The sequence below is a fragment of the Mytilus trossulus genome, chromosome 4 (assembly GCF_036588685.1).
Source record: "Mytilus trossulus isolate FHL-02 chromosome 4, PNRI_Mtr1.1.1.hap1, whole genome shotgun sequence".
In the NCBI taxonomy this organism is placed as follows: Eukaryota; Metazoa; Mollusca; class Bivalvia; order Mytilida; family Mytilidae; genus Mytilus; species Mytilus trossulus.
The window spans coordinates 95870674-96004719 of record NC_086376.1 but is presented as its reverse complement, the minus strand read 5'-3'; the positions used below and the strand labels follow the sequence as shown (position 1 = coordinate 96004719).

The 134046-nt window shown below is 32.7% G+C and overlaps 1 protein-coding gene across 1 annotated transcript; it reads left to right on the top strand.

Moving 5' to 3' along the window:
- Positions 1-28091: 28091 nt before the first annotated feature.
- On the top strand, positions 28092-133781 carry LOC134716925 (scavenger receptor cysteine-rich type 1 protein M160-like). Its single transcript, XM_063579944.1, has 14 exons — positions 28092-28171; positions 39712-39779; positions 41031-41151; positions 47352-47530; positions 64002-64122; positions 69485-69660; positions 82598-82718; positions 86671-86843; positions 94428-94548; positions 95476-95645; positions 112919-113042; positions 125147-125283; positions 131335-131346; positions 133747-133781. Exons 2-14 carry the CDS (start codon positions 39716-39718, stop codon positions 133779-133781), a joined length of 1554 nt encoding a protein of 517 aa, XP_063436014.1. The 5' UTR covers positions 28092-28171; positions 39712-39715.
- Positions 133782-134046: the final 265 nt, after the last annotated feature.

Here is a 134046-nt window from a genome sequence, read left to right as displayed (position 1 = left end):
ACAAATTGCAGTTTTTTTTTTTATAAATTCAACCATGTTATGTCAGTTCCTTTGTTTATGAAACAGACAACGTCAGGATATGCATTACAGCATCCATTTTTTGGTGTACTTTGGAATTTTGGTCCTCAATGATGCTCTTCAACTTCGTACTTTATTTGGCCTTTTTAACTCTTTTTGGATTCGAGCGTCACTGATAGTTTAGTCCTGGTATCCATGATGAGTTTATGTTGGTAGTCACATTTGTAATAACTGGGATAAACTAGGAATAAACCCTCCAAGTAACAACAAGTAAAACAAATTGAAATTTCAGTTAGGAGAACCATATCTCACAAAAATATGTACTAGTTTAGAAAATGGACGTCATAATAAACTCCGAAATATATAAAAGAAACTAAAATTAAAATTATACAAGTCTAACAAATGCCACAGGTTCCTGACTTGGGACAGGCGCGAAAATGCGGCGGCGTTGAACATCTTTTTGAGATCTCAACCCTCCCCGTATACCTCTAGCAAAAGAAAAAAAAATCAAAAAATAGTATACACAATCCCTCTCGTTAGGGTATTAACATCATACCGTCATTGAATATGAGAAGAACATAACAAGTTGTAGAATAAATTAAAGTGTTTATTTCTGATTCAAAGACTTTTTAAGTGAATTAAATTAAATATCTAAGCCAGCATAAAGCCATCTTTCATGAAAGAGGAAAGAAAGATACCAGAGGGACAATCAAACTCATGAATCGAAAACAAACTGACAACGCTATGGCTAAAAAAGACAAACAAACATTTATTAGCAAAAAAGACACAGCATAGAAAACGAAAGACTTAAATCTGACAACAGTATCGAAACTATACCACTTCCTAATAAGACTGTTTAACGGTTTTGTTAGCTTTTGAGGTAAATGTCGATATTTTTTGTGATTTGTAAAGAATATTACCATTACAGATAGGATGTGAAATAACTGATTATGGGTGTGATAGGATGTGAATACAACCTAGTGCAATAATTCATCAGTAATACATATATTTCTTTACTATTAAAATATAATACGGTGTTACAAACACAAGTGAATTGTACAAGTTTTGGTATATAAATACCATATATAAGATGATGACAAGGAAACGTCACCATTCAAAAATGGATGATCAACAGTAGGGAATGAAAAATCATCTCTTTTATCATACATGTTGCTATTAACGTATAATAAAAGCAAACGCAAAAATACATTGAAACAGGCTGTAGATAACGACTGCCATATTCATGACTTGGTACAGAACAGTTTAAGATGAAATGGCAATGTTACAAATACCACTAATTTAAAAATGATTTTGTGGCTGAAATATAATACAAACAAAAGCAAGAACACTCAGCACAGAGGTTTACATCAAAAATAACATAACAGTATTAAGCAGAAACTTCGATTTTTCCTAAGTGATACAGAACAATTTAAGAAATAATGTGATGTTCACATTGATTTTATCATGGCCCTAGAAAAAGGTGTTTAGTACTGCATTTTTTAGGATTTTTTTTCAATGCGCTTTTTCTATATGCATTTTGTGATTCTTTTATACATATGCCGTGGCTCTGTACTTTTCATCCCATAACACTGTTGTTGTGGTGTGTTTAATGTTTGTAATCGTGTCTTTTATCTCTGCTGATGTGCTTTGTCTATATGCCTTTTACTGTTTACCTGTTACATATGACGTGGCTCTGAAATTAGACACCCCTTAATTTTGGTATTGTGCTATGGTTAGTTTGTATATAAAAAAGAAGATGTGGTATGATTGCCAATGAGACAACTATCCACAAAAGACCAAAATGACACAAACATTAACAACTATAGGTCACCGTACGGCCTTCAATAATGAGCAAAGCCCATACCGCATAGTCAGCTATAAAAGGCCCCGATAAAACAATTCAAACGAGAAAGCTAACGGCCTTATTTATGTAAAAAAAATTAACGAAAAACAAATATGTAACACATAAACAAACGACAACCACTGAATTACAGGCTCTGTGTAATCTTGTATTTCATGTTTGTTAATGTGCTTTGTCTATATGCCTTTGTTTATTTCTTTTTATGCTTTTTATGCTTTTGTTTGTTTTTATCGTTATTAAAATGACAACATAATGTTGACTTCTGTATCCGAATTTTTGACATTAATTCCTGTTTTGTTCGCTCACTTTTTTAAATATAATGGAATCCATTGCGACTGTCTTACAAGTGAGAGGTTACAAACTTTTTGTTTATGGTTTTTTCCTCGGAGTTCGTTTTTTTTGTTATTATACGGCTCTACTTCTTTTGGTACAAGTTATAGTAAAATTATAGAAAAGGTCATCATCTCTAACTCGAAATATAGGTAGTTTTATGCTAAGAAGGTTTATAATACTTTTTACAGCTTCCGAAATACTAATCTCACCTAATTTTTCGAGACATAATCACAACTAAACTTTAAAGTAAATGACTACAAGGAGGTTAGATATTCACGTGTCTAATCTTGTTGCAAGAAAAAGAAAGTTGACAAAACGATACTTTTGCGCATACATACCTATATGAGATTGTCTGTGAAAATTCACGTTAATGCTTTCCGAAGATTGAATAAACTGTACAAAAACTTTACTCTTAGACAAATAATTGATATTTTTACATCTTGCCAGCCATCCTAAGCTGCTGAATATTCATTTTCTGAGTGAATTAGTTTCAACATAATTCTGTACTTTATTTGGCATTTTTATTTGTTTTTCATTCGAGCATCACTTATAAATCTCTTTCAGACGATGCGCGCGTCTGACACAAACACAAAATTTTATTCGTGGTATCTATGATGAATCAAGTCGCATCAGGATCAAATAAGCTTGACTGAACACTAAACCATTTCGAAACAAGAATCCGTTCTTCGATAAAAACATGATGTTGTGTTTGTGTGGTTAAAAGAAGAAGAGCAGACAAATATTTCAAGCTGAAAAGTTCATTTATTATTCCAGGAGAGAAACACATCGATTTTCTAGTATTCGTAATTATGACAAGGAAGTTTAGCACCAAAACATGCATGGACCATTTTAAACAGACGAAAGAAGAAGTCTTCCGGATGCATGTCGCTTAAGAAAGATGGCATTCTCTACACTGATTCTGACGATATATGCGATATTTGGTATGAACATTTTTGCACTGTTTTTTCGCCTACAAACTACAAAGATAGTAATCGTCAAAATGAAATTTCTGAGAAGGTGAAGGCTATCAGAAATAGTGCTACTAAAGACACTTCAGCCAATTGGATTACTTTTGAATTTTCGGAAGTACATGACATATGTAATAAGCTAAAATGTAACAAAGCATGTGGTCATGATGACATTGCTTACGAGCACCTGCGTTTTGGTGGCAAACTGTTAATGAAACACTTATGTTATTTATTCAATCTGATTCTGCAATATGCCTACGTACCAAAAGAATGGCACAAAAGTATGATTATCCTCCTGTATAAAGGTGATAACAAAAGCCGAACTGATACAAATTCATATCGGGGAATTTCGTTAGTACCAAGTATTACAAAAGTATTCGAAAAACTAACCGACATCAAGCTCTCCAGCATACGAACAGATTTCCCAAACGGACAGCAAGTAGCGTATCAAAAGCTCTTAAGCAGCCTGAATGCGTCTTTTAATCTTCAAGAAGTAACTCTTCATCATATTGAAAAGAATGGGACTATTTATATTGTTTTACTAGACAGCACGAAAGCTTTTGATACTGTTCCGCATGATGGACTTCGTTTAAAACTGCACGAGTATGGAGCTCATGGTAAACTTTGGCTTTTGCTTGATAGTATGTACACTAATCTGTATGGTGCCGTGTCTTCAAATGGTAAATTGTCTAAATGGTTTGAACTAAAGCGTGGTATTCGCCAGGGAAGTTCCTTGTCAGCTAAACTGTACTTGATCTTTATAAATGACCTTATAAACGAACTAGAATCTTCAAAAGAAGGTGCATTCTTTTATGATCTTAATGCTAGCTCTCCAGTTCAGGCAGACGATATTGCTATTATTGCTACAAACTGCGTTTCGACACAACGGATGGTAACAATATGTGAGAACTATATGTGAGTAACATGTGGGGTTTCACGTTTTCACCAGCAAAAAGCAAATTATTACAATTCGGTAAACGCAGAACTTCTACTCCAACATATCTATATCAAGAACCGATCAACTATGTAACTTCTGCTCGACATATTGGTATTCAACTAGATACATCTTTAAAAACAATGGACAGAACTCTTAAAGCTTGTCGCACCTTGCGCTCGACAACGACATCAGTTATACGCCTTGGAATACACCCAGCCATTGTAAATCCAATTGTATGCGCAAAGATTATACGTCAGCTCTGCTATCCGAAAGCACTATACGGTTGTGAACTCTGGGGAAAACTTACCTGCACTGAAGTACTGATGCTTGAAAGAACTCACCACTATATTTGTAAATTTATACAAGGTTTACCAAGAAGAACAAGAAGCGACATGTGTGTGTCATTGTTAGGATGGCTTTCAATTGAAAGTTTTATATGTGAACGAAAACTGTTGTTTTTTGGAAGAACATGTCGCCTTCCATACTCAGCTGTCTCATTCCGTATTCTTCTCCGTAGACTCATTGATGCTAGATATAATCAATATGACACCAGATCAGGTTTCGCTTGTGACATTATTGAAATACTCACAAAATATGGTTTATCGAAATATCTAGATCAGTTTCTCAATGATGGACAATTCCCAAGTTCGGCAACTTGGAAATCGGTAGTCAAGACGTCAATTTACCAGGTTGAGGTAGTAAAGTGGCATCATCGTATGGCAGTGGATCCTGATTTTGTTGTTTTTAAAGACATTCACTCGTTTTGTGTACCGCATGCGGCGTGGAGAGTAGCACTACGTCACCCACTGATGCGCAGACAGGCCCATTTTGTAACATCAACGTGCTGTCTTATACGCGAGAACTTACAAAACAACAGAATACTGTGCGATAAATGTGGTAAACTTTTTGATGATCCTTGTACTCATGCAATATTGTCATGTGATTATACAGTTGATGCTCGAGATCAATTTTGGAGGAGTGTTATAGACATAAACCCGATTTCATTTAGTGTTCAATTAGGAAATATGACTGACAATAAAATGCTTAATTGTATTCTTGCCTGTGACACCGATTTTGATCTACAGAATGAAGAACGTGAACAGTTTAACTTCATGTGTGTGAACTTTATCTACAATTCTTGTAAATTGCTACAGAACCGCAACTACTGCTAGAAGTACATAAACTATTTTCAAACTGTAATGAACATATGTAAATAATTGAACATTTCGTCGTGATCTCGTCTTTATTGACTGTCTCTGTGTAGATCATAGTTCGTGTTGTTTGTATATAATTAATTGTAATTGTCTTTGTTTTGTTTCATACTCTCCAATAGGAGGCAAATAAATTATATATATATATCCGAGAAAAAAACAAAACAAAAGTGCACCTTTGTCTTTAGTGATTTGCTATATTCGGATCGTGGTCAGAATTAGCCAGATTTCCACAAGGTGTGCATGCTAACAGTAAAAGTGGGTCTTCTTATTAACGCGGCCATCAACAAGGGCTATACACAAAGAGGTATTGAAGAATTTAGGTCATCACCATTCATAAACGTTCTGCGTAGATTCGTTGCCTAACGAGTTGCTTTATGCCTTATCAAGACTATTCGCTCAGACCGATGAACTAATTTTGTGAGTTCAGTAGACAATTTGGAAATTGCTTCGATGTTAAAATGGGCCAGTTTATAAACATTGTATCTCTTGAAGACAATCAAACAGTATTCATTTTCTATATAATGGAGGAATAGGGGATCGCATAATCGACGTGACGCGAAAAACATCTCGACTATATGATCCTAAAGGTGCTATTGATTCATCTTTCACATAAAAAGTTAATCACTTCTGAAGGACTGGTGTGTGCCGTTGTGAATGTAAGATAGATCATTCCGGTATCGTCTGACCCTGAATCAAATTGATTATCTCGGCGATGTCACTCAATTAGAACATATGTTATATGGCATTATTTTGAATATTTATTCAGAAGGACAGTGTCGACAAGGGCAATATCTGACATATTTAACTCTACAAACACGTCAAAAATGGACAGCCCTGAATGTGAGGCAGAAGTTGTTTGTTTAAAAATGGATATAAACGTTTCGAAAATTAATGACCAACTGTAATTATCGTTAACCATCTACCAGGACATAACGGACGAGTCCACAAAAGCGTTGTTTAGCTAACACAATAACAATTTTAGAAAAGGTGCTTTGGTTTAGAATTTGAAGACTTGAACACTGACTTTATCCAACATTATGCTGTTGTATCTTATATCGTCCACTTGCTCAATATGCCAGTCACTACACATTTTGTGTGTTTTATTTATATTTTATAACCGTTTAATTATCATATGTTTGGTTAGAGTGATAGTTAGTATAAATTGCAGTTGAGGAGACATTTTATATATTTCCCTGTAACCATATTTGAATGAGTTGTTTTACAAAGAACTTGAGGAAGTCAGCGTAAATCTTGTTTTATATAGTAACCTTAAGTTCGTTTTCAGCACATTTGAATATGGTTACAGGAAAAAATATAAAATGTCTGTTTTAATCAGTGTTTTTTTTATTCCAGGCATAAATTACCATAGACGTATTTGGTACAACTTTTTGAAATTTTCGGTCCTTAATGCACTTCAACTTTTTACTAGTTTGGCGTTCTAACTATTTTGATCTGAGCCTCACTGATGAGTCTTATGTAGACGAAACGCACATCCGTCGTACAAAAGTGTACGTCTGGTACCTTTGATTACAAATAATCAGCATAGCCTAACTTGATAAAACTAGAGGCTCTAAAGAGCCTGTGTCGCTCACCTTGGTCTATGTGAATATTAAACAAAGGAAGCAGATGGATTCATGACAAAATTGTGTTTTGGTGATGGTGATGTGTTTGTAAATCTTACTTTACTAAACAGTCTTGCTGCTTACAATTATCTCTATCTATAATGAAATTGGCCCAGTAGTTTCAGTGGAAAATGTTAATAAAAATTTACAAATTTTATGAAAATTGTTAAAAATTGACTATAAAGGACAATAACTCCTTAGTGGGTCAATTGACCATTTCGGTCATGTTGACTTATTTGTAAATCTTACTTTGCTTGGCCCAGTAGTTTCAGAGGAGAAGATTTTTGTAAAAGATAACTAAGATTTACGAAAAATGGTTAAAAATTGACTATAAAAGGCAATAACTCATAAAGGGGTCAACTGACTATTTCAGTCTTGTTGACTTATTTGTAAATCTTACTTTGCTGAACATAATTGCTGTTTACAGTTTATCTCTATCTATAATAATATTCAAGATAATAAGCCAAAACAGCAAAATTTCCTCAAAATTACAAATTCAGGGGCAGCAACCCAGCAATGGGTTGTCCGTTTCGTCTGAAAATTTCAGGGCAGATAAATCTTGACCTAATAAATAATTATACCCCTGTCAGATTTGCTCTAATTGCTTTGGTTTTTGAGTTATAAGCCAAAAACTGCATTTTACCCTCATGTTCTATTTTTAGCTGTAGCGGCCATCTTGGTTGGTTGACCGGGTCACGCCACACATTTTTCAAACTAGATACCCCAAAGATGATTGTGGCTAAGTTTGGATTAATTTGGCCCAGTAGTTTCAGAGGAGAAGATTTTTGTAAAAGATAATTAAGATTTACGAAAAATGGTTAAAAATTGACTATAAAGGGCAATAACTCCTGAAGGGGTCAACTGACCATTTCGGTCATTTGACTTATTTGTAAATCTTACTTTGCTGAACATAATTGCTGTTTACAGTTTATCTCTATCTATAATAATATTCAAGATAATAACCAAAACAGCAAAATTTCCTCAAAATTACAAATTCAGGGGCAGCAACCCAACAACAGGTTGTCCGATTCGTCTGAAAATTTCAGGGCAGATAGATCTTGACCTGATAAACATTTTTATCCCGTGTCAGATTTCCTCTAAATGCTTTGGTTTTTGAGTTATAAGCCAAAAACTGCATTTTACCCCTATGTTCTATTTTGAGTCATGGCGGCCATCTTGGTTGGTTGACCGGGTCACGCCACACATTTTTCAAACTAGACACCCCAAAGATGATTGTGGCCAAGATTGGATTAATTTGGCCCAGTAGTTTCAGAGGAGAAGATTTTTGTAAACAATAACTAAGATTTACGAAAAATGGTTAAAAAATGACTATAAAGGGCAATAACTCCTAAAGGGGTCAACTGACCATTTCGGTCATGTTGACTTATTTGTAAATCTTACTTTGCTGAACATATTTGCTGTTTACAGTTTATCTCTATCTATAATAAAATATTCAAGATAATAACCAAAAACAGCAAAATTTCCTCAAAATTACAAATTCAGGGGCAGCAACCCAACAACGGGTTGTCTGATTCGTCTAAAAATTTCAGGGCAGATAGATCTTGACCTGATTAAATGTTTTACCCCATGTCAGATTTCCTCTAAATGCTTTGATTTTTGAGTTATAGGCCAAAAACTGCATTTTACCCCTATGTTCTATTTTTAGCCGTGGCGGCCATCTTGGTTGGTTGACCGGGTCACGCCACACATTTTTTAAACTAGATACCCAAATGATGATTGTGGCCAAGTTTGGTTCAATTTGGCCTTGTAGTTTCAGAGGAGAAGATTTTTGTAAAAGTTAACAACGACGACGGACGACGGACGACGGACGACGGACGACGGACGACGGACGCAAAGTGATGGGAAAAGCTCACTTGGCCCTTCGGGCCAGGTGAGCTAAAAATCCAACAGTAATGCCACAAAAGCTATGTATTATGTATTTTAAAACTATTATATTACTTATTTTATATAAATATATATATGTAGGACTCAAATCTATGGCGGGTTCCAAATCTATGGCATATTCCTAATCTATGGCAAATGTGACGTTACACACGTCAAACAACTAAAATCTATGGCAGATTTTTGTTTTCTCCAAATAAATGGCAGATTTAACATATAACGCCACAATTCAATAACGCCATATTACATCGTCGCCGCTGCAGCCGATGGCGGAACCCATAGATTTGAACACCATTCTAGATGACAACAATTTGATGATGGTTTACATAAAGATGTGACCCATTATCCAGAAAAGAGACACAATGTGATGTACCGGTCGAGTCCGCGATGAACAAGGACATTGCTTGTTCAGTAACGGATATTTCAGAAAAGGAGTTATTATAGTAAACATTTTACTGTCTACGTATACGGTTGGCAAAGCTTATAAAGTGAAACATGAAATTTACGGATACCAATTTTATTTTTATCATCATAAAAAAAAGATGCCATAACGATGAATAACATATTATTTGAACATTCAAACTGTTCATTTATATTTATCCCCCTTTTTTTATTTATTAAAAATCCACCTCTTGTTTGTTAAGGGACTTCTCGTTAATTACTAGTTGGTTAAATGAATGCACAGGTTAAAAATGTTTATTTTTAAGAGGCACATCATTTCAATCTTGAAGTCTATTTAGGTTATGAATTCATTATTTACGGTTTTTTTTGCCGCCATGATTTTGTTGACCAGTATTTACTGTTTATTTCACAAATTCTTATTGACATGCTTTCGTTGTCGTACATGTTCACTTGTTTAAATAATGCAAGTTGGTGGTCGTATGTGTACTGCATTATTTTCTATTTGTAATTCATTTTCTATAGACTTGGACACAATAAAAATCCGCCAAATATTAGGAAATTACAAAACTTGCCATAGATTAGGATTGTAAAAAATCTGCCATAGATTTGGGATGGCATGACGTAATAGAGTAACAAATGAGTAACAAATCGTATGATTTCCTTGTGATTTGAAAGTGGTAAAATTTCACATGCAAATGAACTAACAAATCACAATAACAAATCACGAACAAGTTGCTTACAAATTATAAGCAAATCATAAACAAATTGCAAATAAATTGTTTTGAAATCGTTTACAAATCAGAAGCGAATTGTTTTCAAATCGTTAAGAAATTGTTATCAAATCTTTTACAAATCAAAAGTAAATCATATTCCTACCTCAAGCAAATCACAAGCAAATCGTAAATAAATTTGCATCAATCATCAATTCACAGATTATATTATTAACGTCCAGATCAAAAATAAGTTCTGCCTCTGAAACCCCAAAACTTTGAAGCGCAATTGTCTTCATTTTACCTTTAATAGCTACTCCACTAATTGTAAAAAGGAGTACTATCTTTGGTTGCGATGAGGGGCAAATTGTTCTTTGTGAAGTTTCTCTTACTTTTTAGCCGAATTTGACTAAAACGAAATTTAAAAAAAAAACATAGGCAACCACGTGTACTTAGTAGAATGATGTCGAATAGGTGATGGGTCTTAGTCTTGGTCTAAATCTGCTACATTGTAATATATAGAGATTAATACATGGCCTTTTCGATATCAGCCTGGGTATCATCCCGAGACCCCCATATCAGCCCGAGACGGAGTCGATGCGCTGATATGGGTCGAGGGATGATACCCAGGCTGATATGGAAAAGGCCATGTATTAATCGCTTTATCATATACTTCCGACAATAGTTTTATGTAAGGCAAAAAAACCCAAATGCAACAACTAAAACAGTCAAAAACTTTATAAAGAAGTTAAGTTATAAATCCAATATACTATAATTGTCAACCAACAGCATCACTACCTCTATATATATGTACATTGTATGGTAACATTTCCTATAGAGGCATTTTGAAACATTGAATATTTGGAAGAGTTTCATGATCATTATTACTCCATGTTTGTTGTACTATAAAATGATTCATAATTGCCAATGTCATTTGTTAGCTAGTACTAAACTATCCCCACAAAAGTTCCCGTAAATTTTGACGTCGTCATCAATATCTGACGTCACAATGGAAAAATAAACAACCGATACCGGTAACACCGGAAGTAACTTGCACGAGAAGCACTGTTATGGGTTTTTGCACGAGACGCCACTGATATGGGTTATCAGACCGGGCTGATATGGGTTATCAGCCTGGGTGGGAAATTATGGCTTGTGTTCTTCTGTTCGTTACACATATGCAAAAGCTATCATATTAATGCTAAGTATATAATAAATATATATATATAGTTTTGTCCATTTTGCTCGGGACCTGGTCGTGATCAGTAAACAACAATTTTAAAAAACATTAAACTGGCCAGTGAATTTTATCTGCTAGCTCGGGAAGCTAGTCTTGAAATGTTTTGATCTGTTTCCACATCTTTTACACATTTTTATCTTTAAAATTAATCCTAACAGCAATCAACTATCATGATTATAACGAGATACTGAAATGCACAGCTTCTGAATTTTAAAGGTTAACGTTTGAATAGTATTAGTTAAATATGTGAAAGTATAAATGTGAAGATTCCTTACCACCGTCATCTTTCATAGACTGAATAAAACTCCTCATCTTGCAACCTTCTTTGGTCAGTTAATATAGAACACAGTATTTGAAATTTGAATTTGACCTCAACCGGAAGTCAGAGAGATAGATAATCAAAGAAAACTGGAATGCATTAACATTTTATTCATTGTAGCAAATCATCAATGAATCACACTAAGATAGCTAACAAAGTTAACAAATCATTTTCAAATCATTTCGTATGGTATTCAAAGTTAACAAATCATAACGAAATCACACCGTTCTAGCTAACAAAGTTAACAAATCTCTTTCAAATTATTTCATACGATAGTCTAAGTAAACAAATCATAAAGAAATCACACAAAAAACAGAAACAAATGGATTACAAATCATACAATAGAAAGAAATCACATAGAAATCAGATTTAGGGAATTTGTATAATTCTGATTTGTCTATGATTTGTTTAATGAATCGCTAGCAAATGGTACTAACAAATCGGAGAATCACGATTTGAAAGAGATTTGAATACAATTTGAAAGCAATTTGTTCATTTATTTTTCTGTTTGGGTATGTTTTTACGGCCTGAGTTATTTATACGTTCATTTATGATCGAGATAGATACTAATAATTTTTGTCAAGTACAAGTTTTAATTTTAACAGATGCTTGACAGTTTTACGACTCTTTTGTCCGGAAATGATCTTTATGTTATAGAGAAAGTCGACATGATATACTAACTGTCCATTTCGAAAAGATAAATGAGCGGAGGTGTACTGAATTCTGTCATACCTGTGCGATCATTGAGTAGAAATGTACTTATGTCTGTCCTTTTCTCTGTGATCATTGAATACATGTGTACTAATGTCATTTCATTTCTGTGTGATCATTGCGAAGAGATATCTTAATTTCTGTTCCTTTCTGTGGGATCATTGTGAAGATATCTACTTCTGTATGTTCATTTCTGTGTGATCATGGAGAAGAGGTGTACTAATGTCTGTTCCTTTCTGGGTGATCACGAATAGAAGGTGTACTAATGTCTATTCCTTTCTGTGTGATCATTGAGCAGATATCTATTTCTGTATGTTCATTCTTGTGTGATCATGGATAATAGGTGTACTGATACAGGCATCAGTAGTTTACCGCTGTTCAAAACTCATAAATCCATGGACAAAAAAAATCGAGGTAACAAACTAAAACTTAGGGAAACGCATTAAGTATAAGAGGAGAACAACGACACAACACTGAAATATAACACACACAGAAACGGACCAAGCATCAGACAAAATCCCACGAGATTAACAAATATAACATCTAAACCAAAAACATTGGGATTGACAAGTACCGTGACACGTCTTATCGCAATGTGAATTTACACTAAAAAATAAGAGAAAACAAACGACGCAACGTCATAATGTAACATATACAGAAACGGACAATAATATAACAATGGCCATCTTCCTTACTTGGTACAGGACATTTTTAAAGGGGGAAATGTCTGTTCATTTCTGTGTGATCATGATGGAAGGTGGACTAATGCCTGTTCCTTTATGTGTGATAATGACAAGAAGGTGTACTTATGTCTGTTCCTTTCTGTATGATCATTGAGCAGAGATGTACATATGCCAGTCCATTCCTGTGTGATCATGGAACATATATAAACTTATTTCTGTCCATTCCTGTGTGATTATTCAGCAGAAATGTACTTATGTTTATTATACCTGGGCGGTCTTGGATTAGAGAAGTACTTCTGTATGTCTATTCCTGTGTGATCAAGGAGTAGAGATGTATTTATGTCTGGCTATTTCTATGTGATAATGATGCAGAGATAAATTTATGTCTGTCAATTCCTGTGTGATCATTGAGTGAAGGTAAACTTATGTTTGTTCATATTTACACATATTTGACCATTCATGAGAGAAGGATAAAGTAAAGGTGTACGTATGTTTGTCATTCCTTGGATATCTGCGCCCCTGTCATAACACCTGTAGCTTATACTGTCTCCTCATCCGAACCTGAGATACCGTCCTGATCCATTTCGAATTCCGATGACAAATCATTTCATTCACTTTCAGAACTCTCGTATTCATTGTCTTGATTACTTCATTCTGTGACGTCACGCGTTATTTTCTTTACAAGATAATAGAATAGTCTCAAATTGCAGGATTTTATTGCAGAATGTAAAGAAATCTCAAAATGAGATGGGTTGATGTGAAATATGAAGGATACGCATGCTATTATTCAAATCATATTGGCATGACAAAATAGAAAATACATAGTTAAGATTCAGTGTATTGACTATTAAACATACATTTGTACATTTCCATATGGTTAAGGGATTAAGAAAAGATTAATGAAAAACAATATGTCAAATGGCGGAGCGTATAGTGATCAACTTTTATGTAAACTGAAAATGGTTCATTAATGACCCCGGTTTGAGTTTGTAAAGTAGATCTTCACAATTAAGGATACACGAAAATGTCAGGAAATACATTACTAGATTTGTTTCCCCCGGTTTAAGTTTGTAACCCAAATTTGTTTTCTTTCAATCGATTTTTGTTTTTTGAAAACGGATTACTACTGTTTTAATATAGATCAATTTTTATATACCATTTCGTTTCATTTGCTATAATGTACCAATAAATTTACAGTTGACTTGTGGTTACTAATTTAAGGAGGGGCCCACTATTTTTAATTTCTTGAATCAACAACTACAAATGTATCAATTACTTCAATAGTAATAAAAATAAAACCACATCTACCTTAAATGATGTGATTTTATCAAAATTTCAATTGAAGAAGTAACTTTCAATACTCTTCAGTTTGAAAGTATTCATTCTTATGACGTGCCGTTTAGTCATGACGTTTTTACTCTTAAGTCATTCATTTCGTTACAATTGTCTTCTTGCCCATTCTTTTTTAAGCGTTTTGTTATTGATTTTGCCATGTGATTATGGACTTTCCGAAGTTCAGTATTTTTGTGATATTACTTTCTCCTACCAATAAGAGTAGATTTTTTTTTTTCGAATTGGCATATATCGAGAAACAAAGTAATGTATACTATATGTTGATCAGACAGTTTTAACAGGCGATTTCAACCCAACTTATCATTCAATCCATTCTGTCATCTTTCTTTCGCCCCTCATATATGCAAGTGCGCATAATCGACAAAATATACCAACGGTCCAACAATCCTAAAAAAAAAACTACTGGATTCGACAATTTGGAACAGCAATGCCATATGGTCGGATATGTATGCTGAACCGTTGCCAACTCGGTGAATGTTGTAAACATTTAAACTATACTCCTCGACGTACACGCAGTCATTTTTATCGTCATTATATATTCATCACCTACTCATCATGATGTCTCCATTAATGTAATGACCTGCTATATCTATAACAAAAGCTATTAGGTACTATTTACTTCTACAGGAAGCTTTATCAATTACCCCTTTCAAATCTTCATTGTCTGTAAACTTGTGTTTGGAAATCACTGTAACAAACCCCCATTTAAACCAAAAAAACCAGACAGTCACATACTTATCAAATTAGATAGCATTTGAAAACGATTAAAAGTTCTATCTACAAAAAGCAAACAATATGTACTTATCATTTCTTTTGCGTATATCAAAGCAACTTAAACTAAAATGGTCATTTACAAACACGTGTTGCCGAGATCTCAATTTTGACGACTGCATGGCTAAATCTTCTGATTACATCATTCTGTGCTAGAACATCATTCATATATCATCCGGCTAGCGAAGTTACTACTGGTGGCCTAAAAGTTGTTAGATACACTGATCTTGGAAATGTGTTGACTAAAGGACCGACATATCGTGAGTCTAAATCTATCAATTTTAAACTTCAAATATTGATGAATAGAGTCCCGGATTATTCCGAGCAAAATCGGAGTAGATAAAATCTGAAGTATTATATCGCTATTCGATTTTGAGAAAACAAATATGGATTACAAACTCAAACCGAGGGAAAACGTCAATAAGAAGAGGAAAACAACATAAACTCTGAAGTGCAACAAAAACTAAAAGACAAGCAAAATAAATAGAAACGAAATATTAGATAACAACTGCAATCTTTCTGACTTCGTTCATAACATTTAAAGACAAAATTCGGTTGGTTGAACCAATTTTTGTGGCTAGCCACACCTCGTGCTTGATGGCAATGTTAAACATTGACCATATTTCATGACAGAAATGCAGTTCAAATTACTCGAAAGAAAGATGACAGTTCTTAATATCTTTAAGCTGTTTGGTCGATGATACAAATCAGAATATAGAATACAGGCAATGGAGGGTTCATAAGGAGATTCGGCCTTATTCACTATGGATTTTGCTTACCCTCGATGGATAGGGGTCATTATCAAACCATATAACTTACAATATATTAACCATGTGAATGAACAAAGGAGTAAGGGAGATAATACATTATAAATATATTTTCATGGAAAATGGAATTATTAAAGGAAGTAGTATACCGGTGTATAGACCGGTGTTTAATGCTCCTAGATCGATTCGAGGGAAACAAATACGGATTACAAACTAAGACAGAGACATAATTATTAATGAGACTAGAGGTTAATACACTGTAACAATTAGGGAAACATGTACATAAATAATATAACTTAGGGATGTCAACTCAATTAAGATTTACTACTCGATTACTCGTTGGATTTATCGAGCGATACTCGAATACTAGCTCGGTAAAACATTTACAAAATGGAAAAAACAAAACTATACCCATTGTATGCATGGTTAGATGTTGTCTTGGACCCTCAATGGTGACTATAGAAAATTGATTACTCGAACAACGGTATTTCGGAACTGTAAAAACATATCTAATTATCAACAAAGGTATACGTCTAGAGTTTACTGATGCCTTTAATCATTTCCTTAGGATTGCTATAGGGTTCAACGAATTTCACTATTCTTATCAAATAATTTAATTTCTGGGACGAGGCGATTGCTCTACTTTGTTAGGTGACTAAATGTTATTTCTAACAGTCCTGCTGGTGAAAATATGATTATCTTTGACGGTACAGAGGTTGGGAATGACTAAGATTAGCTCAAAGTGTAAACTTACATTTGGAGAAGTGTTATTGTTCATAGTTTATCTTACCTTTGTTTAAAGGTATATTAACTGACAGTTAAACGCTAACATTCGAATCGTATTTTAACTTTTGTCAATTTTGCATTAATGTGTTTTTCCCGAAAGACGCTCTCAATAAACATATTATTTCTTTTAACTAAAGAAAACAACATATAAGTATAACATGAAACCGATTAGTTAAGTATCATTTTTGTAATCGATACTAGGTGCTACCGAGCAATACTCAGTACTCGTTGACATCCCTAAAATCAATATATCTGATGTACAGTAGTTGTTGTTTGTTTATGTAATATATACGTATTTCTCGTTTCTCGTTTTGTTTATATAGATTAGACCGTTGGTTTTCCCGTTTGAATGGTTTTACACTAGTAATTTTGGGACCCTTTATAGCGTGTTGTTCGGTGTGAGCCAAGAATCCGTGTTGAAGGCCGTACTTTAACCTATAATGGTTTACTTTTAAAATTGTTATTTGGATGGAGAGTTGTCTCATTGGCACTCACACCACATCTTCCTCTATCTATATACCTAAACAATGGAGTAATCGGGTTATTAAGATAAACTGATCTACATTTATAGATTGATGGATTGGTAGCTGGATGTATTAATGGGTAGACTTGTGGCTAGCTGTCTGTCTGCCTGAATGGCTTGCTGGATGAATGTTATATTTCTTAGATAACCTAACATTTATGAACCAGCAACTATTGGTTCTTATTCTTCCCCTACTATGCATTCATTCCACATCGTATTTCACCATTATTTACCCAAATCCTGTTTTCTTATTCCTCCTTTGTTATATACCAAATTTTTACATACACCTAAACAATGGAGTAATCGGGTTATTACAATATACATAGGTGTACATGAACAATGGAGTGGAGGAGATAAGACAATATAAATACATATTAAATTGATAACATTGACCTGACGTAAGTTTTGTATTTTTCCAAGATTGAATACACATGTATTTCTTCCAAAGTAAACTAAGGTAAAGTGAGGAACAAAAAAGAACTGGTTTTAATTCTTCAAATAAGACATGACCTCTTGACACCTCATTATTATAATTCATTTGAACACCTTTTTTGACATATTAACAACATAACAAGGCAGAATAATGTTGAACATACATAAAAAAAAATACAATAATGAATTTTAACGGCCGTTTTATTCTATATACTGATTAGATATGCAATTAAAAGTTCAATTTATGAATAATTATCAATATTTAATTAACTAGAATGTACTTGATGGATGGACCAATGGATAGAGTTCCATGGGATGAAATCAATTAGTAGATTGATGAACGAACAAAAGATAAGATAAACTGATCTACATATATAGATTGATGGATTGGTAGCTGGATGTATTAATGGGTAGATTTGTGGCTAGCTGTATGTCTGCCTGAATGGCTTGCTGGATGAATGTTATATTTCTTAGATAACCTAACATTTATGAACCAGCAACTATTGGTTCTTATTCTTCCCCTACTATGCATTCTGTCACATCGTATTTCACCATTATTTACCCAAATCCTGTTTTCTTATTCCTCCTTTGTTATATACCAAATTTTTACATATACCTAAACAATGGAGTAATCGGGTTATTACAATATACATAGGTGTACATGAACAATGGAGTGGAGGAGATAAGACAATATAAAATACATATTAAATTGATAACATTGACCTGACGTAAGTTTTGTATTTTTCCAAGATTGAATACACATGTATTTCTTCCATAGTAAACTAAGGTAAAGTGAGGAACAAAAAAGAAAAGGTTTTAATTCTTACAAAATAAGGCATGACCTCTTGATACCTCATTATCATAATTCATTTCAACACCTATTTTGACATATACACAACATAACAAGGCAAAATAATGTTGAACATACATAAAAAATACAATAATGAATTTTAACGGCCGTTTTATTCTTTATACTGATTAGATATGCAATTAAAAGTTCAATGAATGAATAATTATCAATATTTAATTAACTAGAATGTACTTGATGGATGGACAAATGGATAGATTGCCATGGGATGAAATCAGTTAATAGATTGATGAACGAACAAAAGATAAGATAAACTGATCTACATAATATATATTATATAGATTGATGGATTGGTAGCTGGATGTATTAATGGGTAGACTGGTGGCTAGCTGTCTGTCTGCCTGAATGGACTGCAGGATGAATGTTATATTTCGTAGATAACCTAACATTTATGAACTAGCAACTATTGGTTCTTATTCTTCCCCTACTATTCATTCTCTCACATCGTAGTTCACCATTATTTACCCAAATCCTGTTTCCTTATTCCTCCTTTGTTATATGTTTTTTTTTTTTTTTTTTAACGTGAATCAAATTAAAAAGGAGTTGCGTTTTAAACCTCAATACTGACTTGTTGATTGTTATGCTGAAGTTCTCATCATGACTTCCGAATACACAGTGTTTCCTGTTTTTAATTACCGTGCTAAAATCCCCCCCCCCCCCAATACAGAATATTCGGCAAGTACATTATAGGCCGTAAACAGAAGATACGTCCAGGTATATAAACAAACTCTTCTTTATTTCAGTATTGTTTACAATTGATTTGTTTGGACTTGTGTTTTTGTTATATTTTATATGTGAAACCGTTCCCAGAGACATAGGATACACTATTGTATTCTATGTATCTGTTCTATTTATAGAGTTCAGTGTTTTACAGTACTGATTTTTAAATGTTCTCGTTTATAATGATAATTCGTTTTATTTTCCTTTGGTCGAACTAAGAACATTCTGATTGGTGTCTCGACAGACTTGTTTAACTTTATCACATGTTCATGTGCTTCTCGAAGGTCACAAGTCTCAACAACGGTTGATATTTGTTATATCTACATGTTAAATAAAGAAGATGTGGTTAGAGTTCTAATGAGACAACTCTCCATATAAGCTAATTTTTATTTCGTCATTTTTTGTCATTTTAGTAGATGGTAGAAACGATAACGTCTTTTTAAATCTTAGTGCATTCACACTTAGCTTTTGTTTTGATCTTGGCTATTTATACCTTACAATACTTAGGAGACATCTGTCTATTAATGACTACCATATGATGACATCTATACGTGTGTCGGTTTAGGCACTGACATATGTAAGACACCTACTTTAATCTATAAACATAAAATGAATAAAGAAAATTAAAATAACATAAACTAACAAAGGAAAAGGATGTACATTTGTTTAGTAGATATGTACGACAGGCATTAACCAAATCCAATATGCAATAGTGACTTAGATGACGAGTTGTATCATTGACAAGCATACCACTGTCTTACATCTTTCCTTTATGCCTAATGGATTACACAGTTTCATTAGGGAATGTCACGTACTGTACATATACTACTGAATTCAGCGATTAAAATATAAAAGTTCATTGAATTCTCACTTGTTCCTTCTTATTTCGTCGACTGTCGCTGTGGTGATTTTTAAAACAATTAATACAACCTGCTATCTTGTTCAATATACACTGATTATTAACTTCCGTTTCAGTCTGTCCAATTGAGTTGACACCAATATTTAGCTTTTTTTTCAATAGTACTCAAACAAGAACAGATCTTTTATTTAGTTTTGCAAAGATAACCCCAGCCATCGTGTTACCTCTTGATATTACTGATTCACCATCCAATATGTACTCCATTTATTTCACACTGTGTCAATTACAACCTTTTTATTTTTTTCCAAATGTTTTTTCTATGGCATTTTTCACCTTTTTAAATATATCATATAAGTACGTCTAAAGCAGTGACGACTATACAACAGATTTTATCCATCGGATCAGCAGCAGTGATGGTTATACTGTAAATATATTCTGTAAATAAACATTATCCTAACATTGTTAGATCTATAAATTTGCTTTTGCAAATATTTTATTTTTCCCTCGACGGGATTCGAACTTATGCTTCTGAGATATTGTGGAGCCAAATCGCGTTGCACTATGCCACTATACCACTCAACCACATAAATATATGAATGTATTATGATTTCGCTGCGAAATAAATGTAGAGGTGGGATTTCAAAATTATTCAATATATGTATGGGGAGTGTACCCAAAATCTCATATTAAGACCCCCCCCCCCCCCCGGTGGATGTTACCTTTCTTCGTCAGTTTTAATCTATCGTCGTATCACAGTATATAATATTTAAGGCATGGAGATGGAATTGATACAGATCAGCTGAATTATATATTTGTAAAGGATCCCAAAAATGAATGTCAGATGAAGTCACCAAAATTATCATATTATAAGAACAACTGAAACAGTGACGACTCTACAACAGATTGTATCTATCGGATCTCCAGTAGTGATGTTGATACAAGGCTGAAAATACATTATGTATATGTTTAATCATCAGCCCAACAATGAGATATCTGTATACTTGCTTTGGTCTCGCGGGTAAGACATAGTGCAAGGCGATTTGGTGCCACGATATATCAGTAGCAATCCCGGCGAGGGAAACACAAATAATTTGCGAAAGCATGTTTATGTGTGTTTTGTTCAATAGATGTATTACATTTTGTATTTGTGTACTAAGGGACACATTTCAACGGTGCCTGCTTTTGAATCCTAGATGTGAAATCGTTATGTTAAATTAAAAATATGTATCGAGATTAAATTATCATTATCAATTTTGTTTTGCTTCAACCAAATTTTATTAAACGAATACATAATGATTATTACCATAAATCACATATCAAGTGCGAACTTGGGTGGCGTCACTTTTACCGTTCTTTGGTAATGACTCTTGAAAACGTTATATGCAAGCTGGGGCATTATCTGTGTCAATTGAACATATCCTTAGTTTATTTGGTCAGATTTGGTAGTTCACAGAATGTCTCTGTTAAATTATTTATTTAAAATATATGCATGGAAATAAAGCAATTGAAAAGTGGGCAGGGTGGTTAGAGCTCAGAGGGACAAATTAATAGTTGTGACGGAGATTGGAGTGAGCGTAGACGATGATAAAGAAGGCGTGGACGGGCATCAACATATCTAGATTAGGCAGTGGCTGATACGACAACCACTGTGTGGACAATATGAAGAAAATAACAGAAAAACCGAACTCCTAGTAAAATTCATAACGAAAACTCACTAAGCAAATGTCAAAATTAAATGACAAAACACATCAAATTAAACAAATGGACAACAACAGCTGACATATTCCTGACTTGTTAGTTCAGCATTTTTGTGATTTTACTTTTTTCTTATTCATTGGTTAGAAACCAAGACATCAGAGGATAAAATTAAGACAATGCAACATTTGAAGTGGTTTGCGAAAGCCCCCCAAAAAAGTTGTTTTCAATTCAAAACTGTTTGTTTATTAAGTACTACGCGTAAATAAAAGATTAAATCAATATTTAAAAAGAAAACACTATCTATGAAAATAGTGTTGTAATGAAATAATTTAGTGCAAAGCAAACAACTGGAATGATCCATCAAAAGTTGTACTATGAGTAAAAATACAAACTTTAGATATTGTATATCATTAGATGCTTTAAATTCAGATTTGAAATATGAATTAGAATATGAAGTTAAATCAGATAAAATTGAGAAAGGAAGAGCATGTGCATAATTTTGAGTAATAAGAATTAAGGAATAACAGTACTGTAGTTGAAGAGTTGCCACCGTCAATTGTAGATTTGACGGTCGCAAATCCAGTTTTACTGGCGACGCGTAGCGGAGACAGTAAAACGGAGATTTGCGACCGTCAAATCAAAATTGACGGTGGCAACTCTTCAACTACAGTACTGTTATTCCGATTCTAATGCATTACAAAAAGAAAAATACGATAAAACTTGAAAAAATGTCTAAATTTGTCCCAAAAAAAAAATCCGCGAAACTTCATGAATGATTTTGGCACAAAGACGTCATGGCTAAACGTGACGTCATACAAATGAAAACTTACAAACTGGAGGTTATTACGTTACCTGTACGCTTCAAATTCGGATAAAATACATTAAAACGGCGAATTCGAGGTAGGTGTTGTTTTATTTTCGATTATATAATAGTAATCGAACATTTGTTGATTCATCAATTCAAAATGGCGGGTCCCTCCTTAGTTACGCCTGGTCAACTGTGGATTTGACGGCAACTTTCAGCCAATGAAAAAATTTGTTACATCCAAATTGCATTAGAATGCATGATTGTGTACAATAAGAACAAGCTGTAGACATACATTGTATGTACAACATGTTGTGACAAAAAAAGAGTTATATTTGAGAATATTCAACTACCAATAAGAACAATTAAAGCTACGCTTATACGTAAAAGAAAGAAAACTAGATCCATTTCATTATATGGTGGGGGCAAAAAAAAACATTATCCCGTGAGAGGTTAGGAACCTTACTCCTATCGGTATTAAAAATACAGGAGCCAAAAAAGTAAAAAGAACTGCGTCAAATTACCAAGAGAGGTAGATAAGTGCAACAGTCAAGTTGAAAAATAAATCGGTCAGACTTATTGAAACAAAACCAAACGAATATTCTCTATAAAAGATGCCTTTAAAAAATATCAATTCAAAACTATTGAAGAGAGAAAAGGATTGTTTTGAATATTAATAAAATAACTAAATCAAACCTAACCACTGGTATGAATGTTCTATATACAGCTTCCCCAAAACTTTGCACTAAAAGAAAGCTAGTAATTAATGTTCATCAGAATGAATCAAAAGAATTTTCAGTAGGCAATTTTATCTGTGCTACATACATATTAGGAGGTAGATCAAAATCATAGAGAGAGACAATATCAAACATGATCTGATGAAACCAAGTTTTTCGACATGTTTATTATTTCTCATTGAGATTGATAAATTTGAAAGATTAGATATGATCTTAGTATGTATTGTTTTGGTACAGGAAGCATATCCCTTAAGAATATGGCAAAGTAAAGGATCACTTTAATACTGGCAGATCGTTTATGTAGTACTAATAAGAATATTCAACACTACTGTTGAATAAAGATTTGTTTCAAACTTATTTTCACATATACCAATAAATGAACAACATTTTTGGTATCGACATTGCGTAAGTCATTTTACCAGAAAACACAGTATGGCACAGAAGATTGAATAATCTCTTAGCTTTGCCAGACGGCAATATTTAATTTTGTTTAATATCAGTGTAAAACTCCTAAAACCCTCTGATAAAAAATATCGTACGTGACCGGGGCATAAGTGCTAATTTTGAAAATGTCTACCTCTACCATTGTATCGTTGCCCAAGTGGAGAATAGTTTGGACAGCCACCAATAGTTAAATTTGATTTTATGATTAACACGGGTTCTCCCCTACCCATTGTTGACAAACTGGTACGTGTCTAGAGCATCAGAGCTATACGTCATTTTAAAGACAATGCCTTCTTCTACCTCTGGCAATTTGGCCAACGAAGAGAATCTCTTATTTTGGCCTGCCCGCAACAGTTTAGCTATAGATAATGCATACATTAAAGGTTAATTTGTTTTAGAACACATCGAGGGGTGTCAGATCGAATGAAAGACAAACCGTAGAGAGGTCTTTCCTTGGGCAATCCTGACACCCCGAGGTGTTTTTGTTTTCTATTTGTAATGACATTTCTATCGCGGAATAGCAATTATATTTTTTAACAGATAATCAGAATATAATGATAATATACCCTCCCCAACCCGACCCTATTGTGAGATACGTAAATGTTGTTTAATATGATATAAGAATAGTGTATTAGTTGACTATTTGATAGAGTAAACGGTTTACTTAAATTTTTAAAAGTTAAGAACTGACACGAAGGGAGCAGATAATTGTGGTACATGTAACACGAAAATGAAAATAAAAATACATGTAAGTTGAAGTATGATTTCATATTCAGTGTGTATCGTCCTGAACAGGCATGACATATTTGCCACTGGATGTTAAGCAACCAATTTTAGTTCCAATCAACATAAAATTTTCGAAATCTAAGACACGAATATATTAAATTTGTTTTTTTAAGTGTTATCAAAGTTTTACATTAAAACTCATCTCACATATATGATGTCTCTGTATTGTAGCGATAAATTAACAAAACTTCACGTTATTTGTTTCTAAAATTTAAATGCGGGCAATGACAATTTACTTACACCTGTCATAGATTGAACTTGAAAAAAAAAATCTCAAAGCGGCAACAAAAATATGAAGTAAATTAAAGTTAATTTTTTTAAGGAAAATAATGACCTCACAAGGTCATTATGATATGCCTTGGAACATATGTCATTGAAACATGCTATCGTCCGGGTTGATTCTACGAAAGAATGAGCTATTGTTCTGAAAGAAAAACTCCATATAGGTATATAGTTTATATTTTGTGGTATACGAGGTTTCTCTCTCTAACCTTTGCTCCCCTCCGTAATAAACCCAAATAACAAACACTATGCTGACAAATTCGTACGGGTCTAGGGCATAAGTGCAATATACCATTTTCACGTCAATGGGTTCTTCTGAATAGTTACACAATGATTTTGTGAAGACTCTAATTGATCTCCGTTGTTTTGAATAATAAAAAGTCATTGATTAGGCAAATGTCAGTTGAACTTCTTCTGCTTTTCTTTGAAATTCCTTGTCTTTTTTTTAGTTTCGGAGTACACGATTACATTAACGGCACAGGCAATTGTCTCAGAAAGAAAAATCACATATACCCTAATATAACACAAGGTACTTAACTGTTGAAAAAAATGTCACCCAGTTTCAAACTTCTGTTATATTTCCATTTCTAGGTCTTCAAACCTACTTGAACTTATTATGACGCAAATCTAAATTTATTTATCTACCCAATGGTGTACGACACGACTACCATTATGGAAAGCCACAGCTGCCTTATGATAACAAGAACCATATCATTTAGGATAGAGATATTTCATGAAGCAAATGCTCTATACTTTATCGACATATGACTATAGTACTCTGTCAAATTGCTTTATCTCTAAGATAAATGTATGTTCTATAAAGACACTTTGAAACAATATGAAGCTACCTTTTCATACTATTCTGTCATTTCACTTTGTTATGAAGATAACATTTTAGACTATGAAGACATCTTGATATAACATAGAGCTACATGTTCATACTGATTTGTCATTTACTAAACTATCATGTGATGTTGCTATGTCATACAGATACACTTAATACTTTAAACTAAAGACATCTTAAGATAAGATCAAACAAATTTTTCATACTATTTTGTCACCTCAGTATATTATAACGATAAATTTGTATATTAAACAATCATTTCGATATAAGATATAACAAAGAACAATTTTGTCATACTATTATGTCATTTAACTATCTTAGAAAGACATATATTTTAATATCAAGCTAACAATTCTTATATCAAGAGGTATCAAATATATACCAGTAGACTATTTGATTACACTATAAGACCGTTTCAACATACCATAAGACAAACCATGATAATCAAAACTTTGCGAAAAAATCAGAGATAGTGATCTATATTTTGAAGGTATACAAGCAATTGGATCATAATATTTTATCAGCTCCCCCCAGTGTTTTAATCTTATGACAGTATGATCAGTGTACAATGTTAATACAAGTTTTAGAAGAAGAAGAAGAATTACCAAGAAATTTCTTTAATATCAATAAAACTAATCTAACTAATCAATACGTCTATGTTTAGGAAAAAGTCATACAGGACTAACAATAAAATTGAGAATGGCAATGGGGAATGTGTCAAAGAGACAACAACCCGACCGTTAAAAAAACAACAGCAGAAGGCCACCAACAGGTCTTTAATGTAGCGAAAAAAATTCCCGCAACCGGAGGCGTCCTTCAGCTGGCCCCTAAACATATATATACAAGTTCAGTGATAATGAACGATGAATTTTTTAATATATTCATATAACAAACTGATTATACACATTCTTAAAATCTATGAAATTAAACGATTCAATAAACTGTTTTAACTAAAAGATTTGCCGAGTACGAACATAGACAATTAATAACTACCAAAAGATAAAGTAAACACGCATGTATGTACTTATATAAATATATGTGTCAAACAAAACTAATAATCAGTTGATATAAAAACAGGAAAAAGGACGTTCATTTATGTTCTCGTATCTCCGATACTCATCTAATCAGATTATGTGAAAATAGGAAATATCGCGTCACAGATGTTTAGGTACAGTTGAATCTGCTTCATATTCAGACCTTTTCCTCGAAATGACTACTGATGGTATGATAAATACCAAAATTTATGACAAACGTGATGATTTTAATTTTCCTATAGTCAACTTTCCATTTATGTGTAGCCTCATCTTTGCGGCACCTGCATATGGAGTATATGTGTCTCAATTGATACGTTACTCTAGAGCTAGCTCAAAGTACATTGATTTTGTTGAACGGGTAATACTGATTTCTTAAAAGTTGCTAAGACAGGGCTATGAATGAATCAAATTATGGTCCTCATTCAAAGAAAGTTGACGGTAGCCCCCATGAGCTGATTGGCAATCATAACAAAAATGTGTCCGATATCATATCTGATATTCTTCCTTAGTCATAATAACCTTCCATCATTACCAAACTGAACAAAGAAATAACAAGACGAGTGCCGCATACGGTGCAAGAAATGCTTACCCTTCTGGAGCACCTGATTTCACTCCCAGTTTTTAGTGGAGTTCGTGTTGTTTCTTATTTATTATTTATAACTGTTGATGTATATGTCCTTTGGTTTTGTGAGTCCTTGTTTACTCCTTGGTTTTGATTGTAATTGTCTTTAAAGTGTGTGTTATGAAATTATGAAAATGAAAAGTGGGGAATATTTGCCACTTATTTCTATGTTATCTCAATCATTCGTGTTTTTTTTAAATGCCATTCAATTGAGATATTCAGAGGAGCTCAATCACATGAAAACAAGATGGTCGCCGTGACCAACACTGTCTTCTAATGAAGTAAATAGAAGTCCGTTAATGCAACAAACCAGTACCATTCCTTACCATTCCTTACATAGACATTACTCGTACTTTGCTCAGTCGAATGTTATTATGACATTAACTGCTTGTGAAAACAAATATCCAACGTCACATTCATGTATATGTACATGTTTGTAGAAACAAATTTAGAAAATGCGAATGTTCATTTAATGACACATTAAAGTAGTAAAAATATAGTAAAAATATAAGTAATTATAAAGATGGTAATATTTCTTTACATTTTTACATTAGAAAAAAAAGCAGAGAAAATAGAAAAAATGCAAAAAGAACAGAACTGAATTGCCGTAAAATAATTTTATCATAGGAATTGCTCTTGTTTTAAAAAAATAGTAGGATGGGTTCTGTGTCATTGATGATTGTGTAGATCATATCCTTTAATTTTTTTTAGATATGATTTATTTGTTAAAGTTATCTATTCCTCCAATCGGGTAAACAGAAATTCTCAGAAATACAACGACGGGATTTCCTAGATATTCTGACGACGTATTTTTATAAAATATTGTAAATCTATATTTTCCGGGAGTTGAACGTATATCAAACTGACAGTTAATAGAGCTATGCCTTTCTTATAAAAAACGGTTGTTGCTACGAACATACGTAAGTTAAGTTTATGCATTCATAGGAAATTTAAAAGCCAATAATGTAATTGCATGATTATTTAATTGTATCTACGAATGTATTGATTGGAACAAAATAAAAACAAACTAGTTTAATTTCACTGATTGTTTCGATACATAGAAAAACAATAAAAGCAAACAAAAAAAAGTGTGTTTTAGTTTGGTTCTTTTTTTGGGTCTTTTAGGGGTTTTTAGGGTTTTTTATGATTGAAGCAATATGTCTGAATATTTTTATTTGAACATGTTGAACATATTTAACTAAAAAAATAAAAACTCAAAATATTTCTACATTGCAATAAAAGTGTAGTGTTGTTTTCATGTCAACAATGATATAAATGTTATTTTTTTTGGTTCCATGAGTAACGTTCAAATTTAATAGTCGTGGGAAATATTGCATGTAAATGTAAATTAAGGACCTTAAATGTACAAGTGGTATTTTTTAACCCCTTGGAAAGTGATCCCAAGCCAAAATTACTAATGGAAAGTTAACTTTCCGAATTAATCATTTGCAGTTGGTGCATTATACTGTAAAATGTCAAATGCGTTATAGGCTAGGGAGAAAGTATAATTTTTCATGCAAGGTGTCTAAATATTGAAGGTGTCTAAATATTGAAGCCGAGTTAAAGTGTTGAAATTCTTTTCTGGCATGTTTTGTTTTTACAGAATAATTTGAGTATTATTACGCCTTGAAGTAGTTGCAATAACTATGATAGCTAAAATTCTAACAGTTATATAACAGATGGTCAAAGATACCTAAAAACAGTTAAACTCATAGATCGAAAATAAACTGACAACGCCATGACTGTACAGGGGAGCAGAGTTGTACAAATGCCATGGTAAATAAAAGTGTAAAAACAAGTTTTAATATGTTTTATTTTAAAAAAAAAAAGACTATTATTACTGTATTTATCGATTTCGCCTTTTATTATTATAGAGCGAAAACACGAAAACGTGAGGTCAAATTTTAAAATTAAACACGCGTAATGATTTTACTGTACGTTTATGACTTCATGCGCCCGTTTGGTAAAGATTTTCTGCGTGTTGGCGTTTGTCAATCGTTGCATACTTCTGTCAATCATTTCGTATGGCAACATCTTTAATTAGAGAGAGAGTAACTCATATGTATTTGTTTCTTTTTATTAGATTGGATAATAATTACAAAGTTGAAGAACATCTGAATAGATATTATAATTTTCTACTATTGAATTATATAATGAGCACTTATGTACGTAATAAAAACAATATAGAAAAATGATGCATGTAGCATTACTTTTTTTTAATATAAAGAAAGCTCCTCGTTTGGACTTTACCAATTCCCGATCAGGTAATCTACATGTACAGACAATATTTGTTGAATTACATAACATCCTTAAAACATAACTGATTAACAAATAGGCAATAAAAAAACCCATGTATAACAGACTATCTTAGAATAGTATACATTGATGCCACATGTACCACTCAATGCTTAGTTCGTTTCTGTGTGTGTTATATTTAAATGTTGTTTCGTCATTCTCCTCTTATATTAAATGCGTTTTCCTCGGTTATGGTTTGTTACCCGGATTTTTTTTTATCGATTTATGAGTTTTGAACATCGGTATACTACTGTTGCCTGTATTTACAATGATTTCCGAGTATTTGAACGCAGGAACAGTTTTATTTTTTTAATTTTAATGAAGAGAAAACTACACACTTCGATTTTCTTAATAACGGGAAAAGTATAGACTCCTTAAAGAGTTCAATAGATCATGGAAGTATTATGTATTGAATAAAATTCAGCCTGAGTAAATGCAAACAATTCGTTTATTAAGATTATTTATTGAAAGTTTACTAAAATTGAAAAATGGGCAATTAGAATTATTATAAACAAATACATTATTCGAAAACCATCTATTTAACTATTTAAAAAATCTGAAATTATTCCCGTTACTAGGCAAATACTATAACACAATCAATTATTAATGTATAAATCAAAACGTAAACTGGAGTCAATATACTTATCAACTCTAACTGTGCCTACAAACAGTAACAATCATGCAATACCAGACTCACAATCAGATACTTGAGTTGTTTCTAAATCAAAAAACAAATATATACTAATCAAATTTAACTTTAAGTGTGTAATTCATTATCCGTTAAAAATTACAAAAATCAAAAACTGTAATTCAATTCAAGTACTTTCACAATGAGATAGTCCTTTTTCAATTAATTTTTATAGATTATTCTAATCTTGTGCTGTAACAACATTGTTCAAGGTTAGGTGAGTGCTCACACACATGAAAAAACACGCCATGTTGTTGATGTGCATATCCAAATTCAAGAACCTTGGGTCTGATTTTCGAAAGTATCTTATGACTAAGACATGTCATATGTTGGTCTTATGACATGTCATAGTCGTAAGATATGTTTTCGAAAGTGTCACAAGTTACGATATATCATAACTTCTGTCGTAAACTTAAGATTCCTAGCGACATGACCTATGATGGTCTTATGATTGTTAACTAAAATTTTAATTACTTTTCATGTATAATGTCATGTTCATTACAATAAAAAAGTAGTTGTGTTGCTCAGTCGGAGATTTGTTCTCCTCCATTTTGGAATTATAAACTTGAATCTTCTGGCACGTAAAATGGACTCCTTTTCTTAATCATGATTATGTATAGTTACTGTTCTTAATATTTCTTCCCTTATCTAGAACTTTTTAACGTATTTGCATAGCCATTTTGTTAAGCATTAACTGGATGTACTAAATCTTAAAAGTATTCACTATCAAATAACTCTTTACGTATACTAAATTATTACACAGGCGAGTTCATGATTTTTATAATATACTATATCCACAATATGAATTTAAACAAATTATCAAATCAGATTTTAATTCCCTTTTATAAATAATTTCTTGTTCATTTAAATAGGAGGAAAATAAAAAGTCGTTAAGAATACGAATACTTATAATTATTGTGTTCATAATAACTTTTTTTTTAATTTCTTTATATATTTTTTTATTCGTTATTTAAGATAATAGGAAACATCTCCACTTATGATAGTTATACGAGCATCACAGTTACGACTATCTTAAGACAGCTTTGAATCACATTCTATGACACATCATATGATGGCCATACGAGTCATAATAGTTGTCCTAGGATATATCTTATGACATATCTTACAACTCTTTGGAATTTTGAATCGTCAATGCTCTTCAACTTTGTACTCGTTTGGCTTTATATTTTTTTCAATGTGAGCGCCACTGATGAGTCTTATGTAGACAAAACGTTCGTCTGGCATACTTAATTATAATCCTGGTACCTTTGATAACTATTACGGTACTTTCAAAAGCTAGTGTAGATGTTGTTGTTGGTTAATATCTGTCAAATTTGTCATTCGTAAATTTTGTGTTATAAATACGATCGTTTTTAATTGAATTGTTTTAAATATTTTTTATGTCGGGGCATTTAATACCCAAATAATGGTATTCATGTTTTACATTGTTGAAGGTCCACAATTGTGAATATCCACTTAATCTGAACTTTGGTGTAGGGTTGTCTCATTTGTTATCACATAAGCATATTCATATCAACACCGAAACGCTAAATACTGATTTGGTGACACTCTTGGAGACGAAACGTCCACCAGCAGTGTCATCGACCTAGTAGAGCTATTTAATATACCAGGCTTGTAAATTGATACGCCAAACGCGCGTTTCGTCTTCATAAGATTCATCAATGACGCTCGAATTAAAATTGTTACAAAGTCAAACAAGTAGAAAGTAGAATAGCTTTGAGCACAAAACACTTAACAAAAATGTGTCAAATACGGCTACGATGATTTCTGCCTGGTATAAGAACTATAAGACTTTCTTCTAGCTTATTCCCATCTTCTGTTTGAAACGCCAACCAGTTTGACAAAAATTATAGAGATAGTGTTGAGGTATAGTTTTCCGATCTCATTCACAATCAGTTACTAGTCTTTGAACCCAAACTTTCAAAGCAGTGATCTAATTCTTTTATTATACTTTATGCACATTTCTAATATCATCCATTCCGATTCATTTAATTGGACAAGCAGTATTTGTTAATTTCTACTTATCTTTGATATGATAAGTACCGCCTGCTCACAGCAACGTGTAATAATATTAGCAACGGGTATTAATGTCTACCATTCACACCCGTCTAAGCCCAAACTTTGCCGATTCGGAACATCAACGCCTACCACCACCGAGCTTTACCGATTCTTATTTCTTCATCAATTCCGTCATTTTGTTGTTGTTAGACAACAACAAATTACAGTAGGACAGATATGTGAATCTACATTAGAAAACATAACAAAGTAACCAAGGATGTGACATTACATACGGAACACTAACGATTAAAGTTTCGTTACGCGCAATTAAAGTCATTACACTTATTAGTTAACTATCTTCATGTATTACTTCCTTTTTTACAATTCTTCTCCCAATAAAATAGTGCACACTTAAATTATGAAGCATTCAGTATAATAAAGAAAAATGGAGCCCTTAGATTGGAATAAGGTGATAGGGGGATTAACACTCTCGGTAAACATTATCACCCGCGACATCGTTTTTGGTGATACTATTTAAATAGATTTGATGAGTAGCCAATAGGATTTTAAAAATTGGGACAGAAAGCTTAGTGTTATGCCAAATAGTTATCAAAGGTACCAGGATTATAATTTAATACGCCAGACGCGCGTTTCGTCTATATAAGACTCATCAGATTAAAAAATGACTTACATGTCCCCGTCTTTCCACCAACAATACGGTAAGGTCCACGTTTAATGGTCGCACATTTTCTTTGAATTTTGAAACTGATATAACTTGAAAATCAAACAGTATTATTTATTTACTCACATGAAAAAAAACCGCGATATGGTATTCAGTACGTAGGTGAAACTGGACGATATTTATCTAAACGCACTCAAGAACATCTTTATCGTTTTAAAAGACCCAATAAATTCAAAAGTATCATTTATGAACACCTTAAGACGCCCAACCATCCTATTAAATATTTAGCAGTTCAACCTTTAGAAGTAGTTAATAAACAGCCTGGTGAATCTCATTCAAAGTTTGTACGATCACGGAAAATAATTGAATTAAGTTGGATCAAAAAGTCTACCCTCTCAGTATTAATGATAATATTATGGGAATTGGTACTATATATAGAACCGATTCCGTTAACATTTGGATATCTTTTCTAAAACTGTTCTAAAACTGTTCGTAAAAACCGTTCTCACGGTCGTAGAACAAATCGCAATCAAAGAAAATTTCGGACCAATCATACCAATATTTCGGACCTAATTTCTTTTTCAAAAAACAACGGCAGACATTATCTGTTAACAAAACTCTGTTCATTACCGGTTAATAAGTTAAAAAATATTTTGGAGGATTGCAACACAATTTCATATAGCAGTCCTAAGCATGAAATTGTTCAAATTATTATGGCATATTGTTATTCTAGACTATTTCCCAAAATTGATCGCCCCGAAGATCATAAAAAACATTTTATTAAAATAAAGTATGTAAATAAAGGTTTTGATTTTGTAAATTACAAATTCCTGGATATTTTGACAATACTGAGCTACCTCTTATTTGATATATTTACAAGAAATCTACACGGAAATTTGTGTTTGATTATAGTCATTGACCGCTGAATTGTGTAAAGAATTTAATATTAAGGAAAATACAACTTCTTCATGTAATTGTAGTAATTCCGAATATATGTATGGACCCGTTTCCCATGTTATTACAGGAGATCTTAACATCGTGCAAGACCGCGAGTTAAAATCCGTCCTCAGGAAAGGACCTAAATATCGTCCCCCGTCAATTGTTAATTGGAATGAGTGTCGTAATATCATCCATGACTCACTCCATACATACTGTATGAAATGGATAAAACGGGAAAAAGCTGACAAAAAAATCTTTGGACTCTTTTTTTAATTCAGTAATGAAGATAGTTGATAGAATGAAATTCGAAACAGTGTGGATGTGGCTTTTGATTGACAGATTGAATTCATCTATTGACTGGGACAATTTACGTGAACGTTTGTCTGTAACGACCACTGTTCACGACGTACCTACGATAGACATTTAAACTGTAGGGTCACCAAAGGTTTCTAAACGCCTTTAATTATAAAACAATTCGAAAACTTAATCAGGAATAATTTTTATGTTTTGATTTATATAATTGATATAAATCAAAACATCGTGTTATTTCTGATTAATTTTCGAATTACTTTATTTAGGTGTTGAGAACCTTTGGTGACCCCATAGTTTAAGAGTCTTTTAAAAGTGCATTGTGAGCAGTGGTCGTTACATACAAACGTTCACCTGAACTGTCCTAGTCAATTGATGAATTTAATGTGTCAATCAATGGCCACAGCAACACTGTTTTGAATTTCATTCTATACGTATTCAACATTTTAAAGAACATTTTACTATTAACAATAACCACAATAAACCTATTTCTCGTATAAAAAAAAACTAAAAGAACTAGCCAAGGAATTTGTTTTTGCCCCGGCCGATAACGCTGCTAATAATATTATTATTGTTTGACGTAAATTTTACATTGAGGGTCTGAAAAAAGTAATCACCAATTAACCAACGTTCCAACTGACTCCATTTTCAGAAAACGACATCTGTAACAAACATAAATTTAGCTACCGCTTTACAAGCAGAGGCGAATACAATGAAAGTCCCAACTATGTATTGGCTTCCAAAGCTACACAAAACACCTTACAAATGTAGATTTATTTCGTCTTCAAGCCATTGTTCCGCTACTACATTGTCTATTCTACTTAACCAGCACACTCGATACAATTAAAACCTGATAATAAATTGATCAAATAAGGCCTTCGAAAATAGTGGAATTAATTACTGTGGAGTGTATAGAACTCGTTGGAAGTACTTGATAAATTGCATGCTTATATTGGTGATTTTGAATCTGTTCAAAGTTTTGATTTTTCTATCCTGTATACCACATTGTCTCACATTCTCATTAAGAAAAAATTCACACACCTAATTAAATGGGCATTTTAAAAGTCAGAATGTGAATATATATGTTCAAACTCTTTTAGGTCATTTTTCAGTAGCAATAAACAAAAATACTACGTCAATTGGACATGCTTTGATACTATATATGCCCTTGAAGTTTTACAAGATAACATTTTTGTTTGCTTTGGGGATTCCGTATATCGTCAGGTTTTCGGAATTCCAATGGGGACTAAATGTGCACCACTTATTGCGGACCTGTTTTTGTTTTTGTTTTTTGGGGTCATTATTTGATGCCTTGGAGCATATATCATTGAAACATGGTATCGTCCGGGTTGATTCTGAAAAAGAATGACCTGACGTTCTGAAAGAAAATAACTCCATATAGGTATATAAGCAATCTTTAATGACCTGACAACAGTATCGTAACTATATCCCTTCTTAATAAATCTATTCAAAGGTTTTTTTAGTTTTTGAGTTTCGTGTGTCTTCATGTAATAGATTTCATCATATTGTTAAAAGTTCTTAAAAAAATATATATTCTTGATTGATTGTTTGAAGAAAACAATCTTTAAACTCATAACATGTACAAAAAAATATAAAAGATAACTGAAAAAAATATATGTTTTTATTGTCTAAGAGACTATAGGATATCTTTAAAATTCGCCAAAAATCAAATGATCGAATATATTAAACTGACGATACTAATAAACATCTGGACGTAAATTATTAATATAACAGTTATAACCGTCGTTTGAGGTCAATACAGGATATTACGACCCAAGAAGTATATCGACCTAGTACTTCCACCTCAGTTGATATACTTCTAATAGGTCAATTTTATACAATAACTGTCTTTTGGTGAGGTAAATATGCGGTTTTGATATTTTAAGTAAGACTGATATTCACTGAAGCCGAGGGCTAGAGGGACACATATGTCCACACAGAGCCTGCCAGATGGACACATGTATTTCCATGCTTTGATTTATGCTTTGACTTTTCCTCATTGCAGTACCTTTTTAAAATAAAAGACTAAAGATTAAAAAAATGTTATATTTGTTTTCATTGGGTTCCGAATGTAATGCTCTTCATGACGTGAAGTCATGCATATATCGAATGACGTCATTGTTGAACATCTGACGTCAGAACAGTCGAGCTATCGTATTTTCTTGCAAATGAAATGCAATATTGAAAACAACTGTCAGCAAAACGGTTAAAACAAGACAAAAGAAGAAAGAAGGCAATCCAGTTGCTAGGGATCAGAAAGCAATTCATATATACTCTCCCATTGAAATGTATGATAAAGCGTATCAAACATGGCAAAATCCGTATCACAGGCCGAATCACCCTCGACCAATATCATTCATTGGGCCTAAACACCCTCGGGCTGATATTGGTATCTCTATAGTATACGGCATATGATACGGATTATGCTATGTATTATTCCATATGATCGACTTCATACAAGGGCTATAATTGTACAGTATCACTTGCATCATTTTTGTATGGATACAAGATAAAAAAAATATAGAAACAATTACAATACTTACGATTTTCTAACAATAACATTTTTTACTTTAAATAAAGTATATTTCGTATCCGAGCATAAAACAACACAAATTGATTTGATTTGTTTGAAATGATAAAAAGAAACCTTTCCAACATTTCGAAAAATTGACAAATATAGAGGCCAAATAGGAAAAACGTTTACAATTTGGTTGCAGAAACAAATAATTCATCTGATTAAACTAAAATCTATAATACATCATTTTAATTTTTTTTTTAATCTGTTGCATGTTATTCATCTGCTTAATTGTATGTTGTACTAGCAAGTACATACCTTATCACTGATATGCTGTATACTAACGTTAACGAGGCGGGGATAATGTGTCGGTACTTTATGTATCTTTTGTATGTGTGTTACATTTTTTTTAAAGACATATAAACGTTTTATTCCTAAATATTTCCTGTGTACAATTACCTTAGTCGTCCAGGATCAGGCTAAGGGTCCCTGTTCACAAAAATAAAACCATCTGTCCAGGGGAAATAGAAGGCAATTCAAAAAAGTAGTCCACTTTTAACCTTGGATTTACATTCTGTGTAAAAAATATAGTATCCATATAATGTTAGCAGCATCTAACAGTTCTATACTTTAATTTCAAAATTGTAAGTTAATAATTATAAGATACCCACAAAAAAGATGTGCATTTACTACAATAACCATGATCGTGATGATAGGCTAATACATTTTTTATCATTTGTTTTTGATACAATCATTATTACAATACTATAAACCAAAGAAAATGTACTTTGACTCAAGTTGTATTCTACTATATAAAATGTCTAAATTTTCATTATTACAGACTCCAATTTGTCTTATCAATGATATCAACGCCATCAAAAGAATGTGTGTTACATTTTAATGGTGTGTCGTCATTCTCTTATATTCAATACGTTTCCCTCGGTTTTAGTTTGTTACCCGGATTTGTTTTGGTTATTTATGAGTTTTGAACATCGGTATACTACTGTTGCCTTTATTTATATTTACATTTGAAATAAAAGAATTTTGAAATAAAAGAAAAAATAGACAGCAACAGATTAAGGATAAAATAACAGCGAAAGGCTTATAAAAGATCCTCAACGAGAAAGAAAATTTTGTTGAGAAAATATATATGTCCGTTTCACAAAGTTATGATAGATAATCTAGAAGAACTTGGTAAATTAACAACATACAGTGGAGATCACTTCTAACTTTTCATCATATCTGTCAGAATTCATCAGGACACCTGTTCTAGGACAGTATGTAGAACTGTCATTCTGACACCTTTTATACAGTCCTAGCTAGAATGGTTTTAACCTAGAACTGATTAAGTCAGTTTCACCTAGAAATGATTTAAACAGTTCTACATACAAATAATTTAGACAGTTCTATCTAGAACTGATCCTGAAAGAGGTAGACAGTTCTACCGAGATCTGACAAATCTTTAGCAGTTATTATGCAAACATATATGTTCAATCTTTTATGTAACTTTTAGTAACAACAGAAAAAGGATTATGTCTATTTGACCGGCTTTGATACGATAACTGCACTTAAATTTTTACTAGATAACCTTTTTGTTCACTATGATGATTCAGTATGCCGTCAGATTGTTAGATTTCTTATTGAGACTTACTTTGCACCACTTATTGTGACGAGTTACAATTAATAACTGCAAACAGCAAAGACCATCGAAGCAACATCTGATACAAAAAATGAGTAACACTTTTAAATATATAAATGATAAATTGGATCTAAAAATTGACAACTTCAATATGTACAATAAACAGTTTATCCTGTTGAAATGAATTAAAATAGAGCCATTACTAACATTGAACACTACTCTTTCCTGGATCATATTATATATATCATAAAAATGAAGTTTATTATCAAGATTTACGATAAAAATAGATAATATTACATGTTCTATTGTTGATAATCAATTTTAAGATGTATACTGATGACTGATTTAGGAAAGCACTGCGTTATATCAGCCTTCCTATCGTTTTACCGACGTAAACCAATCCGCACTCTAATCCGTAGACGACACTTATAGATTTACAATTCAAATCATCGTAATTTCGGTTAAAATAAGACTGTTTATTTAAACTCTTAGTGAATAGAGAACTGTCATTAATTATTTGACTGTCCCTTTGATATCTTTCGTCTTTCTTTTATTAAAATTCCACAGGTTTTGCAGCCTTTGATTTCACATTTCGAAATGAAACAGTATTGTTCAGAGCCATCAACATCCAAAATGTCTTTTAGAAGAAATGAAAATGACTGTATATGTGTATTAAACCATACATTTTTATACTCGGTTTTAGTTTGTTGCCTGGATTATAAACTCTCAATCGATTTAGGACTTTAAAACACCGTCATACTACTGTTGCCTTTATTAAAATGATTTATGTATAGGACTATCAGTGTCCGTCTTTGTAATAGCTCAGGCGTTGTCAGAATTCAAGTATCAAATATTATCTAGCTGTCAAAATAAATATAAGAATTTTGCAATACAAAATTAAATCTCTTTTGCCAATTTTTTTTTATCTTCTTTTTTATTTTTTACTTTCTTTTGTATTTGTTAAAACCCGAATACATCAGATGATTTATTTTGGTTGAAGCCTCAATATGGTGTTATTTTCCAATTAACGTTCAGTTCGAAACAGATCAAACTTTAGACATCTAAGTTGTTTCCCTGAAACACTTGTTCTACTAAACGTGTTTACCAAAAGTAACTACAAAATAAAAGCACTTTACCATTGTTTTAGGGAAGAAATGTTTATGTTCAATAATGACTTAAATATCTATCCTGCTTTAATATATACTGTTTTTAAAGTTAGCAATGTATGAAAATGGAATTTTATTGGGACCAAGACTTGAATATCGATAAACTACTGATAATGATAGAAAATGCATTCAGCATTTTACATCTGTTACTTTTTATCATTGTTGAAACTGTTCTGTTTTATTGCAGGGCCATGTTTGTGCTAGTTGTTTTGTGCATTGTTGTTTCCGGTTTTCCAACATTCGCACAAAAAGAAGGTATGTATTTAACTTGTCGTCTTGTTTTCGTAGTAGGCACTATGGATGATTAATCTTTTTAATTATTCATCGATCTCGTATCGCCAATTTCTATATTTTCCCTTTTATCATACTGCATATTATATTGGCTATACCATGGACAAGACCTGATACTCCAAAATATTTAGCATAAACAGTTCACGAACGTCACATCATTTTAATGCAACATCGTTTGGAACCTTTATTTTGAGTGGATAACGTCACTCATATTCAAGGCATCATTTCAAAGTAACTGCTATGATACATACCCGCAATTACAGACGACGTTTTACCGATTATAAATATGTGATTTTAATTTGTTTCCGTCAGTTTCGCCGCCGGATGCGGCATTGTCTCGCTGTGTTGAAGACCAATGGTGGCCTTCCACTGTTTTCTGCTCTTTAGTCAAGGTGTAGTTTGTTTGATACATTCTCCATTTCTACTCTCAGTTTTACATTTATATTGTCTGTTTATTAATACCACTACGCGATTAAAATAATTTTGTCGATTGTCGTTCAACGTATTTACTAATTTATAACAGAAATATAAAATAATGACATATAATAAAACAATAACATAATGACGGTTTCTTTTAAAGTACAGAGTCACAATATAAGAACCAAAGAAACACAAAACAAACACGCAAAAATGAAAGATTATACAAATACTTTGACGGGATGTATAAGTACCGATCCACGTCAAATGGATATCACAGAATACAATCCAAACAGTAAAAATAATATTATTAATAGAACAAAGACAATTGAAAGATCAACATAACACGTTGTTAAGATGATTAAGAAAGTTACTATGCAGAATCTATACATCAAGACCATCATGTATTATTCGTGAAGTTGATACGGAATATTTATCAACAAGGTCTTGGTACCTTCTGATGAACTTTTTTAGGAAAAGGACGAGACATTTTTTGACATACCCCTGGTGCATCAACTTTCTGCTCAGACACTGGTAAATGCTGCATGATTTGAGAAACGTAAAACGTTCAAACTCAATTACAATTTATGATTACATAAATAGTTGCTGAAACAGGCACAAACTGAATTTTATTTATGTGTCATATTCATGTTCATTATTGTGAATTGTTTATTTTTATGCCGGTAGCCTACATCGCTGGTGGAAATACTTGATGACTAGAAGTTACAAAAACGACTCTCGTAGATGTTTTACTATAAAAGATAGGAAATGTGGTTTACAAACTTTTTATCCTTTTAGGTGACATAAGGACTGTTTCCCAAAGACTTGAGATTTTTAAATACGGTACATGGGGGACTGTCTGTGCTAATGACTTTGATGATGCCGACGCTCGAGTGGCTTGTAGACAATTGGGATACAGGTATGGAAATGATTTAACAGATTGGATGTTTTAATGAAAATAGTATTTTACTTTTATTGTATTGCTTTACTATTTTTAATTGCACTATTGAATGTAGGAAAATGTATTCATTGAAGAAACATTTATTGAATGCAAGGAAACTAATTGGTTGTAGGCAAACAAATTGGTTGAAAGAACATATAGTGATTTTAGACCCCTACTTACCAATTTTTCTTCGGGGTTGGTCAATTCTGTTGACAACTAAATTATTCCCTTACATGTTTACCAGCCAATACCAACAATCTGTAATTGGAGACAGATGTAGAGAAATTTGCAAGGCGTCTGCGCCTAAAAGATCATTTAAATAATCAAAACAAAAAAAATGTTACAGGAAGCCGAAATGAATGATTTTGAATATGAGAGTGATAAAGAAGGCATGTGCATCCCTAGATTTAAAAAGAAAAGCAAATGGAATCCACCAAGAAGTAAGAACGATAATCTAGAATCTCTTATAATATCATCAATCAAAACTAAAGTAAAATCATTATTCAGTGGCAAACGCATACGGAATCTCTCAGAACAAGAAAGCCAGCCATGAACAACATAAAAAATCGAGATGATATTGTTATTAAACAAGCAGACAAAGGGAATGCAGGTGATGATGAAAACCGACTACATTGAGGAAGGGAATCATCAGCTTTCTGACACCAAATTCTACAAACAATTAGATTGTGATCCTACCCAACCAAAAAACATATCTGAATTCGTTGATGACCATCTTAGATTACATGTTAGAACAATGCCATCCTACATTCAAGATACAACTGATTATTTAAAAAAGGGATTAATTAAATCCCTTACCAAACAACACAATTTTGGTTTCTATGAATGTGTGTTCTTAATACACAAAAGTACGGAACAATCGTGCGGATAAAAATTATCTACCGACTGTGTTTCAGTTGCTGAAACAAGTGCTTGAAAACAATAATTGTGGATTCAACGACCAGCGCTAGCACTACTTGCAGATTAACGGTACTGGTAGGGGGACCAAAATGGCACCTTTTTTGCCAACATTTTTATGGGGATTCTCGAAGAACGCATCCTTTTGAGTGTACTATATAAACACTTGTCGTGATTCGTTATATTGATGTTATCGACATCAAATGGACCGCAACTGCAGAACATCTACAAGATTTTCTAGATTTCTGTAATAACTATCATCAATCTATTTAGTTCACATTTGAAGTTTCGAATGGGAAAATTGCGTTTCTCGACAACACCATAACTTTAGAGAACGGAGTAATGACAACCGACCTTCACACCAAAAAAACTGACAAACACGAATATGAATCAAAATGAAAAAATCGTTTGGGGCAACTCAGACAGCAACTTAAATCAAGTGGTTATAAAAACAAAAACATTTCAGAAGCTTTCGGTTAAGCAAAATAAAAAGACCGAACAAACCTATTTGAATACATTGAAGGAAAAGACGGCACAGACAAGTAAAATTCCATTCGTTGTCACCTTTCATCCTGAACTGACAAATCTTTCATCCATTGTACATAAAAACTGGCGCCTTATTGAAAATGATCCATTCTTGAAAGAGATTTTTCCATCTCCCCGTCATGGCTTATCGCAGACCCAAAAACTATCAAAGTATCTTAAATGGAGATAACGACAATAGGAGTTTATAAACCATAAGGAAGGTTTAAAAGAGGGACGAAAGACACCAAAGGGACAGTCAAACTCGTAAATCTAAAACAAACTGACAACGCCATGGCTAAAAATGAAAAAGTCAAACAGAAAAACAATAGTACACATGACACAACATAGAAAACTAAAGAATAAACAACACGAACCCCACCAAAAACTAGGGGTGATCTCAGGTGCTCCGGATGGGTAAGCAGATCCTGCTCCACATGCGGCACCCGTCGTGTTGCTTATGTGATTACAAATCCGGTAAATAGTTTAATTCGGTAGGTCAAATTCATGAAAAGGAAGGGGATTGTAGTTACGACGTAAGGAACATATCCGATATCATTTGTGAAACGGTTATTCCATAACGGTCAACCAACTCGTGATGGCGTCCGTAAAATTTACGAAGGGATGATTTCAACTTCACCATTTGGAACTCTTGGATTAATAGCTTCCTTGTGAGCAGTAACCCTCTATCAAGAAAATCATGATAGGAAATGCAAGCACGGGAATATCGTATCAATTGGGAGATATATACCCCGTATGCAGGTGCTGCTGGAATGTTGCTACTTAGAAATGGAAAGTTCACAATTGGGAAGCTGAAATCATCTCTTTTGTCGTAAAGTTTTGTCTTCAACCGACCCTCATTGTCAATTTCTAGATGTAAGTCAAGATATGAAGCCGACTTAACTGTATCTGTAGTATCCTTTATCTCCAATTCGATGGGATAGATGCGATCTACATAGTCACCAAATTTTGAATTGTTTAGTGAAAGAACGTCATCTATATAGCGGAAAGTAGAGTTAAAGGATATTGTTATTATATTATTTAAATTTATATTCTGTGTCGCCAACATTGAAAACAAATTCGTCAGCAGTGTTACAAAGAAAGAATACAACATATTTATAACATCCAATTGCAAAACACAAAATTGTAGTTATGTGCTAACGTGTGGAACTTTCAAGTTGCAATATGATGGTGAAACAGAAAGACTAAATAACCATCGGTCATTTTACAAAAAAGAAAGAAACTGCCAAATCGCAAGACATCCTGTAAGAGAAGGACATGATTTTGAAAACGTCACATTTCAAATCATTGAGAAAAATCAAAATTGGGATACACAAGGAAGAATTTAGATGCACCAGTTACGAACTCTTGAACCTGATGCACATGCCTGATGAAGCTTGTTAGTCTAGCGAAATATTGCGTATTTCTATTGAGAAAATCTAATAAAACTGTTAATGTATCAATTAGCGTGTTTACGTTATATTCTTAGACATTTATATTTATATAATATATGTATCCTTAAAAGACACATGAATCTCCCAAAAAATGAGTTAAATAGCCATTGTGCATAATCTATAAAAAAAACGTTTATGAATATATGTTTCTGAGTAGTGAGTACAGACAAATTGTATATGAAATACAGTCAACGGCAACTATTCTATATCCGCTACGATATCGCAGCTGTACGTGTATGACATTCACATATTGATGTGAAAATGTTTCGACGTTTTATACAGACAATTTAAACTTTATTTAATCAATTTCCCAACTACTGCATAATGAGTTTCGTGTCCATAACAAAAAGAGTTATGTTTGTCAGCATGTTGTTCCTAAATTAACTTATTTGATTTGAGTATGATCTACCGGTTTTAAGAAACAAATTACATATTCAAAGACAGAGTCTTTTGTTTCTTTTAGAAAAGTATCTTTGATAGCTACATGTATATAATAAAGAAAGGAAACGGGGAATGTGTCAAAGAGATAACAACTCAACTTAAAATAATCAGGTCAGTCCAAGGCCACACATGGGTCTTCAACATCGTGAGAAATCCCACACTCAGAGGCAGACCCCGAAACCAAATGTACACTAGAACAAGAAAATTGATGCTATTCTATACTCCGAACCATATAGATGAACCAAAATTAAAACATATACAAAACTGACTACGCAGTATGGGCTTTGCTCATTGTTAAAGGTCGTACGGTGACCTATAGTTGTTAATGCATGTGTCATTTTGGTCTCTTGTGAACAGTTGTCTGTTTGGCAATCATACTATATATTCTTTTTTTTTCTATATAATAACTAGAGGTTTCTGACTTAGGACAGACGCAAAAATGCGGCGGGGTAAATATAAAAAAGAAGATGTGGTATGATTGCCAATGAGACAACTATCCATAAAAAAGACCAAAATGGCACAGACATTAACAATTATAGGTCATCGTACGGCCTTCAACAATGAGCAAAGCCAATACCGTATAGTCAGCTATAAAAGGCCTCGATAAATAAAGGCAACAGTAGTATACCGCTGTTCAAAACTCGTAAATTCATGGACAAAAAACTAAATCGGGGTAACAAACTAAAACCGAGCGAAACGCATTAAATATAAGAGGAGAACAACGACACAACACTGAAACGCAACACACACAGAAACGGACCAAGCATCAGACAAAATCCCACGAGAACAACAAACATAACATCTAAACCAAATACATGAATTTGGGATAAACAAGTACCGTGCCACGTCTTATCGTAATATCTCAAAAATAAGAGAAAACAAACGACACAACATTAAAATGCAACACACACAGAAACAAACAATAATATAACAATGGCCATCTTCCTGACTTGGTACAGGACATTTGTAAAGGGGAATAAAAATGGTGGGTTGAACCTAGTTGTGTGGCATGCCAAACCTCGCACTTTAATGGCAAAGTTAAATATAACATTGAAATGACAACATAATATTACAGGACTACAATACAAATAAATAGGAGAACATATTAGACAAAGAAACACATGATTGATAGATAATAAAAAGAATCAGGTTTAAAATTCAATACGTCAAAAACGCGCCTCGTCAACACAAGACTCACCAGTGACGCCCAGATATAAAAGTTCGAAAGTGAAAAAAAGAACAAAGTTGTACAGCACTGAATACCAAAAATTGAAAAAGGTTGTGCCAAATACGGCGTAGTTTTTATGCTTGGGATAGGAATATCCTTATTATTTAGAACAATTAATGCTATTGTAAACAGTAAATTTTATCAAATGAATATGAAAGAGATATACATAATGAATCTGAAGTATTAGCTAATTACTGAAAACTTAACCCGAATACATAATGCTAAGAACAGCACACAAGACACACCCGATTCAGTTCAGGCCTAAACGCAGTAAATCGTAAATTCTAAAATGACGTCACAAACGATGGCGAAAAGGCACAAACATTACGCCACATTTGAATTTGAATCTGAATAAGACAATGTAAAACAATTCAAACGAGCAAACTAACGGCCTTATTTATGTAAATAAAAATGAACGAAAAACAAATATGTAACACATAAACAAACGACAACCACTGAATTACAGGCTCCTGAAACATGTTTTATGAGCGCTGAACCCTCCCCATCTACCTCTAGCTAATGTAGAAACATATAACTTTGAAACATCCACATTTTTGGGGGTAGTTGCCTAACAAATATTTCCTCTTTTGAAGGGGTCTATTACATATACAAGATGTGGTATGATTGCCAATGAGACAACTCTCAACAAGAGACCAAATGACATCAAATCAACTATAGGTCACTGTACGGCCTTCAATAATGAGCAAATCCCATTCCGCATAGTCAGCTATGAGTGACCCCGAAATGACAAATGTAAAACAATTCAAACGAGACAGCGGACGGATTATTTTTTTTAAAAAACAGTTAACGAAATACAAATATGTAACACATTAACAAACAACGACTACTGTATTACAGGCTCCTGAATTAGGACAGGCACATACATTCAGAATGTGTCGGGATTATATATGTTAACGGGATCCTAACCATCCCCTAACCTTGGACAGTAGTGTAACAGTACAACATAAGAACGACCTATAAATATATATTTTAGTTGCTATCTCCGATGAACTTTCTATCTTCTCAGTCGAATAAATTCACAATTATCACTACTCCTAACACCAGTGTAATGCATAAAGCGCTATTTTAGTATAGTGAGTCCTAATCGGAATCACAAATAGCAGATATCATCAAAAACTTGGCTACGACAAAAGGACATCTGAAATACTCAAACCTTTTTTGAAGAACTAACAACATCAAAACTAGTTTACAATCACGAATATTGTTGCATATCTACTGGATTCAAACAAAGTTAGTATGATGTAAAGTTATTGTGACCTCAAAGCCAGGAGATTCATACCAAGGAGAGACATGTTAGTTAAAATTTATTTGTATCTATGGCATGACATTTTCTAATTTTGCAAAAAACTCGTAGATTTTCAATAAAAGACATAGCCAGTTTATATTTGATCACATGGTGTGAAATAAAAAAACGCAATAAATAACCTGCATATATACATAATTGGGAAATGTCCGTGTGGATGTGGGGAGGGCGGTTGTTGTCATCTTGTTCAATTAAACAGCTTTTTCTATTGGCTTGTCTACAAGAAAGAAGCTTTTGCATTTTCTGCAATTAGATTAACTTTATTGACATTATTTCTTTTCATTTTTATCAGCAATGGCACTTCTGTAGGTGACACAGTTTTAAGTGGTACAGGAGATATATGGAAAACCAATGTGAGATGCTCTGGATCGGAAAGTAAATTGGATGACTGCAGAGTCGGAGGAGCAGTTGGTAAATGCTTACATTCTGACGATGTTGGAATTTATTGTTTTAATGAGACTCTTAATCCTGGTAAGTATTTTTAAGAATAGTTATCGAATTATATTTATTTGTTGTTGTTGTAGAGTAAAATAACTCGTTAACAAAAGTAATCCTTCACATGAGTTTATGGGGAAGTTTATAAAAAATTATGGGAAGTCCTGTAATTTTCCTAAATGCTTAAATCCTCTAAGTGTACTTGATCTATTGTCTCAGTACACTGTTTTGATATTGTAAATTTAATCATTGTTTGTCTGATCTGTCGTAATTTGTGTGTTTTACATGTGCACATTTTTTTATGATGGAATTCACTTCACTATTCCTGCAGCTGCAAATGTAAACATCATTTGAGCGTTTAACAAGATATTGTGAAAGTAGTTTTCGTCAAAAATAAAGAGTATTCCTAAAACTCTTAAAGTTGACATAATTATGGTTTTAACTATATACATGTATGTATAGCATTACATGTTTATCTACGTTAAACCGAAAACATTTGGTTCAATCATATGTCACATGAGGTATACATTGGCAAAACGTCAGTACGGCTCTGGATACAAAACTGTCATTGAAGTTCAGTTTCCTGGAACGAACAAGAGACAGTCAAAGGAACGTACGTGGGAAATAAACAAAGTAACGAACAGGGAACGAGCGGGCAACATACAAAAGAACAAACAGCACGAACATGTAAAAGGACGAACAGGGAGAAAGTCCATAGTAACGAACAAAAAAAAACATACATGAACCGAACCGGAGAATATATAACAGAACGATGAGAGGAACATACATGAAGGAAACAGGTATATACAGGGAACGATGAACAGACAAATAAAGGAACAAATCATTGTAAAATACAAGGAATGAACGGGGACATTTCATGGAAAGAACTAAATAGATGAATACAATCAAAAGAAAGGCTGAACAAACAGAGGAACAAACAGTGGGACATACAAAGAAACGAATAGGATGAAAATACAGAAGAACTCATATATGTACGAACAGGGGAACATACAAAGAAACGATTTGGTAGAATAAACACACGGTAAGTATATAGTGTCTGGCTAGGATCGTGATTTTTCGAGTGATTCGGTCCACTTTTTTTTCGACTGTACTTCGGGCTTTTTCGAGTAAAACAACATGCGTTAAGGTCAATTAACTGCTATTTCTTAATTATACTAGTTTTTTTTACATGACAACCAATCTTATTTTGAATACTACACATGTTTGGATCAACAAACTAGAGGCTCTAAAGAGCCTGTGTCGCTCACCTTGGTCTATGTGCATATTAAACAAAGGACACAAATGGATTCATGACAAAATTGTATTTTGGTGATGGTGATGTGTTTGAAGTTCTTACTTTACTGAACGTTCTTGCTTCTTACAATTATATCTATAATGAACCTTGCCCATTAGTAACAGAGAAAAATATTTGGTAAAAATTTACATAAATTTACCGAATTAATGAAAATTGTTAAAAATTGACTATAAAGGGCAATAACTCCTTAAGGGGTCAATTGACCATAGGTCATGTTGACTTATTTGTAGATCTTACTTTGCTGAACATTATTGCTGTTTACAGTTTATCTCTATCTATAATAGTATTCAAGATAATAACCAAAAACGGCAAAATTTCTTTAAAAAGTACCAATTGGAGGGCAGCAAGCCAACAACCGATTGTCCAATTCATCCGAAAATTTCAGGGCAGATAGATATTGACCTGATAAACATTTTTATCCCATGTCAAATTTCCTCAAAATGCTTTGGTTTTTGAGTTATAAGCCAAAAACTGCATTTTACCCCTATGATCTATTTTTAGACGTGGCGGCCATCTTGGTTGGTTGACCGGGTCATGCCACACATTTTTTAAACTAGATACCCCAAAGATGATTGTGGCCAAGTTTGGATTAATTTGGCTCAGTAGTTTCAGAGGAGAAGATTTTTGTAAAAGATTACTTAGATTTATGAAAAATGGTTAAAAATTGACTATAAAGGGCAATAACTCCTAAAGGGGTCAGTTGACCATTTCGGTAATGTTGACTTATTTGTAAATCTAACTTTGCTGAACATTATAACTGTTTACAGTTTATCTCTATCTATAATAATATTCAAGATATTAACCAAAAACAGCAAAATTTCCTCAAAATTACCAATTCAGGGGCAGCAACCCAACAACAGGTTAACCGATTCATCTGAAAATTTCAGGGCAGATAGATCTTGACCTGATAAACATTTTTACCACATGTCATATTTCCTCTAAATGCTTTGGTTTTTGAGTTATAAGCCAAAAACTGCATTTTACCCCTATGTTCTATTTTTAGCCGTGGCGGCCATCTTGGTTGGATGACTGGGTCACCCACACATTTTTTAAACTAGATACCCCAATGATGATTGTGGCCAAGTTTGGTTTGATTTGGCCCAGTAGTTTCAGAGGAGAAGATTTTTGTAAAAGCTAACGCCGGACGACGACGGACGACGGACGACGGACGACGGACGCCAAGTGATGAGAAAAGCTCACTTGGCCCTTTGGGCCAGGTGAGCTAAAAAGCACAGTTTCCTTTTATGTAACCTACATATTCAGCGTTTATTATTGTCCGGACTTTTTCGAGAGCAACTGTGAAATCGTCTGGGTTTATTAACTAATTGTCCAGGTTTTTCCAAGGCAAATTGTGATAAAAAAGGGTATTCTTGACATGAAAAAAAAAGACTTTTTAATAGTTTAAATTGTAATCAAGTGAAGGACAATGTCATATTTTCCAAAAAAATCACCAAAACATATTACTACAGTCATTAAAACCTTTTTCAATTAACTGCAAGTTTTCTGTTCGCAAAATGTTCTACCACAACTTTCCGGTGCTAAACTAGAAATTACTGGATCTTTTAAAAACGGTCTTTAGAACATAGTGGAAGGCACTCATAATCTTTCAAATTCATTTAATGCACTTTTGTTCTTACAGTTAATAATACATTTTACTCCAGACTTTTCAAAAAAGGAGAAAGAAACACACTGGACTGCAGTAAAAATCAGAACAATGCTCTGTAATAAAAAATATATACTAAAAGTGCTCTGTCCCCTCCTCACACACTAAAACAATCAATTTATAAAACACACACACAAACAAAGATAATCATCCCCATTTTATTTCCATTGACAAAAACATTTTACTTAAATTTTATATATAATTAACAATGAAATGAAAAGTTCACCAGCTTAGCACAATTAGGGACACAAACAAACAAAAATTGAATTTATGTTGAACAGAAAGCAGGTAAATATTTTATCAAAATATACGTATGTTTCTAGGTGTATTTTTAAACGAGTTTTTAGATTGTAATGAGATAGCGAAAATTGTAGCAAAATCAGCCATCAGATCATTAGGCTTATTTATTGCTATATGCAAAGCAAATAGTGGTTTTGAGTATTCTACTTTTACTAAACTTTTTGACACTCTTGTTATGTCTGTTATTAAATATAGTGCTGCAATATGGACATAAAATGCTGTAAAAAAAAAGCTGATGCGTTTTTTTTTATTAATGATAACAGAATAAACAAAAAATGTTTTTTATTGGCCAAAAAAATATATATAATAGACTGAAATATTTGAATTTCAGAGTATATTCAAAGTTTAAAGAAGTTAATATTGAACATTTGTGTAATACTGATTCAATTTTTGATTGTTGAAGGCAGTATGTTGACCTTAAGATGTTAATATCTGTGTCATTAGGTCTCTTGTGGAGTGTTGTCCCACAAGCAATCATACTAGCAATCATACCACATCTTCTTTTTTTATATGAAAATGTTCAAATAAATGTTTAATAGTCACGATTGCTGCATATATACTATGTATATTCCACGTGCAAAGTTAAGAAGTGTGGTACTGCCATTTTGACAATTGAGACTTGAAGGTACCAAGGTCTTTATGTTAAAAAAATGTCAAAAACAACCATTGTAATGAAAAACATGTGTCCAGTGTATCAAGATTGGCTTTGTTACTTGTGTTATCAAGCATCTCTATTTAATGTTAATTTTATGCATTTGTCTGATGACGAAAAAAATAAAATATTTACAAATGAAGATATGTTCTTTCATACTTCCAAAGTCGTCATTGAAAAGAAGAAGTATTTAATATTACTAATTTTTTTAGTAAATAATGTATATAATTTTCAGATGGTCTCTCATTACTCTTTTTTTAGAGTACCTCTTGTATGTTTTATAATAATTGTTGACATCACACAAAGATATTGTACATATAATTTATAAGATGTGACAAAGAACTAGATTTAAATTCTCCCTCATAAATTCGTCCGAATTTGAAACATTTCTAATCTATCTACATGGCGAAATAAGAGGCAAATCAAAATGTAGGCTTTGTTTGCTAGCAGTTACTTCTTATTTTCTGTGCGATACCACATTAACTTAAATAAATAAAAATAATATACTATGCAAATGTGTCGTTTCTATAAAGTTACTGTGAGAACCTCGAAACAAATAATCCACGTATCGGATTAATATAGTACTATAGAACCCCACCCATATTCCCGCCTAAAAAATGTCCGTACATAACTAACTAAAGACTTATATATAGATACTATCCAACCAGTTCTTCAAACTTGCTTTACGAATTTGTTCTACAAACCACAGTTATTAAAGACAGAAATAGATAAGGGAAAACCCAAAAATAACGGAATAGAAATAGTTATACAAATGAACGATACTTTCTTACATAATGTAAGTGTTAGTGCACCACTGATGAACGCATTAGTTTCGTGCCTTTAAAAGTACTGAATATGACTTTTTTTATATTTTTTAAACGTAAATACACTGACACATAACATTTAAGCTAAAGGAAACTTGTATAATCACTTGAGAAACCACGGACGCACTCGAAAAAATCCGGACTGCTCTCGAAAAAAACGAACATATAAAAATGAATTCAGTCTCAAAATTTCATTTTCAAAGTATAAACAAGAATTTTTATAAATTGTCTGTATATCCAAGGATATATAGATTCCGTGGATGCACTTCCTTTGACATGTGCATTGATATGTGCATAAAAATGGTTTTGTTCTGGAATAAAAGCATGGTAAGTCTAAATTTATTTTTAACGAAAAATAATTTCGGATTAATAATATCTTTTTATCTCAAGTACTAGAATACCTTGTACGACCTTGGATAATAAACTCACGCTTATATATCACGTCATGTCAAAAGGGAAGTTTGTTTGTTTACATTTTTGATCATATTCACTCGAAAATGTGGTATCACTCGAAAAACCACGATCCTAGCCGGACACTATACCTACCGTGAAACGGAGAACAGACGTGGACATACATAGGAACAAACAGATGAACAACAAATAAACGAACCATAGGAACATTCAGAGAAAGAAGTGGGAACATTCATAGAAACCAGCAGAAGGAACATATATGTTGAATAGTCTGAAAAGTTATTGAACAGAACAGGATTTTCTGCAAGCAGTATGCATGAACAGTAGTCCAACAAGAAAATTACTGAAATTAACTTTTTTTTTAAATGCATAACAAGACTTTACGGAGCACTGTTAGAAACATGCAAAGAAAAAAATATATATTGTGCGCACAAAATTATATATTGTGCACATAACATGATATATTGTGCGCACAGTTTATGTATAATATGCGCACAGTTTATAGTATACTGTGCGCAAAAAACAGTTTTCACTTGACCTTGAGCTCATTTCATGGATCATTGAACAGGATTAAGTTTTCATGGTTAAGTCGGGATCTCAGATACCTTATGAAAAAGTTCTTCTATATATGGTTGTTTAGAACGATTTTGATGTCCACATGTCCATCTGTCAGGTGTCATCTGACCTTGATCTAATTTTCATGGTTCAGTGGTCCAGCAAAGTAAACTGTAGTGTTTTGGTCTTTTTAGCGGATACTATAAGCATTTAGTTAAAATAATACTTTGAGAATGGAATGCTTTTATTGTGGACTTGTCTATCTGGCAGTTATCATCTGACCTAAATTAGAATCCTGGTACCTTTGATAACTATATAGCTACTTGATCTTGTTGTTCCTGATTCATTGGTTATTGTTATTTAAATCGTGTTGTGTCTGTTTTTCAGATGTTATAAGGAATATGTGAACTATATTTGTTTTATGGAATGATTGTAAGGTTTATATATTTGTTTCGTCGGTACCATCTGACCTAGACCTTATTTGCATGGTTTATTGGTCAATGTTAAATATTTCAGATTTGGTAACTTTTTCAGATACGAAAGAAAAGGTATAGTTTAACTAGATATAGGAAGATGTGGTGTGAGTGCCAATGAGACAACTCTCCATCGTAATAACAATTTTAAAAGTAAACCATTATAAACTGTATGAAATAGTTATAAGGCGAGTATGTCATATAAGGTTTGTTTCTGAGATACTTTTAGCTACTGGTTAACTAAATTTGTAGTTACAATGATTGTATGACTGTCCGAAAGGTTTAATCTCACCTTGACATTATGATTATTGAACATGAAATCTTAATGGTAAGATAATGTAATGCCTAAGGTATAAACTTTCTTTTTTTTACTTTCAACATAAATTCAATTATGAACTCAAGAACAGGAGAGACATTTCAGTGTGAATCCACTTTAGTTTTAAACATGTTAAAATATATCTATGCAGATTTATATATGAGAAGTCAATTGGATGTGGTTTGATTGATAATATCCTATAGGCCATGGAACATTATTTCCATTTTTGTGCAATTGAATTTGAACTAGCTTCCAGTACTCAAAGAGCGATACTTTGGGTTTTTTTAATTATAAGTTTTGTGTCTTTTTTTCATTTTATCAATACATCCATTTACAACTATTTTTAGAAGTTATATTCGTTTTGTTGTCTAATGTTTCAGCTTTGTCACAGTTTTGTAGATGATTGCTCGTTCATAAACATGTTCAAGCTATGACATTTTATGTTGGCCTGTTTCAAGTCCGGAGTCCGTAATTCAAGGCTTGCATCGATACCCGTCTTTCAAATTTGTTTTCGTTGATTGTTGCTTTGTATAACCTATGGCGGATATGTCACAGTGAACTTGACATACACCAAATTATCGTGATGGCTATAACTAGACAGTGTCTTTGATACCACTTGTATTAACTTTAAATATACATTTATTTCAACATAAACAAATCTTTCAATAAATTCGGAAACAATTATATTCATTCATACTCTAAATACAAAACCACAAACTACAATGAGACAAGGACTGACGGACTAATGAATTCGACAAAGCACTTTTAAAATTACACCATGAATTAATATCGCCAATAAAACAATTTCTAGCTGTAATTCAGTAATTCTTAACTTTACTATAAAACTATGTAAAAAGTACGGAAAAGCCGTATTGCAGATTATAATAAAACTATCATAATATTTCCATTTAACTTTTAATGAATTAACCCCTTCCTGTTCCCATCGGTACTCTTTACCGATGGGCTATATTTTTGGGCAACTAGCTTGCGTAAAGTATTGAATCTTTGGCATTTGTTGACGTACAGAAGAGGTTGATGGCTCAAATCAATCCCCTATATCACAGCTGGGTGATTCGTGGTGCCTAAAACCTCTCGCGAGTACGGTTTGGTATCAAATCGCTCCTAACGGACAACGTTTTCTCCTGTGAAAACCGTGGTTTTTTTTAATTTTGAACACAATATTTCCGTAGAGTATGGGAAAATATACTGTTGATTTTGGGGGCAATATAACTTTTTTTTATTAATTGCGCCGTGTATTTTTGAGGGAAACTATTCATAGTATGATTTAAACTTGTTCGCAAGTGAAATAAGTGATTGTAAGTGTACCAACGCAATCATTTACTTGAAATGCACTCTCAATTTGTGGTCAGTAATTTCCAAATTAATTGAAAAAGAGACAAAAACAGACAAAAAGTCATTTTATTTTTAGGTTGAAATAGATGTAACAGAACATTGTTTCTGAAGTGCCTGGTTATGGCAATGCCGAAAACACTTTTGTTGAAATAAAGAAACTGGTAAAAGTTAAGAAAAAAGTAGCAGACTAAAGTATGATATCATCCTATATTCGCTCAAAATGATGTGATTTACAACAATTATATGTTATATCGAGACTTAATTTCTAAACGAAAACAGACTGATTATTTGTTTACTCTCACTTCGTTAATGGAACAGTTAACTACTAAAATTTCAATGTTTTAAACTGGAACTCCCATGGTTCAGTGGGAAGCTGCACTAGCCCACAGCAGGAAGAAGATTGCATGTTCGAACCTCAAAGCCGGAGGTCAAAAAATAATTTCCTATATTAAATGTTACTTAACTTAACTTTACTTTCAATTTCAAAAAGAGGGTCGTGAATACATACTTAACTCAAATTAAAAACAATGTTTGTATGTTTTTAAATAATGTGTGTCCTAATTGCACCCCCCCCCCCCCCCCCCCCCTTAAACTAATACATCATAGGCCCAAAACACCAAAGTAATTATTGGTAATTCATTGAATCTTACTTTTAAAGTAAAAATTATATGTGCTGCTTGAATAAACATAGTTTAACCTAAAATTTGTGTCAAGGATAAGATTTTTGACGAAAAAACGGCTGAAATCCGTTATTTTGCATATTGATGGCATCAACGTTTGGAAGGCATACATCACGTATTTCCTCCAACTTTACCATAATTGTAACTTTCCTGTTTCTATCAGACTTAGGACATTGCTTTGACACCAAAACTATATCCTATTAGCCATTATAAAAGTCTTCAAACGACCTTTTTCGCAAGATTTTTGTATTTTTTTACTTTTTTTCCGCAAGTCACGTGACTTTTGGACAGATAACACGTGACTTCAGAAGACAAAATTTCTGATATATTTATTTCTTTCAAATATTTAATCAATTATCTCTCAAATGGACCCACAACCACTTTTGTGTAAGCTTCAGTGCGAATGCTATATGCGATTGAACTTTGATAGTGTCTTTTCATAAGTTTACGTCAAATTTGGCGGAACGTGAAAGGGTTAAACTCTATCGAGAAGCTAAATAATATTTTCCAAATAATAGTATTAACTAACCTGTAAATATTGCTTTAGCATTTAAACGTCAGCATTGAAAGGCGGCTATTCAGTTAATGAAATACTAAATCTCTATATATAAATAAGGCGTACACATATTTTCCCGCGCTCTTGCAATAAGATTTTATTCTATTTAAATCGTTTAGGTGTGAAGTGACGTGTATATGAAATTGTGCAGTGACGTATATTAGAAATGTCGTCAGTCTCAGTCAATCGTCATAATGAGTATGATGATACAGAAAATGGAATGCATGAATGAATGAAATAAATGAACTGATTAATAACCATTTATTTTTATTTTTTTTATTGATCTTTTTTGACGTTCAAACTAGAGTGCATACATACATACAATACATAAGTGATTGACATATGGCATATCGAGAATAAATTTAATTAAATACTTCCATAAATTCCCCCATCTGTCGACAAATGACTCGTGCTTGTCTTTAGAAAGATATAAATATTCTAATATCTCCAGACGTCTTTTCAAAATTTGAGAAAAGCTTGCATAGATATGAACAATCTGTCTAATTGTGTGTACTTTACATAATTAATGTAATATTTTGCCTGTAGAATACAATAGTTTAACACTAAGTAATCAAAATTCAATATATCAAAAATGACACTGTCTTTATTCAAAAATATTTTTACTCCAAAAACTAAATGCCACCAATTAGAAAATTCTCTCCAAAATTGTTTTATTTATATACATTCAAAAAATTATGCTCTATAGTTTCTATTTCTTTACAACTGGCACATTCATTGGTTAAAGAAAGATTATATTTTTCAAAGAGATAATTATGTGAGACAATTCTGTGTAACATTTTATATTGAAAAGCTTGTAGTTTGCTTTCATTAGTACTTTTAAAAGCTAGTGAATAAATATTGTTCCACTTTTCGTCACTAATTTCTATATTAAAACTTTCTTCTCACCTGTGTTGTGAAATAGGAGAAACACTTACTCGATCGATAAAAAGTGAATATAAATCTTTAGCATGTAATTTACTAATAGGCATTTTTTTTATTCTCATGCTTAAAAATGAATCAAAAGGAGTTGCTCTTAGGTGACATGTGTTGTTGTAATAACAAATCTTTCCAGTCACGTGGTATAGCAAGTTTAATAGATAGAATGTTTACAAAAGTAACATTCAGAATATATTTTTTGTTAATAGCGTCATGAGACAAAAATTCGCCTTTATCATCTACGATATCATTAATAAACCTTATGCCTTTCGTGTACCAAAATCTGTAAAAAATACTCGTTCTGTTAACTTTGATAAACGGATTGAACCAAATAAATTCTTTTCTAACATGAAATGCATTTAACGGCATGAAAATACCCTTGAAACGTTTCCAAGCAGATAACATTTAGAGGTGCTTTTAAATTTAAAAACTCAAATTCACATCTGCTCATAAATAAATCCTCTAAATCAAAAAGGGAGAAGAATGCTTTGGAAACATGTTTCCATTTAGAGTCATGTTCGGACAAAAATCTGTTTACCCACATAATACGAAAGGATAACAGCTGTACTTCAAAATTTGGTGCTTTCAGTCCCCCCCCCCCCCCTCGCTAGGAGACTTTTGAACAACTTCCGATTTAACTTTCGGAGTACTACCATTCAATAAAAAGTTATTAATGTCCCTTTGTACTTTAATAACATAAGATCTTGGTACATTTGTAGATGAAATTACATAAATAAGCTTCGATGTTGCAAGTGATTTAAGAATTACGATTTTTGATCCGCCACATTTTAATAATTGATTCCATTTTTTCTATGCATGTATCTAAATTAGAACAAACCATTTCTTCAAAAGCGGTAAATTTTAAACCTAAGGTTTTAAAACCATCTGTCCATTTAATAGGAAGGGAACCTTCTTTGTTACATTTATTTCTACCAATACGTGTTGCTTCGGTTTTCGAAAAATTGACTTTTAACCCTGAACACTTCTCAAAATCATTAAAGGAATCTAATAAAATTTGCGCAGAAAATACATCTTTCAAAAAACAAGTGGTATCGTCAGCAGCCAACTGTGAAAATTTTATTTCAGTATCCCAAATGTTTATACCAGATATATGATTGTTCTTACGAATACTTATTGCCGGCATTTCTACAGCCAAAGAAAATAATAAAGGAGACAAAGCACACCCTTGTCGAACACCTCTCTCAATTATGAATGGACAAGAACTAAATCCATTATTAACGACAAGACTAGATATATTTGAGTATAAAGTTAAGACCCATTTCCGGATCTTGCTACCAAAATTAAAACCTAACCAATGCTTTTTGAATAAATTTCCATTCTAGCGAATCAAACGCCTTTTCGAAAACGACTAGTAATATAAGCCCTGGATAATTTTTTAAAGTAGTAAAAATTAGTATTTTCGAAAATCAAGAATAAAAGCACCTCAAAAGTTATTAAACCTCAGCATCTGTACTTATTTAAGCACATTGACACAACTATTGATACAAATGTATATTCTTTTTTAAAAAACTTAAGAAAATGCATATTAAATTCATTGCATTTCGTATGATAAGGGTAAATAGGAAAGAGGAACGTTACATGAATCATTGAGGTGAAAATTGAGTACAAAGTGAAATACAAAGTATCAAAAATATCTCATTCTTTAACCATGTTTTGACCATGTTAAATTACCATCAGAATGTCATCAATGTTTGATACTCATAATAGGCTAATGCATCAAGTTTTTTAGTATTCTATAGCGCATTCAAGTTATTGTTAAAGAAACAAAACAGTTATTTCATTAAATTTTAAAATTACCAAATAAGTTAAGAATATTCCAACATACAAGAATGAATAAAATACACGTGTTCGAGATACATAATAAACATCTATACCACGTGATATACAATTAAAATAAGAAGAAAAACGTAAACAGAGAGAAAGTATGTTTTTCGGATTTTATTGCTATGCAGATTTTGTAAACTATACAGATTGTGATAATTTATTACCAATTTTGAAACTTATAATAGGTGTGAATCCCCTGGTTCATTTGATAATTCACACACAAGGATAAACCTATCTGGGATAGTTGTACCTTTTAGGGTATTTGTTAACAACCAATAGTGCAATAAACTGAATAATTATTCTTTTAAAAAAAGAACACATAAGATTTCAATGATACTGTGTTATAAGATATTTATTTATGTTCAACCTATTATTGCACCATCATACATATTCAATTGTTGTTTTATTATTTAATACTTTTCTGTATACCTTTGTTCATACATATTGTGCTAGTCTATTCGTTACAATAAAGAAAAATCATTATAATAAAAAAAAATATCCCACTTTAGTGTTTTCGGTAAAATAGGTAACTAGATTTTGCAAATCTTTATAAAAAATAATATTTTTTTGACGGTATATAAGTCAGAAAATGCATATTTTAAGGTTTTTCGTGTTGTAGAACAGACAAGAAAAACCTTGAAATATGCATTATCTTTAACTTATTCCTATTATTTTATTTTATTCATTATTATTATCATTTACATTTTCTAATTCAGTTAAAAAAATTAAAGCGTCGATTTGTAAATAAAATTATTATTTTTTGTCAAATTAAGGAACTAAGTATCAAACTTGTTCACATATTATTTTTCCTTATTTACAATATGTTTATCCGTTAATAATTCTAATATATATCTACAAATGTTTGGACTGGATTTGTTTTATTAGAAGTGTTTCCTTTAGTTTAAACTTCAATAAGCTATGTTGACGAAATTACTTTCACTGTGACCTATTCATGCGCTAATCATATGTATGTCATACAAGGGTACTAAGCAAATTGAAATTGAAAAACTTATCATTTGTTTATATCTAGAAAAAAAAAATTAATGCATTCAAGCTGGGACAATGTTTTTGGAAGAAAATAAATTTCGTGAATTACATATATCTAACCGCGTTAACGTTATAGCAAAACTAATGTCATACGAACGAAACCTCTAAATCTGAACATTATTCCCTGTACTTGCACGCTTTAAATTCCGATAACATCTTATTAAAGGACGTCTTTGAAGGAATGTGATAATTCATTTTAGATTATATTGCATTAATCTCACATTTATGAATTTTTAGAAAGTCAATATGGTTACGACATGTCTATAGTGCACTTGAATTAAAGCCAATGAATAAAAATGGTAAATTCAAAATCGCGAAAGTTTAACAAAAACTACACCTTATTACTAAAAATTAGCTAAATCTGTACTTTCTTACATACATCAAGTCTAGTGCATCTCAAATTTTTAACTTCAAGAGGATTTTATAGGCCTTTACCCTCAAAAATGTGAAAATCAAACCTCCGGATTGCTCATGTGCATCGTCAAAAGATAATTATAGTCCAGCTTGTCATGTTATTAATGCAGACCCTATTATCGTAGCCGATGACACACTAAGAGATTTGTTATATAGACGAAGTTGAGAGGCATTGAGGAGCAAAGTTCCTTACAGTTTTGCAAAATACAGCTAAGGTAATCTATTCCTGAGGTAGAAAACTTTAAGCCTTAGAATTTCAAACATTCAAAAGTCGATAAACAGTTAATTTAGCGACAACCAGACAAATCAGAACTGAAAACTTTGTTAAGCCAGTCCATCATGCATTCAAAAGTGAATTCATAAACTAGGATGCACTATGAGCACAAGAGTTTCTAACCAAGTCAGTTGTGCATATGTAGCCTCTTTGCATGATAAACATGTCGTTGTTTCAGCTGATAAGGCCCCTTATAATATTGTCCTCGTACATGAATGTAAAACAAGTATTTGCAATGTGACAAAAAAAGAGCTTGGAATAAACAGCACAACTGGCAATCCTCCATATTCTTATGCATCATGTACAACGGATGAAACTTTACAAATTCAGAAATCTGTCCTATCTTTAGCCATTAATATCACAGAAAAGGAAGAAAATTAAGCGTCATTTTACTGGATATCAAAACTTAAACAAACTCAATATCATCAATATATTCAATTAATTCTTTCTCTACAGTACTGATTACTATTCTTTTTACAGTAAAAATATGGTCTTCAAATATCTTCTCATGAGATATATTCGACCAGCGGTGTTAATCAGATGTGAATTTTCAAAATTTCTAAAGATCTGCTGATAAATCTAAGATTTCAATATCTGCTATTTTAAGCATCACGAGTTGGTTGACCGTTATGGAATAACCGTTTCACAAATGATATAGGATATGTTCCTTACGTCCCTTCCCTTTCATTAATGTGACCTACCGAATTAGACTATTTACCGGATTTGTAATCACATAAGCAACACGACGGGTGCCACATGTGGAGCAGGATCTGCTTACCCTTCCGGAGCACCTGAGATCCCCCCTAGTTTTTGGTGGGGTTCGTGTTGTGTATTCTTTAGTTTTCTATGTTGTGTCATGTGTACTATTGTTTTTCTGTTTGTCTTTTTTCATTTTTAGCCATGGTGTTGTCAGTTTGTTTTAGATTTATGAGTTTGACTGTCCCTTTGGTATCTTTCGTCCCTCTTTTAAGCAATATTAACTCTCTTGTTTTTACGCTTTACCTTACAATTTCCCATGTTCAATCGTAATATCGACTTCACCATCTCATTCAACGGATCTTTTTTATATTAAACATGGGAATCGTAGATACAAAGTTTGTTTTGGTTTTTTGGGGGGGAAAAGGGGGGGGGGGTATATTAAATTCTTATTTGTTAAGAACCCCATAGATTTGACCTGAAAATATACTGCAGAGGGTATTATCAAAATGCAGGAATCTTTGATCCACAATATATGTGTTGAGTCTAGAGGATAGATATTACACATTTATTCTGTATTCAAATGGGTACTAATTATAAAACCCTTCTGAAAGATTTGTTATTGTACTCGTATGAAGCAGAATTTATTCAGAGCCTTCCAGAAGAAAAAGAGAAAAAGCGAATTCTTTTTTTTTTTTACTTTCAGGTATATTGATGTTGTCCTATCACTAAATTACTCACATTTCATCCATAACTTGCATCTCATATACATCGGAATTAACTTGAATTTCGGGGCCTTTTATAGCTGACTATGCAGTAGGGGATTTGCTCATTGTTGAAGGTGACCTATAAAGGAAACAGTAGTATACCGCTGTTCAAAACTCGTAAATCCATGGACAAAAAACAAAATCGGGGTAACAAACTAAAACCGAGGGAAACGCATTAAATATAAGAGGAGAACAACGACACAACACCGAAACGCAACACACATATAATTGTTAATTTCTGTGTTATTTTGGTCACTTGTGGGGAGTTGTCTTATTGGCATTCATACCACATCTTTTTTATATTGAAACTAAGGATACTACTGATACTAGAGCGGCTGCTTCATACCTTGATCTATTCCTCATTATTGACATATATAGACGACTTCTAAAAACTATGACAAACGCGACGATTTAAGCTTCCAAGTTACTAATTTCCAATTCTCGTATGGCGTTTACATACCTCCGATGATACATTATGCTCGTGCATGTTCATTATATATGGCGTCCATATAGAGGAACATGCTCATTACGCAGAAACTGGTACAACAACGTTATGAGGAGGAAGGATAAAAAAAAATAATGTATGGACACCACCACCATGAATTGGTTGTTATCCATACGATGTGTCTTTGTCTAAACTTACTAAGGATATAGGTATCACGTCTTATAGTGTGGGTTCATCATTGCCGTCGTCTGGTCTTTTAATTACCAAACGTGACCTAAGTACAAATATGACTGTTTTGCTGAGTGTGAATTCGGATTGTTAAAAGACATGTCTCAATATTTATTTATCCAGCATTTGTGTATTTAGTTACGAAGTTTTGATTGGAATTCTGATTGGATATTGTTTTGTGTCTTATCGTTTGTAGTTGTATTCTATTCGTATGAAAAAGTAAAGATAAATAAATCCCCATTTCATTGCTATGATTTAGGTTTAAAGCAACTATGAGAAAATAAGCCGAGAGGTTTGGCTAGTCGCAAAAAAGTTCAGCCCATAATTTTTACTTAAAATGTCCTGTTTCTAGTTAGGAATATGGCAGTTGTTTTCTAAAAGTTTATTTCTATGTATGTTGAATTGTCTTCATCTTTTGACACTTCTGACTTTCTGAAGTTTCGTTATTTTCCTTTTAACGTTGATGTGTCTCCCTCGGTTTTAGTTTGTAGCCAGGATTTGTTTTCTTTCAATCGATTTATGACTTTTAAAAAGCGGTACACTACTGTGCCTTTTTTTTGTGTTAAAAATTATAAGGAATGAAATAAAGGCATCAGTTTACTACACGTACTCGTAAGTTATAAATTGATTGAGAGAAAACAAATCCGGGTTACAAACTAAAACCGAGGGAAACACCTTTTCACTGATAGGACTTGTTTTCAGTTCAAATCATGAATATAAAAAAATGTGTTTAATCCTATTATAATCATTATTTCAGGTGATATACGATTAATTTCTGGAAGACTTGAAATATTTTACAACGAAACATGGGGTACAGTTTGCGATGACAACTTTGACGATGTTGATGCTCAAGTGGCTTGTAGAGAACTTGGTTACAAGTTAGTGTTATTTTTAAGAACAACAATCTATATTCATTTTCATTTTATGTATACAATGACCTGTCACAAGGCTTTGGCGCAGGTATAGTTTTTTTTCTATATTCATTTAATTAGAAATCATATATTTAAATTTTATCATACATTTATGATTATGACAGTAGGACAGTGGCGGATCCAGAAATTTTCATAAAGGGGCACTGACTCCAAAGAGGGAGCCCCACTGACTGCCAAACATTGGTCCGTTCCAGTCATGATTCAATGATTCCGTTAAAAAGGGACACCCTACCTCCCTAAAGCAGCGTTTGAAGGAAAATAAAATTCGTTTTATCTAAAATAGAAATAGTCTTTTTTTGTAATGTGAGACCGACTATTAATGCCATTTAACAAGATGTCATGGCAGTAATCAATTATACACCAATGACATACGAAGCCGTTTCAGTAAATCTCCAATTACATGCAAGCAATACTTTCTTTTTAGATAAAACCAAATGCCATTGACTGTTTTGTTCAAACCTTAGGAAAAAAGTAGGGAATGTAAACTCGTATAAGAAACATTAACGATGTTTGTCAATTTATAAATGAATTAAATTTTATGTAAAAAGCACAGGTTTTCTAGTTTTCAGAAACAATTTTTAGTAAAAATTTATAGTTCAAGCTGCGAATTACTAGCACACCAAAATTATTGGCAGAACAAAAATGAGAATGTTTTTCTTGTATCTAGTATCTGATAAATACTTATCTTTAAAAAAGTAAGATTCATTGACTGTAAGAAGATCTCCTAATTTGAAATAGTAATTGAATTGACGTTATCTAATGTGCCTTGTCTATATGCCTTTTTTTTCTTTGATACATATATGATGTGGCTCTGAAATGATTAATTTGAGAAATTTTATACAAGGGTTAAAACTTAGAAGATTATTTAAATCAAAATCTAAGTGGAATCAATTATTTACCTCCACCCAAAATATAATTTTTACAGAGTTGGCTTATTTTGGAATTACTAAAAAAAATTAAACAAAAATTGGGATGAAGTTTTTCATGCCTGGAAAAATAAGTCAAAACTCAGACATCCATTTTATTTTGATAAAGTCATTTCTACATCTATATGGCATAAAGAACATATTAAAATTGATAATGTCAGCGTTTAATATAAAAATTGGGCACATCATAGGTATGGACTGTAAATGACCTGTTAGATGAACATGGGAATATATATTAACATATGAAAAATTTGAAGTTAAGTATTATTTCACATACATATTTCTACAGTTTTATGGACTAAATTGGCTACAAGACACTAGAAACAACACTGAAAGAAAAAAAAAACATCAGGCTATTATACCTTTTAACATAAATATTTTCTTCAAGTCCGAAAAGTGCTCAAAGGACATGTATACTATTTAAAATCAAGGAATTTTACTTACAGATTTTGTAGCAGAAAACAAATGGGAAGGTATTCTTAACAAAGTTGTAGAAAATTGGAATAAATACACTTGTGTGTTACCAAGGTTTCAAAAAACACTTGGTTATGTTGGTTTCAATATAGAAGTATTCATTATGTTTTAGGTTCAAATAATTTACGTTTTAAAATGAAGCTTGTTAATTGTAATTTGTGTTCATTTTGCAAGGAAGAGCCTGAAACTATAGAACATTTGCTTAGGGGTTGTCATGTCGTAGCCGACATTTGTCACAATCTAAATTCATGGATTTTCGATAAGGTTTTTATCGAAATTCCACTCAACTTGAAAATTGTCATTTTTGGCCTGTATGAAAATTATAAACTGAATTTTATTAAAAATATTGTCAAGAATTTCAATGACGGCCGGGAAAGAGACTAGGGACTACTGTTCTAGCTATGCAAATGTCCTACGATGACGCCACACCATCTATGATGTAACTCTCACAATATTGAGTGCCAAAATTGATTCAATCCAGTTTCTATGTCTCCGTATTAAACACGTCTTATATTTGACTACCTTTAGGGTACCCTACACCCCGTAAAATATATGTAAAATTTCCATTTTTCTATTTTTTAGATAATGAAAAAAAGTTATCAAAGGTACCAGGATTATAGTTTAGTACGCCAGACGCGCGTTTCGTCTACATAAGACTCATCAGTGACGCACATATCAAAATATCTATAAAGCCAAACAAGTACAAAAATGAAGAGCATTGAGGATCAAAAATTCCAAAAAGTTATGCCAAATACGGCTTTGGTAATCTATGCATGGAATAAGAAAATCCTTAGTATTTTGAAAAATTCTAAATTTTGTAAACAGGAAATTTATAAAAATTACCACATTATTGATATTCATGTCAACACCGAAGTGTTGACTTCTGGGCTAGTGATACCCTCGGGGACGAAACGTTCACCAGCAGTGGCATCGACCCAGTTGTGTAAAAAGTTATCAAAGGTACCAGGATTATAATTTAGTACGCCAGACGCGCGTTTCGTCTACATAAGATTCATCAGTGACCCTTATATCAAAATATTTATAAAGCCAAACAAGTACAAAGTTGAAGAGCATTGAGGATCCAAAATTCAAAAAAATTATGCCAAATACTGCTAAGGTAAAAAAAACAAAAAAAACGTTGTTATCACGTTACACTTTGTACCCGAATTTCCAGAAAACTCGCCCGATTCGGAATAAGTACTGAGGTACTTCAGTGTTAAAATATCCCTATCTTCGGATATGAACGTAGATAATTATAATATAAAAGGTCTTCAAAACTTGATTTTAAAGAAACATATTTCTTCAAAATACTTAAGTGTGGAAGAACACAACTTGCCACACGATAAATATATGTTGATACTTGTAAATTCATGAAGAAGAAAAATAGTTATAACAATTATAATTAACTATATTTTTTTGTATGTTCATAATAAATATGTCTATAAATGTATTGCACCAGAATCCATATTTCCCCCCAAGTCTTTAGGCATCACTTCCATCAGCAGAATCTAGGCGTACTACAAACGGCCCGGAATCATTTCATGCCCATTATAACGAGCACTTATTATCCATGTATTGGTGTGTTTCTGGACACAATTCTTTTATTACAAACCACCACATATAAAAAAAAACAAAGAGCGCTTTATACAGCAGCATAAGTGTGCAGAAGTGAAAAAGAGAAAACACATTATTTGATGAAGCAATTCATAAAATATCAGGATGGAGAAATTTTACGTTTTCGGCACGTACCGACATGTAAAGTCATGTGTTATCAATATTTGTCCATTTTACTACTATTACATATCGGTTCGTTTTATATTTGGGATAAAGATTAAAGCCCCATGTTGACTGCGGTACCCCTGCTTTGACATTTATGCCTATTATGTCTTTTTGTTTTGTTCACACATCGCTGTATTTGATCCCTCTGGCATCTTTCTTCCCTCTTCCATACCAATGAAAGGTTTAAATAGCTTTAAAACAAGGTTTAATCCACCATTTTCTATGTAAGAAAATGCCTGTACCACGTCTAGATTATAATACGGATGTTTTGTGTTATTAAAATTTGCTGTTACAAAAGTATTATAAATTATTATAAATTAAGGAATGTATCTCCCTCATGCAAAGCTTTGATTCCTTTCACGGATTTGGCTATACTTTTTGGACCTTTTGGATTAAAGCTTTTATCTTTTATATAAGCTTTGGATTTCAAATATTTTGGCCACGAGCATCACTGAAGAGACATGTATTGTCGAAATGCGCATCTGGTGCAAAACAATTGGTACCGTTAATTTTATTACTACCACTGGGTCGATGCCTCTGCTGGTGGACTATTAGTCCCCGAGGGTATCACCAGCCCAGTAGCCAGTACTTCGGTACTGGCATGAAACTACGGATTTTTTGTGTTATTAAAATTTGCTGTTACAAAAGTATTATAAATTATTATAAATTAAGGAATGTATCTCTCTCATGCAAAGCTCTGATTCCTTTCACGGATTTGGCTATATTTTTTGGACCTTTTGGATTATAGCTCTTCATCTTTTATATAAGCTTTGGATTTCAAATAGTTTGGCCACGAGCATCACTGAAGAGACATGTATTGTCGAAATGCGCATCTGGTGCAAGAAAATTGGTACCGTTAATTTTATTATGACAAATTTCATCCATTAGTTTATCGTGTTTGAGATATGATTTTGACACTTGATTAGGGACTGCCCTCTTTAAATTTTCAGCGGAGTTCAGTATTTTTGTGGTTTTTCTACGCACTTTTTTATAATTATGATTATTTTCTCCGGACAAAATGTCCATGAACTTACTGGCACGCAATATGGTTGTACCATGTTAACTTTTTTTTATGTTAATGGGGGGGGGGGGGGGGGGGCATGCATAGAGGTAGACAAATAAGCCTTTTTTTATTCGGAAGTCACGTATGTGTTTTGAGTTAGGCAGATATTGAAATAGTCTTAAGCAGTTTTATGTTAAACTCTTTGATGGGGAATAATCATAAATCAATGCAAGTTTGAATGTATAAGCGTGAGGAAAAAATAAGGAATTTTATTTTCTATGGATGTTAATGGACTTTTTGTCAGTGATGAATTTATTATTGAAGTTTGAATTATATAATACAGAATTAATGAGGGGCGAAAGATACTAGAGGAATATTCAAACTCATCAATCAAAAAAAAATGACAATGGTATGGCTACAAAAGAAAAAGTCAAACAAACAGTTATAGAAAAAGACTACAAAAGCACGTACCTTACCACAAACAGGGGGTGATAACAGTTGATCCAAGAGCGTATGGATATCCTGCTCCACTTGCGGCCCCAGTCGTGTTGCACATGTTTTTACAAGCCCGGTAAATAGTATACATTGTACAGTAGGTCAGATTCGTACAAAAAGAACGGGGTTGTACATACGACATTAGGAACATATCCGAAATCATCTTTGAAAAAGGATATTCCATAACGGTCAACCAACTCGAGATGGGGTCCATAAAATTTACGAAGGAAAGCTTTACACTTCATTATTTGGACCTCTTGTTTAAATAGTTTCCTTGCAACCCTCTATCAAGGAAATTATGGTAGGAAATAAAATTCCTGGATTATCGCAGTAATTGGGAGATATATACCCCGTATGCATGCGCTGATGAAATCTCGATACATTAAAGTGGGAAGCTGAAATCTTTTTAGTCGAAAGTTTTGTTTTCAGCCGACCCGATAGTCAGTTTCGAGATGTAAGTCAAGATATGAGACAGACTTTACTGTATCTGTTGTATAAAAGTCGACAAGAATACAGCACAGATGGTTCCAATGGTTCCCAATAAAGTAGTTGCCATTGATAATTAGTTAGACCAAAATTAACCATGTTTCATGTTATTATAGCGATATAAACGCATCTTTTATTATTTTAGCAATGGTTTCTTCGTTGGTAGTACGAATGAATCTGTAACAGGAAAAATATGGCTCGACGACGTTAATTGCTGTGGAGACGAAAACAAATTGGAGCATTGCAATCATGCAAAATGGGGCGTTGAAAACTGTTTTAAAGGCGAAAATATAAAAATTGAATGCAATAATGGGATTGAAGGTACTAATGCAGTAATCAGAATAATTAGTTTTATGCTTTAGTAAAGATATCAGCGACCATTACGCAAAAACGCCGTCGCATTGGCAAGTAGTCCATGTTTTGTAATCTCGAGGTCCAATGTAAAAATTAGCTATGGGCCGAATTGCCGATTTCTTTTTCTTCAGTTTAAATACTGACTAAAATACCCGGGTTATAATATGGTAAGCAAAACGTTGCATATTTCGTTTACACAATACGCAAAAATAAAGTTCTGTTAATATGACTTCCCTATAACGCTTTATAAACAAAGCCATGTTCTAATTATATTAGCACAAAAAATATGTTTGACACTTGCGCATAAACTTACTATTTGCATTCTCGTTGTTTTCATTTTTATCTTCATAAAATTCATATACTTTATCTGCTTACATAAAATTCATCAGTTATTGATGCAAAACAAGCTTATTTAAAAAAATGGCTGCATTTAGGAGCGTTCTTTATGGCTGTTCCGTTCATTTAACAATCTTCCATGTAATGCTGAGTTCACACGTAATTCGAATTCGATTCGCACTAACTAATTCGAATTAGTTTAATACGCAATCGAAACGTTTAACGTCCTAACGTCAATTCTAATTCGAATTAGAATGCGTGTCAAATTCGCTTTACTGTCCTAACGATGTTAACTTTTAATTCGGATTAAAAAAAACGTATTTCTAATACGAATTAGTTAATTCGAATTAGCAAATTCGAATCAATTCGAATTAAAAAAAGAAGAGTGTGTGCGAGGCATTAATGCACATGACTCAGTGTATGCTGTCAAAATTAACAGATGTACAGTATCGCCGTAGAAAATTGGACTTAAAGTAGATTGTTAAGGGTCATCTCATAAGATTATAGACCACTTTATGGAACAAAATGCAGCCAGGTAGTAGAAATTTCAATATATGGCTGATGATGGAATACAAAGAGTATTCAGACATGAAATATGTGATGACAGAGTTAGAAGTTCCGAATTTTCTAAATTGACAGACGAGACCATATTTGTTTTTGAAAACAATGAACAATCCCAGTTTGATGAAGAACTTTTGAAAATTGAAGAATACTAACCATTTACGTGTATTAACCAAAAACCACCAGCCAAAAAGACCAGATTTAAGGAAATGCCTAGCAAGGACGAAATTAAAAAGTTAGCATTGGACAGAACTGTGCAAAGAACAAAACTGCAGAAAGTATGGGATGTAATATAAAAAAGGAAGATGTGGTATGATTGCCAATGAGACAACTATCCACAAAAGACCAAACCTTGTTAGAGGTAGAAGTGATAAAATGCAAAAATATTCCAATGGAAAAAAAATACTATCATAAGTTGATGGTAAATTGGTTTCATTAAAAAATTTGATGATAAATATAGAAAATCGTAAGGTTATAATCGGCAATGAGTCAGCAACCTAGCAATAGTTCTTTCTTTAGTATCTTTTTCAAATATTAAATTTATTTTTCAGTGTCATAGAATAGAATATAACTTAGATAACAGAAATTTTAAAAATCAAATGAAGTATTCTTAAATGAGACGTACCAGTGTATGTAACGTGCGGATCCTAAAATATCATTTTGTCAGTTCTTGTCCATTCGTTTTTGATGCGTTTTGTTATTTGATTTTGCCTTGTGATTATGGACTTTCCGAATCGATTCTTCTCTAAGTTCAGTAATTTTGTGATTTTACTATTTTTTCACTATATATGCCAAAAACTTCTGATGTAGAATGATAAATAAACGGATCATTTTTGAAGAAAATGAAGAGAATTAATGAAAATGTATATAAGTTAGAAATTAACAATACTAGTAAGACAATGTAAGAGATGCAAACAGGGTTTATCGCTTCTAAAGCCATCCATTATATACCGAAATAGGTGAATATTTAGGTCATTTCACGAACAGATCGTGCAGGTGATTTAATAACACTGTGTGGGACAAATTTGCCATTCAGGTATCGGCAAATCTGACTTTGTCGGTTTACAAGATATCAAAAAAAAAAATTTGCCCAGTGATAGATTATTGAAAAATTAAAAAAATGCCATATGTCCCAACTTGTCACTGTTGTCACTCTTGTCACTGCAGCTGATTAAAAGTACATTTCCCATGGGAATATTAGAATTTCCCATGGGAACATTAAAAGTTCCCATGGGAAAAATTACTTTTCCCATGGGAAATTTAGAGTTCCCATAGGAACTTTAAAGATCCCATGGGAAAAGATGAATACAAAAACTTCCCATGGGAACAAATTTTCTTCCCATGGGAACAATTTTTCTTCCCATGGGAACAATTTTTCTTCCCATGGGAACAATTTTTCTTCCCATGGGAACAATATTTCTTTCCATGGGAACAAATCTTCTTCCTACGGGAACAATTGTTCTTTCCATGGGAACAATTTTTTTCACATAGGAACAATTTGTCTTCCCATGGGAACATATTTATATTACAATACGAACATTATTTTCCATTTGATTTGTTTTCTTTAGAAAAATTACAATTTGTTGCAAATACTGGATATGTGAGAATAAAAGAGAATATACTTCTGCCTTAACTGGATGGAAAGCTGTAGGGCATAACACATTTTTGAAACCTGATAAAACATCTCAGAAAAGCAGATTGTCTCCGGGACAAGTTTGCAATTCCGCTGAGTGCAGAAGTTGTTCACCTTCATTTTTGAAGTTGATAACTTGGTTGGTATTGGTTCCCTGAAATTTGTCCTAATTTTTTTTGGCTCTAGCACCACTGTTGAAAAAGTTATGCCCCTTTTTTCAACAATTTCCATAGAGGAAAAGTAGTTTTCCTCAAGGGAAATTGTTTTTTCCTCAAGGGAAATTGTTTTTTCAAGGGAAAAAGATTTCCTTCAGGACAACAAATTTCCTCTAAGGAAATCATTGTTCTTCAAATTTCCTCTAAGGAAATTTCTGAACATCAAATTTCCCTTTAGGAAATGTTTTCCCTTATTTTTACTTGTTAAACATTTCTTCGCTTTTTAACATGTATACAAACAGTATGAATATAATTATTACAAGAGTGTATAGTTGATGCAAATGATATTCAAAACTTTCATAAATGTTTGACTCAACATTTTAATGACATTGAAAATTGATAAAGTCTGACTGTTTAGATCTAGGTATTGTTCATACTTTTTATATGTTTATGCTTATGAAATTAGATATATTATTGCTGCATGTTTATACTTTTGACCTTAGATACATTATTGCTGTATGTTGATTGTCACTTGCTTATGACCTTAGATATATTATTGCTGCATGTTAAAGCTTTTGACCTTAGATACATTATTGCTGTATGTTGATTGTCTTTTGCTTATGACCTTAGATATACAATGTATAATATTGCTGCATGTTTATGCTTATGACCTTAGCTATATTATTGCTGTATGTGTATTGTCACTTGCTTATGACCTTATATATATTATTCATGTTATTTGTGCAGGTTTATTGACACTTGCTTAAGTTATTTTATTGCTGTTTGTATAATTTTCTGTTTTTGTTTCATACATTTTTCTTGATGGTGTTATCTCAGTTAATTATATATAAAGATGAAATATTAAAACACAAATGCCTTATTTGTTATACCAATTGTAATGTTTTGTCTTTTTGAAAATGATATTCTCAAATGTACATAACTTAAATTAAGAAGTGTTGAAATTAAGTAAGGATATGGTATGTGATTACCAATGAGACAACCAAAAACCAGAGATAAAGGTATTTTCAGCCAGTGACTGAACAGCCGTCAACAATGAGCAAGACCTATCAACATTTAAATGTCTGCATGAAAAAAACACAAAAACATTCAAATGGATAAACATAAGACACTGTTTGAAAAGCTATATATGCAAAACTATATACTGAAAATTCAGAAATTATTGCTAGCAATTGTAAGTGCGATTTTTCTCAATCTCATCATTTTTTTGTGTGCAAAATTTAGAATAATCGTGTGTAGTTCATAAAAAATTTCAATATGCAAGTGTATATTATTGTGATTTTAACCCTGTCATTATTTTCACAATAATAAAAACATCAATAAGTTCTGAATTTATAGTAGATTAAAGTTGAAACTTGATTTGCACTATGACACATAGTGATTAACTTTCAATTAAGCATGCCAAGACAAAAATCGTAAAACACACAATTATATATTTCTACAATTAAGATACAAATAAATATTTGTACCCATAATATGTTAGTTCGTTTTGTGAAATTGCTTCACTCATGCAATGAGAGAATCTTTTATGTTTTCTTTATAGATTTCTTTTATAGAATTATTGTTCCCAAGGGAAAACATATTGGTCCCAAGGGAAAAATTATTGTTCCCATGGGAAAAATTATTGTTCCCATGGGAAAAGTATTTTCCTATGGGAAGAAAAGGAGTTCCCTTGGGAAGAAAAATTCCCTTGGGAAATTCAAAGTTTCCCTTGGGAAATTTAGAACTTCCCATGGGAACAAACAATTTACTTATGTTCCCATGGGAACTTTAAAGTTCATATGGGAACTCTAAACTTCTCATGGGAAAAGTAATTTTTCCCATGGGAACTTTCAATGTTTCCGTTTGTAGACGCTGCTAAAATGTTGTTACATAGAAATGTAAAGTTCACAATAGGAAAGCTAAAAAAGGGACGTCATATTGTTATTAAAAAAATGGGGTGTCAATTACAAATCATCATGACCATTTACCTCACTTATCTTTTTTTATTACCTTATGCTCTTGGTAATAGATATTCTTTTTATCTATTACCGATAAAAAGAACACTTAAGTATGTTATTATAATATTTTAGTAACTTTCATTGCTATAAATTGTCACTGCTTTCTGTTTTTTGAACCAATGAAATTTATTTTCTGTTATGCTTAATGCATATTTTAAGTTTTTTCAACGAGTAATATCAAAATATTAAATGAAATTTGGGCTGTAACACCTACATCAACGGTCATATGACACAAAACCTTAGAAAATGCATTATTTTACGGATATATAAATACCGGCAAATAATAAAAGTATTTTCTGCAAAGATTTGCATCCTATTTTACCAACCATATTCTTTTCTGATGCGTTCTGGTTTTTGATACGCTTACAGATGCCACGTGTAGAGCATGATCTGCTCATCCTTCCGGAGTACATGAGATCACCCCTATGGTTGGAGGGGGGGGCTTCGTGTTTCTAAGTCTTTTTTCATGTTGTGGTTTGCGTAATATTGTTTTTCAGTTTTTGTTTGTTTTTGGTTTTTTTTAAACAAAGGCGTTGTCAGTTTATTTTCGATTTATGAGTTTAAATACCCCTCTTGTATCTTCCGCTCTTCTTTAACAGCCCATTCATAATGGTAAATAAAACATCTAACTTAATCCAGAATTAATCTTTAGAAATGTTACAAATTAAAGAGGGACGAACTTGTATCTGTGTCATTCTATCAAGCGATGATAACTTATTGTTTAAGCTTTGTTTGGCTGGTATCAGTGATTGTGAACATTTTGTAAGAGTAAGAGTCCCTCTGTTGTATGAGTTTAAACATTACAACACATCACTTAAAATTATCATTAGATTCGGAGTTACGGCCCTTGACTAAGGTAGCGGGTTGTAATCAGACAAGAGAAAAATTGTAAAATTCGAAGCAAACTAAAGATTAACTGCAACATATTGATGTGTAAGGTGTATCAAAATCATTTCTTTTGACAATTTGCATGATCTTAATATACCAGAATATTCTTAAACTCTTGGAAAATGGCAAAATCTAACGAGGAGAGCCAAGGTGAAGAAAAAATGGCGTCGTATGCCGACGCAACCAAAACTGATCCAAAGACAACAAGCTCTTCGACAATGACTGGAGTCAAACCAGTCTTCGTTCAAGAAATAGACGTATTTGGTTCACTGACAGATCGAGTCACAACAAAAACATTGTACCTTACAAATGTTGAAATGTACCAAACCCTAGGTTATTCAGTTGAGGCACGTTCCATCATAGGACTTCAACGAATAAGAGGACTCTGGCGTATATACCTCGATTGTGAGTCCGCTAGAGACCACCTTATCTGTAAGGGAGTAGAAATTCGGGGTAAACAAATCAATATTTACTCTAGAAACCCTAGGGTAACCACACATGAGAACATAGACACTGTCCGATTTAGAGTGAAAGATGTTCCACTGTCTGCCGATGATGGCCAAATATTAAGAGCTCTGGAAGAACGGAACTGTGTAATTATGAATCACTTTAGAGAACGTCTCAGGTATGAGAATGAGATCACTAACTGTCTCACTGGTGATAGAATTATCATATGTCAGGGTCCTTTATCCCAAGACATTCCTCGCTCTATTACTATAGGCAAATACAGAGCCACAGTCATGTACCGTGATCAACCATCTACAAGCAATCGTCCAAAAAAGTGCTCGAAATGTCTAGCTGATGGGCATAATTTTAGCAATTGTCCTAATGACTGGGTTTGCAAATCATGTGGTAAGGAAGGTCATAAACAAATTGACTGTGTAGAAAATGACCTCTCTGATAACACCCAACACCCTAATGAACAACAAAGCACAAATGAAAACACAAATGATGCTGAAGGCACCACTGAAGAAAATGATACAACACAGCAACCAAATCACACAGATGATCCATCTACAAATAGTGAACATGAATCAACGAGTGTACATGAAGAAGACATTGATATGTCCCAATTAGTAACATCTCTGGGGGCAGAACAACGAAAGAAAAAAAAGTCAAAGAAAGAGAGAAAAACAAAACAAACTCAAATCACCTCATTTGTAATCGGAGCAACAGGAGTCTGTATCAACTCCAGCTAAACAAAAAAACTACAGAAACGTGGAGAGGTCTCCAGTTACCCCGACCCATGTTTTGCATGACAACGAAGGTGATACCACAGCTAAACGGTCAAAAACTTTGGCAACTTAATGACACCAACTGAAACCAAATGGCATTTATCAGTACTGTATATGTAGCAACAAACAGTTTACAGAACCTTTATATGAAAACAAATAAATGTAAAACTAGTTTAAAATTATACTGTAATACATGTTTAGTGATATTTATTTTGTTTATAATCATGATGACATGTGTAACAAAACTCATTTACAGTAGAGTTGAATTTAGTATAGTTTCACAATTTATATCTTTGGTGAATTGCACATTTTATATAAATTTCGCACTTTTCTCATCACAGTTCCAATTAATCCAGATGTGCCTCAAAATTCTTCTCCTTATATCACAAAATGAACACACATATATTTTGCTAACTCTGTACACAAATTTGCAACAGACATACTTTTGCACACAAAAATTCTTAAGTGAATTGACAACAGATGTTCCCATACAGATTCACACTTATAGCTCCGTGTATGCTGATACTTCATATCTAGATTATGTGCAAAACTTTGAGTCCAAATTGGAAAACAGATATATTCCACTTCATAATGCAAACCATTACATATATCTCCTGGAAAAAATAATAAATCTTTTAGCACTCAATAGCTATAAAAAACAATTTAGCAAAATAAAAGCAAAGAAGAATGAGAATAACAAAACATTACGAATAAGACCTGACATAAGAAACACTTATAGTACTGATAAAAAAAAATGTACATATTTACATAAAGAACTCATTATCTTTATCTACTGTAAACTATGTAAATACATCTTTTGTATAATATATTCATGTAAATGTTTTTATTTTTATCTTTCTTTAAAGAATTATTGTAGTATTTATATTATTTTTGTATTGAGTAAAATTTATTTCTCAATTATTGTCTTCACAAACTGTGTGTGGCATATGTTTGTCATAGCTCAGTTTGTAAACAAAGTCACGTTGTTGACCCAAATAATGACCCGTAAGGCGAGGTCATCATGTGTAGAAACTGTATGTTTTGTCAATTTGAGAACAACATTGTGTAATTTTCTTTTACATGATGCGGTAAAGATAAACATTAATGATACTGTGTATCTAATTATTGTGATTAAATTTTATCACTATTTAATATGTTTTTATGTAGGATCACTTCTCACAGTAAAACAATTTGCACTTTGTATAAAGTATAAAGAATTAAATGCTAAAAGTACAGCAAAATTGACCACAATTATTTACCTGTTGAATAAAGTAAATACTCCTGAACTGGTAACAGAAAGAATAAAATCGATAATTGATACTATAAATAGATGGGGGTTCCCCAATCATAAACTTACCTTTTACATTAACAATTATGGCTGATCAAAACCTTCACATCTGTACAGTTAATGCTAAGGGATTACAGCAAGCTGAAAAAAGAAAAAGACTAATTGAATGGACAAAACAACAAAAATGTGATATTCTCCTAATACAAGAAACACACTTTACTGACAACTTAGAAGAATCTTTAAAAAAAGAGTTTGAAGGTGAATTATTCTTCAGTAATGGTCAGAGCAATGCTAGAGGGGTATCTATATGGTTAAAAAGTAGGCTCAACTATAAATTTATTGACTTTTATAAAGATAAAGATGGAAGACTTCTTCTCGTAAATATAGAAATTGACGAAAGCATACTTACAATTGCAAACGTTTATGCACCAAATAATACTAAGCTAAGAAACACTTTTTTTAAAACGGTTAAAACTTTTATAGATAAATATAGTCTTGGACAACTAATAATCGGAGGAGACTTTAACGATATTTTATCTGAAAACGATACTAAAAATAAAAATAAAAGAATAAAATTTGATAAACCAGTCTGCGGACTTAAAACTTTAATTAAATCTTTGAAATTAACAGATATATGGCGTGAAAAAAACAGAGATAAAAGTCATTTTACATGGTGTAAAAGAAATAAAACTGAAGCCACTAGAATTGATTACTTCCTTGTTAGTACTGAAATTAAAAAAAATTGCTCCTCTTGTGATATTAGACCAATTGTTATTCAATACACTGACCATAATAGTGTATCTTTAAAAGTACATATATCAAGAAATAATAAAGGACGTGGATACTGGAAATTAAATAGTAGCGTTTTAAACGATGAAATCTACCTAAAAATAATATACAATCTAATTAACAACTATAAAATTAAAGCAAATGATTCAAAAAATCTAGATACTTTATGGGACACTTTTAAAATAGAGGTTCGAGATTGTACAATTCAATTCTGTAAATTAAAAGCCCTCAACAAAAAAGATTCAATCAATGTGTTAGAAAATCAACTTAGACAACTTAATAATGAAATTCATACAACTAACATCAGAGTTAATGATTATGAAACAAATACCTCCCTGATTGAAAAAATAGAGAAACTAGAACAAGAGTTAGGAAATCTTTATAATGAAAAAGTAAAAGGTAACCAAATAAGATCAAGGGTAAAATGGATTGAAGAAGGAGAAAAAAATACTTCCTACTTCTTAGGTCTCGAAAAAGCCAGGCAGTGCAAAAAAACCATCACTAGATTGTATGATGTAAACAATAATATAATTATTGATCAAGAAAAAATACTTAACATTGAAGTTAACTATTATAAAACATTATACTCCTCAACTAAGCCTGATGTGGAAGATACTAAAAAGTACTTTAACAATATTAAAAAATGTCCAAAATTGAGTGATACTGAAAGTGATTTATGTGAAGGAAAAATAACAGTGCAGGAATGCACAGATGCAATATTCAAAATGAAACTAAATAAAGCCCCAGGTCTAGATGGACTTAATGTTGAATTTTACAGAAAATTCTGGGAAAAAATAAAAGATTTAATTGTATCAGTATTTAATTTTTGCTATAAAAAAGGAGAATTATCATCTTCACAGAAAATTGGAGCAATATCATTAATATACAAAAAAGAAGATCCACTTTCTTTAAATAATTATCGCCCAATAACTCTGTTAAATTATGATGTAAAATTGTTGGCTTATGCACTTGCTCAAAGATTAAAACAAGTATTACCAAAAATAATTCATACTGATCAAAAAGGTTATATAAAAAATAGATACATAGGCTTCAATATAAGGCAAATACAAGATATTATTGATTACTCAGAGAACTTTAAAGTAGATGGCGCTATACTTTTTGTTGATTTCTCTAAGGCATTTGACTCCCTCGAATGGAACTTTATGTCAGAAACTTTGGTAAAATTTGGCTTTAAAAGTAGTTTTATAAGATGGATTAAAACAATGTACACAGACATAAAAGGTTGTATACTCAACAATGGTTGGGTGTCCAGCAGTTTTAACATTTTTCGGGGAATTCGACAAGGATGTCCAATTTCTTCGTTAGCCTTCGTATTAGTGGTTGAAATTATGGCACTAAAACTAAGAGAAGATAATAATCTTAAAGGTTTAGAGGTGAAACTAGATGGTAAAAATTGCTCACTTAAAATATGTCAACTTGCAGATGATACAACACTATTTCTTAAATCACCAAAAGATGTTAGTTTAGCAATGAATATAATTGAAACTTTTGGAAGTTTATCAGGACTACAACTAAACAGAAATAAAACAGAGGGATTTTGGTTGGGAAAACTTAAACATAGCAGAGACAAATTTGAAAACATTAATTGGAAAACAGATAATATTAAAAGTCTTGGCTTTTATTTTGGTTATAACAATCAAGACTGTCAAAAACTAAACACTGATAAGCAGCTTAAAAAGTGTGAAAAAATAATATCAAACTGGATGAAAAGAAATTTAACATTAATAGGTAAAATAATAGTAGTAAAATCATTAATTCTACCAAATTTAACTTATATTGCATCAAATATGTACATACCAAAGGAAATAATACAAAAGTTTAAAACTCTAGTATATAATTTCATATGGAATGGGAAAAAAGATAAAGTTAAACGTGCAACTCTTTGTAAAAACTATCTAGAAGGTGGGTTAAAAATGATCGACATAGACCTATATCTCAAAGCTCTTCAATTGCGATGGATTTTAAAACTTAAACAAAATTCTGGTGATAATTGGACAATCATACCCCAAGCTTACTTAAACAAATTTGGTAAAAACCTCTTGATATTTCAAATGAATATTAAAAATGTTAATATGTTAGACAAAAAAATATTTAAATCCCTTCCTGAGTTCTATCAGCAATTGATTAAAACTTGGATAAATGTTAAGGGAGGACAGACAAAGATCCCACAATCGTTTCTAGACATAAGAAAGCAGATTTTATGGGGCAATCATAACATACAAACAAAAGGAAAACACTTATTATTTACTAAATGGATTGAACATAATATTATGTATGTAAATGACATACTTGATGAAAAAGGTTGTATATCAGAAAATAAAATTTTATTTAAATTAAAAGATAAACGAGATTGGATTAGAGAATTATCATTATTAAAGAAAGCTATTCCAAAACATTGGCAGAATATTTTAAAACAAGAAAGCTCATTTAAAACAAAAGTAAATATAAAGAAAACAAAAAATCTGCAAATACTAATCAATCATAATATCCATCCAGAAATGAGTAATAAAGAAATATATTCAATACTAATTGCCCCCTATAAGCAAGAAAAACCTGTAGGTATTCTGAAGTGGGAAAGAATTCTTGAAGAAAATTTAAATATAAAATTTAAAAGCACTCTTAATTTTATATTCAATTACCTAGAAAACAACAAATTTAAGATGTTCAAATGGAAACTTCTCAACTTCATCCTTCCATGCAACGACTTATTAGTACAGTGGAAAGTACTAGAAAACAATTCTTGCAATTTTTGCAAAGAAATTGACAACTATAAACATTTTTTTATTACTTGCCCTTATAATAATACTTACTGGCAAGAAATATACAAGTTATTACTTTATCTTAAAATAGATAGACATATTTTAAGGCTAGAAAATTTAATAACTGGCTATAAAATAGCAGATGTAAAATATTTTGATATAAACACCCTGATAACAGTTATATTCTTCTCCATATATAAAGCACATTTTGTTTCAAACAAAAAAGAATCAAAGATAGAAATCTTTAAAATTTTCAAAAAAGAAATATATGACATTATAAGATTAAATTCGATAAGAAATATAGAAACCGGGAATACGTTATTAAAGACTTCAGCATACTGTAACCTGTAAGTAAAGGTATAGTTTGTTTTTAACAGATAAACAGATGCTAACTTCCCTTGGCCTTGTATAAATATTTCACCACGAGGTGCCAAGATAAACCCGCACAGCAAATAACCTTTTGAATTGAATTTAAAATTATTTCATAAACTTACCTAGTTATGTTTTACTAACATAGTCAAGCAAGTAAGCTTAGACAAAGTAAATCCTTCAAAACAAAGAATATTAAAGTAACTCCAATACACAGGTAACCACCTGTGAGAAAGTAAACACATATAATAAACACAAAACGATACGGTGTAGATCCGTTATTTTTCCCGACTTGTAAGCAGACTAAATCAATGTATATTGATGTTAATTTAATTTATGTATTATGTCTTATTGTATAATACTAACAATTATAAAATATTTTATTATATATTCTCCCTGGATGTATAATAACTGATATACAGGGATACTTAGCCTAATGCTGTAAGCTAGGTAAATTGTTAAACAGCATTTAGTGCAATAAAGATGATTTAATTGTTTCAAAAAAAAAAAAAAAAAAAATTATCATTTAACAAATAAACAGTTATTCGCAAAAGAAAAAGTATCTTGCACTTTTGTTGTTGTTTGTAACCTAACCAAAAGTAAGTAAGATTGTGTGTGCATTTTTTAGTGATTAATGTTTTGTTCCATGCAAGGATTTGATGTTGGTGATTGATCCTTTGTATTCACTTTTAAATAAATTTACAATTTGACGAAAATGAGATTTTGTAATGACATATTACTGCATTGCTGACTGACTAATAACCCACTTCTTTTAATCCTATGTTTAACACAAATAGCTTTCATAATTCCTTTTACAATTTCTCACATGAATATTTATGGTTTATTTTGTAGGAGACGTTCGAAATTCTTCAGGAAAACTCGAGATACTGCACAACAACGAATGGGGAACAGTGTGTAGAGACAACTTTGGCAAAAACGAGGCTCTAGTGGCTTGCAAGCAGCTTGGTTACAGGTGATTGCACATGATTTTCACTGATTTTACCAGAAAGTTTATGAGCCAAGATGTCTCGTCTTGTCCTCGTTCTAAACAAGTTCATTGTACGTACAAAGCCAATGTTGATAAATATTCCGTATCAACGTTTAAAAAAATACATGATGATTTTGAAGAATATGTTCTATGTTCAGACGTTGTATAACATCTTAATGACGTGTTATACTGATCTTTTTATTTGTCCTTGAACATTATTAACCTTTATTGTTACGTCTATTTATGGTAATATGCTTTCGGCAAGGCTCGGTACTTATACATCCCACAATTTTGTAGTTGTGCTTAGCAAAATTGTGTATGGTTATCTTTCAGTTTTGCTTTTGTACTTTGTCTGAAGAGTGTTTTGAAATATTCCATTTTAATTTTCTTTAATTTTACAGCGATTAAAATTACATTACAATGTTGACGAATGTACCCCAATCTCAAACATTTTTACCTATTATGGCTATTTGTTTTGGTCACACATTGTTGTCAGTATTATCTAATTTATTGTGACTGAGAGGTTTAGCTAGAAATGAAAGCAGGTTTATCCTTCGTTGTTCTACATAATTAAATGCCTGTTCCAAGTAAGGATTATAACATTTGTTTTCCATTCTGATGTGTTTGATTTTTCGATTTTGCCATGTTACAAAGGACTTTCCGTTTTCAATTTTCTTTAGAGTTCGGTATTTTTGTTGTTTCACTTTTAAGCTCAACTGGCCCGACGGGCCAAGTGAGCCTTTCATCACTTGGCGTCCGTCGTCCGTCGTTGTTAACTTTTACAAACAAATTCCTCTGAGCCGCTGGGCCAAATTTAGCCACAATCATCATCAGGGTATCTAGTTTTAAAATGTTTCCGTTGACCCGGCCAACCAATAAAGATGACCGCTTTGCTAAAATAGAACATAGGGGTAAAATATAGATTTTGGCTTATAATCTGAAACCAAAGCATTTAGAGAAAATCTTATAGGGTAAAATTGTTTATCAGGTCAATATCTATCTACCCTAAAATTTTCAGATTGTTGTCCCTGAATTGGTAATATTGAGGAAATTGTGCCGTTTTTTGGTTATTATCTTGAATATTATTATAGATAGAAATAAACTGTAATCTGCAAAAATGTTCTACAAATCAAGATGTTCAAATACGTCAACGTGATCAAAATGGTCAGTTGACCCCTTAAAAGGAGTTGTTGCCTTTTATAGTCAATTTTAAAACATTTCATAAATATTTGTAATCTTTACAAAAATTTTCTGCTCTGAAACTACTTAGACAAATTTAACCAAACTTGTCCATCCACAACCACCAATAGGGTATCCAGTTTTAAAATTATTCCGATGATCCCGCCTTCGAACCAAAATTAGTACATATGGTAAAATGCAGTTTTGCCAAATCTGACAAAAGGAATTGTTGCTTAGGTCAACATATATCTACCCTGAAATTTTAACACCATTCAGTCAACACGTTAGTTGGTTGCTGCCCCTGAATTGGTAATTTTAAGAAAATTATGCTATTGGTTATTATCTTGATTATTAATATAGATATAGATAAACTGTAAACAGCAATAATGTACATCACAGTAATTCCTAAAAATAAGTCAACATAACCAATTGACCCCTTTAGGAGTTATTGTCATTCAGTAAGATGAGTTTTTTTACAGTCAATTTTTAACAATTTTCATAAATTTTGTAAAATATTGTCCACTGTAACAACTGGGTCAAGTTCTTTATAGATAGAGATAGTTGTAAGCAGCAAGAATGTTCAGTAAAAGTAAGATCTACAAACTCCATCCCCAAAACACAATTTTGTCATGAATCCAGCTGTGTCCTTCGTTTAATATGCACATAGACCAAGGTGAGTGATAAAGGATCTATAGAGCCTATAGTTCATGTTACAAGTGATATATACATTCTGCCAAAAGTTAAGCACCAACAGTTTTTATTGCAGAAATCAGAAACACCTCAAAAAGATTAAATGTTTATGTAAACATTTTGCTAACATAAATGTATACCATAAACAAACCATAAACTTGTATTCTTCCGTCTAATTGTCGTAGCAGAAATCCACTCTCTTCTGACCAATTAATTTGTACCAACTTCTAATGTTCAAGTGTCGATGGCCTTTAGCCCATTGAAACCTGATTGTACAATACCTGTCGGTTAGGGTGGGTCTCTTGACAATACCAAGTGTTCTTAGTTACCTTTATGAAGTCGACGGGTCAATTTGCGAACACTAACATGACCACCTGGGTGCATAAGTGTCTAAGCTGCTCGGCAGGATTAATTGAGTTGGATAAGCCACGACGACTAAGCGGCCTGTCATGTTGACGGGTAGTTAAACGGGGTCTTCTGGACATTGGTCTATCATTTACAGTTTCTGTGTCAACATGACGTTGCGATAAATATTGAAATGGTTACCTAGTATACTCCTTTTACTCGGCTATCGGCATTTGACATGCCAATTGCTTGTCAACGTTCAGCCACAGATAACGTACGCCTTTCCATAAAAACAATGACTTGATGACTGTCTTATTTCACCGCAATCGTGACAGTAGGAAGATGATTTCAAAGTATCGAAACAGTGTATTTGTAAAAGTGCAGATGACCTTTAATAAAACGTTGCTTGACGGGCCGTGTTTATCAAAGTGCAATCTTTTTGGTATACTGTAGTAATACATTTTCATAGTGTATGTTGAAGGCAATGCATAACTCTAAACATTTTAATAATTTGTTCTCATTAGTTAAACATTTACATTTGGGACCTTTTGGATTATAGCTCTTCGTCTTTTATATGAGCTTTGGATTTCAAATATTTTGACCACGAGTATCACTGAAGAGACATGTATTGTCGAAATGCGCATCTGGTGCAAGGAAATTGGTACCGTTAATTTTATTAAAAAAATATTAATCTTATATAATTATATATAGGCAGTGCTTAACTTCTTTTACGAATTTACTTATTCAATTCACAAAAAGCGTAGCTTTTGAGCGTGTCTATATATGATTTGTAATATGTTTTGGCTATGACACATGTCAAAGGTTAAATCCTGACCAATACATGTAAACTTTTACTTTACTTTTTGATATGTCAATCAAATAGTGGCGTGATACTGTATCTGGTTTTCAGAAAATTAACACTAATAGCATAATATGTCAGTAGAATTTGTATGTCCGATCAATGTACGTTTAATTAAACGAATTGTTGTCGTGGAATGCATACTCGATAGCCATTATGTGTTATTGAATTATTCCTTTCCCGTAAATTCTTGAAAGGGGGGAATGACTTCTAATGAGACATCTCTCAGCAAGAGACCAAATGACACAGAAATTAACAATTATAGGTCACCGTACGGCCTTCAAGAACGAGCAAAACCCATACGGCACAGTTACCTAAAAAGGCCCATAAATGACAAATGACAAACAATCCAAACGAGAAACCTTCAGTTAATGCAGTGGTTTTAGCTCCACCCATTCTTTGCTATTCAAAAGAGAAGCCGTTAACGACATGATTAGAGAGTGAAATATTTTTTTCAAAAAAAAATATTCAGTTAACGCACTTCTATAAATAATAGAAATTAAATTACTAGAAGACCAAAGCAAAAATTACAATCCATGTTACAAGTTTTGTTAGCTAAAAGCCTGTTATTAAAAAGACGATTTTGTCACTGTTTCACCAAAGCTTTTATATATATTTTGTAAGTTTATAACCAGATTGTGTGTGTAAATATCAATTAAATTTTACATATCAAGCAGACTCTTTTTAATGAGCTTTTGATTTTCAAATAGTTTGGTCTCGAGCATCACTGAAGAGACATTGATTGTTGACATGCGCATTTGGTGCAGAACAAATATGTACCGTTTTTTGTGTTTTTTTAAGAATGAATTCAACCTATTATTATCTGATTTTTAGGTGTGTCAATAATAATTTATTTTTTATTAGAAAGGGGAATGATATTGAAACAGCAGGAAAAAGTGACACTTTACGGATATGGCTAGACAATGTGAGATGCAACGGATGGGAAACTAAAATGATCAGTTGTGCGCATGGCGATTGGGGAAAGCATACTTGCAGTCATTGCAAAGTTGCTGGATTTAGTTGCTCTGAAATACAAGGTGTGTTATGCTTTTTTTGGTAAAAAATAATAGAAATATTTTTTGAATAGTGAAGCGAAATTTGAAGTTGTTGAAAATATTAGCCATTCCCCTAAAAGCCCAATAAGTCACTATATTAAAGATGTATCTAGATTCTTTTTTTGGGCATTTTTGTTCATAGATGTGTTCATTATCGGTTTTTAAAAATCCTTGTCTTCCAAATGTGTGGCTTTCTATATTACTGATACAGGTAAGTGTAAAAAGGCGTTTCGAACGCATTACATTCACAAAGTGTATTTTTGTTTTTGGAAAACCGTAAAATAAACATGACATCTAAAACTAACAAAAATCGAATGGGAGCTCATGTCAATGAATAAAAACAATTTACCAACGTTTTATGCATATAGGTTTATGCGTTTTAAAGTTATTGTTTGGCATGTTGACGACGAATGTACGGACGGCTACTAGCAGGGCCGTAATTACATTGAGGCAAATGAGACAAATGCCTCATGTAAGAAATTTAAAAAAAAACCAAACAAATGAAACAAAACATTGTCTTAATATCAGATTGTTTTCACGGAAAGTGTCTTGCAAGAAACAAACTCTCTTCACTCTCTGGTGTCGCCCCTGCATGTTTTTCGTGATCCATGTTTCTATTTTACTTTTAGTTTTCACAGTCAGAAAGTTGAGTCCGGTTTGACCCCATTTCTTAAAGCAACAATGGACGTCATGTGATTACCATATATGGGCCTTATTTTACCCAAAAAAGTGAAACCCGTGCATGAATTAAAACTAAGTTGTTTTAAGTGAACATTCTTGAGTATATAAGAAATATATTACTCAACTCAATTATGGATTCAACTCATTTCTCTCTCTCAAAAAGTGTCTTCAAGTCAAGGTGTTGACGAAAAAAAATAGTCACAGAAAATTAAAATCGTAATTTACTTTCTTAACTTCTCGAGAAGCTATGTTGAATTTAAATTATGTTATGTAACATAACTTGGACTATGATATGTCAAATTTGTGCCACTTGATACGCAAATGTGCCACTTCGATGTGTCGATATTTCTGACGAAGCGGGACCTACGGTACTTCCCGAGTTCCCTTTGTTTGACACTATCATGAACAAACTATTGTTATATCAAGCACCATATGCTGTTTCATGTGGATATTATTAAAAAATTCTCATTAAATATATTTTGATACTGTAAACATGTGCTAAAAAATTAGAGAAACACATTTTATCACTTTTCATAACTCAGTCCCAGTGAAATAGGCCCTATGTGTCCCTATGTGCCATAATAGGGATAATAATTTAATATTAATTTAATATTTATGTTTTTGGTAAGTATTTTACTGCTGTAACCAAATCATTTTAACACACAAATACATTTCAACTCAATTAATACAAGGGGAATTCAAAATATTCATGAATAATGGATGATGTAGTATCAATGTATACTAATTGCCCGGTTGATGAAGTATTATCTGCAGTTTGTAATATCAGTTTGATAAATCAGATTACAAAATCAAATGCCCACCGACGGACGATTTAATATATCTCCTCAGAACATTTTTGATTTTAATGGACAGCTATATATAAGCAAACAATATGAGCCGCGATAGGAATACTGCCAAGCCCGGAAATCTGTGATATACTCATTTATAAAATTATGAAAGAAATTCTTTCTAAGTTTGAACATAGAAAAAATATACTTTTCTATGGGAGGTATCGTGATGATATTATATTAATATATCACGGCGATTCGAAGGAAATAGAGGATTTACTAGAGTAAGCAAATAATCATCATCCGTTCCTGAAATTCACACTAGAATTCTCATCTACAGAAATAATATTTCTTGATGTTAATATTTTCAAAGGAAAAAGATTTTCTAATGAAAATATTTTGGATTTGAAAACACACTTTAAACCGACAAATGCCATCCTTTATCTAGATCGTAAAAGCTGTCACAGTAGACATGTGTTTGCAGGGTTTATCAAGGTCGAAGTAATCAGATACATTAGAACAACAATGATGTTGATTTACAATATATTTTGTTACAGTTCAGATTGAACTTAATAAAGAGAGGATACAATTTAAGGAGATTGAAAGTACATAACCGAAGCATTATCCTGCAATATATCTGATTTAATCAGAAAAAAGGCCAAACAAAACACGAGGAAATTCCTTTATGATTTAGCATTGGCAACGAAATTTAATCCATGCATTCATAAATTAAAACAATGCCTAAGTAAACATTGGGATCTACTAAAACAGGATGCAGTTTGCAACGAAATATTTTCACGCAAACCAATAATAGCTAATAAAAAGCATAAAAATATTGCAGATCTATGGACAACGACAAAATTTAAATAAATTGATATAGAAATAAATTGAAGGCCGTACATTGACCTATAATGGTTTACTTTATTAAAAATTGTTATTTGAATGGAGAGTTGTCTCATTGGCACTCACACCACATCTTCCTATATCTATATATATATAGATATAGGTAAATCCCTGATGATGGCGGGCCTAAAATGCTTAAACCTTTTCATAAATGTTATACATTTATCATTAGCATATAATACAAAAACCGCTGAAACATTATATAAATGTCAGATTGATGGAAAGCAATTGCAAGTCTAGTAATACTAGACTTGCAATTGCTTTCCATCAATCTGACACTGCTCATAGTTTTTTTTAACTTATCAGATATGAAATGTAATGCACAAACTCCTCTGGGAGGAAACGGGAAAAGCCAAACATTTTTACGGTATTTTCGTACGCTTCGACCTATAAAAATACTGTATTTGTCCTACTAGAATCGAAATAATCGAAATAATTCCTTCGTTAACGCTCAGTGTAAAATATCGACAAATATAATGCCTACCCATGTTAAAATGAGCATAGAGCATGACACGAAGGAATTATTTCTTAATTATTCCGTATTGTGTTCTGTTGTAACAATGTGACGTCACTGCATTGATTGCTTTGGCTAACTCGGCTGTGTATTTTTATGTGCTAGTTAAGGTTGTTTTATTTAGGTTATTTTATGCAATGTATCCGTTTTATTCTGCAGTTAGTCACCACTTCAGTTTTATCATGTATATCTATTATATAGTCATTTGATAAAATATACTGTTTGCAAAAGTATGAATTATTCTAATTAATAAATAATACGGATTTTTTAAAACCAGGCAGAAAACCCTAGCCGTATTGGTCGCAACGCTTTGGGACTATTGGTCTTCTGTGCACTTCAACTTTGTACTTTTTCGAACTTTTTTCATCTAAGCGTCACTGGTTAGTCTTGAGTGGACAAAACGCACGTCTAGCGTATTAATCTGGTACCTTTTGTTAGCTATTATTCGTGTGTTTCACTGTCCTATATGTTATCCAATTTATTTGAATTGTAGTCCTGTCATGTAATGTTGTCATTTTAATGTTATATTTAACATTGCTATAAAAGCGGGACCTTTGGTATGCTACAAAAAAAGGTTCAACTAATCATTTTTTTCTCAAATTGTCCAAATAAGGAAAATAGCCATTGTGTTATTATAGTTCGTTTCTGTGTGTGTTACATTTTAATGTTGTGTTTCAGTTGTATTGTAGTTAACCTCTTATATTTGATGCGTTTCCCTCAGTTTTAGTTTGTAACCCGAATTTGTTTTTTTCTCAATCGATATATAAACTTCGAACAGACGTATACTACTGTTGCCTTTATGTAGTAAACTATAATAGACTTTCAGAATCATGGCTGATACTGCAACGGGATGAAATCGTGCCGGGACACATTCCTAACAAATCGTATTGAATCCTTACCAAAACGTGGCGTAACCGTACTAGTACATATTGTATGCATTGTTCTACATTTTCATTTCGGGGTCTTTTATAGCTGACTATGCGGTATTGGCTTTGCTCATTGTTGAAGGCCGTACGATGAAAAAAAACCATGTCAAGCCATTTAAGGGATAAAAACTATTTTAGTACATTAAACTGGACTGATAGGTGTTTTTTTTTATTTTTGTCGAGCCTCCGACTTTTGTCGCATAAAGCTCGAGTTAGGGAAAGTAATACGGCGGCGGCGGCTGTGTTAGCTAACTTCTCAAAAGCTTTATATTTTAGAAGGTGGGAGACCTGGATGCTTCATACTTTGTATATGGATGCCTCATGTTACGAAGTTTTCGTCAGTCACATGTCCAATGTCCTGACCTCATTTTCATGGTTCAGTGACTATTTGAAAAAAAGTGTTCGGTGTATGGAAGCACTGTAAGGTGTACATGTCCAACTTGCAGGTGTCATCAGACTTTGACCTCATTTTCATGGTTCAGTGGTTATAGTTAATTTTTTTGTGGTTTGGTCTGTTTTTTTTATACTGTATGCAATAGATCTTCTATATTTAGTGTATGGAATGGTTGTAAGGTGTACAGGTCTATCCAGCAGGTGTCATATGACCTTGACCTCATTTTCATGGTTCAGTGGTCAAAGTTAAGTTTTTGAGTTTTGGTCTTTTTTTCTAATACTATATGCAATAGGTCAACTATATTTGGTGTATGGAAATATGTCATGATCTACATGTCAGTCGTGCAGGTTTTATTTTGCCTTGACCTCATTTTTTACGGTTCATTGCTCAGTGTTAAGTTTTTGTGTTTTGGTCTGTTTTTCTTAAACTATAAGCAATAAGTCAATTATATTTGTTAAAATTGAGAATGGAAATGGGGAATGTTTCAAAGAGACAACAACCCGACCATATAAAAAAAAACAGCAGAAGGTCACCAACAGGTCTTCAATGTACCGAGAAATTCCCGCACCCGGAGGCGTCCTTCAGCTGGCCCCTAAACAAATATATACTAGTTCAGAGATAATGAACGCCATACTAATTTCCAAATTGTACACAAGAAAGTAAAATTAAAATAAATACAAGACTAACAAAGGCCAGAGGCTCCTGACTTGGGATAGGCGCAAAAATGCAGCGGGGTTAAACATGTTTATGAGATCTCAACCCTCCCCCTATACCTGTAGCCAATGTAGAAAAGTAAATGCATAACAATACGTACATTTTAAAATTCAATTCAAGAAAAGTCCGAGTCTGATGTCAGAATATGTAACCAAAGAAAATAAACAAAATGACAATAATACATAAATAACAACAGACTATTAGCAGTTAACTGACATGCCAGCTCCAGACTTCAGTTAAACTGATTGAAAGATTATGATTTCATCATATGAATATCAGGCACAATCCTTCCCGTTAGGGGTTTAGTATCATACCATCAATCATAACATATATGAAAAGAACATAACCCTTGTCATGCCAACAACTGGTTTTTTTTATAAATGTGTTTAGTTCCGATGCAAAGACCCTATAAGTGAATCAATATTTACGCCAAAATAAGCAATTTTTAATGACCTGACAACAGTATCGTAACTATATCCCTTCTTGATAAGTCTATTTAAAGGTTTTGTTAGTTTCTGAGGTGAATACTGACATTTTTGTGCTTTATAAAGAATATTTCCATGAAAAATTGGATGTGAAATACCTGAACGTATAAGAAGTCTGCATGTTGAGCTATATTTACGAATGATGTCCTTATACCGATGATAAAATTTAGTAATTGTTTTGACTTGTTTGTGATATCCAAAACCCTGGTGTTGTATTGAAGAATTGTTAGCTGTACATGCCTACCTGGCATGGTTCATCTGACCTTGACCTCATTTTTATGGTTCAAAGGTCAATGTTTAGTTTTCTTGGTTTATGTTAAGTTTATGTGACAGTTGTAATAAAGCTTTATAATTAGAACTATCAACATAATATCAATGATAAGTAAATAAGGCGAGACATTTCAGTGTGTGCACTCTTGTTACTTGTGGCAAGGAAAAATGTTCAGTAACACTACATTTTTTTATTCCATATTTTAAAACCAATCTTCTCACATTTTTTTTTCAAAGTTAATTCTTTTTTTGCACACAAATGGTGTTTTTTTCAGGAACAATCTAACCGAATTTATGCAATTTTCAACGACTCCTTCTTTGAAAATAACAAGGTGACCCACACTTTTATTATTTGAAAAAAGATCGTAGTAAATCTTCATTTTGACAAAGTATACGAATATTTTATCTCAAGAAATATATACCGATGATCTAACTTAATTGTGTTGTGGTTTGTTTCTTCCACATTGGGTAGAAGTTATAATTGGAGGTTACAGATCTCAAAAAACATGTTTAACCCAAGTGCATGTTAGCGCCTGTCCCAAGTCAGGCGCCTCTGAACTTTGTTAGTCTTGTATTTTTTTCATTCTTAGTTCATTTTATGTTTTGAAGTTTGGCTTGACGTCAATTTTTATTGAACTAGTACACATTTTTCAGAGCAAGCTGGAGCCCGCTTCGTGGTGCAGGATTTTTTTGCTGTGTTGAAGACCCATTTGTGGCCTTCTGTTGTTTTCTGCTGGTTGGTCGGGTTGGTGTCACTTTGACACATTCTCTATTTTCATTTTCAATTTTCAAGAATGTTAGGTCAATTGAAAATCAAATCCTTTAATCACCGAGAACAATTAATGAAATTCATGCATTGCTTCAGTAGTATCATGCACGTAAATTTGTGAAAAAGATTGATATATATAGCTAATACAAAATAATTCAATAATTTCACCTTAAATATATATAGTTCATTTCATGTACATGAAGCTATGGATGGTCTGTTTTTAAATCTTAAAATCCAAACAGAAGGTATACGCATAACAATAAACTGAACGCAATGCAAAGAACCTAAAAAATATACTTAGACAGAGACCTCAATCTATTGATATACTTTGTTATAGGGAAAGCGATACTATTTATTCTGCCATAGGCGACAATACTAACATTTTCTAAATTTACCAGTTTTTATAAAAAAAAAAAAAAAACCTGGATAAAATAGTTATGTGTGCTGTTAGTACTTTATTACTGTACTCTAAAAATTAAAGCTAAATAGTATCATGACCAATTTCCAACGGAGCTTGTTTATGTTATCCATGCCCACCGTCATTTTGCACCAAATTTATGAAATTTTGAAAGCCTTTTCGAATAATTCTCTAGAAAATCAATAGGTTTTAAAATTTATATTGTAAATTTGCACACTGCAGTTATTCATAGATAAATAAAAAAATATATATAATGTACCCTTACATCTAATCGTAACGCTCCTAAGTTGACTTCCTTCTCCTGTCTTGGGTACACAACAGGCCAACCTAATGCTGTTGGCATTTGTTGTTTGTTCTTACATATATCCGTTTTTATTCTTAGTTTTATATTTTACGCATGAGGCATTCATGCTAAATATTGCACAAACGTTAACTTTACCATTAAGAATGAGACTATTTACACAAAATACATTGATATATAAAGAAATAGTGTACATATCAACACTTAATCAAATAAAAATTTATAAAGGTAAAGGTATCGTCCTACATCATTTGCAGATCAACCGATCTTTATCGTCTCTTTCAAAGTTACTTAAAATAATTGGTTCCAAGTCTGCGATTGAGGCTAGGCTTACTGTTTTACGATAACATTATTTTGTTTTATCTTGTTACGTAATTTTTATCCTTTTTATATATATTCAAAGGTGATGTACGAATGATTTCAAGCAGACTAGATATGTATTACAATGGGACATGGGGAACAGTGTGTGTTGAAGGTTTTGACGATAACGATGCCACTGTTGCTTGCAGGCAACTTGGATACAAGTAGGTCAACGCCATTAAATAATCATATTTTTTGCTGTCATTAAAAAATATAAATATATATATGTATTGAAAAGATTTTATTTAAATGCCATATTTTTTCTCGTCTAAACATCAACCCAACAATGTAAGATCTGTAAATTTGCTTTCGCAAATGTTTTGTTCTTCCCTCGCCGGAATTCGAACCCATGCTACTGCGATATCGTGACACCAAATCGCCTGCACTGTAGCCGTCCCGCTATACCACACAACCACCTGGGCTTCATATAGGCGGTGTCATTTCAATATCCTTATATCATTAGGTCGACTCGCCGCGATTTAGAATAGTAAAAACCAAAATCACAAAAACACTAATTTCCGAGGAAAATTCAAAATGGAAGGTCCCCAATCAAACGGCAAAATCAAAACCTCGACCGCATCAAACGAATAGTAAGAACTGTCATTTCCTTACTTGGTTCAGGCATTTTTTGATGTAGAATATGGAAAATTTGTAGATTGAACATTATTGTGCTGATATTTAGAGGTAACTAATTATCCAATATATCATATATAGGAAGTGTTCAAATTCACATCAAACGCTATCACTAAATCATAATTGATATGGTTATATTTAATGTATAAATTAAATGTTTACAAAACTTTTGAATATTTGAAGTAATCAGGCGTTTCTACCTCAGGAACAAATTACCTTAATTGTATTTAGCAACACTTTTAGGAATTTGGGTCCTCAATGACATAAACTTTGTGCTCTCTTTGGCCTATAACACTTTTCATGGATTCGAGCGTCACTGATGAGTCTGTAGACGAAACGCTTGTCTGGCGTACATACAAAATTTAATCCTGGTATCTAAGATGAGCTTATTTAGAACTTGAATCGAAAACATAAATCTGTATCATAAAAATATTTTATGGCGATATTTTCATTCACAGCACAGGAATATCCGTGGACCCCAAAAAAGATGTAGCAAGTGGTGATAGATGGCTAAATGGGATGACTTGCACTGGAAATGAACGTAGATTGATTGATTGTGCAAGAGATAAAATTGTCATGGCAAAATGTTTTTCACCCGTGGGAATCGAATGTTCAAACTCCAATGATGGTTAGTATTTATATGTTATACCAAGTTGTGAACATAGTTTCCTGTTTAGACCTTAGCGAAAATGAAATATGATACATTCTTCTACTTCGCCATCAAAATGAAAATGACAATGTGATGATGTGTTTGTCTAATGATTTTATAAGACTTGTTTTACCACAAAAGTCAATAATTCATTGATTACTATCATCACAAATCGGTTTTTGATTGGGTTTGTATCACTAAGAGTTTCGTTTTCCATGTTGTTTTATGAGAGCTGTTGTTTTGCGTTGGTTTTCGTTGTTTTACAACGTCATTGTCTTGTTGTTGTCAATTTGTGATTTTGAATGTCCAAATGATATTGTTCGTCTCTCATTTCTGCACTCTTTTGAAAAGAATAGGAATCATAAAAAATGAACCCCTGGTTGCGGCAAATATTCCATTCTTGCAATATATCCCAATTTAAAAAAAAAATTAAGATGAAAAAAAGAAATGTATGTTGGAATCAACTATGTCAGTGCCGTGATACTTCAAACTTATTTCAAAAATGAATATACTGTGTTATTTTCATGAAATATAAGGAAGATCAGTGTACTCACTCACTTACATGTCATACTATAACTTTCTTCACCGACTCTCAACATCCACTTAACTATACTTTTTAAAGTAATTGATAAAGTGTGCTATATGAAATCAACAGTAGTATACAATGTTTATATGTACCGGTGTTAAAACAAATCCAGGCCTTGAAGGCATAAAACTTTGCTCAGTGCTCGGAGCACAAAAATCAGGCTCGAAACATGAAATCCAGCAATTTGATTGGTTGATTTTCGAGTCTGAGTATAAAAATCATGCTCGAAAGTTTTATTACCGTGAGGCCAGGCTTTATTAGGGATCTCTTCCAGCTTAACATGATATGTTGCTTTACAACGATTCCAAAGATGTCTGCTTTCTTTATATTTTTACATTTACCTTATGCCAAAACTTCTACGTTCAGTCTTAACAATTATAGATATAAGATGATGTTGTTATGAGACAACTCTCTATCCAATTCACAATTTATAAAATTATACAATAATTGGTCAAAGTACTGTCTTCAACACAGAGTCGTGGCTTATACGGAACAGCAAGCTATCAAAGTCCAAAACATTACTATTGTAAAACCATTCAAAATGGAAAACCAACGGTCTAATCTATATAAAAAAACAAGAAACGATTAACACTTATGAACCACATAAACACGTCAGATTCAATTTTGGTGACATATGCATATTACTTTGTCCTGGTTTTTAAGGTTATGATTTAACAAGTTATAAAATTAGTTTAAACCTGACCTTTCCTTCGGAAATACCTGTACCAACTCAGGAATATGCTAAATCTTCGACCATAACGGACACAATTCCATATAAATATTCTGTTCATGGTCAGAAAACACGTGATATAACACTATTACAAACTCAATCCATTGTTTTATAAATATACTTGTCTATTTTATATTTTTAGAAATTGAAATTTTATGATATAAACGTCTCCAAAATATATCATGTTTGTCGTTTTGGTCAATTCATAACTTGCAGTTCACTTCGTTTGTGGTGTCCTGGTGACGGATACAATTTAGTGACTTCATATGAGCGTTATCTGCCTTATCTATTTCGCGTAGGCGATATACACAATGTTATCTTCATTTATTTGACAACTCCTTTGCAATTGTACGACATAACGACAAAACGAACATAATTTCTCTTTCCCATATCAATTTAACAAGAACAATTTTCAGTTGAACAGTCTAGATATTCCATATTTATGAGTCCTTTCCCTTTATGTATTTTGCACAAGTGAAATAAAATAAACCATGACGGAAAAAGACTTGATTATCCGCAAATCTTAAATAAATAATAATTTCTATCTTAAGCTAAGAGATGCAATTTGATCAAAAGGGACAAAGTCACGTGGTGCAAATCATTTGAATAAAGTACCCCTGATGTTGGATGAAGAGTTGCCTCAATGACACTGATACCACATCTTCTTATATCTAATAAGGTGGGGCCGTGTTGCCTTATTATTAATATTCTGTGTGCAGATTTATGAACTGTTAACCTTTTGATTTATTTTATAAGATGGGTTTCATTTAGTCATCGTGCTGGTGGGTTTTTTTTTTAGCTAGTATTTCTAACTCACATTCTTTTGAATCATACGACCAGAGATGGGGTAATTAAAAATGTAATAGTAAATAAGTGTAATGCATTACAATTTTCCATGCAATTGAATGTAATGTGTAATTGAGCATTTTTTTATATACATGTAATGGTTATTTGATTAATTACATTGAAAAAAGCATGTAATGCTCAATTACTTTTGAATAACATTTTAGTTACATGTACTTGTATGGTGATAAAGATACGGATTTGTGTTTAATAATATAAATTGCAAATTATATTTATTTTTCAAATATTGATATCACATACTTTTTAAAATTTGAAGTCTGTAATTCATACTGAAGTGTTTATAAATATTTTCTTTTACCTAAATATTTGTTTTCTGAAAAGTCTTATAATTAAAAAAAAAGGTGAGAATCATTATGTGATCATATATCTGGTGTTCAGTTTTTAAGAAAAATCTTTAACTAAATAGATTTATAAGTAATTAATAACAAACTAGAAAATGTATCACTATAAAAAATCTTTCTTCATTTCTTCAATTTGAATTTAAAATCACAGCACATAATCATTTTGTCAAATTATTGTTACAACCTGTGATCAATTTTTTTTGGCAATCGCCAATGGCAGTCAGCAGGGTTAAAGAACATCAGTTGTTCGACCTGTTAGTCAAATGCGTTTTGTTTAAATATACTTTTCACTCTTTTGGTTTTTTGTTTGGGCATGTATCATATTTTCCCTCCGGTTTATATGATCCGTTCATCCTATATATTAACTCTTAAAATTCAAGAGTTAATCTAAAAATGAGGGTACTTTCTCTAAAAATGAGGGTGCTTTTTATATGGCCTTCCAAATACCGTTTCGATCCCTAACATCACTGAAGAGACATTTATTGTCGAAATCCGGATATGGTGTACTAAAGAAATATTGACACCGAATGTTTGTGGCACAACATCCTGTCCACAAGTTAACAATTTTTTTTTTCTGTGACGTATTAAATTTATTATAAGATCCATTTTGTTACAACCTGTGATCAATTTTATTTGGCAATCGCCAATGGCAGTCAGCAGGGTTAAAGAACATCAGTTGTTCGACCTGTTAGTCAAATGCGTTTTGTTTAAATATACTTTTCACTCTTTTGGTCTTTTGGAAAATGTTGTTTGTGCTGTTTTTAGACCCTTCTACAACGAAATTTGTTTGACATGCACACGTATAAAAATTGCGGTTTTTATCCAACGCAGTCATAGGTTTGAACGTAGTTTTCAATTTAGACTCGTTTATATATTTAACAGTATTGTTAAAACTTGTGACACAAGAAGAAGGCCATTTGTTGAGCCGAAATATTTGTCAACACGATTTTATAACAACATTTTTCGTTTTATAACACCTTATATCAGTACCGTTGTGCAAATCTTTAGACTGATATAATTTTTTCCTTATCTGCATAGTATCGCCTATTCTAGACGATCCGGTACATAGTAAATTTGCTGGTTGGTCCTTTTTATAGACTTTTATATATATATATATATATATATAAGTGCCTATAAATAGCAGCACATGACATACAAATCTATGGGAGTATGATATATATATATTTGTCACTGACTCAGACGTACTTATAAATATAACTATTTTCTGTGACTGCATCTTGCATTAATTTGTAGGATCCTTTACTATAAATAATTGAGCTGATCTGCAACAATAACATCTCCATGCCTTATATATATTGTAATGTAGTACGCCGCTAGATTAAAACTGACTAGGAAAGGTAACACACGGCCACCTAAAGCTTTATTTCAATGTAGAGCCTAGGTGGTCGTGTGGTCTAGAGGGACGGCTGCAGTGCAGGCGATTTGGTGTCACGATATCACAGTAGCATGGGTTCGAATCCCGGCGAGGGAAGAACAATAAATTTGCGAAAGCAAATTTACAGATCTTACATTGTTGGGTTGATGTTTAGACGATATAAGACTCTTTCATCTTACAATATTATTAACAAATTTGTATTCTATATATTTTAAACAAGTATTCCCGATTCCATACTAAACAACAAATTAAATTCTTATGGGGCTTATTATTATACAACATCTCTTAGGAAGATAAAAAAGAAGTAAGCAATATTCTTAAACCTTACTTTCCGCTATAAAAATTATGTTCTCTCATTAAATGTTTTAAAATTTGTCGACAATGTTGAACGCATCTATCCAATTTTCAATTCAAAATATTTTATTGTTCAAATATCAAAAGTACATTTAAACAGAGGAATTGGACAAAAGGCAGTGCCTTTACAAATCCTTTCCCATACAAGTTTGATTGAATAACAAGCATGATAGTATATAATTTTCTGATAAGTTAATAAATCATACGTTCTTGCAGTGAGTTAGGTGAGGCAATTCCCCCACTTCTTTTATTGTGTATACATATATAAATAACTATGTGAGCAAAGTCAAAGCAAGACCTATTGAAGGTTGTGTCGAATTTATAGCACACTAAGAAGTGTTGGTAAGGATTCAAATAGATCATTAAGTGATTTGTTTACTCAAATTCACTGCAACAAAGTTGTTCTATTTATATGAATAACAAGAATTGATTGGTTCTTTTTTGCAATACATAAGTAATTTAGTGTACCATTTTATAACAAGACTATTAATTTCTTGATTTTTTTTTGGAAAATATAATTACTCATACAAACAATAAAATAAAATATATATCGAATCCAGGCGAGGGAAGAACCAAAAATTTGCGAAAGCAAATTTACAGATCTAACATCGTTGGATTTATGTTTAGACGAGTTGTATATACATTATGTACACAGCCATGAATCACCATCATTGATGGCGATCCGATGGATACATCTGTTGTAGGGTTGTCCAATGACTCAGACGTACTTATGAATATAATTATTTTCTGTGACTGTATCTTACATTAATTTGTAGGATCCTTTACTATAGATAATTCAGCTGATCTGTAACAATAACATCTTCATGCCTTATATATCATGTACTGTAGTACGCCGCTAGATTAAAACTGACGTGGAAAGGTAACACATGCCCACCGATATCTAAACATCAACCCAACAATGTTAGATCTGTAAATTTGCTTTCGCAAATTTTTGGTTCTTCCCTCGCCGGGATTCGAACCCATGCTTCTGTGATATCGTGACACCAAATCGCCTGCACTGCAGCCGTCCCGCTAGACCACACGACCACCTGGTCTCTAAAAAAAAGAGCTTTCGGTGGCCATATGTTACCTTTCCACGTCAGTTTTAATCTAGCGGCGTACTACAGTACATGATATATAAGACATGAAGATGTTATTGTTACAGATCAGCTAAATTATCTATAGTAAAGGATCCTACAAATTAATGTAAGATACAGTCACAGAAAATAATTATATTCATAAGTACGTCTGAGTCAGTGACAACCCTACAACAGATGTATCCATCGGATCGCCATCAATGATGGTGATACATGGCTGTGTACATAATGTATATACAACTCGTCTAAACATCAACCCAACAATGTTAGATCTGTAAATTTGCTTTCGCAAATTTTTGGTTCTTCCCTCGCCGGGATTCGAACCCATGCTTCTGTGATATCGTGACACCAAATCGCCTGCACTGCAGCCGTCCCGCTAGACCACACGACCACCTGGGCTCTCAAAAAAAGAGCTTTCGGTGGCCATATGTTACCTTTCCACGTCAGTTTTAATCTAGCGGCGTACTACAGTACATGATATATAAGGCATGAAGATGTTATTGTTACAGATCAGCTAAATTATCTATAGTAAAGGATCCTACAAATTAATGTGAGATACAGTCACAGAAAATAATTTTATTCATAAGTACGTCTGAGTCAGTGACAACCCTACAACAGATGTATCCATCGGATTGCCATCAATGATGGATGGTGATACATGGCTGTGTACATAATGTATAAACAACTCGTCTAAACATCAACCCAACAATGTTAGATCTGTAAATTTGCTTTCGCAAATTTTTGGTTCTTCCCTCGCCGGGATTCGAACCCATGCTTCTGTGATATCGTGACACCAAATCGCCTGCACTGCAGCCGTCCCGCTAGACCACACGACCACCTGGGCTCTCAAAAAAAGAGCTTTCGGTGGCCATATGTTACCTTTCCACGTCAGTTTTAATCTAGCGGCGTACTACAGTACATGATATATAAGGCATGAAGATGTTATTGTTACAGATCAGCTAAATTATCTATAGTAAAGGATCCTACAAATTAATGTAAGATACAGTCACAGAAAATAATTATATTCATAAGTACGTCTGAGTCAGTGACAACCCTACAACAGATGTATCCATCGGATCGCCATCAATGATGGTGATACATGGCTGTGTACATAATGTATATACAACTCGTCTAAACATCAACCCAACAATGTTAGATCTGTAAATTTGCTTTCGCAAATTTTTGATTCTTCCCTCGCCGGGATTCGAACCCATGCTTCTGTGATATCGTGACACCAAATCGCCTGCACTGCAGCCGTCCCGCTAGACCACACGACCACCTGGGCTCTCAAAAAAAGAGCTTTCGGTGGCCATATGTTACCTTTCCACGTCAGTTTTAATCTAGCGGCGTACTACAGTACATGATATATAAGGCATGAAGATGTTATTGTTACAGATCAGCTAAATTATCTATAGTAAAGGATCCTACAAATTAATGTGAGATACAGTCACAGAAAATAATTTTATTCATAAGTACGTCTGAGTCAGTGACAACCCTACAACAGATGTATCCATCGGATTGCCATCAATGATGGATGGTGATACATGGCTGTGTACATAATGTATATACAACTCGTCTAAACATCAACCCAACAATGTTAGATCTGTAAATTTGCTTTCGCAAATTTTTGGTTCTTCCCTCGCCGGGATTCGAACCCATGCTTCTGTGATATCGTGACACCAAATCGCCTGCACTGCAGCCGTCCCGCTAGACCACACGACCACCTGGGCTCTCAAAAAAAGAGCTTTCGGTGGCCATATGTTACCTTTCCACGTCAGTTTTAATTTAGCGGCGTACTACAGTAGATGATATATAAGGCATGAAGATGTTATTGTTACAGATCAGCTAAATTATCTATAGTAAAGGATCCTACAAATTAATGTAAGATACAGTCACAGAAAATAATTATATTCATAAGTACGTCTGAGTCAGTGACAACCCTACAACAGATGTATCCATCGGATCGCCATCAATGATGGTGATACATGGCTGTGTACATAATGTATATACAACTCGTCTAAACATCAACCCAACAATGTTAGATCTGTAAATTTGCTTTCGCAAATTTTTGATTCTTCCCTCGCCGGGATTCGAACCCATGCTTCTGTGATATCGTGACACCAAATCGCCTGCACTGCAGCCGTCCCGCTAGACCACACGACCACCTGGGCTCTCAAAAAAAGAGCTTTCGGTGGCCATATGTTACCTTTCCACGTCAGTTTTAATCTAGCGGCGTACTACAGTACATGATATATAAGGCATGAAGATGTTATTGTTACAGATCAGCTAAATTATCTATAGTAAAGGATCCTACAAATTAATGTAAGATACAGTCACAGAAAATAATTATATATATATATATATTTTTGCAAAAAGATGCTAAACACAATTGGTTGTTTTTTTGTGTGTTAAAAGTTAGGTTTGTCTTTAATTAAGCCTAAAGAGTGGTACACTGTGGTTATAAACTGATTTCTAACCAGTTATATTATCACATGAAATATTATAAAAATATTCCAGTTTCAAGTCTGAGCAAACCTGTAGTAGGACATCAAGATTGACATTATCAAAGTTTCTTATTTTTCGAAAGAGCTCATATCTCTGATAAATGTAAAATAAACAAACATAAAAGAAATGAAAATTATCTTCTTCTGTTGTATATTCAGGCACATATAGAGCTGTTCGACAAATGATCACAGAAAAGATGATATTTTAGATCACTAGCCTCATTTCTTAATTGGCAGTGGATTATATTAACTTTACGTGAACCAGTGGAAAAGAAAACAGGACAAGGACGTATGTCCTCATTCAGTCTTCTTTTATATTCTGTAAAGCTTAAGGTGGTATGGGAGTCTAAAATAAAAATGATTCAATTTGTTCATACTTTGCCAAAATGTAGTATCTATTGATATATGATGAAAAATATAATAAAAATGATAGGTCACCGCGCATTTTCTCAAGCTACAGGGCGTGACAAAATGACACATTTTGTATGGATTATCCAGGAAAAACACCATTTTGTGATTAGAAACTAGACAAAATGATAGAATTGTTAAATACTTATGGAAAAGATTGCTTTTAGACAATGCTTTGAGAATATCAAAAGAAAAGATAGGGTCACCGTACGTTTTTTCCGGCTAAAATACAAAATAGGAAAATTCCATGTAGAATCCTTCAGAAAATGCACTGTTTTAGAGTTAGCTCCCCTGAAAATGCCAATTTATTTATTTTGTAAAAACAACCAAAAATAATCAACATTTGCAAAAAGATTAATATTGATAAGTTATATTCTTATAAATTGGTTCTTTTAAATGAAAATTCACATTATATATCTGAATTCCTGCATCAAATTTTGCTAACTTGATAGAAAATCTGGACCTTTGATTCTCTGTTTTTTACAATCCAAGATGGAGAAAGACAACCATACCACCTTAAAACATTTTTAACTTCTACATAAAGTGAATTCCACTTGTCAAGAGTATGTGGAATAAAACTGTTCTTATAGGCTGTGGTTCAACACTGAGGAATTTTAAATTCCCTTTTTTTCCTCAGACCACACTGGTCATTAGTGTTTGTATACGACAAGATACCAGCAGCAATATAATTAGGAATATCGCCAGAAACAGTTTTATGAAGAAACAATAATTTGTTTTTCTGACGTCTATTCTGGATTGTTGTTTACATTGATCCCAAATTATGGGCCCTTGAGGGACTCCTGTCTCAACAGTATTCCAGTTAAAAAAAAACATTTACTCCAAAATCCTTTGTTGTCTATATATAGCTATCAGGAAGATAACTTTAGAACCAGTAAAGCAAATTACCCTTTATTCCATATTTTCTTAAGATATATAGAAGTCCCATGTGCCATACACGATCAAATGCCTTTGACACATCACAAAAATAAATCTGACATCTTTCCCTTTGTCAAGATTTTTTTTCAATCTCATCATATAATAAAAGTAACCGATTTAAAGTAGAGTCCTTGTTTCGGAACCCTGACTGTTGATCGGTTAATATTGCATGATCATGTATATAGTTATGTAAATACTTGAAAATAATTTTCTCCAATATTTTGCTAAAACAACTAGTAACAGAGATAGGTCTGTAGTTTGAAACATTGTCCTGATCTCCTTTACCCTTGTAGATAGCTGATACATTTGCAAGTTTCCAATCACTGGGAAATATTCCTGATTGTAAGCTTTTATTAAATATGAATGTTAGATGTGTAACCAGTGATGGGAAAATTAGCTTAAGAAATTGTTTGTTAATATTTAAAATTTGGAAATGGTCAATCACATCCTGCTCTGTTATCACTACGTCAGACCGCTCATAGGGTGCCAAAGGTGGGACATTAGGCAGTTGAGGTTCTGTGTCAAATCTTGATATTGAGCAAAAATAATCATTTATGGCCGTGGCTTTCTCAATGGGATGAATAAGAATCCATCCATTTACCTTTATGGGAAAATTTGGACTCTCATTATTTTCAAATTTGCAATCACTCTCAGCTATTCTCTGGGGGGATTGATTTATCGATTAGATGTGATGCAAACTGATCAGGTACTGACGTTTAGCTTCTCTAGATCAATCACTTCATTTCTAAGTTCTTTAAATTTTTTAAAGGCTGAAATTAAATTTCTTGATTTAGCTATTTTGAAAGCACGGTTACGCTTTCGCATTTTAGCTTTAGTACTGGTTGTGATTCATGGTTTGTCCCTGGGTCTAACTAATACTCTTTTTTTTTTATAATATATGTGTCAATGACATGATGAACTTCTTAGTTAATTATACCATTTATCTAATTAATGTCATGAACATTTTTAAAGCATTCATTTCAGTTGTTTCTTTGTAAATACATGTTTGCTGATGCATAGTCACCACTCTTATAGTCATAAACTACTTTTGAATAAGCCTTTGGTCTAGCAGTGGAAAAATAATCTCAGTAAGTGTGGAAGAGTGGTCGCTACACAAACTTGGTAGTACCATACTATTTCTGAGTAAACTAAGATTATTCATATATATAGGGTCTAAGAGTGTTGCAGTTGAGGAGGTTATTCGAGTAGGTTCCTGAACAACATCTTCTATGCCATATCTTTCACAGATTCTAGATATCCTACTAGTCGGACTTGCTTTTAGTAAATCTATGTTTAAGTCAGTATTTATTACATTATCTAATAAATTTTCAAAATGGTCTAGTGATGTGGCTGGTGCATTTGGAAGTCTATAAAAACATACAACTAAGAATCTACCAGTTTTTGTTGTAATTTCATCACAAACTGATTTTAATTCAGCTATCTCTAAGTCACTACGGCGTTTACAATGGAGACTATCTTTTACATAGATCAAAATTCCTCCTCCACTGTCATCAATCCATCTATCCCATCAAACTAGATATTTAACAGATACAGTAAAGTCTGCCTCATATCTGCACTTACATCTAAAATTGACAATGATGGTCGTTTGAAAACGAAACATTACGAAAAAAAAAGATAATTTCAGGTTTTCTCAATTGTGAACTTTCCATGTTATTAAGTATCATTCCAGCAGCGCGTTCACATGGACTATCGTCCAATTGAAACAGTATTCACGGGTTAGTATTTCCTATCATCAGTTTCTGTTCATAAGGAATCTATTATACCAAGAGTTCTTAGTGTGAAGATAAAATCATTCCTTTGTTAACTTTACGGACGCCATCACGATTGCGTTGATCGTTATGGAATAACCGTTTCACAGATGATAAATTTTTGGTTTGCTTAGTCTTAAATTTTCGATGTGGTGTCTTGGGTATTATACTTTGTTTGGTTGTCTTTTCTTTTTGTGCCGTGTCAATTTATGTCGTTCTATGAGTTTGAATGTCCCTCTGGTATCTTCCGCCCTTATATTGTGTTGATATTCAACAGCATTAATCGAAAACAAACTTCCAATGACATGACAAATAACGAGAAATGATCAAATACAAACAGTTATCAAACCACAACATAGGAATCTAATGGTAAATCTCTAAAACATATATTTATGATCGTCTGATTAATGCTTTATGAACAACATATCTAAGAATTATAACGATATTTTGAAAATGTAGTACAAACGTTTCAGCACAATAAAACTGGATATATCTTTCTCCGATAAACTGAAGAGCGAGATCGGATAACAAAGTTACGATGTGTTTTGGCTTCTTGAATTACACCGAAACACCACAATTTAGTTTCAATATACAGTTAATATTCAAATACACATATTGTTCGTATCATTGTGCTCCTATAGTACGGTGACCAGACCTAATATTTTTAAAATTTAATCGTCAAACATACTATATGGCTATATCATATATCAAAGGATTCGGAAAAATTAGTACTTTTGGAATATCGATGTCGTCAAAAAGAAATGTGGTAACAGTTTTGCATAAATTAAGGTCAAAGATCAACATACTGTTTACTTTTTTTCTTTCTGTTTTTTTTCAAAATTGAAAGATATCAGCAGCATTTTGTGTTAAATTTCAAATCAATTGAAAATAAATGATCTCGAAAATGTAACAAAAAAAAGGAACTTATTACTTTGTAATCGATTAGTTCTGAAAATTGGCGTTTTTCTATTATACAAGATCAATACAAATTCCGTTAAAGTAACAGTAGTTACCTTGACAGGTGACATTCAACCTCAAAGATAAATGTTGTTTTCAATCAATGCCTTCTATTTCGAATGTTTATTTTAAAAAAAGCTCATGCATGTAATTCATTGCAACCAAAAACCACTAATTACCTCGAAGAACAGTTACAATTAAAAAATTCAATCAAATTGATAACAAAACAGATTTCATCTAGGAGTATCTTCTGATTCATCTGTGAAAGCATTTTTATATAATTCTTACCCTTGAAAGGAGCAAAGCTCCGTACATGAAAGGTTTTGTTGTGAACAAACACTTTTCACATGAAGATTTTCCCTTACACGAACACAAAAGATCCTCCAAGAATTATGCTGGCATATCCCCTTAGAATAAAGGGGATGTACTGAAATAATTAATTTTCGCTAACCATATTCTACAGGTGACGGGACAGGGGGATTCGCAATGTGTGATGCGGTCGAAATTGACGCTTGACAGAGGTAACCTGACTAAACCTACTTTTTTACTGATGGCAAGCTTGACGCCAATTTTATTCATATCATGATGGAATGATTTAAAGAGATCCTTCCTCAGATCATACATCTTCGAAACCATATTCTTGTACAAACAAGGGCTTAAAGTTCGTCAATACTCCCAAAGCTCAGTAACTACAATAGTCGTGAGTGTCCTTTAAAGTCTTCAAACGAGAAAACTGACGGCATCATATATATAAAAATTAGATAAACGAAAAACAAATATGTAACACATAAGCAAACAACAATCACTGAATAACATGCTCCTGACTTGGGACATTCGCGGGGTTAAACATGTTAGCGGAATTCCAACCCTTCCCCCTAACCTGGGACAGTGGTATAACAGTACAACCTAAGAACGAACTATAAAAAAATCAGTTCAAAAAGCCTTAACTCATCAGATGGACAAAAATACAATTGGACGTGGCCCGGTACTTGTTCATCCAAACAACAAAAAGCCACAAGGAACAGATCTGAGAGTACTTGCAGTTATCAGACAGCTAGTTCAAAGCCACCAACAACTAATAAATCATACATCTAAGACTATCAATCCGTACACATCCAACTCCACCTACAACTCGCATGCATGTGTCATTTGTTTGCAGAAGTGAACACACACAGAACAATCACACACGTATCAGAGGTCCTTATGATTATTCTGTCGCTCTTTTCCATTTCTGATAACTTCATGTCACAGTATCAGGCATTAGTCAGCATACGAGTATTGACCCTTGGAGAGTGCTAATGAAGTTGCGACAGTCATTAACATTATTGTCTGAAATAACTTCGACAATTTCGGATTTACAAACGTTCCAGCTGAGGAAAGCTTACTATAAGGTGGAATCATAGGGCATTTGTCATAGTTTTGAAGAGGAAAAACTACCAAAGAAATTAGGGAGAGTCTGTTGGTTTACTTTAACAGAAAGAAACTTCTTCCAGTCAGGAGTCCTTCTCCCTTCAATAATCTGATACACTTTGGTTGAAGGTGTACTTTTTGTGCGGCTTCCCTTTTCAACAGACAACTTTATTGAGCTTTTCATGTTGCAGCGGTAAATACTATCTTCTAGAGAAAAGCATTGGGTGATATTTTTATAATTGTCACCTGCAAGGTCACCATGGTTTTTTTCTTCTTTTTTGTTATCATCAATACATGTAAGCAATGCTTTAGCACCTCAAACATATCAAATAAACATGCAAAAAAATGAAATATTTTAAAAATACATAAAAAAAAATCACGATAACCAACACGAAATGGGACCTTGAACTAACAAAAAAGATCGAATTGAACAAATTTTATCAATGAAAAATCGTTGTGATACAAAATATCATTTATAGATTAAAATGATAGTATCGGTCCGGTTCAATTTTTTTACAAGTCGAATTTTAAGTGAAAAACCTGCATCTTCATTTTGTAGTGTATAATTTGTTTCAATGAACAAGTTGAAATAATGCTTCTGAGATAAATAAGTTTGAAATTGTTGTTTAATAAAGGTTTGAAATATCATATTAATGTTGTTTATTTCACATTTTGCGTAAAAATTAATGATGAAAATGAATTGAAACGTACTCTTTTAAATGCAAAATATTCGTAGTATTCAATTTTCACAAAAACTCCTCAATAACGGATTAATTTTGCTAAACTTTGTTTGAAATTATTAAAATAATGTGTTACCACAATGTATATATTAACAAAAAGAATATCACGAATGTTCTTTTAGAATGTAGGCTAAAAATCTTTTGAAAGCATTTTTTTCTTTAAAGTAAGGGAACGAACTTCAAAGCCCATTTTACAAAAATTGCACCGTACGATTTTTTGACGACAAGTCAAAATGTGAAGTGTAACCTTTGAACTACCAATACTGTGATTTACAGCCGTATAGTCCGAATGACGATTAAACTCCTTAAATAAGCGACTTTTTCTTACTTGGTCACCGTACTACTAAACCCGTTATGAAATTAATTTCAGTTTTTGTTGGACAAAAAAACCTTAACCCGGTAAAACCTTACTTTTACCTGACGTTTATACATTTTTATCGAATGCAGAAACATTACGTATTTTCGCACAAAATTTTAATACTATTGTTCATGTAAGCAAACAGACATACCTCATGTTTGTACTTAATTGTGTAATATAAGTTAGTAATTCAAAACACAAGCTAAGTTACGTTTACATTTTTGAATAAAAACACAGATTATTTCTGGTCGTTTATCATTTTGGTTCTTTTTTATCTGGCAATTTACTACAACAGTTGTTACTAAATTCATTTCTCATTTCAGTCTCTTGTGTGGTTGGTGTTTTTGTGGCTCAGTTAAGTTAAAAAATGGTTGTTTTATTTTATGGAGGAATATGTTTTGTATCGGTGTTTGATAATATTAATCTTTTTAGAATTACATCGGTCGGTCTAATTTAAGCCGTATTTGGCACAACTTTATGAAATTTTGGATCCAAAATACTCTTCAACTTTGCACTTGTTTGGCTTTTTAAATATTGTGCTATTAGCGTCACGGATGAGTCATATGTAGACGAAACGCGCTTCTGGCGAACTAAATAAACTCATCATAGATACCAGGACTAAATTTTGTATATACGCCAGATGCGCGATTCGTCTACAAAAGATTCATCAGTGACGCTCGAATCCAAGAAAGAAAAAAAGGCCAAATAACGTACGAAGTTAAAGATCCTAAAAGTTTTGCCAAATACAGCTAAGGTAATCTATGCCTAAATTATCATCCTGGTACCCTTTATAACTATTACGACATAAAACATAGCATTACCTGGACTCTGGAAGCAATAGAGTATAAAGTATGTTCTTCTTTGTTTAGAACTATCTTTGGTGTGTTTAGTTCCCAACAGGTAACACTATTCAGCAATAAAATTCATGCCAACAAGGACAACTACAGTTGTTTCAAAGCAGAATTGGCAATAGGTTTTACGAGCAATTTACTGCACCTTATTTATAAATTGTGCCAATCATGCATGTTCAACACTTAGTAGAAAAAGACTCTCACCTTGTTGAAATCTGAAACCCTATCACCGATTTGAACGGCAATCTTTGTAAAAATAATCTGGATAGATTCTTGACAATGTAACACAACAAAATCGAGCCCGGTCAAAAAGGAACATACTGGAAATTCGTACATATCTAAAACAAGATAGTGTCTACACATAGGTGTAGATATAAACTATGTATAGTTCATATAGTTATTAAATGATATGAGCAAATAAGCCCTAATACGGATAAATCAGCATGTGCAATACTAAAAACATTCCACTGTCGATATAAATCAAGATTTAATATTGCTCTTCGAACAGGGCCAATACGGAAAAAAACAGGGCAAATACAGAAAAAAGCGGGAAAAAAGCCGTATTATACAGGACGTTCACTTCCGGTTTTCAATTTTCTCACGCCATTTCTTAACTTTGGAAGTATAGTTATGCATAAAAACATTTGTATAATATTTTTTAAATTAAATTCATAAAATAAACAGGTTAAATGATGTGCAATGTTTTGTAACGTCTTTTAAAAAGTTTTGAAACGGATGGGCTAATACGGGACGTTCACTTCCGGTTTTTAATTCTCTTATAATCATTTAATAAAAGTGTTATGAACTGGCTGTTTCTGTATTGGCACTTGTATATATTCTCGGTCAGCTGTATTGGCCCTCGACACTACGGGTCTCGAGGCCAATACAGCAAACCTTGAATCTATACCAGTGCCAATACAGAAACAGCCAGTTAATAACACTATATTTTTAAGTAAACAGATGAAAGGACTAGTGATCCTTGTAGAACTCATATTGACTGATAATTTTGAATAATATAAAATTAAGAATAAATTCTCAAATTTATTGCATATATTGTCTGCTTCTCAGATATGAAGCTCGTTGTTTTCTGTTATCCAACATTCCGGGAACTAGTGCGGTCGGATTTTAAATAACAGTATACAAATCCCGTCAACATAAAATGTTTAGAAGTGAACATCTTACAGTGAATAGGAATAATAGTATATAATAGTTATATGTGTCTTGTCACAATTTAAGTACTAAGAAGTACATAAACTGGCCTTTAATTGACAGATTTATATGGAGCACATATAAGAATTTATCGCGCCGCGGGTAAATTATCACGTTGTGATTCTTTTAACGCCGTCCTGCGGAAACCCCCAATGAAACAGTAGGGGGTTAATTAATTTCATAACGGTTCCAGGACGTCACGTCTACTGTTAATGATGACGTCATCCATTGATGTTGTTGTATTTTATTGCTTTTTTCTACAAAATGCAGCAATAAAATATAAACTACAAGATGTGGAATGATTGCCAATGACACAACTATCCACAAAAGACCAAAATGACACAGACATTAACAACTATAGGTCACCGTACAGTCTTTAACAATAAGCAAAGCCCATACCGCATAGTCAGCTATAAAAGGTCCTGATAAGACAATGTAAAAAACTGTTTATAAAATGATTGGTATAATAACACAATGTTAAGAGTACCCAAATGTTTGACATTTTATCTGTTAGCGCTGTTTGTTTTGTACACGTATTGTTGACAATATGCGACTGCCATACAAGTGTTTAGTTTATTTTAAAACAAGGTTTAATCCACAAATTTCTGCATATGATTAGGGACTTTCCGTTTTGAATTTTCCTCTACGTTGAGTATTTTTGTGATTTTACTTTTTAATATTTCTGTTTTTTTTCAAAGTTCAAAACTATACAAATGTAATAAACCCTTTTAATTTTGTAAAGGTGACTTACGAATCATCTCAAAGAGATTAGAGATATTTCACGACAACGAATGGGGAGCAGTTTGCGGAACACCCTTTGGCGATAATGATGCTACAGTTGCCTGTCGACAGCTTGGAGGAGTGAAGTATGAAATATTACACTTTACGTTATAACATTTCTTCTATAAAAAAAAACGCTGAAACGGTCAAATAAACGCGTGAATAATACGTTACCAGTATATGCAACTGCAATTACTATATCTGCAACTGCAATTACTATATCTGCAACTGCATGTAATTGTATCTCGATTAAGGCTCTTATTATCGAGTGTCATGTACTGGGAAAACACACGACTGAAAGTTGTCTGAATGATAGCATAAAATCTTTATTTTTAATTTTCATTTGGTCGTTCAAACTTTCTTTGTTCACATTTTTAGCCAGGTTATGGGGTATCCTCTAATTATTTTATTGCAAATTCACTTTCAAATCTTTTAAAATGAATGTTTGATTCAATTTTAGGCTCTCTTTCTTGATATTGTCACATATTAACTTTATATAAATATGATTGAGAGGATGATACAACAGTTTGTTACACCGAGAAAATATTGTCCACAGAGGCGATGGGGAGGGGTACCAAACTGTTTTGTATATTTGAGTGGAAAAAATATATTATTGAGATTTTTTATGAATAAATTGCAATATATTTGTTGAGTTTGTAAGATTGATATTGCAACAGACAGTCGGTATTTCAATGAGTAATAATTGAACACGTCTTTTAGCTGATATAGTTTTGTATTCGTATGAAGCAGAATTCATTCAGTACCTTCTCAAAGATGAAAAGAAAAAGCACCTTGCGAAATTCTCTTATTTAACTTTCAGATATATTGACGATATCCTATCACTGAATAACCCATATTTTAGTCAGTATTTGCATCTTATCTATCAAAGTTTGCTTGACATTGAGAATACTACTGATACAAGAAGGACTGATTTAAACCTTTATCTGTTCCTCAATATTGACACAGATGGACGACCTCGCACAAAAATCAATGCCAAACGTTATGTAAACTGGAACAAAACATATTTTGTTAAATAAAAAAACAAACAAATATTTTCTGAATAAAAATTTGACTGAATTCAGACAGGTATGCCAAAAAAAACATCTAAACTTTTTTAAAATAATTATCAGAATATAATAACACTTGGCATTTATACTTCTCAGACATCTTGCTGAGTAATTGTGAAGTTTCATAAGTATACTATAAATAGTTTATGTCTAATAGGCCTCAGACAAAAAATTAATGCCCTTTGTCCGTGGTCTAGGAATAAAGTTCCCAATTATCATTTTGGGGTATTTCTACCTTAGTATTCTAACTAGTGTTTTTTAAGAGATACTTACTATTCAAGTGCTCCTTTAAGTTGGATATATATTGAAATAACTAAAAAAAAAAAGTGAAAGTGAAAGTAGTGATTTGGCATGAATGAGAGTAGGGTAGAACTAGTTATCAAAGGTACCGGGATTATAATTTAGTACGCCAGACGCGCGTGTCGTCTACACAAGACTCATTAGTGACGCTCATATCAAAATATTTATAAAGCCAAACAATTTCCATGTTAAAGAGCATTGAGGGTCCTAAATTCCAAAAAAATGTGCCAAATACGGCTAATGTAATCTATGAATGGGATAAGAAAATCCTTAGTTTTTTTTTAAAATTCAAAATTTTGTATTAAACAGTAAATTGTGTAAAAATGACCACATTATTGATATTCATGTCAACACCAAAGTGTTGACTACTGGGCTGATCATACCCATGGGGACGAAACGTCCACCAGCAGTGGCATCGACCCAGTGGTGTAAATAGTTATCAAAGGTACCAGAATTATAATTTAGTACGCCAGACGCGCGTATTGTCTACATAAGACTCATCAATGACGCTCATATCAAAATATTAATAAAGCCAAACAAGTACAAAGTTGAAGAGCATTGAGGATCCAAAATTCCAAATCGTTGTGCTAAATACGGGTTATGTTATCTATGCCTGAAATAAGAAAACCCTTAGTTTTTTCGAAAAATTCAAAGTTTTGTTAGCAGGAAATTTATAAAGACGACCACATTATTGATATTCATTTCAACACCGTAGTGTTCACTTCGGGGCTAGTTATACCCTCGGGGACGAAACGTCCACCAGCAGTGGCATCGACCCAGTGGTGTAAATAGTTATCAAAGGTACCAGGATTATAATTCAGTACGCCAGACAATAAACTAATCCCAATATTACTTAATTGTACAATTTACCGACTAGTAATTAAACTATATAAAAGTTTTGAAGCAATTCAGGGATTGTGTAATAATGCTGTATTTAGATGGAACGAGGAGAGATATGGTATATTACTACTGCCGGTGTATTTGTCGTTAGAAATAAGGAGAAGGTGGGGGTTGAAATGCCTATGAAAGTGCGGTCTTGAATTTGTTTTCCTTCATCGAGTATTGAACAACTTGAAAGATAGAGAAATTCTAATGTACCTTCCAACCACTCAAATGCTTAAAAACAAGAATTTCGTGACTTAAACAAAATCTTAAAATGAAGAAAATATATTTTGGACTTGAAAAATTTTGGATTTTAGTCAGCAGCATTCACAACTTTATTCAGATTTTTTAGATAATTATTCAAATTTAATAATATTACATTAGTGTTCTTCATTAAAATCATATGATAATATACAAAACAACATTTCAAAGTTTCAAATGTAACCATTATATATATATAATAATACAGTTGTACCAATATTTTTAAGAATTGTTTCTTATTTTCATTGCATCACTTACGAAAAGGTAAAATCACAAAAATACTGAACTCAGACAAAAATCAATTCGGAAAGTACATAATCACATGGAAAATGAAATAACAAAACGCATCAAAAACGAATGGACAAGATCTGTCATATTCCTGACTTGGTACTTATATCTGTATATTTATCACAAGATATCAAAAATATGTTCTTCAGTCTCTACTTCAGTGCAAAATTTGCGTTATCGTTTTCCTCTTGGAATTTTGGATTTAGTATATATATTAAAACAATATGAGTATGAACATTAATAATCACATCATGGCAAAGGATTTTGCAAAGTGAATTATCATAGTTTTCAAAATAACCTCAAATTATAGAAAGCTTTTAAATCAGAAAGAACTGGCCTTTTTTATTTTAGTGGTATTGAGTACGGTGTCGAAGCATACATTTTATACCTTTTATAAACGCGAGCCCGTTTGAGCGCATGGAAACTGGTGTAAATACATTGACACTATGAAATCATACACAGTCATGTATTTAATTATTATTGTATCAATTTCTTAACCGTTATTTATCTGAAAATAATCATAGTGTATTATATAGTAATACTAAAATGTATATTTGTAAAGCGTATGTCCTTCGCTGTACATATAGTGTGTAGGACATGCTTTTGTAGATTGGGATGAAAACAATTTTAGCTTGACATAAATATTTATTGTTAACTCCATAAAGTCCTTGTAAAACGAGAGTTATAAATGCTTGCTATGACAGATTTAAAAACTAATACATAAGCGTTTATAACTTTCCTTTTTTAGAATATTTTATAAGAACAACGTACGGTGAATGACTGCCGGATGACGTATCTGTAAGATAGTGTATTGTTGTTGATTTTAACAAGATGTCAACAGGTTAAATCCCTACGGTTTGACTTACGACTACCTGTTAACAATCGTAAATAAACGATCAAACTTACGATAAAATTTGACGTACGACCAACGTATGATCTAAGATTGTCATGCGATTTTTTTTTTTTAACGATGGCCTGGCTATCGTTTCAGAAAGAATCATACGATTTACGTTTATGATAAAACTCACGTGAAGCGTTAGATTTTACCTACGAGTATTTCACAAAGGTGATTGCAAACGTAACGTAAACGTACCGTAAACTTACGATTACAATGAAAAATTGGTGCTTTCTTTGACATCCGCGTTCATGTCTAAAAAAAACAGGAAGAAAATTCATAACATCGCGTTATGAAATGGTAATCTGTTGTTTATTTTGTTTGCATCTATGTATGGTAACTAGGTTTTGTGAGGTAAGCTTGATAAAATATTGTCTAGTTTTAAGATATATCTCTCCTTTGGGTTTTTTCAAGCGCAGTCTGTTTTTGCCAAAGTTGATGAATGAAGAAGTCCACAAAAAAAATCAGACAAGTTCATTGGGACTGCGGCATATCTTGAATGCAAATAAAATGAATTTTAAAATCATTAAAACGAAATTATAGGTACCTTCAAATGTTAAAAATGAACTGGTATACAATTAGTTGTTAAGCATTGTGATATTTTCTGGAGCAAGTCTAGGCTTTTTAAAATGAGGAATCTACTGAAGTACTGGCAACATAACATAAAGACTTGGATATTTAAAAGTATTTGCATATTTTTATTTTATATTTCACAACGCTTTGCATTTGCTACTGTGGAATCTAAACATATGGTCATCAGAACCAGGGGTATGTTAAAGAACGTCTCGTCCTTTTTCTAAAAAAAGGTTCATCGGAAGGTACGAAGACCTTGTTGATAAATATTCCGTATCAACTTCTCAAATAATACACGATGGTCTTGATGTATAGATTCTGCGTACTGATGTTGTTTATCATCTTAACAACGTGTTTTCTTGTTCTTTCATTTCTCTTTGTTCTATTATTAATATTAATTTTACTGTTGAATGGTTTTATGTGATATCCGTTTGACGTGGCTCGGTACTTATACATCTCGTCAACGTGTTTGTATTGGCTTTCTTCTTTTTTTAGTGGTTTGTTTTGTATATGCGATTTTTTGAATTTCTTTTGATCTTATAACGTAACTCTGTACTTAAAAAGATCCCGTCAGTATGATATTGTTCTATTATATGTCATTATGATATATTTCTATTATGAAGTACTATATACGTTGAACCCCAAACGTCAAAATCATTCAATCGCGTAGTGGAATCAACTGTTTTTGGATTCTTATAAATTCTGTATAATCTTTTGGACTAGTTTAAATCTCGTTCTATTTCTAAAATTTATTGTTACATACTTTTGATTTTTTAACCCTGTATGCTAACATTGCCTATGTAAATTTTACAATTGTTTGTATGGACATTGAACGATAAATTTATGTGACGTATAAAAATGTCTGACGTCAGGCACTCAAATCAATCAATGTATTCGTAGATAGTAGATGTGTTTGTGTTCTGTTAATTTGTTCTTTTTAAAATTGTTATACGATGATGACTGATGTACCCATATTTAGACTATTTTATTTATTGTGTCTGTTTAATTAACGCATCAATGTAACTATAACGGAATTTGATGAGACTGTTACTAAAGTGAGAGGGTAAGCGCTATAGAACCAGGTTTAATCCACCATTTTCTGTATTGGAAAATGCCTGAACCAAGTGAGGAATATGACAGTTCTTGTCCATTCGTTTTTTATGCGTTCTGTTATTTGATTTTGCCATGTGATTATGGACTTTCCGAATTGATTTTCCTCTAAGTTCAGTATTTTTGTGATTTTTCTTTTCACTGAACATTGTCATTTCGGGGCATTTTATAGCTGACTATGAGGTATGGGCCGTATACTCATTGTTGACGGCCGTAGGGTGACCCATAGTTGTTATTTTTTGTGTCATGTTGGTCTCTTGTGGACAGTTGTCCAATTGGCAATCATACCATATTTTTTTTTTTTTAAGTGCAAAATTTTAATTAAGAGGCCAACTGAGAACCACCTCTTGGTTTGCAAATTTCTCGCTGCGTTGAAGACCCACTCATGGCCTTCGGCTGTTGTTTGTCGGGTTTTGTCACTGTTACATATTCACCATTTCCATACTCAGTTTTTCTCATCACTTGGCGTCCGTAGTCCGTCGTCTGTCGTCGTTAACTTTTACAAAAATCTTCTCCTCTGAAACTTCTGGGCCAAATGAAATAAAACTTGGCCACAATCATCATTAGGGTATCTAGTTTAAAAATTGTGTCCGGTGACCAGGCCAACCAACCAAGATGGCCGTCATGGCTATAAATAGAACAATGGGGTAAAATGCAGTTTTTGGCTTATTACTTAAAAACCAAAGCATTTAGAGCAAATCTGACGTTAATAAAATTGTTAATCAGGTCAAGATCTATCTGCCCTGAAATTTTCAGATAAATTGGACAACTGGTTGTTGGGTTGCTGCCCCTGAATTGGTAATTTTAAGGAAATTTTGCCGTTTTTGGTTATTATCTTGAATATTATTATAGATAGAGATGAACTGTAAACGGCACAAATGTTCAGCAAAGTAAGATTTACAAACAAGTCAAATGACCAAAATGGTCAGTTGACCCCTTTAGGAGTTATTGCCCTTTATAGTAATTTTTTTACAATTTTTCGTAAATCTTAGTTATTTTTTACAAAAAATCTTTTCCTCTGAAACTACTTGGCCAAATAAAAGCAAAGTTGGCCACAATCATCATTGGGGTATCTAGTTTAAAAATTGTGTCTTGTAACCTGGCCAACCAACCAAGATGGCCGCCATGGCTAAAAATAGAAAAAAAAGGGTAAAAAGCAGTGTTTGGCTTATAACTAAAAACCCAAAGCATTTAGAGCAGATCTGACTAGATAAAATTGTTAATCAGGTCAATTTCTATCTGCGCTGAAATTTTCTGATGAATTGGACAACTGGTTGTTGGGTTGCTGCCCCTGAATTGGTAATTTTAAGGAATTTTTTTGTTATTATATTGAATATTATTATAGATAGAGATAAACTGTAAACAGCAATAATTTACAGCAAAGTAAGACCTAAAAATAAGTCAACATGATCAAAATGGTCAAGTGACCCCCTGAGGAGTTATTGCCCTTTATAGTCAACTTTAAACAATTTTCATTAAATTTGTAAATTTTAACGAACATTTTCCACTGAAACTACTGGGCTAATCATTATAGTTAGGGATAATTGTACGCAGCAAGAATTTTCAGTAAAGTAAGATCTACAAACACATCACCATCACCAAAACACAATTTTGTCATGAATCCATCTATGTCCTTTGTTGAATATTCACATAGACCAAGGTGAGCGACACAGGCTCTTTAGAGCCTCTAGTTTATTCATATTCGCCGACATACTTAATTTGCAGAATTGACATTTTTCCCCGTCTGCATGAAATATTGCCATTAAATTAGACAATTTCCTGCCAAGTAATAAAACAAAATATTTTGATCCTTTTGACGGGATTGTTTGTTGATATCTTTTTTTGTAATCTGTTCATTTACCTATCGGTCAAAGTGTGTAGATTTTTTATGTTTGCATAGAAGTACAATGATTGACGATGCTAGGGACTGTGTAATACTAATAATAACGAACAAAAGTATTGATACATGAGGAGGGGTGAATAATTTATGTCTTTGAAAGCGGGGACTTGAATTAATTTTCTTTCATCAAGGTGGAAATTTGAAAACAAATAGAGAAATTCCCTTAGATGCTTAGAATGAAAATCTCGTCACCTTAACCATAAAGATAATATGAAGAAGTCAGATCTGTGAATTTTATGCCTACAACATTCTACATATAGAAATGAAATTTTATTGGCATAAACATAAACAATCACATCATGGGAAATTGAGTAATAATAGACTGCAATTAAACCTAGAATTATAGAAAAATGTTTAATCAGAAACAACTTAACAGGTGTTGAGTATGGGGTAGAAGCATATATTTATACCTTTGAAAACGAGAACCTGATAGAGCGCATAGCAACTGGTGTATTTAAATTGAAACTATATGGATTAATACCATTACATTCAGGTATTAAATAATTGTATTCGCAATTTCTGGACTGTTATTTGTTTTAAATAATTGTAATGTATATATACAAAAATGCTTAATTATAAAAGAGCACCGTCCTCCGCGGAAATGGTATACTTGTATAAAACTAACCACGTACAGCCACATGACTACGAATGAATTCAATTTTAGCTTAACATAAATATGTTATTTGATAACTTTATAAACTTCGTGTATAACGTGAGTGTGATAAATGCTAAGTATGACATAGATTTCAGAACTTAGTCAAGTAAATAAGCGTTTCTTAATTTCTTTTTTGAGAATATCTTATACAAATTGCAGTCCAAGTTAGGTACATGCACGCCGTACCTCTTCGTGATTTATCAAAAGCAGATATCCCTATATTATAATATATAGTCCCAATCAGTTATAAGATTTTATCGTAAAATATTTGAACTTATAGGAGCAAGGTGCTCATGTGAGTTAAATCAATATAACTTCAAATGTAGAAATGGTTTTACGACCATTTCAGGAATTAAAATTTTCTGTTACTTCAGATTGGGACAAAATAACATCAATACGTGTATTCTTAACATCTAATGGAACTTAAGTTTCAGTAAATTAATTTAAAGTTGTTGATTTTAACCAAATTGTCAACAGGTTAAATCACTACGATTTGACTTACGTCTGCCTGCTAACACTCGTAAGTTTTTGGTCAACTTACGATAAAATCCTACTGACGATTGTTTATGAAATGGTCAAAAACTTACGATTTGACGTTCGACCGACGTACGATCTAAGATTGTCGTACGATTCTTTGTGAAATGATGGCCTGAATTTTAAGTGCTATTTAGGGAAATTGCATGACATTTGTGTGTAGTTTGTTTACAAACTGTCATGAATATGTATAGTATTTTGTATAAGATAACTACACATGAATAAATATATTATACTTGTAAAATACTAGTAAATAGATCTTATCTCAAATAATATCGTTTGAACAAAAAACTTTAGATATGTGAATCTGTTTTGGACATTGTATTTCACAAAACAAAGCAGGCTATCGTTTCACAAAAAAAAACGTTTATACGCGTTTACGATTAACGTTTCACAAAAAAAAAACGTTTATACGCGTTTACGATTAACGTTTCACAAAAAAAAAACGTACGATTCGCGTTTACGATTTAACTTACGTTGGGTGTAAGATTTAAACTTACGAGTGCCAAGTTACAGGTATCTACAGATTGTAGATCCATGAAAATGGATATGTATATAACATACAAGTAATATTAAGTGACATGAATATCAATTATATGGTAATTTTTATAAATTTCCTGTTTTCAAAACTTTGAATTTTTTCCAAAAGCTAAGGATTGTCTTACCCCAGGAGTAGATTACCTTAGCCGTATTTGGCACAACTTTTTGGAATTTTGGATCCTCAATGCTCTTCAACTTTGTATTTATTTGGCTTTTTAAACTATTTTGATCTGAGCGTCACTGATGAGTCTTATATAGACGAAACGCGCGTCTGGCGTATAAAATTATAATCCTGGTACATTTGATAACTATTTACACCACTGGGTCGATGCCACTGCTGGTGGACGTTTCGTCCCCGAGGGTATCACCAGCCCAGTAGTCAGCACTTCGGTGTTGACATGAATATCAATTATATGTTAATTTTTATAAATTTCCTGTTAACAAAACTTTGAATTTTTTCCAACAACTAAGGATTTTCTTACCCCAGGAGTAGATTACCTTAGCCGTATTTGGCACAACTTTTTGGAATTTTGGGTCCTCAATGCTCTTCAACTTTGTATTTATTTGGCTTTTTAAACTATTTTGATCTGAGCGTCACTGATGAGTCTTATATAGACGAAACGCGCGTCTGGCGTATAAAATTATAATCCTGGTACATTTGATAACTATTTAATCTACTGATAACAAAGTCAATATTTATACCAATAATAACTATATTCAATGATCTTATTACAGTGTTGAATAGGTAATCTTTAAGAATAAGTTTATCTAAAGGAGCAAAAAGTTTACATGGATCATTTCTAAATTTCCTGGCACGGTTAACAACATTTCCGTAAAAATGAGGATGTGCTAACCCGTTTGAAATAAGTTTTCTACAAGTACAACTAAACTTCAAAACCAAATCTTTATATCTATGGAAAAAATTAGTAAAGGTTTTAAGTAATTTATGGTAACGATATCCCCGGTTTAATAATTTACCAGTAATACATAGGTTGCGTTCTTTAAAATCAAAAACGTCACAACAGACACGGGCATAGCGAACAAGTTGTTAAATATAAACACCGTAAGATGGTGCCAAAGGAACATCATCATCTAAAACTGGAAAATTAACAATAGGGAATGAAACATCGTGTCTTTTGTCGTAAATTTTAGTGTGTAGTGTCCCGTTTAAAACCGAAATATCTAAATCCAGGAAAGGACAGTTATTACCAAACACATTTGATTTATTTAAAGTAAGTTCCTTGGGGTAAATTTCAGCAGTATATTGAGCACGTGCCCATGGGTATACCTACAACCTGTCGATAAACTTTGTTGCCGAAACGTACGTAAATATTATCAAGGAGAAAATATACAGCCTCAATCATCTCATCATACCTCCAGTAAGTATATCCAGCATATTTACCTTTCTTATTAGAGAAGAAGGCTTTAATGAGTTGCAGCAAATATATGCTCATCAACTATGTACCTTTATATTTTGGCTTTCGAACTTTTTTCATCAGAGCGTCACTGGTAAGTCTTGTTTGGACGAAACGCGCGTATTAAATTTTAAACCTGGTACCTTTTGTAAGCTATTATTTGTGTGCTTCTTTGTCCTAAATGTTATTCCATTCATTTGTATTGTAGTCCTATCATGTCATATTGTCATTGTAATGTTATATTTAACATTGCCATACAAGCGGGAGGTTTGGCATGCCACAAAATCAGGTTCAACCCACCATTTGTTTTTAATGTCCTGTACCAAGTCAGGACAATGGCCATTTATATATTTTAGTTCTTTTCTGTGTGTGTTACATTTTAATGTTGTGTTTCTGTTGTGTCGTAGTTTGCATGATGTATTTGATGTTTTTCCCTCAGTTTTAGTTTGTAACACGGATTTTTATTTTCAAAATCGATTTCAAAAAGCGATATACTACTGTTGCCTTTATTTATAAGTATTAACATAAACAATCACATCAAGACAAAGTGAATTATAATAGTTTTCAAATTAAACTAGAATTATAGAAACGTTTTAAATCAGAAAGAACTGGCCAAGAAGGTATTCAGTACGGGGTTGAAGCATACCTTTTATACCTTTAAAAAAGACCGCAAACCTGAAAGAGTGCATTGCAACTGGTGTAATAACAATGAAACAAGGGAATCAAACCATAACATTCATGAAAGTCCATGTAGAACTAGCTGGGACGAAATAACATGAACACATGTATTCTGATCATCCATTGGAACTTAATTTTCTGTAAGATAGTGTATTGTTGTTGATTTTTAACAAAATGTCACCAGGTTAAATCACTACGATTTGACTGTTGACAATCGTAAATTTTACAATAAAACTTACGATAACCTTCTTTTTAATATTGTTAATGAAACGGTCAAAAACTTACAATTTGACGTACAACCGACGTACGATATAAGATTGGCATACGAATTTTTGTGAAACGATGGGCAGGAGATCGTTGGAATTTTTCAATACTCACATCTTGTTAATCCCAACCTAAGAGTAGGAAGTTTTTAAATGTTTTTGAAGCATTGGTTGGCTTAAATCCTGGTTTGACATAATTATTTGGAATCATTGCACAACACCAATGTTGTTTCCAGCTTGACATATACGTTATGGCGGCAGTGACAGGCCTTAACAACATTTGGTTCTTTAGGGATCCCCGCAGCAAGTATGATCATACAATCATTTAGCTTTTGAATTATAATTTGTATCAACAAAGCCACTGGCTGAGTTCCTAACCCATCTCTAAGAATAAATGGTTTCTGATTTTGAGATTTACAGCTTTGTATTCATGCAAGTATTTCAGCAATGGAGCAATTTACATATATAAAGGCAACAGTAGTATATCGCTGTTTAAAAGTTATAAATTGATTAAGAAACACAAATCCGAGTTACAAATTAAAACCGACGGGAACACATCAACTAGAAGAAGTATTCAAAGGAACAACATTAAAACTTAACTGCAACAAAAGCAATCGTCAATTACAATAGAAACGGACTATTTTATAATAACTGCCACATTTCTGACTTGTTACTTAAAGCCCGAAAACAGTACAAACATACGTTGAAACACTTAGAAAAGAGAAATGTATAAATAAATCACAACATATTGAGTTTGCAAGTGAATTGTCAATTCATCAAACAACATAGTTGTTAGATATCAATATCAGTATTATCAATGTGTTTTCAGGTCTGGAGATGTAAGACACAATTATTTGTTTCGTTATATTCGCAAAATATGGTTAACTGAAGTACACTGCTCTGGAAAAGAAAAAAAGTTGGCTACGTGTAAACATGCAGGATGGGGGGAAAACATGTACGGTTGCAGTAAGTCAGTAGAAATAACTTGCAACAGTAAGTACTGAGATCATTTATTTACTTTTTGATTCTAAATATCTAACTGCCTAATAATGATAAAAGACATACAAGAATAACTTAGACAGTTAAAAGACAACTAACAATGCTTTCAATCCAGGGGTACTAACTCAAGTAAACCGTACCTGTTCCTGTACTGCATATCTATTTTCGTATTTACCTTTATTAAAAAAAAACTGTTAAACACGCTTCACAGCGTGTTAAACACGCTTCACAGCGGAAAACGTTATCGGTATGCTGAAGTTTTTTGGATATATATGTTAAATTTGAAGTTGAACTTTTTCTAAAAGATTTTGGTATTTCTATAGGAAAGAACGGTTTACCTGTCTTCTTATCATTGTTGTTTGAAGTTCCTTCAGAAACTTGTCAAAACAAGATGACCAATGAAGACATGTCATTTAATTTCACAAACAGATATATTGATGATGTTCTGTCCATTAATAGTTTCAATCTTTTCTGATTTGGTTCCATGAGTACATCTTCTAGAACTAGCAATTAAAGAAACAACAGACACGGCTTCCTCTTCATCATTTTTAGACTGATACCTCGAATTTTACATAATCAATCATCTGAATACCATAATCAAAGACAAACGAGACGATTTGATTTTGACCTAATAACTTTCCCAACCTTTATAGCAATACAAAACTTCACATAAATATGGGATATACATTTTGCAACTCGATCAAGACGCCTGCAGCTGCTACTCTGACTTTGTGAAAGTCACCAGTGTCTGAGCAGAAAGTTGATGAACTAAGTTTACATACATGTTTTTTTTTTTTATAGGGATTAAGATTATAACACACTGTTAACTGCTATATACTATTTTTTAAATTCTAGATTAAGACCCCATTTACACTTGTACGAAATTGAATCGATCTTTACCTGAGGGAATCACCAGCCCAGTAGTCAGCCACTTCGGTGTTGACATGGATATCAATTATATGTTCATTGTTATACATTTCCAGTAAACAAAACATTGAATATATTGAAAAAAACTAAGGATTTTCTTAACCCAGGCATATAATACCTTAGCCGTATTTGGCACAACGTTTTGGAATTTTGCATCCTCAATGCTCTTCAACTTTGTTCTTGTTTGGCTTTATAAATATTTTTATATGAGCGTCACTGATGAGTCTTATGTAGGCGAAACGCGCGTTTGGCGTATTAAATTATATTCCTGGTACCTTTGATAACTATTTATTTGAATCTATCGTAAACAGATCAATTTGATTTAATACTGGACAACCAAAATCGATCGAGATCGATCTTATCTAATCCAGTGCATTTACACTACAACATAAAAAGAACCGGTCTGATCTTATTACCTGATGTTTCGTAAACAAATAATCATACAATTTGAATATCTTGCACACATGTAGAAAATAGTTTGCTCATTGGGATTTAGTATGGATTTATTAGTTATTATTTTAGTTCATAGATCACAAGTCATTAATTATAGTATAACTAATCGCCGTATTTTAATATCAAAAAATAATACAACGCGTGACCGAACGACGCATGGATTAAACGAGTGGGCAGCACGAGTTTAATCCATAGCGGCGTTCGGTCACAAGTTGTCTTATTTTTGATATTCAAATACGGGGATTAGTTATACTTTTTATTACATTGTCAAATTGCTTTTTTTTATGACATTAATTTACAAAACTATATGTTTTTCCTACGCATGTTTTGTTTCGACGTTAACGACGTCTTGACAACGCCTATTGTTGTTTGACGTCAGAGAGTGAAATAACCACGTTTATTTCATATGTGAAATTATCGGTTTTTATCTAACTGGGAAATCAATGTAATTCATTGCAACCAATGTAATAAACAAAGATCTGTGTGCAGAATAACGTTAAAAGACGAACGGTCAATGCGTTTGAAAATGATGATTTGCATCAAAGAAATAGAACTTATCGATTTAGAAGATAATACCAAAACAACGGAATCTATTTATTTTTCTTATTCCATCTATCGTTTTGAAACACGTGTGTTTTTTCTGCCGAACATGCGCAAATTTATTTAATAATAAATAAGATCGATCTTTTTTTTTAAACGACCTGTGGAGGTAGACTTTTTATGTCCGATCTTTCCCGTTAACATTACACCAAAGATCGATCTTTTTTGCTAGTTTAAACGGAGTCTACTATGTTTGTTTGTTTTAAGCACAAGCTGCTGTAAATATAAGGGAATTTAATGCACCGGGCATACAAGTGAGAGGTTTAGCTAGATGATAAAATTAGAATTTGATCCATCTTTGATGATATTTTGGCTCGCAATAATGACGACAGCTGTATGTCTATTAGAGAGATTATCCTCCAGTAATTACTGTAAATAAACTCTTCATAGATACCAGGACTAATTTTTTTATATACGCCAGACGCACGTTTCGTCTACAAAAGACTCATCAGTAACGCTCGAATCCAAAAATGTTAAAAAGGCCAAATAAAGTACGAAGTTGAAGAGCATTGAGGGCCAAAATTCCTAAAAGTTTTGCCAAATCAGCTAAGGTAATCTATGCCTGAAGTAGAAAAGCCTTTGTATTTCAAAAATTCAAAAATTAAGCTAATACTAACAATGAACACTGTCTACTACCATGCGTAGTTACGTGACGATGTCGGGATAAGGGTATTTTGTTGGATCCTGACAGGAAGTTGTGCTAACTTTTAAAAACAATTGACACAGATAAAAATAATAAACAACATCAAAATGTGCAGGCTATCATACAATCTGTATTTGGTTAGATTGATTCGATCTGTATTGAGTCGTATACTATGAAAGGCAAATAAACTTGAACGATCCGTTGGTTCCCCGCCATAGCTTTTATGAGAGTTAGCATCTCATTTGTTACTAATTTGTTCTTCAACTGGAAGCAACATTACAAGTATGTGTGCAGATCTTCGGATCAATTAGTCCTAACTCCCGGTGTATTTAGTTCAAGGTCCAATTTTCTTGTTTCAAACGGTTACATCCCTTGTCACACCTTCTCTACTTGACTTTGCTTCAATTTTTTGCCTAAATTCCAACTACTACGAAATAATGTATTGTCCTGTACAAGAACAAGGTCCAAAATCTGATGGTTCCTCTTACTGACATGCCATTTTCCCCTAATACTAGTAATTAGCGATGAAAAATAATATATGTGCCATTTTCTCAAAAATGTAGTTAATACTACTTGTTGCACGAATGTTTAAAAGTTTTTTGAAATTGTCTAGCCATCGACATATAACGCACTTTTTCTTATTGTTTGAAACGTAGAATTCTGAGCGTTGCTAACTAATAACCATCGTTGTAGAATATAAAAGTCACAATGTATTATACATACTTTACATAAAAATACAAAACACATACACTCCGACAGTTCAAACCATTTCAGTCATCTTGTTCATACGTCAAAACCTGTATCCTTCTCACGTCACTATCACACAACGTCAAAATCCGTGAAACAACCTTAAGTGTAATTGTTTTTATAGACGTTGCTATCTCTGAATTGTGTGTAATTTTCATTTCAAAATACAAGTTCTTTACACGTGAAGTCCTTTTCGTATACTGGTCCCGATAATCCAGTTGAAACTCTAGGTTTGTCATAACTGTTTTCATCATTATTTTAAGAAGTAACAAACTGTATGTAACTTTGCTAAAATGGTGTCAATTTTCAGACACTAACTTCCTCTACCTCACCAGAGGTTACCGTTTGCTGTTCAACGTTCGGATGTCCAAAGTTAGTTATCATTAGCTTCGAAACTTTGGCAACTTAAGCCTCAGTTGCTTCATCAATTTATTTAGTTCCTCTTGTTTCAATTCAACCTTTCTAACGCTAACAACCTCTGTTCCACCAGTAACCACTTTTCAACGCTCGGCAGTTCCAAGATAGCTAGCTCTTCGCCCAAAACTTTCGCAACTGTAACTTCAGTTGCCTCTATTAAGTCACAAAAATACTCATATTTCAATTTATATGACTCAGTGATGCAATAAACAAACTTTTCACTCAGATAAACGAAATTATTACCTACATTTAATTTGCCAACAGTGTATTTGTCCTATAGCACATTTGACGCACTAACATGAACCACATTTCAAGGTGGTTTATTTCCCATCCCCTTCTATATCAAAAAGTGTATCTAATTTCTCTCTAAATAAAGGCAACAGTAGTATACCGCTGTTCAAAACTCTTAAATCTATGGACAAAAAAAATAAAATTGGGGTAACAAACTAAAACTGAGGGAAACGTATTAAATATAAGAAAAGAACAACGACACACACCATTAAAATGTAACACACACAGAAACGGACTAAGCATTAGACAAAATCCGATGAGAATAACAAATATAACATCAAAACCAAATACATGAATTTGGGATAGAAAAGTACCGTGACACGTCTTATAGTAATGTGAATTCACACTCAAATATTAGAGAAAACAAACGACACAACGGAAACACAACGTTAAAATGTTACACACATAGAAACGAACTATGATATAACAATGGCCATTTTCCTGACTTGGTACAGGACATTTTTATAGATACAAATGGTAGGTTGAACCTGGTTTTGTGGCATGCCAAACCTCAATATAACATTGAAATGACAAAATAATAATACACGACAACAATGCAAATAAAAAGGAGAACGTATTAGACAAAGAAACACATGATTAATAGATAACAAAAGGCGTCAGGTTTAAAATTCAATACACCAAAAACACGCCTCGTCCACACAAGACTCAGCAGTAACGCCCAGATATAAAAGATCGAAAGTGAAAAAAAGTTCAAAGTTGTACAGCACTGAAGATCAAAAGTTGAAAAAGGTTGTGTCAAATTCGGCTATGATGTTATGCTTGGGGTAAGAACATCCTTATTATTTAGAACAATTTATGCAATGGCAAACAATAAATTTTATTAAATGAATATAAAAGATATATATAATGAAACTGAAGTAGTAACTAATTACAGAAAACAAAACCCGAATACATAATGCAAAGACCAACATAAAAAAATAGACAAACCCGACGTAGTCCAGGGATCCAGGCAAAAAGTCATAAAAATGACGTAACATACGAAGTGTTGAAAAGGCACAAAAATGACGTCACATTTGAAAAAAACTATATCTCAAAAGTAACATAGAATTAGGATTGATTTAAGATTATACAAGAACTAGATACTGATATTACATACTTATTAATAGCAATTAACTATAATATATATATATATACAAATGTATCGAGGTTTGTGATTGGATAACAACACAGAGATGTCAGTATATATTCAGGAAACTGCCAGGGTATATACGACGTTTTTATCCCCAATTGTAACCTCAAAAACGTCATCATAACACCGGTTACTATGTGACGTAGTCAAAACTAATCAGACTGTCAGAGGCTCACAGAGGGAAAATAATGACGTGTTTCAGTCAATAATACATTTTTGATACAAATCACGCAATTAACACTTTTAATACTTAAATTTAATGTTAAAAGTGGTATTATTAATTATTACATACACCATAAAATTATGTTCACAGCAAATTAAAAAATCCTTCACGTATGCCGAACATATCAGGTTTCAACTTATATGTGTGTTGTCAACAAATACCTGCACTGGAAAACAACATTTAGTCAGGGGTAATCCGTAATATATGTGTAATTCAGGTCTTAGAAAGGGTATATACTGTGGCAATCCCGGCTTAGGGCGTATATCCCCTTCGCCTTCGGCTCAGGGGATATAAACTCTAAGCCGGAAATGTCACAGTATATACTCTGTCTGAGACCTGAATAACATATAATATTTATGTCCAGTTTGTTATGAATCCAACTTCAAACGTAAATTATCGTACAGATTACGTTGAACAAAATCAAATGTAATAAATCAAGGCGGTGATTAATTTTCTTTACCATAACACATAAACATAACACTTTCACTTCAAATACCGTGTTCTTTTAACTTACCAGTACATTACATCTAAAATACAGCATTTAATGTTGTTTTTCTTTTATTTCAGGTGAAAACGAAGGTAAGTCAAGATGGTTATCAAGGTACCAGGATTATAATTTAATACGCCAGACGTACGTTTCGTCTACATAAGATTCATCAGTGACGCTCATATTAAAAATGTTGAAAAGCCAAACAAGTACAAAGTTGAAGAGCATTGAGGACACAAAATTCCAAAAAGTTGTGCCAAATACGGCTAAGGTAGTCTACTCCTGGGATAATAAAATCCTTAGTTTTTCGAAAAATTCAAAGTTTTGTAAACAGGAAATTTATAAAAATGACGATATAATTTATATTCATGTCAACACCAGAGTGCCGACTACTGGGCTGGTAATACCTTCAGGAACGAAACGTCCACAGCAGTGGTTTCTACCCAGTAGTGCAAATTAATTCATATACTAGTATGTCAAAGAACGGGTATGACTCTGACCTTCCAAACAAAATGTATATATATGAAGTGGTTGAATAAAGATTTAATTAAGGCAAAATTATGAATACTTTTACACAAAAATGAGTGAATCTCGGAGAAGTTCATAATTTGTATATATTTTTTAAATCATCATTCAAAATTTTCGAAACAATTACTATGCTGTTAACATTCAGAGTAAAGGTCAATTCTTATGACAACATTTCAATAAAATATGTTTCTCGGTTTCAACACTATTTCAACGCTCATAAAGCCCCAAACAACATCGTTTGTGTGTGTAACATTCATCACATTAACTGCTTGATTAACGAATTAGTATTGACAATTCACTTGGAAACTTAACATATACCCTCACGGCACTTACCAAAGAGGAAATTCTGGATACTCATAGGTCTGTTTTATGGTCCTTTTGAATTTCAACCAAAGATGAAGAACTGGATCTTTCTTCACTGTATTGGATGCCTAAACTAATAAGTGTCCTTAAAATCAACGGTATATATTGCTGGGTCTTCTAAGTGCTCCATGAAACCTCTTTTTAAGTTATTAACATCTATTTTATCAGCAATCAAAGCCGGGCTTCAAAGTTATTGTGAAACTGCCTACTAGTATTCTAGAGATGGTGTGAATCAGATGTGGATAATAAAAAAATCCAAAGATCTTTTAGAGTACATACAATCTAACTCTTTCATCTTGCAATAGTACTAAAACATTTTGACTTTTCTACATTTTACACAATTATTCCACATTCCAAACTAAAAGACAAATTGAAAGAGTTGGTATTACTTTGTTTCATAAAAAAGAATGGCCACCGTTGATACAAGCATCTTGTCTTCGGGAGGGATAAATCCTACTTTGTAAAGGATCACTCTGATTCAAACAAAAAAATCTCATTATCAAGATGCTTGATTTCTTGATTGACAACATATTTGTTACGTATAGAAGACGTGTTTTTCAACAGACAGTCGGCATTCCAACGGAAACCAATTGTGCCCCTCTCATTGACCACTCGTTTCTGTATTATTATTGGACTGAATTCATGCAGAAACTTCATAGGGAGAAAGATAGGAAGTCAACAATATCCTTCCACTTATCCTTTCGCTATATAGATTATGTTCTCTCACTAAATAATTCAAAATTTGCTGACTATGTTGAACGCATCTATCCGAACGAACTAGAAATTAATGATACAACTGATACAGTTAAGTCGGCCTCATATCTTGACTTACATCTATAAATTGACAATGTGGGTCGGTTAAAAACAAAAACATTACGACAAAAGAGATGATTTCAGCTTCCCAACTGTGAACTTTCCAATGGGCGTCAAGTTGGTTACTTATTCCCTATTCCCTTTTCGTTACCTATTCTCTATTCCCTATTCGTTACCTATTCGTTACCTATTCCCTATTCCCTATTCGTTACCTATTCGTTACCTATTCCCTATTCCCTATTCGTTACCCATTTGTTACCTATTCCCTATTCCCTATTCGTTACCTATTCGTTACCTATTCCCTATTCCCTTTTCGTTACTTTTTCGTTACCTATTCCCTATTCGTTACCTATTCGTTACTTATTTGTTTTTTTAATATCCTTCCCCCTTTTTAATTATGGCATGGAATGGTTTAATATGGCTGCCGTTACCATGGAAACGGCACAAATGTGAAAAAAATCAGTTTTTGGTTTTTGGTGAGCATTGGATATGCTTCAACTCAGAATCATCATATTTTAAAACAGTTTAGGTGCCCACTATATACAGTTGTTGGATGATTTTGGCGATCATTGGAACTACTATGTTGCCATGGAATCTACACCAAAATTTTCAAAATTCTCAAAATGCTCAAAACTTCATGAAACTTCACAGTAATGATGAGCAACATTGGAAGATGTGGCATTTGGAGTTGGAATTTCCAAAATAGGTCTTGTTACCATGGAAACAATGCAAAAAGGTCAAAAATTTCAAAAATAAGAATTTTGAGCAAACTGGATGAAACTTTACAGGAATGGTAACTGGCATAGACAGACTTGGATTTTGAAGTTTGAATTTTCAAAATGGCCGCCGTAACCATGGAAACAGCAAAAATATCCAAAATTTCAAAATGTTCAAACTTAATGAAACTTTGCAAAAATGTTACTAGACATCAGAAGATGCTCTCTGTGACTTTGGAATTGTCAAAATGGCTGCTACCTGACAGTAGGGGGAAGGGTGCCATCCGTTATTGATAGCAATTATAAATCTAGTTGATACTCTTATATCTGGTAATAGTTCTAAATTTGTTGAGGTAAAATGATCTTTTTATG

Bases quoted from the DNA above. Each gene is read 5' to 3' on its own strand.
- LOC134716925 (XM_063579944.1), top strand. From the start codon at position 39,716: ATGTTTGTGCTAGTTGTTTTGTGCATTGTTGTTTCCGGTTTTCCAACA. The intron at 39,780-41,030 runs GTATGTATTTAA...TTATCCTTTTAG, and splicing joins AACATTCGCACAAAAAGAAG to GTGACATAAGGACTGTTTCC. The intron at 47,531-64,001 runs GTAAGTATTTTT...TCATTATTTCAG, and splicing joins TAATGAGACTCTTAATCCTG to GTGATATACGATTAATTTCT.